At 38.2% G+C, this 126,378-nt stretch overlaps 1 protein-coding gene across 1 annotated transcript; it reads right to left on the reverse strand.

The window, feature by feature from the left end:
- Positions 1–7,813: 7,813 nt before the first annotated feature.
- Arih1 (ariadne RBR E3 ubiquitin protein ligase 1) lies at positions 7,814–90,990 on the reverse strand. Its single transcript, XM_051197616.1, has 14 exons — positions 90,622–90,990; positions 63,549–63,616; positions 51,401–51,545; positions 42,083–42,175; positions 41,499–41,554; positions 34,699–34,765; positions 31,897–32,003; positions 28,559–28,601; positions 28,010–28,081; positions 25,534–25,664; positions 21,005–21,062; positions 14,011–14,271; positions 12,467–12,579; positions 7,814–11,135 (listed from the first exon to the last, which is right to left on the reverse strand). Exons 1-14 carry the CDS (start codon positions 90,988–90,990, stop codon positions 11,051–11,053), a joined length of 1,668 nt encoding a protein of 555 aa, XP_051053573.1. The 3' UTR covers positions 7,814–11,050.
- Between the last annotated feature and the right edge of the window lie 35,388 nt (positions 90,991–126,378).

The raw sequence follows: 126,378 nt of genomic DNA on the forward strand, positions 1-126,378 counted from the left end.
TCACCCGTAACAGGCAGTACCTTCTGATGCTTCGGGCTTCTTGTACACATACCCACATTCAGGCACACAAAAAACAGACATAATTTTAAAATAATAAAAATCGTTTTTTAAAAGAAAACTTGCCTAGATGTATCATAGGTAATTTACTAAAAATCTACAGCAAAAATGCAACCAAGAGAGGAGGGGCATTACACGTAGTAAAAATTTGAAATGATCAAAATACCCAAAACACAGTACAATTAAAGACTGTTTTAGAGTCCTGAAAGAATAAAGGTCAGCATAGAATCAGAATTCTATACCCAAGCGATACTGACTTGGGAGGTGGGGACAGGAAGATCAGAAGTTTGAGGTTATCCTTAACTACACAGCAAATCTAAGGCCAGTCTGGACTACATGAGACCCTGTCCCAAACAGAACATAGCAGTTCTGTATCCAAATAAAACCCTCACAAAGATAAAAGGAAAATAGATTCAACCAATGAAAAGTCAGATAATTCATTTCTGAAGAAATGACAGTGGAGGGCTGGATATATAATTTAGTGATAAAGTGCTTGTCTGGTGTGGTTCAATCCCTAACATTCAGACTTGAGAAATTTTATCAGATGAAACCTTAGATTTACTAGAAAACATGAAGAATAATAGTATGTACTCTAAAGTTTGTAGATATGTAAAAAGCAAATAAAGCCATATATGGCACATACCTATGATTTCTAGTTCTACACAGTCCCATATAGAATATACCAGATTATTTACAGTTAAATCCACTGAAAGTACAGATCCATTTACATTACTCACATCTAAATGTTCAATAACCATCAATTAGCTACTATATTTTTAAATTCAATATATATTCCTACCACCATATATAGTGAATTGTACAATGTTACTATGGAATGATAGGAGCAAGAGAACTCTTTGTTTTTCAAGACAGAGTTTCTCTGTGTAGCTCTAACTATCCTGGAAATTACTATGTAGACCAGACTGGCCTTGAACTCAGAGATCCATCTGCCTCTGTCTCCTGAGTGCTGGGATCAAAGGTGTGTGCTGCCACCATCAGGCTTAGGAACACTTCCTACACCTCTCCCGTTCTATTTTTAAAAAATGAATTTAAACTACTGGGAAACCCCTGTACCATGGGGTGTGTGTGTGTGTGTGTGTGTGTGTGTGTGTGAGAGAGAGAGAGAGAGAGAGAGAGAGAGACAGAGAGACAGAGAGACAGAGAGACAGAGAGACAGAGAGGACAACTTGCAGAAATTGGTTCTTCCTAACATGTGGGTCTTGGGGATGGAACTCAGGTCGTCAGATTCAGCAGATTCCCCTTTAAATATATTTGACTGCAGATAGACAGGCAGCAGGCTGGACAGTATGTAGAGTATATCTGCTGGACAGTAAGTAGAGTACAGCCTGCAGCCTAACCTTTTCAAAATAGCACAAGGGTCTAATGTGCAAAGTCCCTGAACTGAATTTAGCCCATGGTATAGTCTATTAACTCTTCACACTGAAAAATAATATGACACTTAATAGTAGAATCAGAAAAGGCATCTGATAAAATTTGGCATTCCTAATAAAAATGTTCAGTTAAATAGAAATAGAAATGAACTCCCACAGGTTTGTAAGGTGCATATATTAAAAAACTTAGGACTAAATAACTTAATAAAAAATACTAAAATCATTGTCTCTGGTGTTGAGAACAGAACTAGAATGTCACTGTACTTGATTTTGGCACCAGGATGGAAGGACAAGACAAAACAAGCATACAGTCTAAAAGGGGGACATGGAGATAGTCCAGAAGATAAAACTGCTAGCTGCACAAAACTGACACCATGAGTTCAACTGTCATGAAAAAGTTAGCATGGGTTATGTAGCATGTAGTAAGCCAGGCAGCATCAGAAACAATATAAACTACTCAGCAAGGTAGAAGACAACAACATTGTCCTTTGACCTCCACACGTGTTGTTGTATATATGCCTCCCACACAGACAAAATAAAAATGTGGAAAACCAAAAACAAGTAAAAACATTATTTGAAGAAATGATTTTACATATATGGAACCAACAGAGCTATTTATAGAACTAACAGATTTAGGAAATGGCTTCAAGATCATTTATTTATCGGGACAGGATTTCTCTGTGTAACAGCACTGGCTGCCCTGGAACTGGCTTTGTAGAACAGGCTGACCTCAAACTCAGAGAGATCTCCCTTCCTCTGCCTCCCAAGTGCTGGGATTAAAGGCAGCTCAATTTTATTTCTTTATAACAGCAAAAATAGAAATGGCATTTAAAAGGCTGGAGAGATGGCTCAGCAGTTGAGAGCTTTATAGAGGACCAGGTTCAATTCCCAGGACCCACATGGCAGCTCACAACTGTCTTTAATTCCAAATCCAGGGGATCTGACACCTTTACACACATAAAGTTTAATAACATATAAAATATTTTTAAAATATCAGCTTGAGATGGCTACCCACATCTGTAACAACAGTATTCAAGTGGTAGAGGCAAGCAAATCTAAGTTCAAGGACAACTTTGCACTACAAGCAGGAGACCCTGTCTACAAAACAAAAGCAAATGAATTATACATGCATACATACATACATACATTTTTTAAAAAATGCCCAAGGGGGGGTGGAAAACTAGGGGGAACTACTAGGAAAAAATATTGACAAACCCTAAATAGCCAAGCATGGGGCACATGCCTGTAATACTAGTACTTGAGGTATTCAAAATAATTCCTAGTTATATATAGGAAATTCAAAGCCAACATGGGCTACTTGAGACTCTACCTCAAAACATAAGCAAAAAAAGACCAAAACCATAAATAGCAAGATATATACCATATTCATTGACAGAGATTAACCCATCCCTAATATTCAGTCTTCCTAAACTGACCTGATCTCAATGTAACCTGTTTATATTTTCAACCTAAGTGCCAACCTAGAGCTAATGGGGGATAGAAAATCCTTTAAATAAGCTGCTGGAACTGAATATGTGTTAAAATAAAATGTAATTCTGTTAAGATAAATCAACTTTGAGACATTAGATCAGCCAAATGTAAAACACCATAAAAGTTTAAACAACTTAAGATGGATTATAGTTAAATTTCCAGTAGAAAACATGCTGCTTGTGAAATTGCACTTATAAAAGCATAAAGCACAAAATGTATAAAAGTCAAAATATACATTACAAGTTGGACAACACTAGCACAGAAGCTGCCATCCCAGAAAGATCAGGGGCCAAGGTTAATAAAAGTATTAGCATGCATAAGGCTAGGTTTAACTCCCAGTAGTACAACTTTCATGCCAGATCTTAGGTATTTCATTACATGCTAGGGAAGCACTCAAAGAAGCTACATTCCAACTATGGAAAAAGAGGAAAATGACATATCAAGGGAAAAGAACATGAAGGAAAATCAGTTATTTCCTATCTGCTAAGATGGCTAGCTTGGAATGTAAACACGGATAGAGATGCCATGCTGCATGCCTATAATCCTAGTGCTCAGGAGAGCTTAATAGTATTCTCCTGTATCATTTTTGGGTTATTACACAGGTGTACATAGCTCTTAAAACACCCAACTAAACATAAGATGTATAGAGTATAACCAACTAATATGGAACTCCTATTCCAGGAGATGTGCTTCCAATTCTGTTTCCTTCAGTGTGATTTGTGGGCTCTCTTCTGTTCAGGGCAAGGCCCTAAACTATGGAATTTATCTTAGACACACACACTCACATGTCCTTTAAAGAAACAACATTTACAATCTGTGAAGCAATTTTATGAAATCAGCCATCTTATTCCAGGAGTTAAGTGTGCCAAGATTTGGTTACTGTAAGGCACTGACTTTACTCATTTTATTTTTACAATTTATCATGGAGTTCTTTTAAACTACATATTTTGTTGACTTAATTGCAAGCTAGTCAGAATAATAAAAACAAATCCTGGGAGGGAGAAGGAATAGAGAACACTATCACCATCCTTCTCAAGGCTTATTCTTTGGTGTCTGTCATGACCTTTACTATGTGCCAAATTATTCCCTAGACAGGGCATAGTGGCTCACACATAAAATCTCAGCACCAAGAAGGTTGTAACTTAGAGGACCGCCTGGAAATCATATATATATGATCCTGTCTCACATTAAGTAAAAGTTTTAATGTACATCTTTTCCAAATCAGGTGAACATTTAGGTCATAGTCTGTTAGAAAATTCTAATATTTGTTTTATATAGTAAAAATGAACCACAAGCAAGGATATGTGATAGGAATTTATTAATAAGCAAGCATCTTCTTTCATACCAGGAACACCAGCAATTGTTATAAATGACTTGAGAATGAATGTAGTTAACAACTTCAGAGTATCCCATTAGAATGTCTACTGCCCAAGGAGCCCACAAAAGGTCATCTATAACTGCAGATCATTTTATACTATACCCCAAAGAAATGATACCAACAGAAAGAGTAGCAGAGTTCTCCCTTTAGGAGCAAGCTACATTATTTGTTTCCTGATTAGGTCCCTTAAGTTTTAGGACATAAATTCCTGAATTCCTGTCTGATCCAACTCTTCTGGAGAGCTGGATCCCTGTGGCATAAGATTCAAAATAGCTATTTGTGTGAAGTAACTTGTTTTTGTTTTTTTGAAACAGGGTTTCTCTGTGTAGCTTTGGAGCCTGTCCTGGGACTCGCTCTGTAGACAGGCTGGTCTTGAGCTCACAGAGATCCTCCTACCTCTGCCTCCCGATTACTGGGATTAAAGTCATGTGCTGCTGCCACCAGCACCTGGCATGAAGTGACTTGTATAGTACTTTTTTATTCTATATACAGAAACTTTATCTACTTCTCTAGTAGACAGGAGGTAGCTTGCAAAGTTAATGATCCAACTTCCACACAAGTGTAGTCAAGTGAAGAGGGCTTTACGGGTGCTAATTAAGGCACAAAGTAATCCTCAGGAAATGTTACTTTATGCATATAAAATCAATGCCATCATATTAGAATTGGCACTTTCAAGGATCTGAAAATACAAGGCCCTACTACTTCTTATTAAATAGGGTGGCTTCTAAACATGAGGAATTAGTTTATCTGAGTTTTCAACAAAAGCAACCTGTTTTGAGTAGAAGAGTCAAAAGTACTTGCCACTGAGTTCCTAGAATAACCTAATAATATTAGATAAGTCCAGGATATTTTGATAAGGCTGTTTGAATAGTGTCAAGTGGCCAAATGTGGCTCCACCTGATAACTGGTTGGGTCACAGGAACACCTATTTGCATGAACAGCTTTGGATAACAGATTCACACAAATTGACAGATCTCTTAAATTGACTGTTGAACCTCCAGTGCCCAACCCTGCATTGAAGGAACTTAACTCCCCTTGCTAGTGGGGGAGGAGGGGTGAGATGATTACCCACTTTCACTGAATTTTGTGTTTCTCAAATGGGAAAGGTAACTGTGGTGTTTTAGACAATGATCCACTTGGGCTCATATTTCAATACTTGATCCCCAGTGGGTGGAACAGTTTGGGAAGGATTAGGAGGTGTGGCCTTGGGGGAGGTATGTCACTGGGGACAGGCTTTACAATTTCAAAAATCTCATGCCATTATCCCCAGTGTTCTCTCCCTGGCTCCTACCTTAAGATCATGTGCTCTTAGCCATCATGAACTCTAATCATCTGAAACTACAAGCCCAATTAAACACTTTCCTGTTGCTTTCGTCATATTTTGTCACAATAGAAAAGTAACTGATCAGTAAACAAAAGACCTAAGTATTATGATTATAAAATCCCCGCCATATTCCTATTTTCTTTAAAAAGCAACATAATAGAATATATAGAATCAGCCCAACATATTCATGTTTTTTAAAAACAGCAACATAATATAATATATAGATCAGAAAAGTATGGGCACACTATGAAATCAAAATTTAACATTTTAGTGATCTGACAATATTTTCTTAGACTCCAGCTCTAGTGGGAGTTATCTATCCCTATTTACCTAACTTGGTATGCATTTAGTTTGAGATGCCTGGATCCCCCATAGATGCATTGTTAGAGATGCTAAGTACTAAAGTGGCTGGTTTATAACATGGCAACTACAGTAAAAACAACCCTAATGGCCTCGATCCGTAACGATTAAAAACAGTTTTTTCCCAAAAAAACAGTATTGCTTCTCCCATTAAATGCTTGAGAAAGATTATTAGCAGGTGCCTTTAAAAAACAACAACAAAAATGGAACAGACACACCCCTGACACACATATACCCCCCCCCCAAAATTCCAAAGTTTCCTTTATTCTTAGCCAGCATTAACTTCCAATTGAGGGCTTCTAGGCTGGCTACTTGACCTTGAAAACCTAATAGATGTATGTTAAAATATATACCAACTTCCCCAAAGAAAAAATGGGGGGAAATGTTAAAAGTCCACATTTTTCATTTCTGAAGGAGCCAGGATTTTCTCATTATGTTGTTTATCTTAAAAACAAAGACAAAAAACCCCAAGGTGACAGGTGTGTAGGTAGTACACAACTGTAATCCCAGCAGCCAGGAGGCAGAAAGTTTTAAATTGGAGGTCAGCTTGGGTTATAGTGAGGAGACTCTATGGGAACAAAATCAAATAGCTCCTCCCCCCCAAAAAAAACAATGAAAAGCCCAAAAAGCAAAAACTATCAGACTCTCCTGTTGCAGGGATAAATGGTTACCTGCTAAACTGGGCTTAGTGGCACATGCCTGTCATTCTAGCGTTTGAGAGGAAGCAGCAGGATGATTGGCAGTTCAAGGTCATCCTTAGCTACATAAGACTCACCTAGGCCACATTAGATCTGCTGTTCTTTGCATTTTCAGCTATCATATATAAAAGAGACCTTGTAACAAGTACTAGCAAGTCATCCAAATCAAGGTCAACTGCAAATATCCTATAGTTAAACTATAGGATATTTATTCTCAACTGTCATATGTGGTGGCATGGCTGCCACTGGAGACTGTAGCTTCAAATATGATTTATGGGGACAGGCTGCCTCAATCTACAGGTAGGGAGAGACTTTTCTAGAAGAAATGGGAACAATAGTGGGGACGATACAGTAACCCTCTAGAAGGAGCACTGCCAGGCATTACTGCTGCCTAAGTATGGTTTAGAAGCACAGCATAAAAAGTCACTTTTGGTCTTGGATACTACTACACCATTCTGAGACCAGAATAAGAAAACTGTACAGATAGAGGTAGGTGGATGTTGCTCTGGTCCTAGATTGAATTGTGAAGCTTCAGGTAAGTTATTTAATCTTATCAAGTCTTACTTTCCTCTTCCATGAAATAGCAATCTTTACTCCACTTGTATTAGAGTGTTTTGAAGATGAAAAGTGACAAATTACTACACTACAGATAAGACTCAACTGTCCTCAAGTCTGGACTTGGCTATAGTGTCATTAACAATATACGTAAGTATCTTCAGCTTCGAGACTGCTTTACAGGGACCATCAGCTTCTAAGTGAAAGTAAGGTGAAGTATTTTTGAGGCTAAGAATAACATTTTAAATAATATCTTTTTAAAAATGACATTTCATGATCTGAGTGAGCATCTATATGTGTATCACTATTATAACACAACAACCTAAATTCAATGCTTGAAATTTCAAAACCAGAAAGCTTTCAGAAGTCTTCTGAAAGTTCTGTTAGTCAAATTAAATGTTGGGGATGGTCTCATTCACAGTTCCCTACCTAGGACCTGAACCAATTCTTGACAGTATATATTAAATAGGAACAGTGAATAAGGCACATTATACAGGTGGCTAACATCCACCTACGTCATGTTTTCAACTATAAAAATAAACATAAGTAACTAATGGAATAACAAAATAAACGTTTATTTTATTAGAATTAGGAATGTTCTTTCCCTCTGGGCAACCTGAACAGTCCAGTTACAATGAAAATCTAAGAACAGTTATTTCCACAGCACAAGGTGCTCTATGCACAAAATTACAGGGTTAGGAGCATTTAATCAATTTATCGATCTGATTGTCTCACCAACCCACCCCATCCCATCCCCCAAGTGCTCTATATCGGGATACGTGGCTAAAATAATTTGTTACATTAAGTCCTTTTACTCTCTTGTTCTAAGTTTCAACTCCTAATCACAGGTGAACCACACATTACACTGCAGATTCAACCATTTCAAACCAACTCAGTCAGTCTTGGATCTATTGGTATGTATGTATACACGTGTGCCTTTAATATATTTATTTAAACACACATAAAACATATACAATCTGGGTTGCAGCAAATTACAAAGAATTTAAAGTCTGGTGATGTTATACGCTACTCCATTTACCACATGGTATGTCTCCTGAGCTTTAGATCAAAATTTTATTGTATATCATTGAAAGTTCACCTGCTGCTCAATGAATTGCTCAAATGAAGCATGCATCTACAATATAACTGACCCCAAAACACAAGGAGACCCTGGTGCTTATTGTAAGTAGAGCCCTCTGAGAGACTTAGGTAGGTCAAATAGGGAAGCTGTCCAACAATAAATATGGCTTGCCTATCCCACCTGGGGGGCATTGAAGCTACTAACAAAAGCAGTTAAATTCTGGAAAATCAGTTAGGTATGGAGGCAGTTGTTAAAAGCTTGAATGTAGCAGAAAGGCCAATTCACCTTGATCCACACAAATTATGAGTGTAATACCCTCAGGTCCCATGTGAACACTCAATCTAGAAAGTGTCACCAACCAACTGCACTGTCTCTCCATGGTGGGGACTGAGACTATAAGGTGCACACACTCTTTTGGAAACTTGTTGCAAGGGCAGGGCGTGAAGAGGACTTATGACACTCAGACCTAGATACTGCGAAATTAACTGTTTTTAAACACCACATACACAAAAGCATTATAAGGGACCATATATATGTGACAATTCTGGTTGCTTTCCAAAGTCACCAGGAAAAAGAACTTTGAGCTTTCTTTGAAATCTCCTTGGTTTTGATGTTTTTTTGTTTTTTAAAAAGACTGATGAAATCATTTAAAATAAAGTCAAATGCATAAAGAGGGAAAGAAAGACAGGGCAAAGAGAAAATGGAAATGCAGACACGTGAGTTCAGATTTGCACCCGAGGTGACAAGGGAAGAAAAAAGATATAAATTGACCCTAAAGCAACAAGTAGTTTAAGGAAGCAGCAAAACATACTCAGCAAACATTCACTGATTTTTGATGGGAAAAGAACAGTTGCAAGTACATCTCATGTAACAACCTTTCTAAAAGGAAAAGTAGGGTGATTCAGCAAAGCCTAACTTAGGCAAAAAGCCAGAGGAAAGTGAACCTACTTCCCAATGGAGTAATAAGATGTACAATGCAAGAACAGACACAGCTGCCTCACAAATGGTAAACACTCCCTAGGCACAAGACAGTTAAAGGAAGACGAAGAGGTCCTCAGCCAAAGCTGGCATTTAATAGTTATACCTCTTGATCTAGTTGCCTAGTTCACTCTGCACGCTAATATAAAACTGACAGTCTTAGGGATGCTGACCTGTTGAAAAATACCACAGGCAGAATGGCCTAAACAGGTTTATAGTTAATAAAACCACCACCACCCTTTACTTTTAACATAGCTTTTAGTAGAAATTTCATAAAAATGGACATCACAGCTAAAATGCATTATTAATTCTCCTATATGCTGACAATAGAAAAGAAGCAAACTCAGTGATTCCTACTCAAATTCACTGGATGGGAGTTATCAATGTTCTAGTGGTGTTTGCCTTCAAACTGAACCCACTGCAACACACACAAGCAATTTCAATATCCACCATTTAAAGTTCACAATATCAGACTAAAGTGAATGGCTATTTATTTATACTTAAAGTGAAAACATTGTATTCAACACCCTAACATAAAGAAGGGATGAGAGACGAGCCGTAACTAAAAATTTAAAAGGCTCAAAGCAGCAATTCAAGAAAAATAAAACAGGGAAAGAAATTTTGAAATGCTTCCTCCAGATGTGATGGGGAACCTAGGTGCCTACAGCTGTGTGCATGACATGGTACACAGGCTGGGGTAGAGGCATCAAGGCCACACAGGAGGAATAGGTTAGGGCAGGATCATTCATGAACTGAAGCAACAAAACCCCTTTGTAGTCTTTAACAGGCCAGGACATTTGCTCAGGACTTGACTTCCTTGTTCCTTATCTAGAAGCTAGGAATTCAAGGCATGAGGCCTATGGCCAGCAAAAGACAGAACCAAACCAGAAAGGGCAAAATGACATCAGGAAAGGGAAACTGAATACTCTAGTTAGGTCTTGCAGAGGTGGTTAACACACATACCTTTATCCCAATCCCAACCCTGGAAAGATAAAGCCAACTGAAAGAAAATGCACAGCAAATAGACATAATCTTGAAGCTTTTTAAAGAATAAATATTTTTGTAATTAAACATTATGCAAACACGTGCCACGCTTGCTTATCCATGCATATGCGCTATATACAATTTTGAAAAATACTGTGTTGTCCTCTTGTTTTAAAAGTCATATACAAAGTTTTTGTGTTTTTTGTTTATTCCTCTTGCTGTCTACCCCATTCCCCTCCCAAGAATTTCCTTTATAAGTAGCTAATAATCATTATCACTCATGACCTTAGGGTATGAGAGAAAGTGAGCCCAACTGTGTGTGGGGCATGTATGTGCAGGGGAGGAAGGAGAAGAGGTCCTTTACCAAAGTACAACAAAATGGCTGGTTTGGACATGAAAAGCAGTGTCAAGGAGCTATTGAAATTTTAACTGTACTACACTTAGGAAAAAGAAAAAGGAAGTCAGCTTTGAGAATGAAGCTACGTTACAAGTTAAAGTTGGAGGGCTTTTTGTGTGTCTGTCACACTTTGTTGGCGGCCTAGAATACTGTTGTACAATGGTTTATCTACCTTTTTTTATTACAATATAATTTACTTAAACTTTCCGTTAACAAAACAGAATTCTGGTACTACAGACCAGCAGTGTCAGAACAGGCTTAGTGCCTCCTTGTTTGTGTTTGTGTTTGTTTTGTTTTAATTGCATGAGCACTCTAGATGGTAAAGTTTTCAGAGTTCATTTTATGCAGGGCCATTCTCAGTCCTCAATGTACTCCCACAGATCTTTTTCATAGCCTTCATGCACATGCTGTAACAAAACCCTTCGTCGACTCTCACAGTATCTGTAATCAAAGAGAAAACAAAACAAACAGAACAGCTTGTCATCAGCCTCTGATAAGGAAAAAGAGGCATTTACCCACTTTTAAAAAGTACTATTCCTAATAGTTTGTCCAGACTTTGAAAAAAGCATCTACCATGAACATTTCCAGATTTATCTGTACAGACACATCAAACCTCTTCTAACTGTCCTAAAGACTGTTTTTTGCTTTCTTTCACTGCTAGTAATCAAACCCAGGACTCTGTGCATGCTAGACAAACATTCTACCACTGATCTATCTTCAAAGCCAAGATTTATTTGAAACTCAGATTTCCAGTGTCAGAAATTAATTTTAGAGCCCTCATGTTGTAGTTGTGATGGGTCCTAGAAACAATGATTCAAACAATAGTTGCATAAATTATAAAGAGTTAATTATGGCTGGGCTGTGGTGGCACATGCCTTCAATCCCAGCATTTGAGAGCTGAGTCAGGTGAATCTCTGATTTCAAGGCCAGCCATGTCTATAGAATAAGTCCCAGGACAGCCAGAGCTGTTTTACAGAGAAACCCAGTCTCGAAAAACCAAAATGATAAAGAAGAAGAAAATCAAAAGTTAAGTACATGGGCCATCTATTCCTATCTATAAAGTCTTGGTTAACTGTAAAATTTACACTATAAACATAATGTAATAATTAATTATACTTAGCAAAAGGAAGACACTGGGATTAAATCTCCAGGTCTTCTAACTTCCCAGTCCTTACTACTACTAAAAGAGACTATGGGATGGAGAGATGGCTCAGTGACAAAGAACATTTCTTGCTTTTCTAGAGGGTCCACATTTAGATCCTACTACTCACACCTGGTGGCTCAAAACTGCCTGTAACTCCAGGTAGTATGACACCCTCTTCTGGCATCTTTGGATATCCACATACCCACACATAGATATACATAAATTTTTAAAAGAATTATTTTAAAAAGAGAGCTCTTGTATACCCTGAGCTACATTTCTCCTAAGAGATAAAAGCTAACAAAAATTCTAAAAGAATGCCTACTTCAATTGCAAAAAACCATGACCCACTGGAGTCCCTATATAAAACCAACACCCAATTCTCACCACCTCATGCTAATGGCTACTTAATCCTTTTAAAGTCTTTTTTCCCTATGGTGTAGGGATTTCAAGTGAGATTAGAATTAGCCATTAGAATACATGGCTAGATTCCTCCTCTATACTTGATCAGATCAGCCCTCTTTTTGCCCAATACATAGACGTAATCTGGGAAACACAGAAGTAAGATCAACTATACAGAATCTCATCAATGACATCAGAAGATTTTATCTACCAGCTATTAAAATCTCACCTGTACTTATCTTGGACTTTCTGCTTTATATCTTGCAGAGAATCTTGGGAAATATCTCGTTCAAGGTAACCTGAAAGTACCTCTGTGGCATTTTCTAGATCTGCTTGATTATTCTGAAAGAAAAAGAATATAAATTCTGGCTTCAAAGTCAAGCTAAAATATAACCTATTTGTAGTTTGATGACTATACACTTAACTCTTAACACTGACAGTCATTTTGGGTTAACTATTAAAGCTCTCTGTGGCTTCCAGCTGTCATAACCATTTTTTTTTCTAGTCCAGAACAATCTTTAAAATGTTAGAAAACATAAAGATTTAAAACATTTACCTCTGGAAGAATATTGAGGATAATGTGGAAAAGCCTTTACAATGTTCTAGATCTGAGAGCTGCTTTTTTAAAACTAAAAATTAGAACATGAAAAACAAAACAAAATAAAAAAATAAAAAGTTTGCCCACATTTGGCTACAGGCATTTTCATGAGTTTTCATATATACAGTTTTGTTATTGTTTTAAAAGATATGGTCTGCTGCGTAACCCTGGGTGGCATCGAACTCTCTATGTAAGCCATATTAGCCTCAAACCAGTAAGAGATCCACCTGCCTTTACCTCCAGAGTTCTGAGTTTAAAGCATGTGCCATTATATCCAGCTGAATAAATCTATTTCACATCATATGCAAGCAAGATCAGTATTCTATGCATCAATTTTTGTTGTGGCTTGCATATTTATTTATTTATTTATTTATTTATTTATTTATTTATTTATTTATTTATTTATTTGAGATAGGGTCTTAATATGTAGTTCTGGCTGGACTAAAACCAGGCTAGTTGTCAACTCATAAAGATGTGCCTCCCTCTGCTTCCTGAATGCTGACATTACAGGCATGAGCCATCAAGCCCTGCTATTCCCTAGTTTGGATGAGAGTGAAGTACTTAACATTTTAGGATAACATGAGGCTTAAGTGACAATTCATATAAATTGCTTGTTCACCACCTGTCACATCTAAGTTCTCAATAGACAGAAAACTAGCTTTAGTGGGGCTTTTAGTAGTAAGGGTTTTTCAAATGAAGATGTCGTAAAAATTGATGCATGAGCAGGATGTGGTGGTATAAACCTTTAATCCCAGTACTCTGGAGGAGCTAAACCCTCCTGTATCAAGACAAACAAAAACCCCAGAAAAAGAAAACCACCAAGGAGAGAAGGGAGAGATAAGAGGAAAATAATGTTCTCCAATTCTTCAGCATTAAACCAGGAAAAAAAAAAAAAAAAAAAAAAAAAAAAGCAAAAATTCAAATTGAGGGCTGACTATAGAGCCAGCACAATTAACTAGCTGGCTAAACCACATAAATTTGAATGCAGTTTAGTATAATGAAGTTTCTCTTTCTAGAAACTACTTTTTTGTTTTGTTTGAAACAGAATTTCTCTGTATTGCTTTGGAGGTTGTCCTGGAACTTGCTCTGTAGACCAGGCAGGAACTCACAGAGAGATCTGCCTTGCAAATGCTGGGATTAAAGGCATGAGCACCCCATCGAGGAACTAGTCCTACCTCAAAGATAATGGACTGGTTATTCTTTTTGAGGTAGAAAGCGAAGACATAAGTGTACATGAGTGTGGCACGACACTGGCAGAGGACATCGACTGCTTTCTTCAGGAACTGCACCTCGATCCAGGACATGTTGTGCTGTTGCATCTCCTCCATCTTCTGCTTCACCTGAGCATACAGCTTATGCTCAAAGCGTAGACTCTGCATGTGGTTCATATATCGATTACAGTAGAACAGGTACCTCTGCAGGGCTGCCCTAGATCGCTGGCCCAGTAAGAAAAATAAAGGCCTTGTAATTATGACATACATACCATATACAAAAGCTGGTGTCTAATTAAGCTACAATGTGATAGCACCTCACACATTAAAACAGCTCATCACCAGAAAGGGCAAAGATACCAAGAGTTGGCAAGTGTGTAGAGGGAAGATTATTATATGAATGTAAATTAGTAGAATCACTGTGGAAAATACACACAAGGCCCTCAAAAATCTAAAAGTAGAAACATCATAAGATTCAGTATTATAACATTTAGGCATCCAACAACATCAATAATTATGTTAAGTATATCTTTATTTCCCTGCTTATTATTTGCAATAATCAAGAAAAAAGAAATGGTGGCATATAAGTCAATGGAACACTGCTCAGCTTTAGAGAAGTAAATGCAACAACATGGGTAACCATGGAAAACAATGTACTAATAAGCCTGTATAGAAATATATATACTAGACAATCTTGACTTACATAAAGAATCTAAAACCACTGAACTCAGAAAAGTAGAGAGTAATATGACACTGGGGAGTGGAGGAGGAAGAGACCTATCAATAATGCACTGTGTATTCAAAATTAATAGAATAAATTTCAAATGTTTACCCAAAGAAAATGATAGGTATACATTGTGACACAGACATATATATATACTTAAAAGTACACATTTACAAATATTAAAAATTGTATCCATGAGTATAAGTTTATTTAAAACTGCCAATTGAAATTTCACATATTTGCTGATAAAATGAAACCACGATTTATAATTAGTCTTAATTTAGAATTAAGAATAAAGTCATTTATGTTACCTTTGTTATTTAACACTGATCTGAATGCCTTGCTATACTTTCCATACAGCACCCATGAGGCACATATTTGTCTATTTTAACTCAACATTAAAATGTCTGCCCTACAATTAGTGACCAAAAAATTAAACAATGTTGATAAAGAATATTTTTTTAGTTTTCTTAGAAAGCACTCTACAGAGGACACAAAGAGGGACAATAAGAAGCAGCTGTATGTGCTGCTGCTGACTAAACCCTAAGGTCTGTGCAAGCTAAGCAAATTTACATACAACCCATCCCTTAAAACAATTTCTTTTTGGGGGGTGGGGGGGTGGAACGCACCATCAGAATTTATCTGTAGCTTTGGAGCCTGTCCTGGAACATGCTCTGGATAACAGACTAACTGACTTTGAACTCTCAGAGTTCCACCTGTCTCTGCCCCCAAGTGCTGGGACTAAAGTGTATACTACCACTGCTGGCAAAACATAGTATCTTAAAAGTAGCTAACTACCACTATCATAAGGGGAAAAGATATTGTTTAGCTCCTAAGACAATGTAACTTAAGTAGAAAGAACAAACTAAGGACTAAGTATTTTTATTAAAAAAATGTAGTTTTAAATTAATTTATGTGTATGTCTATAAATCACTTTTCTGCCTGGTGCTTAGAAAAGCAAGAAAAAGACATCAGATTCCCTAGAAATAAAGAGTTACAGGAGGTTGTGAGTTACCATGTTGGTGCTGGAAACTAAACCCAGATTTTCTGGAAGAGCAGCCCGTGAGTTTTTAACCCCTGAGCCATTTCTCCAGTCCTCAAGTAAATGTCCAATATTCTTGATAAGTATGAATTTGCTTAAATTTATAGACTTAAGAAGGCAGAGAAAACCTGCCTTGAAAAAAAAAAAAAAACAAACAAACAAAAAGCAGACTGGTCTATGCAGAGTTCCAGGTGAAGCCATACAGCCATCTTAAAACAAAACAAAAACACTAATAGTAGTAGAGACAGAAAAGGCTACTAATGACACCAGGGAGTTACAAGCAATAAAACCCTTAAATTTGGAAAAGCTGCAGGAGAAAACGATCTAGTTTCTACAAATAAAGAGGAATTGAGGTTATCAATCAAATCCTATTTATGGACACAATTTGAAAGAACTAACTGTAAAGTAAATCTGAACAAGGCGACAAGAAGAAAAGCCATCCTGAGAATTGTCCTCTCGGAGAATACATGCATGTATGTGCTTGTACATACAGGCAAAACATATTTAAATTTTTAATAGATAACTTACAGTATGAGATCCTGCCTAAAAAAGTGAAAACAAAAAATTTCAGACAGAACTGGAAGCATCTGAAAAGTTGATTCAAATATGCTATAATTCTAAATAGGAGGTTGTGTGTGGAGTTGCCCACCTTTAATACCAGTACTCAGCAGATAGAGGCAGGAAGATTGCCAAAACTGGGAAGAACATGGTCAACATAAATACAGACCAGCCATGGCTACAGAGTAAGACCCTGTGCTTCCCCTACCCCCTCTCCCAGCCAACCAAATGTATACATATTTACAATAACAATCTAAAATGAGGGCTAGAGTGCTACAGATGTAGTATGGGGGTAAAGCACACATTTGATTGGCATCAGTCACCGGAGTCAGTTTCAAACACCTTCCCAATACATCTATGCACAATAATGGTATTCAGTAAATCCTATAATTTGATAATATACAAAGTAGTATTAATGAAACAATACAATTTTAGTATTAATAAAACGATACAATTTTGGACTTTAGATATGTTTTGCAATACTGTCTGACAAAAATAACTGACCTAAAGTCTCTTTGATTTTTCAGAAAGTCTCTAGAAGTGAATTATTTTAAATCGTAAACTTGGTATTATTAGCAACTGCTAAATAGAAAATGATTAGTTAAATTTAAGTGTAACTTTACCACACATAAACATACATAGCTTCTATGACAGAGCATATAGAAATCTAAATATTCAAATATACATATTTAAGCAAAAGACTATGTCTTTTTTTTGGGGGGGGGGTTGTCTCTCTGTGTAGCTTTGAAGCCTGTCTTGGAACTCACTTTGTAGACCAGACTGACCACAAACTCACAGAGACCTGCCTGCTTCTGCCTCCAGAGTGCTGGGAATAAAGTCGTGCACCACCATTGCTCTTAATATATAAGCTCTGAACCTCAGGACTACTTCAATCTGAAGCTCCCAATATCACTCACTCACACTACTACTTCAATCTGAAGCTCCCAATATCACTCACTCACACACGGAAATGTTTTGTTTTTTCCCTTTTCTCTTTCTTTTTCTTTCTTTCTTTCTTTTTTTTTTTTTTTTTTTTTTTTTTTTTGAGAGGGTCAGGGAACAAGGTTAGGCTGGCCTTGAAATCAAGATGCTCCTCTTTCTGAACACAGATCTTATTGATTCTGTGGTTAGCTAAGTAGCTAACCACAGGAATCCTATTTCTGCTTCCTTATTGCTAGAATTACAGGTAGCTGCTACATGGATGCTGTAGATCTGAATTTGGGTGGGTCCATGCTTTTTTAAGTCATGTTTTAAACACTGAGCATCTCTCCGATTCCCCCAAAACACACACCTTTTGAAACAGTCTCACTACATTATTGTTCAGGGTGGTTCTTAACTTCTCTCTGTGCCATCAGGCATGGCTTTATTTGACCTTCTATAGAAAAGGTATTCTGACTTCCAAAGCGAGAAAAATCAAAATTTTGCCACTATCAGCACAACCGAGTATATAAACTTTTCTACAAGTACTCAAAGTGCCACGAAGGATCTTTTTGAACTATGTACCAAATTCCTAAGACTTTTGAAGACTGTAATAACCAAAGAGGCATCAGATCAGCAAGTCAGAGTGGGAATAAAGAAAAATCAAAAGTTAAATAAGCATTTAATGGTATATAACCAATGGAATAATGATAGTGATACAAAATATTTCCCTATGCCCCCACAAATTTAAGATTCTAGATTGGTCTAATTTGTGATGGACAAAAACCATAGACCCCCTACTTTAAAAGCTATGCACAACATCCACCTTCCCTCAAAGAGCTTAAAAAGGGATTTTACCAACACACAAATAGCAGGTATTATGGGCTAAATGTGGTTTGTCACAGAAAAATTCATACTGAGACTTAATTTTTTTCTGTGTGATGGTACTGAGATGATGGGGTCTTCAGAACAAAGATCGGTGCTAAACATAAATCTCTGGCTACATTCAGGGTAACTAGGAAAAATACAGTGTCACTCACAAGGAAAACAATATTTCTTTGTATTCAAAATGAATTCTCAAAACCCAAAAACATAATGGAAAAATATATGGCATTGTTCTTCAATAGGATTTTAAACAATCATGATTTCTAACAAGTTAAAATGAGCTAAGGTTTAAAACAAAAGGAAGTTAGAGAAAGCACTGACTACCACTAATAATTTGTAAACCAGAATCATACAAAGTGACTGTACTGGCTTACTTTAAGTCAACTTTGACACAAGCTAGAGACAACGGATAGTAGGGAGCCTCGATTAGAGAGAGGGGGGAGGGGGAGAGAGGGGGGGGAGGGGGAGAGAGAGAGAGAGAGCACCTCTGTAGGATTGGGTGTAGGCAAGCCTGTAGGGTTTTCCTTAATTAGTGTGGGGGAAGGACCCAATCCAATGTGGGTGGTGCCATGCCTGGGATGGGGGTCCTGAGTTCTATAAGAAAGCAGGCTGAGCAAGTCATAGGTAGAAAGCCAGTAAGCAGCACTCCTCCATGGCCTCTACATCAGCTACTGTTTCAGGTTTCTGCCCTGGATTAGTTCCTGCCCTTAACTGTGTTTGATGATGAATGGTTATATGAAAATAAGAGTGAAATAAACCCTTTCCTCCCCAAGTTGCTTTTGGTCATTGTGTTTTTATCATATCAGCAGTATCTGTAATTAAGACAGTGACCCATCTTAAATGGGAGTGAAGTAGAGGTACCAAACAATCTGGTATTAGCAGACCACAGAAATACATTTTTTTTTTTTTTTTTTTTTGAGTCATGGCCTCTTTATGTAGCACTGGCTGTCTTGAATTCACAGAAATCTCTTGCTTGTCTATGCTGGGATTCAAAGTGTACCACCATGCCCTTTAAAGTATAAAAGATGACAATAATACCAATAGCTATATAGCTCAACTGGTAGGATGACTGACATGTAAGACAGGAATCCCTAGTTTCTATCCCTTTCACCACATAAACAGGACACAGTGGTACACCACTTCAATATCTACAAAATTAAATGAATGGCAACAAGTTTTACTGCTTTGTGTTTTAATATGGTTATACTGCTATATAGAAATAAGATATTTCCAAGTGGTTTTATAGTCACATATTTAAATAATACTATAGCAAATATATTTAAAGCAGTATTATAATTTGTGAGAATTTTTCTGTGTTTTGAAAAGACTAAAATAGCATGCATGTAATTCCAGTACTCTGTACCCAGACTGACCTAGAAAGATAACACATGTCTTGCAAGGCAGTGGTGATACATGCCTTTAATCTTAGCATTCAGGAGGCAGAGAAACCCTGTCTTGAAAATCTAAAAGACCCAGAAAACAAACTACATGAACTACACTCCCCTAAGGGAGGCAAAATATCACATCAATCTGTGAAACATTTGTCATTTGTAATTATAAAAGACAGTACCTTTATTTCTACCAATATGGGAGTGTACGTAATATGTACTGGGGGCATTTAAAAAGAAAAATTAGTAATAATTGATGTCTGTGTGTGCTGAATAAGAGGAGTCTTGCTGATCTCAAGCTTGCTATGCAGCCAAAGGCTGTACTCAAATTTGAGACCCTCCAACCCTCCAGAATGTTGGGATTACAGGCACACAACAATATGCCAAGCCTAGAAATTTTAAAAAAATGCCTTTAAAAACTATGGATTGTGTCCAGTTAGGAAAAGCATTTAAAAAAACATTTGTTTTTTCAAAACAAGGTTTCTCTATGTAGTCTTGACACTCACTCTGTAGATCAGGATGGCACTGAATTCAGTGAGATCGCCAACCTCTGCCTCCCAAGAGAAGGGATTAAAGGTGTGCACCACCACCCAGCTAAAAAGCATTTTTGTGTCTCTAAGAATTTCAATAAAAATGACTAAAAATTCAATGGTTCTGAAACTACTATAATTAGTTTAATTTAAAAAAAAAAAGTAATATAAATCCAAACCTATATTGTCTGAATCCCTTCCTAATAGCAGGTCATTTCTCTATGAGAGGTGACTCCTGAGAGGATCTGTTTCAATTCAGCTGACATTACATTAACAATGAGGTAAAAACAAAGCAAAAATAGACACACAGTGTGCTCTATGCAAAATAGTGGCACTTCACTCAATAATTACTGGCCTCTTAATTCTCCTTTTTGAGTGAGCAGAAGTCAGAGGTAAGTGCTGACACACACCACCACTGGGACCTGAAAATACCCAACACAACTAGCTCAATTGAAAGAAAGAAATCAACCAAGATGGTCATTATGGAGGAGTATAATTGGCATACCCTTGTAATCTCAGACTTGGTAAACTTTGCTTAGGAATGCAAAATACAAAGCAAGAGCTTGTCTCAAAATCAACAAACCAGTAACAAGACAAAAAAAAAAAAAAAAAAAAAAAAACAAAAGGACTGCGCACAGTGCAAATGTCTATAATCAATAGTCAAGAAGAAGCAGAAACAGAAGGATCATGCATTTGATGTTCATCTAGGATACAGAGTCTGTCTGAGAAAACAAAAATGAATGCTCTGAAAAAGCACTGAAGAAGAGTCCCTTTTCTAAATCTAAGTACATATCTAGCATTTAATGGAGTGTCTATCTACAAATAATTGAGAACTAAATGCTTCTGCAAAGTTAGCCCTGAAATGTGCCTTGGACATTCTTAGCCAGTGCTGCCCTGCCATGACTGCACTCACCTCTTGGGCATCTCTTGCAGCCTTTGCATCATCCTCATTATAGCGGTTACAGTTGTACCTTAAAGAAAATTAAGAGGATTTCAGAAAGCCATAAATCAATTACAAAAGGAAGAGAATGTAGTGTTTTAACTTGTACTAAGTGATTATCTAGAACCAGCATTCTACTTTACAACAGATAAACTGAGATATCAAAACCCAGGGTTCTAGTGTTATAATAGTGGAAGTACAAGTCTAAATAAATCATACTGGAAGGTTGAACATAATCCAGCACATATTTTGGTTGTCTAAAATAGTAGGTCAATTCTCCATGAAGTGATAAGAAATTGCATCTTCTGGGTAACCCATCCCAAAATCCGCTAAGTTACAACCACCAGAAAACAATGCAGTATAGAGCTTATGTTTACAACTTAACTTCAAACTCTTGTTTCTGATGAGATTACCTTATCTCCTAAGCCATTAGTTATTCACTGTATCTCTCCTTTCATAAACCAGAGGACCAACAATCTAATCAGCAAATTACTCTTAAAAAGATGTTGTGCTATGTACTTTTACACACTACTATAATTTATTGTCACTGAGAACTAAATGATACATAAAAGGGAAGAAGGAAGGAACACGCGCAGGTAAGTTAGCTAGCTCAGTGTGGAAATGATTGGCATTTCTTCTGTCCTTGTTACTAAGTATTCTGTTTTGTTGTTTACACAAGTTCTCAGTAACTCTGGCTAACATGTAGACCAGGCTGACCTAAAACTCCCAGAGATCTGCCTGACACAGGTGCCCATGTGCTGGGATTAAGGTTACATAATACCACACCTGGCTACATCATATGTTTTATGACAGACTACATTCTAATTGTGGCTATTTATTAATGTGATGCTTAACTACCCACTTGCAATCGACTTTCAAAAACTATTTCAGAGTTAACACATAGAGGCAGTTCAGTTAGCAGGAAGTTAAGATCCAACATCTGTGAACCTTTATTTAGCTTCTTAAAACCCCGTCCCTCTCTCTATCCCAAAGAAAAAAGTTTACATTTAAATGGCAAAACAGAATTGCATGGGGCTCAAGAGATGGCTCAATGACTGAGAGCTTGCTACTCAAAGGGACCAGAATTTAATTCCCAGCATACACAGTAGGCAGCTCAAAACTTTCTGGAACTCCAATTCCAAGTCATTTAATAATGCCCCCCTCTGGCCTTTTGTGGGCAGCTGTTGAAAGATGAGTGATCATGTGTATGACAAATGCAGATTCTCAGTCACACACAACTCACACAAGCAAGCAAACATGCACATTCATAAAGAGTAAATCTAAAATTGAGTTGTTGTACAGACTTATCAACTTTCTCAGAATTGTTTTTTTGAATATGAATGGGTACACATGGTACTAAGAATTGGATCTAGAGGTTTACACACACTGAGTAAATGCTCTGCAACTGAGCTGTATTTTCAGCCCTCCAGAATTATAATGGTGTCTATGTATTTATATGTACACATAATATACAAATACACATTATCTTTGATTTTACCAATACACATTAGAAAGCAGTTTCCAGAAGAGATAAAGAGAGCGAGCACTTGCATGCGCATGTGTTCAATACCTTTCTTTAACTTACATGTTTCAGTAACATGGCTTCAGAGATAAGATGATCTCTTACAAAAATGTACCAGAAAGCAGAAAGAAGCAGGGAAAACTTTCATGCAACTTTTTAAGGAAAATGCAAATCCATTATGTTTACTTCAAGAAATAACCAATCAATCCTGATTATCTCTGCCTATTTTTACATAATAGAATACAAATTTCTGTTCCCAATGAAATATTCTGCTGAAATAAGGCTCAGATATAGATGTTAGATGTAGAATTAAATCACAAATTTCAGAAATTTAAATTATACTTTTAATTTCTTAATTTTTATACTTGCCTACTGCCTATTTCCCACTATTCTTAAGTAACCCACAACTAGTCTTAAAGTAACAAAGAAAATTTATCTGGGTTAGGAAGATTTAATGTTAATTTTAACCTGATCACTTAATACTTTTTCTTCATGAATTAGTTTGCTTAATTTAACTGAGAGCTCATTGCCCTTATTTCTTTTGGTTAAATATTAACATTCTTTTCTTCCTATCCCCTAAACCCTACAATTTTCTCTTTTTGAGACACAGTCTCTCAAATAACTCAGGCTGGTCCAGAACTATTTATGCAAACCAGGCTAGTCTGTCATTTAGAGATCCACCTGCTGGAATTAAATAAAGATGTATGCCACCATATCCACTCCTTACAATATTTTTTTTAAACTGTATTTTAAAGCACCATCTGAACACAGCCTTTTCCCTTCCAAAAGCACTAAAGATTTTAAGGCCAGCATAGCAAAGCTATGGGTCTACCTATATTTCTAACTCAAATAACTGACTCTGCTACTTGGAATACTGTTTTGACAATCAAAGGTTTATTAAGACATAAAAAAAAAAAAAAAAAAGGGAGGATATATTTGCATGGTGAACAAGCATAAAGACATGGCCCTTTTGCCCAGCTCATCAGTCAGTCTATGGTAGCTCTCTTTTGCTTTGTATGACCTAATTGAAATCTGAGTTGTGATTAGAGATGCCATCAAACTAGGAGGTCTTGAAAGTCTTCTAGATGGGTGGTGGTGGAGCACGCCTTTATTCCCTGCACTTGGGAGGCAAAGGCGGATCTCTGTGAGTTTGGGGGCCAGCCTGGTCTACAGAATGAGTGCCAGGACAGGCTCCAAAGCTACACAGAGAAACCTTGTCTCGAAAAACACAAACAAACAAACAACAAATAAAAAACAACTCTTCTTTATTCTCCCCTTCACTGGACTTGCATACAAAAGCACCTTATTTTAGTTTCTGGGAAACCTAGAGTTTGCTGTCTTAAAATGCAGAGAATGTAGAGATGTGTGTATGAACAAGCACGAGCTCGCGGTTGAGTGTGTGAGTGTGTGCTTACATGCGTGTTGTCAGCACAACTTTAATCAATTGCAAGGAAGAAGCAGGTAGATCTCTGAGAGTTCCAGGCCAGCCAAGGATATATATACACACACACAGAAAAACCCTGTCTTGAATGGAAAACAAACACCAACATCAACAACAAAACTACCACCTCCAAAGCCCACAAAAACCAAAATAAACAGAGAATCTATCTTCAGACCTGACAATGGTATAATTTAACTCCAACTCACAACTCATAGTTTACCTCAAAATTAGTTTCAGAAATAATCCCTACTACCATTCTTTCAATTACTATAACACAAGTTCCAATTAAACTAAAAGCAAATGCCTAATTTTTGCCTTAAGTTCCTATCTTGCCTTGAACCTGCACCCTCCCCTTCCCATCCAGTCTCCAAAGAGCACTGAAATTGACAATGTATAAAGAACACAATACAGACTCTTTTCATCTAACCATGCCACTTCTACTTAAACCCTCACAACATTCAAACTATTTTACACTGCAATCTATTTCCTAACTTTCCCAGGGGGATCAACAGAAAGCAGGAAGGTAACACAAATTAACACAAGTGGGCCATTCGCATATTATAAGCCTTTCATTTCTCATAAGGATACATCCTTAGCTCCTATGTTTCTCAAAATGTATCTAAAGTTTTACTTGCATTTTCCCAAAAAATACGACAACAAGATTATTAGTACAGAAGGAAATGAAACAATGCTGTTTAACACAGGTAACCTTTGTATCCAAAGACTATGCATCTATGGGAACACTCTTTCCTGGAGCAAAAAATATCTGAAAATAACTAACTGTACTACTAAACACAAACAAATGTCTTTATCCTAGTCATTATCACTAAATAATATCATCTACAGAACATCTACGGTTTGCAAAGTAGTATAATTAACCTACATACATGGAAATAATCTATTAGTGTATACAATGACGTTAAAACATGCTCAGATTTTGGTATCCACAGGGCATCGCAGACCCCATCTCCAATGGATGCCAAGAGATAACTGCACACAAATCTAACATTAACTCTCAGTCTAAAAGAACTCTAAAAAAAAAAAAAAAAATACAATAAAGACCCATTTGAAGAACTTCCCAGTTGTAGGTAATTCTTCCAAATAGGAATGCAAGAGAAGTTAAAAATACAGATTTTGCTCAGTACCATTCAAATCATTAAAGCCAATAAAAATGCTGTTTAATGACGTGTAAGATAAGGAAAATTCAAAGGCTAAATTTCTGTAAAGTCTAGTTTATATCATTGACCTATAGGACGTATCAGACAATGTAAACATCAAAATCATTAACTCCAACTCTGTTCAGGGTTCCTTTTCCTTTGTTTCCAACTTCAATTAATGAAAACCTCAAGCCAAGGGTTCATCTCAATTATTAATTCCTGTGAGAAATCCCTTGCTGTGGCTATCTCGAACAGATTTCTCTGTTGAAATGACATAGTTTATGTAGCTCAAGTCAGGTAATAATCAAAGGCAGAAATATCATTTATATGTGGTATACATCCCATAATTATGTTAACATACTCTACCATTTGTCCAACCTACCAGGCAGATCCATGTGGTTCCCAAGGGCCAAGACACACCCAGCAAAACTCTGCTTTACAGTTCTGGTTACGACAAACCATGTGATTACAACCGCCATCCTTCTCAATTGTGACATGGCATTTGGGACATTCCTATGGAAAAAAACTATAAAGTTGGTGTCAATGCTACACTAAGCTGTATTGCTACCATTGATGGGAGAGGCCACATCTAGATTTCATTTATGTAGTTAATACACGTAAGTCACTAACAAAAGTTGTAAGCATGTAATAAATACCATTAAAAATTACCTGTATCATTATTACTGGGCTTTAACAAATACAACAATGCAATGCTTTTTAAAAAATATTTATTTTTATTTTTATGTGTGTTTGCCATCTGTGTACAAGTGCCTGTGGAGGCCAGAAGAGGGCACCAGATCTTCTGGAGCTGGAATTATAGAAGGTGGTAAGCTACCATATAGGTGTTGGGAATTGAACCCAGGTCCTATGGAACAGCAGCCAGTGCTCTCAGCTGCTAAATCATCTCGACCCCAGTGAAAACAATCAAAATATTTTTAATCAGACACAGTAAGTTTGACTGAAGATTATATTCATCTTAACACACTGTTTAGTGTCACCTAGCTGCACTATTCTTCACTGTTCTTAAGAGCTTTATATGCAGCATAAACCCATAAACCTAATTATTCTATTTGATGCATGAATAAAAGATAAAACAGAAATAATAAAGGGTGGGGGTAGGGAATAACAAACTAATTCTAGGTCAGAGTCAGGCCCTGACTTTCAAATGGAATCCGCATGGAAGATCACGCTTTCTGCTTTTGTTTCTATGTACTTTTTAGAACTTTGGTCCTTGATGAGACGGGGTTTCTCTAACAAACCCTGCCTGTCCTAGAACTCACTATGTAGATCAGACTGGCTTCAAACTCAAGAGATCCACCTGCCTCTGCCTCTGCCTGCCAAGTGCTGGGATTAACTGTGTGCCACAATGTCTAGCTTTTTAATATCTTTAAAATTTGAGTGTTGTGGACATTGTGCCTACATGTGTGCAAAAGATGGTTTTAGGTGTCCTGTGCTATATATAGCTTTCAGCCTTAACCCTCTCAGATACTTTCAATGATCTTGGAGTTCCTCAAATTCAGCTAAGCTGGTTGACCACTGGGCTCCAGGGAATCCAACTGTTTCTGAAACTTAGAACTGAGGGTTACAAAGCCACACCTGTCTTTTATATGGGTGCTAGGGATCTGAACTCAGTTCTTCAGAAAACACTCTCATTGACCAAGGCATCTTCTCAGCCCTTGTTTTAATGTTTTCATACAAGATCTTATGTAGCGCTGGGCAGTGATGGCACATGCCTTTAATCCTAGGGAGGCAGAGGCAGGATGATGTCTCTGAGTTGGAGATCAGCCTAGTCTACAAGAGCTAGTTCCAGGACAGGCTCCAAAGCCACAGAGAAACTCTATCTTGAAAAACCAAAAGGAAAAGAAAGGGGGAAAAAAAAAAATTTCTTGTGTAACTTGTGCTGTCCTTGAAATTCTGACCCTCATCTTCACTTCTACAGTGCTTAGATTACAGGATGTATCACCACATCTAGTTCATATGGTGTTCAGGGTCAAGACCAGGGCTTTGTGCCTGTTAGGCAAGCTGTCTACCAAATGAGCAACAGTCCCAAAGAGATTGAATTTACAACTACCTTCACTAATAACATATTTCAAAGTAAATACAAAGATTACCACATTGGTTCACTTTTAATTTTTCACTTAAGTCACATATAAAATCAGTTACTCTGCTTAAATCCTGGCCTCTAAAGACTGACTTCTAAAGCCAGGCGTTGGTGGTACACGCCTTTAATCCCAGCACTCTGGAGGCAGAGGCAGGCAGATCTCTGTGAGTTTGAGGCCAGCCTGGTAAACTAATACAGAGAAATCCTGTCTTGGAGAAAAAAAAAAAAAAAAAAAAAAAAAAAAGGAGACTGACTTCAAAAAATTAAAACTGAGAAATGGACTGGCCACCAAGTCTAACAGTTTAGTAGACTATACCTACATAGTGGAAAGCAAAAACAGATTTGTGCAAGTTGTTCTCCCCTGACCTGGACATGAGTACATATATTCATATGCACACAAAATAAAAGATGTTTTAAAGGGGTAAAAAAAAAAAAAAATGAACATTAGGTCAATATAGGTAAACTGGATGGAGTATATAAACAAATCTTGCTTAGCAAAATTTCCATGTTCCACAGGAAACTCGTGTTTTTTACCAAACAAGCAGAACACTATGCATACTGTCTTATAGCCCTCAATAAAATAAACACCTGAAAGTAATTAAAGAATCAATAGGCAATGGATAAAAGCTATCATAAGACTCATTACCAACACAAACTCACACTGCTTTTGCTAATGCTTATACATCTACCCTTAACCGTATCAAAAGTTCAGGTTTGGAGTTGTTGTGGGGAGACACACACAGACAGACAGACCAACCTTTGTATTAGCTGCAATCCAATTAGAAGTTTCACTGTCATCATCACACTTTTTAATCCACTTCTTCAACCACTATTTGAAAATAACAATTATTAGAATATAACTAAAAGATAAAGGATAGCAAATTACTTCAGCACTTGAAGGCAAGTTTTAAGTGTAAAAGTAAAAAAGAAATAAATTATCATTAGGTATATTCTCAAAGTAATATTGTGGCTGTAAAATTTCATTTATATAGGATCAACAGAAGAATTGTCTGGTTAAAGTTGAGTAGGGAGCCTAGAACACTGAGGAAATGTCAAACCATAGCATTATTCCTCCAAAACAAGGCTTAACACCTGAGCTGCCCTATTCATGGATGTTCTAAGAATAAGCAGGAACTTGATATTCTAAGGAATGCACTTAGAATACCTGCAAATGACCACTTGAAATAAAAAGGGCAGAATAAAATCTTCAGTTTGCTAATACAGAGTCATTAGCTGTTATCTTAAATCAGATCTTAGAAATATGGTGACTCATTATTAAAAAAAAAACAACAACAAAACCTCTCACCTTACATTTAACAGGATCATGCCAATTTTCTCCACAGTTAAAGCTGTTAAAGGACACAAAAAGTTTAAATAATTAATACTGCTTATTGTAAGTAACCAACTCAATCATTTCACACACTACAGTTCCCTGGTATTGTCAGGAAATTCCACATGATTGGCAAATACCAAGGTAAGTGAATTTTTTTCAGAATGAGTGTGCTGTGGGACCACCATGTTGTAGTAGGTATGAAATGAGAATGACTAAATGCATAAACACATGCCCTGGTAACAACTACTACAAGAATTTCTCACTCAGGTTGTACCGAGAAGCTTTTAGTAGTGTTTCACCAATACATATTCTATCTTCATTCACTCAGTACTTCAACTGAAGAACAGAGATCCCAATTTGCAGGTAAATTCACAATTTCATGTCAATTTGGCAAACAATACATTAGATGCAAATGCAGACATCTTTGCTTAATGTGACTAGATTAAACTTAGCCCTACAGAGAAAAATGTAACTGGCCAATCTATTCAAAGTAAAAAATAATGGTGGCTCACATGTGTAACAATAGCACTAAGCACATTTATGTTTAAGGAATAGGGTTATAAATGAAGGAAATACAAATGCTTATGAAAACAGCTCAAGTTGAGCATGGTAGCCAGTAAAATCCTAGGCCTCAGGGAGAATAGGGAACTCAAGGCTAGCTTGGACTACGTAACATCCTTCCTCAAAATGGGGGTGAGGTGAGGGGCTGGAGGGGTAGGAATGACACAGGACACCACAACAGTGTATCCACAGGTTTGGAGCACACCAGGCTCCAATGGATTGTGACAAACTCATGGCCACAAAGAAGGGGCTCACAAGATAAGATGTGAATGTGGGGAATGGGATTCTAAGCATGCACTGGTAATGGGTGATAGGAATAGGAGGGCGATATGACAAAAAAGGGAGGGCAGAATAATCAAAATATACTGCACGTGTATAAAATTGTCAGAGAACAAATTTAGTAAAGCTTATCTAAAATGAAATTGCTGATTAATGTGGTAATCAAGAAATTTAGAAGAATGCTTTAAAAAAGTTTGCCAAAGAGAGAACTAATGGCGCTAATGAAATGATTATTTCTCTAACAAGGCAGACAGGGAATCCAATGGAAGAGGGTACCAAGGAGCTACAAATGTATGCCACATTTCATTTCCTAACAAGAGAAAAGAAGATGGAGAGATGGCTCAATGAGAGAACCTAGGTTTGACTGCCAGTACCCACAGTACCCACATGGTGGTTGACAACCAACTCCCTCTTCTGGCCTCTGTGGACACTGAATGCATATGGTATACAGAGACATACATATAGGAGAAGCATTAATACACAAAAATAAATCTTTACAAAAAAATGTTTCTTACTAAAACATACATTTGAAAGTAGGTATGGAATCAGATTTCTTCTCCTCTGTTACAAAGGTGAGAACAGGTACATGAGTGCTATAGCAAACATTTGAAAATTCTCAGAGGACAACATCTTTGACCTTGTTTAAAGCAGACCTTTCTTTCCTTTTTGGTGTTCACTGCTGTGTATACTGGCCTAGCTAGCTAACGAACTCCCAGAGATTTTCTTGGTTTTACCTCCCATAACCACATAGAAGCACTGGGAGTACAGATGCATGCTCAGTGCCCAGCTTTGTGTGGTTCTGGGACTCAGGTCTCTAACTCTTGCAGAACAAGCACCTTATCATGAGGGCTGTATTCATGAACAATACAATAAAGAGATGCCGACAGCTGTATTGTTCCTTCCACCATGTGAAATTATTCACAAGATATCCTCTATATAGCAGAAAGCAAACCAACACCAACACAAGTAATCTACCAGCACAATAACCCAGGACTTCCCAGCTTGAGAAGTATATTCCTGCTGTGTAAATACTGAATTATCTTGGTATTTTGTTATAAGAAATTGATATGATTCAAAACAGCTGGAATAAGCAGCCTTACAGACTAGAGCCAGGATTTCTGAATCTTCTTCGAATCCCCCATGACAGCGCCCCTTACCAGCAGGAAGTTTGGAAAGAACGCCCAAATTCCCAAATATTGTCTATAAATGTTTGTTTTCATTTAAATGGACGTGGTCACATAAAATAAATAAATAAATAAATAAAAATAAATAAATAAATAAATAAAAGAAATTGGTATGAGAAGTGAGGAAGGCTCTTCTAATAAAGCCTAAAGTAAGGAAGCAGATTTGAAACTCAATTATAGACAAGATTTGGGGTATGTGTTAGAAAAAGAATACATTACTGTGAATACACTATTCCAGGGTGATTGTGGTGAGACTTAATAATGAAAGAAGAGGCGAGGAGAAACTCTCAGTCATCTTAAAAAAATATCTAACAATTCTAAATAGAATGTGTGTAGAGCTAAAGCCAATAAAGATCACTCTGGTGATGTCATTGATGAAAATGAGGAACATGCTATTATAAACTAGAGCACAACCATTCATTCCAAAAAGTAGAAACTGACTTAATTTTGTTTGTACCAGATAGTTTTTATGCAAGGTAAAATGTATAAACAATAAAGCTAAATATTCAATTGAATAAACATTGTTCAAGATGCAGCTTGGCTTCTGAATGGAAAGATGGTCTTAGAGATGAATTACTAATGAAAAAGGAGTAAGAACTTTCAAACTGGTAAATTCTCAGGAAGGAGTCACATTAAAAAAAGAAAGGCTGCTAAACAGTTCAGAGACACTAAGGTATTCCCTAATATTTGGTGTTGAACAATTTCTGATAAATGAAGTATGGTATCCAGACGGACAAAAAATACACTATAGAACTCTAAAGGTCCACATAACCAAGAAAGTTGGCATAAACAACCAAGATTACCTACATTTTCCTGTAATATTAAAATTTGTCTAAATCAAGGACGTTTTTGTTTTTAAATAAACTGTGCATTGTTTATCCCTTAATCTGTGACAATATAAAGGTAGAGAGCAAAAGCCAGATGAAATAAAAAATATAACATGACAACAGCAATCAGGACCAGAGAGATGGTTCAGTGGGAGTGCTGCCATTACAGTCTGACTGGAGGTTGATTCCCCAAGACACCACCATACCCTCACCAAGCACACACATAAGAACATAAGCACCACCCACACACCTCTCCAAAAGAAAAGCATCAGAGAGAGAATGAAAAAAATGTGATTTACATCTTAAAAGAAATATACACAATTTTTAACTATTATCACTCATCTCCCATTGCGGATCCCCTCCCCCCATTTTATTACTAAGAAAAAAAAAAAAAGAAAAGAAAAGAAAAAAGAAAAAGTAGAAAGAAACCCTACATTCATTTAGGAAATCACTTGCTTACCAAAACTGGCGTCCACATTTGCATCGAACAGGTTTTGCATCAGGATATTGGACTTTAACAACATGGTGGCAATCTGGGGCAGGACACCACTTTAACAGTCGGTTGCACTGAAACACAAGTTAGAAAATCTTAAAAAAAAAAAATAGCAAGTTAAACTACACAAATTTTATAACATCTGGTATAAGATAAAGAGATAACAAAACCATATAAAGACTGCTACTGTAGTCTCGTACAATAGCGCTTCTATGTTCTATGTGTGATTTTTTTCTCATTATTATCTTTTTTCCCCCTTTTTGGGTGGGGGAATTTCAAGACAAGACTTCTCTGTGTAATTGTCTTGGCTGTCCTGGAACTCACTTTGTAGACTAGGCTAGCCTTAACTGAGATCCACCTGCCTCTGTCTCCCAAGTGGTGGGATTAAAGGTATGTGCCACCATAGCCCACTTGTAATTATCATCTTTTAATGAGAAATGAGCGTTGTTTTTTCCTCCATCTAAGGAAATATATGATATTTCTATTTTACTTTGTTAAAAATGTGGCAGATTAGCCAAGTGGTGGTGCTGATGAATTTCTTTAATCCCAGGACGTGGGGGGGAAGGGGTCTGAGTAAAACAAACAAAAAAGAAAACAAAGCCAAACAAAAAATACATAAATAATTAATAAGTAGCAGGTTACACTACAGAAGCTTCTTCAATGTTTAAGCAATCCTTGCAACTTATTTCAATTCTGGGAATAAAATTTAGGATCGCACATTAAGCAAGTGCTTTACCAACTGAGCTACATCTCCAACACGAGATTACCTAGTTACTGATTCATTATTTGTTTTCTTTGGTTCTGGGCACCAAACCTCATACCTACTTGGGAAGTCTTTTATCACAAAGCTGTATCCCCAGACCCTCACAAGATTATTCATCTTAAAATTCTATGAAACATAAGAACTATTTTTCATTCTCCCTATAAATCCTACTGAGAGTTAAACTATCACTCCACATCCCAGGCCTGCCTCCAGATGTGTATGACAATCCTTCTATATCAGCCCCTCAATTTCTGAGATAATAGGATTAATCAACCATGTGCTAGCTTAGACATTCTTGTAATTATTAACAAACATTGATTCTAGAGTAAACTTTCATTTCTGAGACAGGGTCTTACTATACAGTCCCTGCTGGCCTGGAATTCGCTGTGCTAACATCCACACAGGTATTCACCACCACAATAAACACAGGAAATGTTTTTAACATGCAAGAAAATCAGGTATGGGATAAGCTAATGGACTTAGGTTATTTCCAGACTAGAGAAAAACACAAAAACCAAAGGAAAAGATTATATCTTACTAGTGCTTGAAAACAAAATAATCCTTTTAACTGATTCTTAACTGTTTCTATCACTTTGTTTTTTTAAAGACAAGGTCTCACTATATAGACCTTGCTATTCTAAAACTGGCTATGTAGAGCAGGCTGACCTAGAACTCAGACATTCACCAGCCTCTACCTTATGCAGTATTTGACTTTGGTTTTTGTTTGTCTTGCTAGGGAGTCCACAGTACTCTAAAACTTGCAATTCTCTTGCCCCAGTGTCTCCAATGCTGGAATTTCCCAGTGTGTATCATCCCGCACAAGTGAAATACAAACTATGAAATATTTTTATTACATAAATAAAACATGTCTTAAGTAACGTTCTGCACAAGGCTTCAAAAGTCAACTTACTAGCAAGGGGTACAACTTACTAGGAGATCAATTGCATAAAGTATACTGAAAATTTCAAATTGTACAGTATATCTATAACATGCAATTTTACAGTTTCATTTGAAACACAGGTGAAGACTTTTCTAGAATAAAAATACCAAGCTATACTGACATTACTGTAATAGGTACTAACACTTTCAATAAACCCCAGAGTAAATCATTTTGTTTTGTGGCCTATATATACATTTTCTCTGTAGTAGCTCGTGAATTCTATCATCACAGCACAAAATCAGTAAAACCAAATATGCAATAAATATTTTCCAATAAATCCTTTTTTCTTTGCTTGTTTTGTGCAACAACATCTCTCTTTGTACTCCTGGATGTCCTGGAATTCAGAGATCCACCTCTGCCTTGCTGAATGCATGTCCTACCATACCCACCTCCAATAAATCTTTATTTGCAAACACAGGTAAGCCTTAATTTTCTGGCCACTGGTGTAAGAAAAAACACATAAATACAGCACCTTGTTTTTGTAAAAAAGTATGTGTATGTAGTGGGGCATATTTTGCCCGTATGTGTGTCTGTGCACCATGCTCATGCCTTGGGCCCATCCACAACAAAACAAAAGGACACCGCATCCCCTGGGACTGAAATACATACAGTTGTGAGCTACCATGTGGGTGTTGGGAAAAGAACCAAGGTCCTCTCATGTAGCCAGTTACTCTCTCCAGCCCGATAACTACAGTATTCTTTATTGGCAATGGATCAGAAGACAATTAAAGAAATAGCAATGTTAGGACACCCTATTATTAGCACAGCTCAAAATTATTTTTTTAGTAAGTGTTCTAATTATGGTAGCATGTTCTTGATAGTTTGAAAACTAGTATTTTAGCTGAAAAAACTAGCATTTCAGATGATTGGGCACCCAGCATTCAGGAGGCAGAGGCAGGTAGCTCTCTATAAATTAGAGGCCAGCCTGGTCTATACAGCCAGCCAAGGATATATAGTGAGACCCTAAGCAAACCTCACAAAACTACAACAAAAAGAATCTAACTAGTTTTCCTACTAATAAAAAGAATTTTTGAAAACTAAAATCAGACAAGAATAAATCACTTACCTCTACAAAGCTATTTGTTATTAAATGCTGATATTTTAATTTAACTTTTGAATCTGTGATCAGGCGCCTGAAACCAAGATAAAAGAAATTTATTACGTTTATTAAGCCAAGTTTCAATACATATATAAATAAAATGAAACTTCAAAATCTACTTATGCTATGACAAAAAAAAAAAATTCCCTAATATCAAAAGGTCTATCCTCAATCAATCCAAGAACTTCCAAGTTTCTGTTATTTGACTTGGATAGACAATTTCCTCATATCTTATATACTAAATATTCTATTTTGCCAAGTTCACATTGCAGTCTAAAGACTAAGTTTGTATCTACAGTTTTCTGTTGGCAATTTTTGACTACCTTCCTTTAAACCCCCAACTCATTGCAATAAGTGAAACACACTGTCAACAAGAATGTTAAAAGGTGGACCCAGGTATTGGGATTACCAATGTGAATATAATATTGAGGGTTGCCTTCATGGGAGACTTCTTAGCAATTAAATGGGGGGGGGGGTCACAGTAACCTTGTTGTCTCTGTCTACCCTGAACACTCTGCACACCAATTTCTGTGATTCAGAACACAAGGGATGAAAGTGAGCAACTGTAAAGCTGAAGTTGCATTAGTTTTATGGGAAGCATCTTTCTAAATGTCATAGGAAAATGGTATAGATGCCCAGACATTAAAAAAAAAAAAAAAAAAAAAAAAAAAGGGCTAAATCACCACTGTCAGGGTTTTGTTGTTTTTGTTTTCAGTTGGTATTAAGCCAAGTGGTAGTGGGTGATGGCTACTAACAAATTAACCTTTTAAAAAGCATATAGTTTATTTTTGAATGAGACAGTTTTGAATGCTCTGGCTTTGACTCTAATTCCTATTAAAATGTATCAATAATATATCATCATCATCACAGAGTCTATCGAGTACACATATTCCTGGCTCCTCATCCTCATCATTAATATCATCATCATAATTAATATAGAGTCTATGTAGTACACATATTCTTGGCTGTCCTGGAACTATGTAGACCAGGCTTGCCTTAATTTTACAGAGATCCTTCTGCCTCTGGTTCCCAAGTGTTGGGATTAAAGGCATGAGCTATCATGCCCAGTCTTTTCATACTTTATGGGGGGGCAGCTATGATAAAAAAAAAATGTTTTTAATAATGAAATCAGCAGTCTCTCAATAAATAAATCACAGTTACCAAGTGTAACTTCAGTTCCCTAGCCCTGAAAAACAAAAAACGAAATTCTGACTAAAGGGTTCAACAAACGTAAAATAGTAAAATCAGAGAACACATGAAAACAAAAACTAATAAAAAAGAACTCCATCCAAAAAGATGTACCAAAAAATGCTTTGAATATTTGGAAACAAATAAATATACTAATAATGAAAATGAGCAGATCATCCAAGAAATGTGTGGCAAAAAAAAAAAGTCAATAGGTATAATGGGGTTATGATGGGGTCAAGAAAAAACAGAAATAATATTTTATTATTAAAATAGATGGCTCGGTGGGTAAAAGGTTAACCATGCCAAGTGTGAAGCGTGAAGTCCAGATCCCCAGCATAAAGTTATACCATCGATAATTCTAGTACTAATAAATAATGCAGGGGCAGGAATTCCTGAAGCAAGCTAGACAGCTAGGCTACCTGAAGCAGAGGTTCAACTAAGAAACTAGGTCCTAATGAATAAAGTGTAGATCAATCTAGAAAAATTCCCAATGTCAGCTTTGAAGCTCCACACACACCACACTTATGCAAATGCATACACATATGCTACCATATATGTTCCCACATAAACACATACCACAAAAATATACACTGAGAGAGGCATTTCAAGAAATAATGAGCTAAATAAGCATGGTGATGTGGCTACCTCTGATCACAGCATATGGACAGAGCTAACGCATGAGTTTAGATTTAAGTTTAAGGATTAGCAGGGGGAACATGGGTCTTTCCCTCAATTAACAAAACAAACTAGAGGAATAACTCAGCTGCTAAATACATCAGCATTTCTAGAACCTCACTAGTTGGTTCACAACCACTTGCAACTCTTAACTCCAGAGGACCTGATGTCCTCTTCTGGATTCTAAAAGGACCCAAAACTTTAACCCCAACATTGGAGAGACAGGCAGGAGGGTCTCTGTGAATCTGGGATTAGCTACGACTACACAGCGATACCATGCCTCACATCCACACCCCATGAGATAAGAAGCAAAAAGTTCTCAAATTTTAAGACAAATATTAACTTGTGAATCCAGAGTTCAAAAAGCTATACACAGGGCAAACACAAATAGAACCACACCTAGACAAATTAAGAGTCAAATTTCTGTAAACCAAAGACAAAATTGTTAAAGCACCAAATATGAGGGGGTGGGGTGGGGAAATAGTTAAGTCATCAGAAACATTTAATTGGAGGCAAAAATTAACAACAAGCAGTATAATATTATCTAAGTGCTAAGAAAAATTGTCAATCATCAATTCACAAATGCTGTAATAGTATATAGTCCTTATCATATTATGTTCCCATGACTTTAAATATTACCAAAGTTCTTTTATCTTTATCCAATCTGAAATATTAAAAACAAATAACAAAACAACAAAAAACCCTTTAAGTTAGAGTATCTAATTTTGATTTATACTTACATAAGTTATGTGTGAATTTAAACGTGTTTAACTTTGACCTGCTTGCTTATTTCATAGGAACATCATCATGTTTTTTCTGATTTGTGTGTGTGTGTATGCATGTTATATACATATGCATATACATGCACATGCATGCCAGAGGACAACTTTAGGTGTTGTTACTCTGGGTTACATTCATTTTGGGTTTCTGAAACAATCTTTTATGCATTAGGGTTGATTACAAATGCATGTAACCATGATTGTCTTTTTTCCCTTTTTCCAAATGTGGGTTATAGGAATCAAACTCAGGTCCTCATGCTTGCATGACAGACACTATAACAACAGAGTAACCTCCCCAGAACTGGAATATTATCTGCTTAATGATCCCATGATTTCAAGGAAACAAGGCACAATGGTTTTTGTCCATTTTCTATCTAGTCCTCTCCCAAATAAAATCAGCAATTATATAAAACAGATATGAAAATAGGCTTTGGTTGAACTCAGAGGAAGGAGTTCCTCAACTGTGATCCTGAATTTCCAAGACCCTTATAGTTTCACTTTGTACAAGTTGAAAGATAATGCTTAAATTATTAAGAGTATTCTTAAAATACTTGAGAAAACTGAACAACATGTTAAGACTAACTGCAAGCGACATTCATGGGCTTGTATCAATTTCTTTCATTAAAAAGATGTTCTAGGGGTTGAAGAATTAGTTCAGTGGTTAAAAGCAATGGCTACTCTTTCATAGAACCCAGGTTCAATTCCAGCACCTACATGACCACTCACAATCCTCAGTAACTCCAGCTCCAGAAGATCAAATGCCTTCTTCTGGCCTCCATGGGTACTGTATGGATGTGAGTACACAGACACATATGCAAGCAAAATACAGACAAAATAAGTATTAAAAGTAAAGCTAAAAAATCTTTAAAAATGTATTCTAATATCTCAGGTATCTAGACTATCTAGATATCAAATATCTACTTCATTATGAAATCTACTGTGATGTAAGTGATAGCACATCTTCCTGAACTACTGTATTTCCTCCATTTTTTACCCATAATTAACTCACTGCAATCTTGCATCTACTGTCATCCTAGTAAAGTTTTTGTAGTAGGGAAACCCAATGACCTGTTTTGACTGTTACTATCATTTATAATTCTGAGAAAGTGACATCACCAGTGACCTCTTGATGACATTCTCGATTCCTTTGGTCTCTGTACTTTTCACTCAAAGCGTCACCTACATGTATGAACACATCTAACCAGTGTGTTTTCTTTTTAGACTGGAGACTCCATTTACACTATATAGCATAGTAGGCTTCAAGATTGCAATCCATCTGCTCACACTCCAGTATACCATGCCTGACTACTATTCCTATTTTAAATAAAACCTTAGTCTCTAAGACTTCACTCTTTTCTTTCTTCATCAAACATTTCTTCCAAGGTTTCTTCTTGTTTCTTTAACTATCATTTACTCTGTTTAATGGATTTCAAACCTAAAGGGTACTAGTTCCTAACTAATGCATCAAATGAAAACAGATTATCCACACATCACTTTTGTTTATAAGTTCTGTTGTTTACAACTTGCTTCACAATAACTCCTAAATCCTCTTTAACCTACATTACAAATAACCTTTTTAAAAAATCTCATTATGAATATTTCCCCATTCTAAAGCATTCTCCACAAAATAAAAGTTGTGTTTTTAAAATACACATCCTATTACTACAGTCTTAACTTTTGTCTATGACAAAAACCCATGGCGTTAAACTCTTTCCATCGACATGGCTAATAAACTCTCCCCTTTTTGGTCTAGCCACTGCACAATGCTTAAGGGAAAGGGGGAGAGCTCATTACTATATTTAAAAACTGACTTTTTTTTTGTTTGTTTGTTTTTTTTTTTTTTTTGGTTTAGGCAATATTACTCAGCACTCCCTCACCCCAAACTTTTACTCCTGTTATTTCCAGTCTTGAGGGATAATTTGTTTCCTTCTAATTCTGTTTTACTTATACAATGTACTTAAACTTTTATGTTACATTTATTATTTTTAGAGAATGACATTCTATGAATGGTAGGTAACAAGGAAGTCCCCAGTAATTTCTGGAATGAGTGAAAGAATACAGTGCACTAGATAGGATGAAACTACCACACTCAAGAAAGAATGGGTATGAATGCACCAGGGGACAAGATAGATCAAGTGGAAGAGTGGTGGTAGCTGATTTATTCTGGTAGCCTAAACGGAAACAGGAGTAATTCTATGACAAACAAGATTAAAGCAGGCCTGGTAATAGCAGTAGAGATGTTCTAAATAAACCAAAGCAGACTGAAGTTAAGAAGGTAGAATGGAGCTGGGTGGTGGTGATGCACATCTTTAATCCCAGGACTCAGGAGACAAGAGGCAGGTGGATCTCTGAGTTCAAGGCCAGCCTGGTCTACATAGAGAAACCTGGTTTGGTGAAATGAAGGGGGAAAAAAAGGAAAAAGGAATAGAGGCTAGCAGGAAGGCTCATAAGGTAAAGGCACTTTTCCAACAGGCTTAACAACTTGGGTTGGATCTTTGGGACTGACATAGTGGAAGGGAGAACTTACTACCTATAGGTTATCCTCTTACCTTCATATGCACACTGGGATGAATGCACACATGCACAATAAAATTTTTCCTTAAGTGGAGTAGGGGAGCTTGAAAAGCTATGCTGGTCAGGCTAATTTAGCTTTACTCATTAAAACACATTGTTGCCATTTTGTTTTACTACTTTTTAATCACAGATAAAACTTTCTACATAACCAATTACCTAAAACTAATTATACAATTGGTTTCTCGATCATTCAAGACCTCCATCTGCTTGGCAACCTGGAATGATAACTTGAGGGCACAAAGACAGCACTGGTTTATACCAGGAATTCCCTATGCTTCTTTTCCCAAATTTCTTTTTTTCCATCCAAAGATAACATCTGTATAGGAGAACAACTTGTTTACAGCTTGTAGCTGCAATGCCTTTGAAAGTAGTAGCAGTACCACTCTATTCCTGCGCGGTGCAGTGGGTGGCTAATAAATCAAAAAATGTTCTGGCACAGCCTTCTGCTTTATTGAGGCAGTCCTCTGTGGGGAATTTAAGTGTTGGAGATCCTCAAAGACTGCCAGACTCAGCTACTTAACTGCATCATAAGCTGAGTGTGGTATTTTGAATGTAACTGGCTCCCACAAGCTCAGAGAATGAGACTATAAAGAGGTGTGGCCTTGTTGAAGGAGGTATAGCCTTGTTGAAATAAGTGTGTCAATGTGTGGGTAAGCTTAGAAGTCTCTTGCTCAAGCTTCCCTCAGTGTAACTGTCAGTCGACTTCCTGTTGCTGCCTACAAAATGCAGGACTCTAAGCTACAGCACCATGTCTGCCTACACCAGCTACAGCAGTCTATGATGATAGACTAAACTTAGAACTGTAAACAAGCCACCCCAATTAAATATTTTCCTTTATGAAAGATGCCATGGTCATGGTGTCTCTTCACAGCCAATAGAAAACCTAAGACACTGAATTTCTTTTGGAAAACTTTGTCTTTATTTCTCCTGCATGATCCTGTCTTTTAAATCCAGCATACTTTGGGGGACAAGGTTAAGACAGGGTTTTTCTATAGCTTTAGAGCCTGTCCTGGAACTCAGTCTGTAGATCAGGCTGGCCTCAAACTCAGAGATTCGCCTCTATCTGCCTCTCAAATGCTGGGATTAAAGGCACACACATATCACCCAGTCAATACACATATTTCCATAATGTGTTACATTCCTTTTTTACTATTTTCCATTTTTGTTTTGTTTTTTTATAGGTGCTGGAAATCAAAGCCAGGACCTCACATAAGCTGGGCAACTCACTGAGCAATACTCCAGCCTCCAAAACTCTTCTATGATTCTGTCTTAGCCTGTTTCCCAGAGAACATAAATTAACTCGTTCACCATCCCATTATGTACTTGTAAGATTTACCAATATTTAGCAACCACACATTTCCAAATTTATGGTAAGAGTGACTCCTATGCAACTTGTAAGTGTCTTTTTGCATTACAAAGGAATACGTGTAGAACAAAAAGTCTTTTCAGAGTTTTAATAATTGACCATCTTGGAGGGACTCAGTAAAAGGTAATTGGTTTAACCAATAAAAAAAATACATTCAACATGCAGACTCCATCAGAAATACTTACATAACTGTGTTGTCATCCACTAAGATATCACAACCATGAGCAGGACATGAAATAGTCTGAAAAAGATCAAAATTTAAACTATGTCTTCATTCAACAATATTTATGGATGCTTACCATTGCCAGGCAGTTTGCTAGGTTCTGATCCCACCTTCCTGTTTGCAGAATCTCAATCCTTTTCCTTTCTATTATGGGAAAAACATCTTTGAATATAACTATCCTTGTAAGAAATTGTTTGGTGTGTGTGTGTGTGTGTGTGTGTGTGTGTGTGTGTGTGTGTGTGTGTGTGTGTGTGTGTGTGTGTTGTTTTGTTTTTTAAACACAAAACAGGAAAGTTACAAGCAAAACACCAGACAAAATTCTCTACCAGGGTAAGCCTGATAGAGATTACCAAGACAATGAATACTAGAATCACATTATCTAGATTAGATTATTAACTGGAAAGTCTGGGTTTTTTTTTTTTTTTTAAGGAGAAGGAAAAATAAAAACTATTTAATATAGAAAAATGTTTAATCCCAAAACATTTACCTGGTTATAATTAACCAAGGACCTAAACAAGCAAATTTTATAACTGAAAATCAAATTACCTGTCCCATGCCTTCCTCCATTATTTTGGTAGTTAAATATTCACTCCAGCACTGCATACAAAACTTATGTCCACATTCAAGGCCAGTAAAGTACTGTAAGAATAAGAAACATGAACTTTAAGAAAGATGCTATAAAAAGAAAAGTACAACTACATGGTCTCTCAAAGCTTTATTACCTCACAATTCTCATAGTAGTTAAAATGTCCATTTGACCAAAACCAAAGAGCTCTTAAAATTAACTTCTATATGATGAAATCTAGACATAAAAATACTTTGAAGAATTGACCTAATTAATAAGAAATGCATCTGTCATTGGTATTTACAATCAAATATACAAATATAAGTATCTCACTAAGCAGGAAAGATATTCAATTTCATTAGCTATAATGGAAATGAAATCAAACCACAATGAGACATTATGTCACACTCAATAGGAGAGCTATTATTTAAAAGACAAATTTTTGTTTTGTTTTGTTTTTTCAATACAGGGTTTCTCTGTAGCTTTGGGGGCTGTCCTAAAACTCACTCTGTAGACCAGGTTGGCCTGGCACTCAAAGATCCACCTGCCTCTGCCTTCCAAGTGTTGGGAATAAAACCATGCGCCACCACCATCATCCAGCAAAGATATGGATATTAACAGGTAAGGAGATGGAAAAATTGGAAACCTGTTCCAATATACTGTTTCATGAGAATATGAAAAGCTACCACAACTCTGGAAAACAAGCTGGCAACAACTTCTTCAAAATATTAATAGAATTGTCTCCTAGTTACTTTTCTAATGTAGTGACAAAATGCCAAGGAAACATTTAAAAAAAAAATTTTTTTTTTTTTTTTAAAAAGAATGTTTAATTTGGGGATCCAAGCAAATGAAGAGTTTTCTTTTTTTAATGTGCATTGTATTTTGCCACAGATGTTGGGTCCCCTGGAACTAGAGTTGGAGACAGTTGCAAACTGCCATGTGGATGCTGGGAGTTAAGTCCTCTCTCTGGGAGAGTAATCTCCTGAGTCATCTCCCCAGCCCTTGGGGCTCCAAGAGTCCATAACCAACATGACAGAAAGTATGGCAGCAAGCAGGCTTATATCTTCCACAAAGAAAAGGCAGGGGATAGCTAAGTGAAAATGGCAAAGGTTTTATGAAACCTCAAAACTCACCCAAGTGACACGTTTTTGACAAGACCAATTCTCCTAATCCTTCCCAAACAGTCACCAACTGGTGGTCAAGCATTCAAATATAGGAACCTATGGGGCCCACTCTCATTCAAAGCACACCATGTGACCAGCCAGTATACTCCCAGAAATGAAAATACACATGCTTACAGAAATTTGTACATAGTGTATTAGCACCTTGCAATATGAGGCTTAGGGCAAGAGAAGCAAAGAGACTGACAGCCCAAGTCACACAGGAAAAAATAAAGACTAATTTAAAGAGGTTATTAGCTTGCTTTGCTTTCAGAACATTTTTAGGACTGGTAAGGTCCAGTGGCGGTTTTTATCTAATTTGTCAGATGTCCTAGGTTAGACTCTTTAGCATTGCCAAATAAATACATAAAACATCAACAAAAAAAGCAAACACAATATTTATGACTAAGTTTAATACAAATGCATAATCTTTTAAAACAAGATATTTAAAAACTGCAAAGTAACTTTCAAGGAATTTTTTTAAATGTTCTATTTTAAAAATATCAATTACTTCATTTTTCACGTGACATTGGTAAAGCTGTGTTGACATGGATGTGAGAATCTTTAAGCAATGTTATTAACAGGTATGTTTATAAGTGGCATGTGCCTGTACTTCCAGTTGCTTGGGGTATTGAAGCAAACAAACCATATCAACTCACAAGGGGTTGGAGCTACCCTATCAGGCATTTGCACTGAGTATCTGTGAGTAGTTTACTGTACTTCAGCCTGAGCAGCGCTGTAAGACAGTCTCTCTCTCGCACGCGCGCGTGCGCGCGCGCGCACACACACACACACACAAGAAGAAAAAAATAAAGAAAAGGAAAATTTTCTTTTGTAGTATGTTTCTGTAGAAAAATTAATCCCCGTGTTCATTCCCCTGTCCTGTTTACTTAGAAACAACCGCTTTTTCACTTCTAATATGTACTTGCAAAGCATTCTAATGTACACATACAGTATGAGAGCCACATGCTCTCCTCGGTGCTTTCTTACTTTTAGTAGTATTTCTTACTGGGAAAGAGTACATCGTTTCTCACATCCATATCAGAGCTTTCACCAATCTAACAAAGTAAATGATTTGGTCTTTAAAATACATCTTCGTAAATTCTTTGGGGTTTTGTTTGTTTTGTCTGGTTTTTCAAGGCACAGTTTCTCTATATAGGTCTGGCTGTCCTTGAACTCAGGGATTCATCCACCTGCCACTGCCTTCCAGAGTGCTATGATTAAAGGCATACACCATCACACCAAGCTGGCAAGAATTTTTTTTTTTTTTTTTTTACAAAGTAACGTTTTTAATCATATTTACCCTCATTCCTCCCCCTAACTCCTTCCAGATCCATACCCCCTCCAAATAATTTTAATTTCATTTTATAAAATAAAGAGTGAAATTTCAACTTTGGAGGGGGAAGAGATCACAGATGATATAATATGTGCAATTCAGTCCTTTTCTTTTCCTTGGCATTTCCTTTACATAATTTGCAAATTTCTCATTGGTTTGTCCTATGTCTCTCACACACTCCTATGTCACACACACACACACACACAACGACTTACCGGAACTTTTTACTATATTTGGCCTTTAAAATTACGGAAAATACTTACTTTTGATTCAGAGTGTTCACATTGTGTTGCCATGAAGAAACTGTTTGCTATTCTGGTGTAAGGATTCAGACATTATGCTGGACTGCCCCCTTCACCTGGCAGAATGCACTTAGGCAGTAATCTGGTCAGCCCAGGTGCAAAGGACCTCTTAGAGTCTCTTTCCCACTGTTCCCCCCAGGAGGCAGACAGGACTTTTCCTGCCTCCCTCTGTCTCTTTAACTCATTTCTCTTTCCTTCCAGCCCCCCCTTTCTCTTTCTAATAAAACTTCTCACTAAGCTCTGTCTGTCTGGCATGTTTGTCCCCGCCTATATCACCCTCCCTGCCACCAAGGTTCCCCTTTTGCTTTATCATAACACATGGTAAAAGGCACCTATCTTTAAATATATGGCTTCTAAATCAAATCTGAGTCTGTTTCCACCTCCATATTGCTTCAAAACCATATCCTGCATAATTGATTTTTGCAATTCCTTCTCCATATCACATTAACTTCTCCTAAAGTATATCCTGTTCCACTATTGTGTACTCTTCCACCTGGCAGTTCAATCCTAACTCTATCCCCAACACAATCTATTCCTTTTCAACAATTTTTTCCAACTACTATTCTATCTTTCCAGATATTCAAGTCATTCTTGTAGCTCTCTTAGTATCTAACATTTTGTTCACACATTTCCAATCTAATCTATTCCTAGGCTTCTTACTGTCTTCTAAATGATACTTTTCAATCTTTGCTACATTTTCTAATTACCTGTTATCTGAAATACAATTACATAACTGATGCTCATGGTATTATATGCAAAGAATCAAAAGACAATTGTACATACAGCCTATCAACTTATTTTTTAATGGCAGAGAAGTAGCCATGTAAAGAAGTATAGCCCAATCTTGAAATTGATTTTGTAGGCAGAATAACAAGTACATAGTACGTTATCTTTAAAGGTATAATAATCTCATTACTATCCAAAAAAAGATATACTCTCTATCACCGAGAAATGACACTAACTTGCTACAAGTTCACAAGAATCTTTGTATCTCATACTTTTACTCAATCAAGAATCAATAAGGCTAAAGGATTAAGGGACAGAGTGGTTAATAAATTAAACTGGAAGTTCTAGGTAATTGTATCTACTGCACTATCTAGTATGGGGTCTGTAATTAGAGAATATTTTGATAGATTAACTAGCTAGACATACAAGAACCAGACGTGATGTATGCCTACAGACTCAGAACTTGAAAGGTTAATTAATATAAGATCATGAGATAAAAGTCAGTCAGAGTAATAGTAAATTTCAGGACAGCCTGAGAATACAGCAAAATCCTGTATCTAAATAAGTAAAACATAAACCACTATGTCTAAGAAGAGTGTAAAACTTAACCTATGGTCTGAATATACATATTCAATGTGATTTAAAAAATACAAAACAAAACCAAAACAAAAAAAAAAGTGGATTATTAAAACCACATTCTTCCCTCTCCTCTTTGACATATAGTTGCCTTAACTACCTCATGTTCCACTCCTTTGATTCCTTGGTCCTTACTAAGTCATGAAACTTGAGTATTCATGAAACTCACCCTTTCTTGTTTATGCTGTGAATAAATCCAAATGAAGGAGTATAAATAGCTTATAGAACTCTCATCTATAACAGAAATGATCTTAAAGGATCGAAAAAAAAATTTAATTTCTCTCTAACATTTTACATACATAGCAAGTAATGTTCAAATGCAAAAAATTACAATTAAAAAAAAAATTGGGAGTTGGAAGATAAGACCTGGAACTCACTATGTAAATATGGCTGGTTTCAAACTCCAGAGATCTGCCTGCCTCTGCCTTCTCTAGACTAAAGATATATGACACCACATTCCAATAGCAGATTCTTAAAGTTCAAGAGCAATCATCTTTCTGGGGAGGGTAAACCATGATCATACTATATTATATAAAAAAGAAACTATTTTCAATTTAATAAACCATCTTTCCTCCATAAGAAATTCCCAATATGATCTCAAAAATTAAGGCCATTTTGTTTATAAACAAAGAAATCCATCAGTTCTCTCAAGAGTTTAATGTGACAGTTAAAAAAGGAAAATAGAGGGACTGGAGAGAGGGGTTTGAGGTTAAGAGTATATTTGTTTCCCAGCACCCTCGTAAAGCAGCCGCAAACACAGTTCTAAGGTATCTGACACACCCTTCTGGACACTGTGAGCACTGCATTCAATTGCACAACCTGTCCCGCCCATACACATAAAAATAAACTGGGCAGTGGTGCTGCTTGTATTTAATACCACCACTTGGAAGGCAGAGGCAGGTGAACTGTGAGGCCAACCTGGTCTATAGTGCTAGTTCTAGCATAGCCAAGGCTGTTACATAGTGAAACACCGTTTCAAAAAGAACTTAATAAATAATAAATAAGTGTACAAGTTCTTTTAAAAGTAAAGGAGGATTAGACCTGGACCAGGTTCTTTTAAGTAGTGTTGGTGCTTAATGCCAGAAGCATCAAGATTCTAAATGGGAGAATCAATATGGGAATGGGACTATTTAACAAATCTTAAGTCTTTTTGTTTGTTTTGTGGGGGTAGGGGGTGTCTCTCTGTTTCTCTGGACAGGGCTTCTTTGTGAATCAGCTCTAGCTGTCCTGGACATAACTCTGTTGACCAGGCTGGCCTCAAACTCAAATTGCCTCTGCCTCCCAAGTGCTAAGATTAAAGGCGTATACCACCACCACACCTGGCAGAATCTTAAATTTTCTTTTAAAGATTTATTTATGTATACAGTGTTCTGTAGGCATGTATCCTTGCAGGCCAGAAGAAAGCACCAGATCTTATTACAGATCTGGTTGTGAGCCACCATATGGTTGCTGGGAACTGAACTCAGACCTCGAAAGACCAGCCAGTGTGCCATTTCCCCAGCCCACAAATATTAATTTTTAAAGAATACAAATAATTTCCATAAAAGTGAGCTGCTATTAAAGCACATGTTACATTTTCTATTAAAATGACAGATTAAAAGCCTAGTGCACTGGAACATGCCTATAGTCACAGCATTTGAGGTCACAGGCTCTTCACCTACATTTTCACCTATTTTAATTCAAAATAAGTGTGCATAGTCAAGATTAAGAAATTCCTGAATTAGGTGCCAACAAAGTGGCACTGTTGTGAATTTATCTAGTGCTGAATTTATAATAAGTTCAGAGACCTTCACTCTCACATACTTAACTCCAAAACATTATAGAAAGTAAGCTATCAGAAACATTTATTTAGATCAAGTGTGTTAATATGTGCCTGGAATTTCAGCACCCAGGAAACTGAAGCATAAAGATTATGACTTTAAGGCCAACATGAGCTACATATTAAGACCCTATCTCTGAAAATGAAAACAGCAAAACAAAAAACCCTTCAACACACACACACACACACAATAGCCTTTATTCATGTGACACTGTATAATGGTAAAAATTGCTTTCTAGAAGATAAATAGGGGGAAATTACAAATGTCTAACAGAGTTGTCTAAGATAAACATGTTTCTTAAGAAATCCCATACACATTAATAAGGTTCCAAGAAGGATTTCAGGTGACACTGCTAAACAGAAACAATCATGTGCATATACTGATCTACAAATTAGAGTAACGGTGTTAGGATTATATTGTCCATAATATTATCAGTTTCCACTCATAACTCTTTAAATTAACCACACAACTTAAAATAACTCAGGTCATCAGTGAACTTTGACCCCTTAACTTCATGCTGTTGTAAGTTCTCAGCACTCTTTTTGTTTTTTGAGACAGGGTTTCTTGGTGTAGCTTTGGAGAATGTCATGGAACTAGTTTTGTAGACCAGGCTGGCCTCAAACTCACAGAGATCAACCTGCCTCTGCCTCCCTGAATGCTGGGACTAAAGGTGTGTGCCAACACTGCCTGTCCAGTTCTTAGCACTTTTACCTTCCTTTCTTTGATTTCTGTACTGAAATATTTTCCTGACTTTCTTATCACACCCTCAGCTATCAATTCCTATGGATATTTTAAATCCATAAATGAACTGTGTCTATTGTGGTTTGGACCATAAATGTAACCTAAAGCCTGTATATTGACGATTTTGATCCCCAGTTTGAAAAGTTACTCGGAAGTTATAGAGCCTTCAGGAGTAAGACTTACTTGGAAGATTTAGTCAAGAAACTATAAATATAGAATGCCTCTGTGAAAGGAAAACTGGATCACCTGCCCAGTCCCTCTCTCTGCTCTATTTCCCCTAAGTTGAGCAGCTTGGCTTTACTCCACCATGGACCACATCATAAATAAAGTCTGTTCTACCCATAGGCCCAAACAAACCCAAGAACCTTTGAAACCATGAACCAAAGCAAACTGGCTCTCCTCAGGTTAATTATCTCAGATATTTGTCACAGCAATAAAAAGTAAACTAACACTGTGCCATGTCAGTGTCAAGCTCACAAGGGGATTAATCTTCAATATCAACCTGACTGAATTTAGTATCTTTAGGGGAGACACATCCCTAGTGTTTGCTTATGAGGATGTTTCCAAAAAGAAGTAACCAAGGAGACAGGCTCACTCTAAAGAAGATGGAACACCATTCTTCTGCCTGAGGAGTCACATTGATTAAAAGGGGGAATGGAGAAAGCCAGCAATCTGCTTCCTGACTGTAGAGACAGTATAGCTAAATGGCCTGACATTCCGTCCCCACAACCACACCTTCCTTGCTATGATGGACTGACTATATCCTCTAACCAACAGCATAGGTAAGTCCACAGTCCTTGAAGTTGTTTCAAGAAAAGTAACCGTGTAAAGGCAATGGCACAGGGGTAAAATAAAGGCTCTTGCTACCAAGGCTGATAGAACCCACAAGATAGAAGGTGAGAACCAGGTCCCACAAGCTGTCCTCTGATCTCCACACAATGCCACACTCACATAGAGAGTAAACAAATAAATGTAAATTTTTAAAAAAGAGATTGAGAAATACCCAGGCTCCTCCAAGATCATATTATATTACAAATTTATCTGCTATCTCAAAGTACCTACCACTCTTTCTGAATGTCCTATGAGTCTGACTAGCTAGCCTATGAGTTATCTGAAGACAAATTCTGTTCGTTCTCTATTATGTACTTAAAATTTAGAATAGTTCCTACTATTTTAAATTAATAATTTAAGTTCTCCATCATCCACTGTATATAAAACCAAAATATACATTGCAAATGACTGATTAATTCTTGTTATTCTGGACAGTATCAAGGGCACTGAAAATGTAAGTGATATTGGTAGTAACTACCTCCAAAGTAAAGATTTCAATGAAGGAGAAACTGGCAGAACAAAAATGCAGAATAAGGAAATCATTTATAAACCAGGACAAATTATTTGGATTTTAATACTAGCTTACAAAGACCTTTGAAACTGTAGGTAACAGTATAAATCTTAACTGGCAAAAAGAACCTATTCAAGATAAAAAGGTGTTAAAACCTGAGTTTAATGTATTTCAAAAGTCATAATTAGGATTATGATTTAAGGAAAGGGAAGTGATGCAGCTCACAGGCTGTAAAGATCTGAAAGATATACAAGCCAGCTCATGTGAAATAAAACTTCAATTGAAGGATCAATTCCAAAGCTAAACACTGTTTAAGAACCACAGCAGAAATATACTTCCACACTTTACCTACCAAATTTTAAAGAAAAACTGATCATTTGAACAAGTTAGTGCCTTTCAAACAATCTCCTTTTGAGAAACGTATCTAAAATCCTAAAACAATGAGAAATCTTCAACAGTCTAAAAAAAGCTATTGAGAAACACCAGATAATTATCCAATTATTAGAAAGGACTATTTATCTATTAAAGCAGAAAACATCAGCAAGATGGTTATAATTTAGAGTTAAACAATTTCTCACATTTAAAAATATTCTAAAAGTTGAATTCCAAACAACTGAACATCTTTATGCCACAAATATAATTTTCCTATGGTTGCCAATAATGTAATGTTTTAGTATGAGTACTTATCCCACTTAACCCTGAAATTTATTTACTAAATGCTCTAAAGTACACCATTATTACTCAATAAAAGTTTCTGACATTTTTAAAAGTGAAACACCTATTATTTGGTTCTATTCTGTTTTAATTCTGCCCCTACTTGTCATGTTTAAGAATCTGTATCAGACTCATTAATATAAGTGAAGATATGAAGTCCTGAACATACTCTAAAAAATGTACAAGGATATCGAATTTTTGTAGCAAGAGTCTATTTTAAGCTGTATATTTAAAAAATAGTTTACAAAATGTCGACCTATTACACAGTCTTGCAAATGGTGGTAAAATAAACTCCAGAAAGATTCAAGCATTTAATGACAACTTGGACAAGTTTGAAAAGCAAATGGGACAGGAACACAAAAAAAAGAACAAGAACTTTCCTTTTCCTTTCCTTATTCTTAATCTATTACGAGGCTACAGTTATAGTTATTGCTCCAAGGCTTCTAGACTGTCCTTTGTTTAAGTAATGAAAGTAAATTTACCCTCTAACTTAGTGCTAGCTTTAAACTACCAGGTACTCACCGAGTTAGGGTAGTTCAAGTAGCAGATCTGACAAGGCATATCCTGTGCTGATGACCTTGTATTCATCTGGCGTGTTCGAGACTTTTTACTTGGATTAATTACATGACACTCAGCAAAGAGCTTCTCCAGGTTTCCATCAAAGTACCTGCATTATTTAAACAGAAAGGATGAGAGCCCAGCAAATAGCACCGTTAGAGCTCTCCAAAAAAAAAAAAAAAAAATCCCTGACTTCCTTAAGGAAAATCAATTAACTAGACTAAAATAAACCAAGATCAAACCCATTCTGGTCAAGACAGGAAAGAGGGCAAAGCTAAATGAAAGCAAACAGAGGGTGTGCATGTGCAGTTGACTTTGGTTTTTCTTTTAAGTAGGTACCATGGAGGGTTAAGCAATTTACATTTAACACAACTGTGACTAAAACTTTAGTATAAAAGCTGTGCTACAACTTCTGTTACCTGTGAAGAGTAATGCTATTTTAAAACTAGGCTGTATTTTGTACAGATGAAATTTATTTTAGTAATAATTTTAAACTACTTTATAAGAGGAAATGATTACATCTCATTGTATACAATGAACTTGCTTCTCCGGATTCCTCAGAATTATTTCTTTAATCTACTGAGAAAGGAGAAAAAATGAAAAGTGTACCTTAAAACAAGTATATCAAATAAGTTATGCCCATGTGTTCCTATACACAGTAGAGCAAATGGTGAACTATTTTATAGACAACAATGGCAAATGCCAAGGAAAATGTTTCCTAAATTAGTCATGGTCCCTGGCCCTCTGAAACATCTTTTTTTGTTTTGTTTTTTTCAAGGCAGGGCCTCACTATGTAGCTCTAGCTGTCCTGGTACTCAGAGATTCTACTGCCTCTGCCTCCCAAGCACTGGAATTAAAGGCATATGGCCTGAAACATCCTAGTATTTAAAATGGCAAACAAGATAAAAATAAAAACTCTCAATTTGTAAATAAATATAGCCAGCTATACTATTAATGAAGAATAAGCTCAATTATGTTTTTAGCTTTATCCAAGGCTGTAACTACTATCACTTTCTTTAAGCATAGAAACCCCTTAGTGTATGTGTTTAGGTCAGAGGTCAACTTTGGTTATCATTTACTTTCTGCCTTGTCTTTTGAGACAGAATCTCTTACTGAACCTGAAGCCTACCATTTTCGGCTATACAGAGTAGACAGCAAGTTTCAAGGATACACCTGTCTCTGCCTACCTACCCCGAGGGTTATAGATATATATCATCATGCCCAACATTTTGTTCTTTACATGTGGGTGCGGAGGATCTGAACTCAGGCATTCAAGCTTGCCAGGCACTTTCCCCACTGAGCCATCCAAGATTTCAAGAAAATTTTCAAAAATTTAAATTACATGCTATGGGGGAGAGGGGTGATGGAGAAAGAGGTGTTTGTGGAGCCAGTTCTCTCATTCCATCTTGTAGGTGCAAGAGCTCTAACTCAGGTCATCAGATTGGCAGCAGGCACCTTTATCTGCTGAGTGTTCTCAACAATCCAGATTTCTAGTATTTTTAATAAAGGTTTTCTTTAGCAATTATGGAAAATGTAGAAATAGATGTTTCTACAGAAAAATCACTCATCCAAGGACAAACTGTATAATTCTGAGATGAGAAGTATCTTTTAAAGTACTTTGGAAACAATGTTCTCAAGAAATATTCAAACCATCAATCAAAATGCCAACATGTTATAAAAGGAAACTCGTAAAGTTAGACAGTAATTTACATTATGTGTCACATTACTGACACAAAGTAATATGATTCAGATAGCCAGAATAAATCTAGCAAAACCAAAAATGCTTTCTTATAAATTTTATATAAAAAGCAGAAAATAAGAGAATACCATTAAACACAAATTTACAAAGACATAAACATATTATCCTACAAAGAAAAATCCATGTTAATAAAGACAAAATTCAGCTATCCTAAATTACTACATTAAATTGGTAGACTCCCTATGCTTTAGTTGATATTCTAGACAACATTCCATGCATATGCAGTCACACAGATCTATTATTGTACCACATGCTCTTGAATATACAGCCTTCATTTCTTCACTAAGCAATATTCAGTAGACATTTATCAATCAACACTTATCTGCACAATTTTTCATTTTTGCATTACATACCATAATATACTGAATAAACCCTATACTGAAGGGCACTTAGATGGTCCACATACATACAATCTAGGTTGAACTCTTGGCCCATCTGACAATGTAGAAATGTCAAGACTACTTGACTTCCTTCATTAGTAAAGACAAAGTCTCTCTTGTAAAGAATAAACTGTCTTTCTCTTTTTATTTTTTTCAGGGGAGGGTGTGTGTGACAAGACAGGGTTTCGCTGTGTAACCTTCACTTTCCTGGAACTTGCTCTGTAAACCAGGCTGACCTTGAACTCAGAGATCTTCCTGCCTCTCTGACTCCCAAACTGTCTTTCTCAATACTTGATTACTCTATTTTTTCCTCTCAGAGGTTTAACTTCTCCTACTTTGCAGGGCCTACAGGTTTTCAGTAAGCTTATTCTCAGATGTTAGAGTACTAACTCAGTCTGAATTCCTTTGCTTCAGGATTTTTTGTTTGGGTTGGTTGGTTTTGAGACAAGGTCTCTCTATTCTCTATCTCTGATTGTCCTGGAAACTCACTAAGTAGACCAGGCTGGCTGGCCTTGAACTCAATGGAGATGCATCCACTTGCCTCTGCCTCTAGAATGCTATGATTAAAGGTGTGCACCACTACAGCCAGCTAGTTATATTTCGAAAAGACAGCATATAAAGAGTTTCTGATACAACCTAAAAGTCAAAGAAATTTCAAAGATTACCTAGGCAAAGCCAACTATAGTGTTGTATTCCTGCAACTCCAGCCCTTAAGAGGTAGAGACAGATAGATCAGAAGTTGAAGGACATCTCTGGCTATAAACCAAGTTGAAGAGCAGCCTGGGCTACTTGAGATACTGTAGAAAAGTGAACAGAACTTAAGAAAGAATACACTCACATTTTCAGGCATAGGTGGTCTGGGATTCCCCACACCCCATAAGCTTCATTAACAATGTACAACTCAAGTGTTTTGTTTCTGTAGTAAATCTTCCACCCCACATTTCACTGAGAACATTTGGACCGAATTTACTTGCCAAGATGATGATCCCATCTTTTGGAACTGCACATAGCCTCCTCTACTGATTCTGTTTGCTTCCAATGTCACCTGTCCTGTATGTTTTATCTATGACACTGAAACCTGCTTGACCAGTACACATAGAGGTCAAAGTTGTAAATACCAATACAAGGGTCAGATCAATGTGTTTCTGTATCCCCAAATTGAAGTTTTCACCATCAAAGTAAGTTGTTCTTTTTATGGCTATAATCCTTCAAGTGTTTCTCTAGAACTACTTCTGCTCCACAGATTTTCATTTCTCTTGATTCCCACATCATCACAGTATATGGACTAGCTTCAGCCTGTGAGCAGCTCCAATGCTTTAACTGCCCAAGTCAGTCTGTTTCCACTCACTTACACACAGAGGCAGAGCTTACAGATGCGAAGTTCCCTCGTGGGGTTCTCCTTTTCACATGACACAATGCCATTATGGATAAGGGGAAGAGATAGCAAAGCATCCAGGCCAGAGCCCTAAAGGTCAGGAGGTTGGCTCCTTTCCTAGGCTAACAAAAAAGATTTTGTTTTAATTTGCATGTATTACATGGTCTGTTTACTCTTGACTCTACAATGGCTATTTGGAAGAATATTAGAATCTAATTTAGGGACGGGGATGTTGCTCAAGCTCAGGTAGTGGAGTTCAATCCCCAGCACTGTATAAACTAAGTATATATTCCCTATGCTAGGGAGGTAGAGGCAAGCATATTTTCGTTACATTTATTTATGTTGCGTGTGAGTATGAGAGTGCCATGGCATGTGTGGTGGCCAGTGAAGAATGTGCTGGAATTAATTCTCTACTTCCACCATGTAAATCCAAGATTACACTCAGGTGGTTGGGCTTGGCAGCAACAGCGCCTATCTGTTATAGCTCATTGCTTAATACTTGGGAGATGAATATTTAGCATATTTGTTTTCATATGTATGCATACTCAACAAATTCTACTATAACACAGGATATACTCTAAAAACAGACATAAAATTAGACTGAAGTAATGACTTAGCAGTTAGGAGACCTGGCTGCTCTTCCAGGGAAACTAGGTTTGGCTCCTAGCACCCACATGGCAGGTCCCATTCATCTGTAATTCCAGTTCTAGGGGATTCAATGCCCTGTTCTGATCTCCAAGAACATGGAACACACATGGCACACAGTTGTACATTTGCACAGGCAAAATACCCATACACTTAAAATGAAAAAAAAAATTAAAAATACAAACTCTAGGTGCAAAATAAAACCATTTTCAACTGACCTTACCAAAAAAAAAAAAAAAAAAAAAAAAAAAAATCAATACCATTGGAATCAGTGAAAATTCTGTAACTCAGTTTTTTTCCTTTGCCATGCTACAAATGTAGAATCTTTGGCTTTCCAGGCAAACACTGTTCTCTACTACTGAGCTATAAACTTATGTTTTTGGTTGTGAGCCTAGCCTTTAACGGCTGAGCCATCTCTCCAGCCCCTGAGCTATAAACTTAACCAACTGCTAGATAATCTTTTTGACTCCTAGAAGACTTGAATACTAAGAACTTGCTACTGATACAAAGTCAACTAATACATATTTTCTATGTTAATATGTGTGACATCTGGTTGACTTAGTTCTTTTCTTGTAGATATAATCAAATTTATCTTGACAAAAGCAACTTAGGGGAGAAAATTTTAGTTTATAGTTCCAGAAAGATAAATTCCACCTTGGTTGGGAGGAAGACCTAGCAGCAGGAGCTGGAGGCTGGCTGGTTACATTGCTTCCAGATGAAGCAGAGAACAAGAAGTGGGGCTATGTTTTCAGGCTTCAAGGCTTGCTTCACCATTTCTTCCAGCAAGGTTCCACTAACCAAAGGTTCCACAACCTTCCCAAGTCAGCTGGTGAACCCAGTGTACAAACACACAAACCTCCAAGTGACATTTTACATTCATACCACAACAGTAGCGAAGTTTTCTTTCCCCAGTCAGATTTATATTTGTTGCTGTTAGAGGCATACAAACTAACAATCTGCGACCATCTTAATCCCATTTAAAGCTTTAGATTTTCTAAACCACTTCCCTGACATAGTCTCCAAGCCTCACAAGCCTGGTACCCTTCTTAATTCCAATCTTAAACCCTTCTGGATTAGTGTCATAGTAGAAAGCTTGGCTTGTTTTCTCCAGATTCACAAACTCTCATGAGCCTATCTTTTATGTTCTAACTTTTAGAAAAGATGTTTCAGTATTTCATCTAATGATTCCTATTATCTTTGGGGGAAACTTCCAAATTACTAGCAGCTTCCCTGAATCTCCTATATTTTTCTCTCATGTAAAGCTCTACATATTTCTTCTACTTAAATCTTTCCTGCCTACTTAACTATCACTACTTACACTAGGACAATATTTTTTCCTTTAACCTAAAGTAATATCAAAACTACTTTCCTTAAAAACTTCCTAACTGAGCTGAGGTGGTGGCTCATGCTTTTACTTATAGCATTCGGGAGGCAGAGGCAGGCAGATCTAAGTTCAAGGCCAGCCTGATCCACACTGAGTTCCTGAACAGCCAGGCTACAAATGAAAACAAAAACAACTTTCCATTTTCCCTTCTCTTTCTTTAGGTACTGAGTATTGTTTAATACATATTCTTTAACTTTCTTCCTTTGCTTGGTTCTTTTTTCTCAGAAATGCATGATTTATCATGTTTCCCTGTCCTTCCTACCACAACAAATGCTATTCAACATCAAATGTTTTCCTACACAAATCAGAAATGAAAGTTTGTGTATTCCCAAACATTAAGTACTGTGAGGAAAGAGACAGGTATGTTTGTCCTCTGAACACCACACCACTTCAATCTGTATTTCAGACATAACTGTTATATTTTCAAAAATATATTATAATTTATGGAGCCTTGAGAAAGCAGATAAACTAGGGACAACAGAAAAAACTATCATGGATTAAGAAGGATCAGGAAAAACAGGATGAGTAGATATTTATTCAGGGAGAAATAACTTACAACAAAGACAGATGAACACCAGCAGGTTCCTGGTCCCAAGGATGCCTCTGGAGCTCAGGGGCCCATTCCCCAGACCTAGTCCCTCACCACCCCCCCACCATGACACAGCTGCCCCTGTCCCTACCCCCAATGGGTGTGGTCAATGCCACAGAATGAATATCTCACTACAAAAACCATTTGTGAGATTTTGTTTTGTGTTTTGTCTTGTGTCAGGGTCTTATAAGGTAGCACAGGCTTGCCTCAGGTTCTCAGTCCTTCTGCCTTGCCTTTCAAGTACTAACATTATAGGCATATACTATCACACTGGCTAGGGAAAAAAAAAAAATCACTTCAGATAATGTAACTAATGATGAAAACTGCTTCAAGATCACGTATTTAGTAAGTGGGACAACAGAAATTCAATGTTCACACTACAATGTGATAAGACATTTATCAATTTCCATCCACAACTGCCCTAAAACAATTGAACAGGAAAAAAAAGTTATTATGAAAGAGTGACAGATGTCATTAAAAAAGCAAGGTTTCTGAAATTCCAAATTCACTTTCACATCCAATAAATTATATGAGAAACATATTACTGAGATAGCTAAGAAAGGCTCTACATAGTATCATAATTGCACATAAGCACTAGCTTTAACCAAACCTCTTCACTAAATAGATACTGATATTTCATAACAAAAACACAAAGCATTTTGAAGCACAAGTCAGGCAAGGATGACCTCATCCTTAGGGATAACTTTTCTTTTATCTACTCCCTAGAAGTATTAAGCTTCAGAACAACTTCAAAAACTGGGAAAGACCAGGAAGTAATAGCATACACCTAGATCCTTAGACTTGGAAGTCTTAAGTAAGGTTTACCTGAACCCATGAATTTGAGACTAGCATGGACAAACATAGTGAGAGCCCGCCTCAAATACCCTGCATTTCTTTTCATCTTACACATATCAGTTAATCCATTAATACCCATTTTATATACTAACAACTAAAATGACTTAAATTTTACAAAGTAATCACTATAAATCTGAAACACCAAGGGGCAGGGGGAAACTGCTTTTACTTCTTTCCAGCTCTAAAAGGAACTCCAGTTTTGGCACTTTGTTCTAAATTATGTAAAAATAAAACATGCTTTACATTCATGTCACAATTTTAATAAAGTTCTGTTTAAGAACATAAAATAGTTGACTAAAATATTTTAAAGAACCACTGAAACGGTGTGGTAGCTTAGTCACTTGCCATCAAATCTGTTAACTTGAGTCCAACTTCTGGAACCCATAGGGTCAGACCTTGAAACTCACTGTCACTGTTCAGATCTAACTACTTTTATAGTTTTTCCTGTTCTTCAAAGCCTAAAGTCAGTGTCTAAGAATTAGTAAAGAATTGTTAAAGAACATTTATTTGTGTAAGCACACGTACAACTTGCAGAAGTTGTTTTTTTTTTTTTTTTTTTCTTCCACAGTGAAGCAGAATAGGAAGGTTAGAGAAGATGCTTTTCAGTCTTGCTCTCATAAAAAGAAGAGCAAGAACAACTCAGGTTTGCCATCTCCTTTCCATGGGGGACTCATTCAGGTTCAAGGAGGAATTCAACAGATAAAGAGGCAACCATCTTTCAGATTCTGCACCACTACTCTCAATGTCCCATGTCCCAATACTGACACAAAATGAGCGCTAATGTCTGTGCCCCAGGAAGCAACCGGGTCTCCACCTCAGCTTCAACAGTGCTTCTTGTGGCACTGTTGTGCTTCTTGTGGCAACACAGCCTTTATATCCAATTCTCAATTTTTAAAGAAAATATTTTTGGGAGGTGGCAAACCTACCTCTTCTCAACAGATATCAAGAAATCCTTCCACCACAGCTTCCCAGGTAACTGGACATCAATGTCTTGTTTCTCAATACTGTTTTCACTTAACCTCTTAAAATTTGTTTTTAACTGTTAACTCTACTATACCAGAAAAGGAAGAGGTTTAAGATCTGAAATACTGGAAGCAGTATCACAAAGAGCTATCAAAGAAAAGTAACAAGGTTGTTGCTGCACCTGTGCAGCCTGAGAAAAAACAGGAAAATACAGAAAATCCCATTAAACAGAAGAGAAACACATGAGATGGACACAGGCAGACATATGAAGGGAGGGAGGGACGGAGGGCTACTGTATAACTCAGTGATGGAGCTTCTGCTTGGCATACACATGCCTTCTGGACTTGATCCCCAGCACAACAAAAGAAAACTAAGAAAGGGAAAAGTTCGAGAAGCTATTTTAACAAGGGAAGACAGTAAAGTTAAAAATTACCCTATCTCTACCCTTTACTCAAATTTCATAATTTTAAAGAATAAATCACATTTATTTTTAGAAGGTGGCAAATTTGTTTAACTGTAGACTAAGAGGCATAGAGTCAAATAAGAGGAATTATAAATGCCTTATTTCCTTTAGAGTAAGTACTATGAACTCCAGGCACCATAGCTCACTGATGAGTAATTAAAAAGATAAACTGATATGGCTTGTTATATTAAAATAAGAAAACAAGAAAATTGAAAACTTCACAATTTCCACAAAAATAAGTAAATCAAAATAAGCAACAATAGCTAAATACATTCCCAAATAGGAAAACCCTGTCTCAAAAAGTAATTATTTAAAAAAAAAAAAAAAAAAAGGGGGGGGGGGAGCCAGGCACTGTTGGCGAACACCTTTAATCCCAGTTCTTGGGAGGCAGAGGTAGGTGAATCTTTGTCAGTTTGAGGTCAGACTGGTCTACAAAGCAAGTTCTAGGCCAGCCATCACTGTTACACAGACAACCCTGTCTCACAAAAAAAGAACGTGTACAAGGCCCAATTTGATTCCCAGCACCCACATCAGGTTATAGGTTCACAATCACCTGTAACTCCAGCTCCAGGAGATCCATCCCCTTTTCTGGATTCCATGGGCATCTGCACTTATATGCTTATACCTCTACACACACACACACACACACACACATATAATTAAAAAAAAATGTAACAGACATTACTAGCAATATTGCTTAAATTTATTATAATTCTATGTAAAAGAAGCTCAGCCTATTTACAATGCAAGGCTTGTTTTGCATTGAGGGTTCTAGGGAAGGGAGGAATAGAAAAGATAATTTCATTTATTTTTAGTTCTTAGATGGTTGATAGGGTAACCATTTTACTGTCTTATCAGGTGATTCTCTTGGATTTCCAAGACAGATGATTTTGTTATTCACATACAATCTTTCTTCTCTTTCCATTTTTAGGCCACTTATTTGAGTTCCTTGTATTTTGCTGCAGGGATTGAATCTAGGGCCTTATACACAGTAGGCAATTTCTTTGCTAATGAGCTCCATAACCAGCCTTTTAAAAGTTCTCATTCTGAGACAGTGTCAATAAGCTGCTTAGGCTGGTTTAGAGTTCTCTCTGTAGTCCAGCAAAGCATGAACTTTTGATAATCCCACCTCAGTCTCTTAAATACTCTAAATTACTGATTGTGGCAACAACTCTGCTCCTTACATTATCTCATTACATCTAAATGGTGGTACTATCCATGTTTGTGTTTGTGGTCTTGCTTTGAAATGGGTTTCCTAATATATTGCCAAGGCTGACCTCCAACTTCTTGGGGCTCAAGTGATGATTTCTAACACCAGTGTTTTGGTGTTAAATATAATTTTGAAGTAAATTACTAGTTGATAATATCAAGCTCAGAAATAACTTTTCAGGTTACTAAGAATTTTTATTTTGACTAAATGTTGGGCAAATGCACAATTTCACTGTTACTCTTCATTAATCTGCTAATATATTAAGCATATGGATTAATTTTTCCTACTAATCTGCTACTGCATTCCTAGAAAAAATTGTAGACCATCAAATTATTCAAGTGTTTGAATACTTATTAATTCAACTGCTATGTTTTTAATAAACATCATTTTTATACTATCTTTATCAAATTATTATTATTATTATCATTATCATTATTTTGACTTGGGTAACACTAATTATATGTTTCTCTATATTCTAAGGTAATTTCATTGACAATGAACACTTCCTTAAAGGTCTGTTACAATACACACTCATCTAATCCATTTGGAAGAAAAGAGTGTTTCACTCTTCCATTCTGTGATTATTAGCTTACTATATTTTTAAACTTGTTCTGGGGGGTAGGTAACTTAAGAAATTTTCACCTGTAAGCTTTTGATACAGGGATAGTCAACAGCTGAACACAGCCTTGATAGTCTCAACACTGAAGAGGATGTAGCAGGAAAACTGCATGATTTTGAGGATCACCTAAGCTATACACCCTGCCCCCACAAAGAACGATAAAAAAACCACCCCCCAAAAATAGTACTCCCTAAAAAAGGGATAATAGAACCAATAGTTCCAACAAAACTGAATAATGTTATAAAAAGAACAGCTCAAGGTGATGGGGGGTGGGGGGGACACACTGGAAACAACTTGAGAAAGATAAGAAAAATAGCTTGATTTAAAAATAAACCTGCTCAGATGTAGTGGGACACACCTGCAATCCCACCACTGTGGGAGGATACCTACAAGTTCCAGCTCAGCTTGACACATATTGAGTCCAGGCCACCCAAGCATATATATTCAGGGACAAATTGTCTTTGTGGGCTGGAGGAGCAGCTCAAGACCAGAATGGGCTACATGAGACCCATTCTCAAGAAAATGTGAGAATACAGTGAAATGGCTCAGTAGGTTAAGAAGGTTAAGACGCTTGCTACCATATATGATAAAATGAGTTAGAACCCCCAAACTCACATGATAAAAGAAAAATCAACTCTAGCAGCTGTCCTTTGACCTGACCTCCACATGTGCTCATGCATACACATACACAAACAAACAAACACACACAAATGATTGCACCCAAAAGATTGTTTTTTAAGGATCAAGGAGGTAGAGATGGAGAAACAGCAAAAGTTGCTGCTTACCAAAAATAGAAATTATCATAAACTTATCAAGCAACACAGTCATAAAAAACTATCAGAAGACAGGACATGGTGTCTCATGCCTTTAGTCCCAGCAGAGACAGAGGCAGGGGCAGGCAGATCTATATAATGAGTTACATTTCTATTATTAATATCTGACTTATTCAGCACTTTGAATATGAAAGTCAAATGGGGAAATTTTTCCATTCATTTCTCACAATACTTAGATTATCAGTTTCCAACAATAAGCTGCAATTTTTACAATTAAGATTGTTAAAAAAAGTTAGTAGGAATGGGGATTGGAGAAATGGCTCAGAGGTTAAGAACACAGACATGCTCTTCCAACGGTCCTGAGTTCAATTCCCAGCAATCATATGGTGGCTCACAACCATCCATAATGAGATTTGGTGCCTCCTTCTGGCATTCAGAAATATATCCAAACAGAATGCTGCAGACACAATAAATAAGTTGTGTTTTTTTTTTTTTTTTTTTTTAAAGAGATAGTAGGAGTAAATGGAAACCATTATCCTGACATAGCCTCCCAAACACCCACTCTAAGGAACCAAAGGGGTGGTTAATACTGTCCAGTCTCTATCCCAGTAAATTTTAATCTTTAAAACTAGATATATTGAGAGGCAAAACATCCAACAGAGTACAATCCTGCTCTAGAATCGGAGAACCAGGCCAACCATCTAATTTGACAGCTAGGAAACCTAACCAACTTCTGGTTTTTAATGAATAAACGTCATTTATATATATAGTAGAGATTTAAAGTTCACAAATAATAGACTAAAAGAGAAAATGTTATGTGTTCCAAGAACATTAGTACATGCTTTTTAAAATCTGCTTTTAGTTTGTAATACTCAAGAAGATATATATTCTAATATGCTGAAATGAAGTCTCTATTTCATTTCCAAAATAAAGCAGAATTTAAATCTGAATTTCCTAACACTAAATTCACTGCAAAATTTTAATTCTTACACATTGGTTTGCTCACTGTTATATAAATCAATTCTTCTTAAAAGTTCAGTTTAACGGGTTTTCTTTGTTATTTCTAAGTACAAAGCTAACAAATAATAGTTTCTTACCTTTCCATTAGCTTCTCTTTATCCCAATTGAAGTGGCTAAGGAGTATTCTCGTGATAGTTGCTGGATTCTGAAGGAGGAGGGGGGAAAAAAACATTTTAAAGTAGTTGTACCTCACTTTTTTTTTAATGTGTGTTTTTATGTTTAATTCAGGCTGGCCTTAAATTCATAATTCTGTTGCTCAAGCATCCCAGGTGCCAGGAATATAAGAATGCACCAAACCCAGCTCTTTCACAGCATGTAAACTTGTAGGCTAGAGTTCAAGTTCCCCAGTAATACATCCCAACTTTCTGTCCTAATATATTTCTTTTCTGCACAATTGCTGAAGCATAAAAGCATTGCTGTATCACTAAGTCCAAACTTGCAATACCCTTTCCTAGATAATTATGTCCCATACAAAATTTTAGTTGTATGATCAAGATTATTTAAATAGCTTACCACCTATAATACCTCATCCTCATAGGTTACAAAACAAGCCAAAAAAGAAAAATGATGGCAAATTATAATAAGCCAGCCTAAGTCACTCACGTCTCTAATATCCTCAGCACACATGAAGCTGAGAAAGAAATGAGCCTGGCAGTGGTAGCACCCACCTTTAATCACAGCACTGAGGAAGTAGAGGCAGGCACATCTGTGAGTTTGAGTAATATTGACTAGACTCATTTGATTATAACCTTATGGCACCCAGGACACTATATACTCCTCCACTAAACAGTGCACCAGAAGGAAAGTTTCAACTTAAAAAGGAAAAACAGAGAAAGAATAACCAAGGTTGTTAGTGCCTCTTTTGAGTTATAGTAGCAAAAGGTTGTTGAAGCCTATTATTGGTTTTATCAAAATTTAATATGGAAAGTTTTATTGACTCCTAAATTCTAATCTCACATTTGTATCTAATAAAATGGCTGAGGCAAGGTCACCTGAATGGACTCATTGCCAAAATGACTAAGATAACTTGCTTCAGAGTAGCTGGAGGGGAATTGTATTTATCACAATTATTCTAAGAGGCAATGTAGTAATAACTTTATATAACTTATGTAACTCTCAAAGTACTCTGTAAACTAGGCATGCTCCAGAAGCTGATGCAGGAGAATCACCTACCTAGCTACCCTAGGCAGAAAGAAAAGAAAAAAAGCACTTTTACTAGCTGGGTTTTGGTATTTTGTTGTGCATGAGAGAGAGAGCACGCACTGTAGCATGAATTCTAATTGGTCTTAATAATAAAAACCCAGAGTCAGATTACAGGCCAAATAAATGTTTTAAAAGGTCACAGAAGTAAAGGAGCTGGCCACAAGAGAGACCTCTTCTACTAATATTCAAACCAAAGGGGCGAGCTTATCCTCACACTGCCTGCTCAGACTGCAATGAGCTCTTGCTGTCTCCTCCTACCTTATATTCCTCTCTCCATACAGCCATATCCCTTCTTGTCTCCACCTCATTAGCGCTGGGACTAAGGGCATATGACTCCCAAGTACTGGGATTAAAGGTATGACCCACCAGTGCTTGGCTGTTTCTCTTTTAGACTGCATCAATTTCGTATAGCCCAGGCTGGCCTTGAACTAATAGAAATCCATCTATTTTACCCTCTTGCCTTAGCTTCTAAGTGCTAGGATTAAAGACCCATTCCACTATGCCTAACTTTAAAATCTCTGTAAATATGAGAAAACTAGAATGAGGCTACAAAAACTAATCCCGTGCATGGATTATGTGTAAATTCTTAAGTATGATAACGTAGCTCTACTGTGACTTCCATTACACCATATTGCAGAACGAAAAGGAATACTACTGATTCTTAACTAACTAGCCATGTCTTAATAGCATTTCCATTCCCCACTAAAAGATTATTCAGAACAAGGCAGGGGAAAAGCAGTCAGAATACAAAGAAGCACTAGAAACTTCCTGGAGGGCTAAATATAGTTCTATTATTGAATGTCACAAAAAGCAACCTATTTATACAACAAGCCCCATCAGCCTGGTGGATGAATGAAATGTCACACAGTAGCAAAAATCTACATACTGCAATATTTCAACAGTTGATGATACACCCAGGTGGGCTAAGTGAATAATAGGCAAGGAACAAAAACACTGTAAGACAGAAACTGGAACTAGATCATGGGATCCTGCTGTGACTGATAGACCTGTGATAGAGAGGACTGTGGTAGCATTTGAACTTTGTCTTGGGATTTCTCTTGCTGTGACCAAAAGCAAATGGGAAGAAAGGACTTATTCCATCTTACAGCTTACAGTCCATCATCTGGAGAAGTCAGGCCAGATGTTCAAGACAGGAACTTGGAGGCAGGCACTGATGCACAGGTCACAGAGGAATACTGCTTAAAAGCTTGTCCACCATGGTTTGATTAGTCTACTTTCCTATAGCATGCAGGACCACAAACCCAGGAGTGGTTGAACTGTGGCCTCTCATATCAATCGATCACTCAAAAAATAAATAAAAAGCACTTCTTGTCCACAGGGCTATCTGCATGTTCATTTTCTCAACTGAGGTTTCTCTTCCTAAATGACTCTAGTTTGTGACAAATTGACATTAAACTAGCCAGTACAACCTGGAAGAGCTACTGAGAGCTCAGAACTTAGTAGACAGCTCTGTAAGAGCTAAGATTGCTAAGAGCTATGCAGATGATAGAGGATGTTTTGAGAGTACCCTCAAGAGTCCTAGAGCTGAGCTTGATGGCTCAAGCCTTTAATCCCAGCACTCAGGAGACAGAGGTTAGGGCTGGAGATTTCTATGTCTGATGCCATAGCAAGTTCCAAAACAGGTAGGACTACATGGAAGGACCCTGACTCAGGGCCATCTGATATTTTGAATTTAAGTATCTGTGCTTCTTGTCAGCAGGAGCTCAAGAATCACCTATGATTAACAAGAGACCAGATCACTAAAGTGAAACTTTTGCTTTGACGATATAATTAACAATCAGCTGTGATTAAGACTGAGGCAAAAATCATCTGGGAAATGTTTTCTCAGAGTCAGCACACAGAGCTGTAGTCCGGAGTGGGACAAACATTAAATGATTTTCCTCCTTCAGGTTCTTGAACTGGGAGCACTTCATGCTGGCAGTTGAAACTGATAATGTGTAAGCATTTCCCAGGTGGTAATGGTTTTGAAGACATAAAGGGATCGTAAAGAGATGAAGCTTGGTACCAGGTTGTAGTCAAAGTCCCTGAAGAGAGCCCAGAAGAGGTGAAGGTGCAGCCCAGCAGCAGAGACCCCAGCATTTGAGATGCCAGTACCAGGGGATAAGCACAAAGACAGCAGCAGCTGTGCAGTAGAGCCAGCCTGAGCCTATGAGACAAACTATGTGCTGCCAACAACAGAGATGGAGAAATTAAACCCTTGGGAACTCAGGAAGTCATTAGTGAATCCCTAGTGGACTTGGGTTTTGCTTTGATTTTTAGCTGTGTCCCGATTCTTCCCTCTGGGATAAAGTATTTCACTCACTATTTTCTTTTTATTTTTTGGTTTTTTAAGGCAGGGTCTCTATGTATGACCAGGCTGGCCTTGAACTCTGCTAGGATTAAAGGCATGCAATACCCAATCCCAACTATATATTTGCTTTTTTTTTTAAGGACTAAGGTTAAAAGTTGGAATGTTTTGTATTGTGATATTAATATTAATGATATCTTGGGTGGAAATAAATAAAATTTTCTAGTTGAGTATTGATATGCTTGTATGTCAAGAAGTAAAGGTGTGAATTACTCTAGCTAGTTTTATGTCAAACTGACACAAGTTAGAGTCCTTTGATAAAACAGTACCTCAGTTGAGGTTGGCCCATGAACAAGCCTGTGCCAATCCTGGTGGGTAGTTGGTCTCTGAGCAAAGAAGCACAAGTCAGAAAGCAGCGCTCTGTGGCTTCTGCTCCAGTTCCTGCCTCCAGGTTCCTGCTCAAGCTTCCCTCAGTGGAAAACTATCAGCTGTAAGGTGAAATAAACACCTTTCTATCCAAATTGCTTTATGTTCATGTTGTTTTATCACAGCATTATAAAAGATAGCTACAGATGGACAGACGGACGGAGAAGATAAGAAGGTGTTGAACATTCCATTAGGTTTTGACCAAAGGTTTTGCCAAAGAGAAACTGTGCTGAAGTTGTGTACATGTAAAAAATTATAGGAGATGCTTTCAAAACAAATTACAATATAAACCACTACCCAAGTCCTAGGATCAACCTACATGCACAGAAATAGAGGCAAATACAAACCTGGCAAAAGCTATTAACAAAAAACAAACAAACAAACAAACAAACAAACAAAAAAACCAACAGGTAATGGAACCCTTGTTTGCAATTATAGTCTACTAGGTTGACTTGTCTACTAAAACACATCATCTTCAAAATTGTTCAAGATGGAATTCAAACTACCAGACGCAGCGAAAACAAATTCTTAGCAATTCTCCAAGGAAACAGAAGTCCATTCTATATGACCTAGATATTGCAATAATCAAAGATTTTAGGGACCAGTGAGATGGCTCAGCAGGGTAAAGTTACTTGCCACGAAGCCTGATCTGAGTTCTATCCCCAGAACTCACATGATAGAAGGTGAGAAAAGTCATCTTCTGACACAGACACAGTAAATAGTAAAATAGTCATCTCTTAAGAGTGAACATCTGAAACCAAGTCAAACGATACAAGAGGAAAACAAAATTACCAAAAACACAAACAGCAAGGGTAAACATCTGAGTAATTATCATGAACTACTTTTCTCCTAAACTATTAAAAACATAAAACTGTCAAATCAAAAGCTTTAACACATCAAGGTGAAGGAATAGTTAAATGTATGTAGAGAACAAAAACAGTAATGCTGTGAATCCAACCAACCACACCATAAGCATTAAAAATTAGTAGTGCACGCCTTTAGTCCCAGCACTAGGGAGGCAGAGGCCATCCTGGTCTACAAATTGAGTTCCGGGACAGCCAAAGCTACACAGAGAAACCCTGCCTTGGGAAAAAAACAAAACAAAAAAAGCACCAGTGCTGGAGAGATGTTTCAGCAGTTAGGAAGAGCAGTTACCGCTCTTCCAGAAGACCCCAGTTCAATTCCTAGCACCCACGTGGCAGCTCACACTAACTCCTGTGCTAAGAGATCCGATGACCTCATTTCTTGAAGGCAAAACACTGCTGTACATAAAAATAAATGATTAAAATAATAATAATATAAAAACTGGGCAGTGGTGATGCATACCTTTATTCCCATCACTCAGGAGATAGGGGCAGGCAGATCTCTGTGAGTTCAAGACCAGCCTCTTCTATGGAGCTAGTTCTAAAGCAGCCAGGGCTACACAGAGAAACCCTGCCTTGAAAAACAAACAAAAATAATAATAATTAGTAATAAACCAGGCATGGTGATGCACTCCTATAATCACAGCACTGGAGGAGGCAGAGGCAGGAGGATTAGGAGTTCAAGACCAATTTCAACTAAATAAGACCATCTCAAATCGCTCTTACTCCAAACTTACAAGAAAAACTGATAGCCTAGATTTGTTTTGTCTTGAGGCAGGTTCTAATTTAACACCAGCTGACCTTAAATATGCTACTATTTAAAAATCAAAATATATAAAATTAAAAGAGAAAATATATGTGACCTTGAGTTAGGCAAATAGTTCTTAGATACAATATCAATCCTTAAGTCTAAAGTCAAATTGTAATTCATTAAAAATCAAGACACTGCTGATCTGTCTGTGTATTATGGTTTCACACTGTAGTCCTAACATCTCAAAGACAGGAAGATTCCCACTTAATTTGAGGCCAGTCCGTGTACTTAGTAAGTTCCAAGTTAGCCTGAGATGAAGGGGAAAAAAAAAGGAGAAGGAAGAGGAGGGAAAAAAAAAAAAAGACAATGACCGTATATAATCAGAAAAGGAAAGTATATTTGCAAATGGGGTACTATGTATCCAGAATATATTTTTAAATAAAACAAAACAAAAAACCCTTAACAGTAAGACAAAACACAATTTAAAAATGAGTTTATAGTATGATTTCAACTACATGACACAGAAAGACTCAAGTCTCCCCTAAAGTTTAAAGTTTTCCTGCTGGAAGAAAAGCATTCTTTACTGAAAAAAAAAATTAAAATTACTGCATATTAAATGCACACTCCCCCACAATGTTTTTTTTTTCTCTCCCTTGTTTAAACTTCTATTTACCTGTTTGCATGCTTTTTGGTTTTTTTTTTTTTTTTAGGATTGAACCAAAACATTCTAATGCTCAGACATACTACCAGTTCCATAGCTTTCCTTTTAAATGTTAAAATGGCCAGCAGGTAGCTCACTGCTTGACATTTGCTGTGCAGAGAAACCAAGCAAGTACCTCAAAACCTGAAGAGATGCTAGCTGGATTAAGATTGTGGTTCTCATCAGTAAAACAGAGAATGATGTTTCTATGGTTCTGAAGAACTCATCAGGTAGAGCAACTGCAACTGTAGGATAACAGCTGCAAGGAAACACAGGGAACTAGCTTCCCAAATGGTGGTTCCTTGAGCAGTCATTAATAACACAGCTGTTTTCCTCAGAGGCTTTGAACTGGCTACAGGCACTCAGACCAGACTTCACTTTAGTGTTAGGAATTAAACAGAGGTGCTGTCATGGCCACTGCTCCAAGCCTGTTTTGTTCAGGGGTTTTTGCTTAGGCCATGACAACTTTATATGATCCCATGCACAGTAGATAGGGCCTCATCCATCACAGCAGTCCTCAGTCTGGTCCAGAAGGAGTACCTCTCCATCCATTACAGTTGGTGTAATTGACTTAAGTTCAGTCCCCAGCAAAGCCTGATGAATGGTTTTGCCTCCTATTTGTGGCCTTCTCACAAAGAACAGACAACTCATCCAGACATGGTGACTCAGACCTAACCTTTAATCCTAGAACATAGACAGTTGAGGTTGGAGGATTGCTACAAATTCAATATCAATCTGAGCTACACAGTGAAAACTAGCCACAAAAAAAAAAAAAAAAAACCAAAAAACAAAAGAGCAGCAGCCCCAAACGAACAAACAAGAAAACTGGCTGTCCCAGGCACATCCACAGTTCTAGAAGGCCAAAGAAAGTGCCAGAGAACAACAAGGAGCAGAAACTGACAGAGAACTAAGACTACAGATGGCTACAGAACTACACGGTGCCAAGCAGCTGGTATTTCTCTAAGAGACCACTGACATTTAAGTAGTTCCGCTGAAAGTGAAGCATTCATGGCACCCCAAAATTGGAGCCACCATGAAAGAGTGGCATCACCAGCCAGTGATCCCAGCACTAAAGAAGTAAAAGCAAAGGGACTGCTATTAGCTAGGGCCAGCCTTTATTTATCCAGTAAATTCAGAGAGGAGGAAGTAGGAGGGGTGGAAATGAAGCCAGGGCGGGGAGGGAGGGAGAGGGGGAGGGGAGGGAGGGGAGCATGGAAGCAGGGACTGAAACTGACAAAGTACCTGAGATCTCCATACAGAAGAGCTCTCAGCTGCCTAACGAAAAAATACAATGAGGGAGAGGGTAAAAGGAAGCAACTGAGAGACTGGAGAACTGTTTGGTAAATTGTGATCATGACTATGAAATTTCAAGTATCTGTCAACTCAAAATTGTACACACACTGTGGTGGTGGGGGACACAGCGGAAACCTTAATTTTGAATTATAAAAGTAATCTAACCTGCACTGGAGCACCCACAGAAGAATTAGCTAATTACTTGAAAGGACATCTGTGCATGTGCTTCCTTCCTATCCAGATTTATAGATTGTTTTACATAAGGTCAACTGAGCAAAAGCTCAAATAAAGTCTTTTTTTGACTGTTTATCATCTTAAAGGATATAAACACATCACTATGATTAGAAAACACTAATGAACTAATATGGTGGCCTTTAATCCCAACACTTGGGAGGCAGAATCTCTGTGAGTAAGGGGTGAGAGTGTGACTCTAGAGCAGAATTTACCCTAGCATGCGTGGGGCCCTACATTCAATGTCCAGCACGGCAAAAAAAAAAAAAAAAAAATATATATATATATATATATGTGTGTGTGTGTGTGTGTGTGTGTTGTCATGCAAAATAGGTTTGAATCTCTACATTATACAAAAAAAAAAAACAGAAAAAAGAGACAAAAGCTTGAAATTTAACAGTTAACAGTCACTTTTTAAGAGAGCATGAGAAGTTCAAAAGATGGAAACAAACGTGAATATAGAAAATAATAAAACAGAAAACAGTAAAGAGGCATAATTTAAAAAAAAAAGGCAAAGATAAAGGGGGAACCATTAAGAATGTGCTCCCCTCAAAAAAAAAAGTCTTCCCTGTGATACCCCAAAGATCTAAACAGATTATTTTCACTCATTATTTTTGAAGATTATTTAAACCAAAATTTAAGGCTGACAAGGTCTGCTTAACTACCTGACTACTATAACAGATCCATGGCAATTTGAAATTTTGCTGAAGTTTGCACAGGAATTAAATGTGAATCAGATGCATAACACTTGTAAACAAACCTGGCCCCCGCAGTTTCAAAGTCCTTCACCTATTCTATCCCATGAACATGCATGCTTCTTTGTCATTTCAAGTTTGGAATATCAGAGATTTCAACCTCTAGTAAAAAATCATGAGGACTAAGAAGATGGTTCCAATGAATTAAGAGTGTTTTGCTAAGTAAGCGTGATAAAATGAGTTTGACCTCTAGCATCCACAGAAAGACAGGTATGGCACCTGTAAGCCCTCACCACAGGACACAGACTATAGGCAGCCAATCTTCAGAGCTTCATGGACAGTCTAGCCAAAACTTCAAAACTTATATTCAGAGTAATATAAAAGCAGGATTCTTAACAACATCCTTCAGCCTTCTGGGTGATCATGTGCATGTGGACATACACCACACATACATATATACACATATAAACAAACCAACAAAAGAAAAATGTCATGAGTTTAATCAATAATATGTTTCTACAGGGGCTGTAGAGATGGTTCATCAAAAGCACTTGCTCTTGGGGCGCAAGGCTACAGCTGGGATGTAAAATAGGTAGATGAAGAGGAAGGAGACCTGGGTTTAGTTCCCAGAACCCACATGACAGCTCACAAAGGCTGGCCTGTAGCCCGAGTTCCAGAAGATCCAATGTCCCTCTTCTGGCAAACATGCAAACAAATAAACAAACAAAAAGCCACAACTACAAATAGGAGAAGTCTGTTATCAACCCTGTCAACAGTTCATAATAATTTGATTTCTTAGCTGATCAGTGATGGCACACCTTTAATCTCAGCATTTGGGAGACATAGGCAAGTGGATCTCTGTGAGTTCAAAGCCAACCTGGTCTACAGTGTGAGTTCCAGGACAATCAGGGCTACACAGAGAAACCCTTTCTTGAGGAGAAAAAAATATGTACAATAAAAAATATGCTCCTACTTGACACCAAAAACAACAACAACAAAAAAAAAAAACAAGCTCAAGATCTTTAACATCTTATACTTCATCCAGCAAAGTGAAGTAAGTAGCATAAAGTGTTGTATGTAGCCTTTTTTTCTCTGAAGATGATGACCTACTAAGAGACATTTCTTCTGAGGCTTGGAATGTAGTTCAGTGGTAGAGTGGTACTCATGCAAGGTCCTGAGTTTGATCAGGAAGTAGGCAAGAACAAAGGGGTGTGTGTGTCTATTTTCTATCCCAATTACACATGCTAAGTCAATACTTTAGCTACCATAAACTACAACTCAGTTTCCAGCTAATTAAAAATCAAATTTTAACTCAAGCTTTCACAAATACAATTTTTCCCTAATCTTTCCAACCACAACAAATGAAAATATATAATTCAACAATTAAAATCAAAGGGCAGGCTAGAGATGGCTAAGTGGTTAAGAACACTTATTGCTCTTGCAGAGGACCTGGGTTCTGTTCCCAGCATCCACATGGTGACTCACAAACAACTACAATTCTAGTTCCAGAAGATCCAATGCTCTCTTGGCTTTCCATGGCTTCTACACACAGGTGGTACACATACACAAACTCATACACATATACAATCATCTGTAACTTCAGTTCCAGAGGATCCAACACTCTGAGGGCTCACAAAGCTATGTAGTATGTACTCACACAGACTCACATAAATATATATTTTTAAAAAAAGATATTCTTAAAGGATCATGACAAAGGAACACATGGCTATAATCTAGGTTATTTTGGAAAAAGTTATCAATAAAATCATATCAAATAACTATTGGATCAAATAACTATTTTGAATACACCGAGTATTATAACTAACACTACTGAAATATCTAAATCTTTTTTTAAATTTTGTTACATTATAAAAATTGTATGTTGTGGCAGTTGGAAGACAATGTATAGAAACTGGTTCTTCCCTTCCACCATGTGATCCTAGGGATCAGTTTGTCAGGCTTTGGCAGTGGGTGCCTTTACCTGCTATTACCTTTCTGAACCAAATTTAAATCTTTATCTCGGCCACCACTAGTTTTAAATCTTCATCTTAACTACTAGGGTTTTTTGTTTGTTTTGTTTGTTTTTTGAGACAGAGTTTCTCTGTATTGTTTTGGAGCCTGTCCTGGAACTCGCTCTGTAGACCAGGCTGGCCTCGAACTCACAGAGGTCTGCCTGCCTCTGCCACCACCAAAAGCGGGCCTTTTTGTTTGTTTGTTTCTTTGTTTAGTTTTTTTTGTTTGTTGGTTTGTTTTATGTATACCTAGCTGTCCTGGAATTTACTATGTTCTTCAACTAAATGATTTGCCTACCTCTGCCTCCAGTGTTGGGATTACAGCCACATTCTGCTTCGATTTAAGAACAGAGGTCTCTCCCTCAGACAGTGGAGCCAGGATGTATCCCTGGTGCACAAAAGGACTTTGCGAACATATCCCCCATGGAGGGATAACTGCCTTAATCTAGAGACAGGAGAGAAGCCCTAGTCCCTACTTCACATGACCTGTCAGATCTACATGACCCCAACTGGATGGCATTCCCCTACATATGGAATTGGGGTGGGGGGATGGGAGGGTGGTTAGAGTGCATGTGAGAGGGCAGAGAGGGTAAAAGTGAGGGAAGGAGGGAGGGAGGGGGAACTGGGATCGACATGTAAAATAATAAATTAAATTAAAAAAAATTGCTTTGACTCCAAAATTTAAGTTGAAGGACAGGTTACTGGGGAAAAGGATTTCTATTTTTGTTTCCACAGAAAATGAAAAGATGTGGATTCCTTCCAGATTAATGTGGTTTGATCACGCCAGACCGCCTGAAACAGAATACAAGGTGATCCTACATTCAAAACAGCTGGACAAAGCAGCCTTACAGACTACAGCCAGGATTTCTGAATCTTCTTCGAATCCCCCATGACAGCGCCCCTTACCAGCAGGAAGTAGTTTAGAAAGAACAATGCCCAAATTCCCAAATATTGTGTGTAAATGTTTGTTTTCATTTAATTGGACTTTGTTATATAAAATAAATTTTAAAAAATTTAAAAAAAATTACTTTTGTCTTTCTGGCCAAATAAAATTCTATTGTATTAAAAAAAAAAAAAACAAAAAAACAAGTCTCTCTGTAAGCTTGGAATTCACTCTGTAGGCCAGGATGGGTTGGACCTCACAAAGGTCCTCCTGCCACTATCTTCCATGTGCTGGGATTAGAGTGCACACCACTACAACTTAGTTGTTGTAATACTTAGCTAACATGCAAAATAACCCTGGGTTCAATCCCCCAGACATAGCATTATATACCTGTACTAACTTGTAATTGCTGCACATAATAGAGGCAGAACGAGGAAGATCACCGTTGACTATAATTTTGAGAACTGTTTTTTCATACACGAGAAGCTATCTCAAAAAAAAATTCAACTTATAAGCAATTCAATAAAATCTGTTATAAGACTTTGATTTAAAAAGTAACATTCAGTAGGATTTTCAAAGATGGTAGAAAAAAAAGTGGAAGAGATATGTGAAAAGGAAAGGTAGAATGCCAAAAGATACAAAAAAGAAACAAGTTGTATGAACTAATGAGTACATATAGTACAAACCAGTTTATGTTTTTGTGTCCAGAGGCATCTCTATTTGCTTTCTGAGTGAAGAAAAGAACTGTGGTACCTATTACACATTAAAAATTTCCTCCTTCCATTGTATACTTTTAGCTATTTTGTTAAAAATCAGGTGTCCATAAGTGTGTGGGTTAATATCAGGATTTTCGATTCAATTCCATTGGTCTACCTGTCTATTTTTGTGCTCTATAGTGGAGCTTCAAGCTGGGGATGATGATGCCTCCTGATGTTCCTTTATTGTAAAGGGTTATTTTGGCTATCCTGGGTCTTTTGTTTTTCCATATAAAGTTGATTATTATTCTTTCAAGTTCAGTGAAGAATGGGACCAACTCAGATCCCCTGAACATGGGTCTCAGAAGGCCTGGGAAGTCTAAGGAACCTCTGACAGTGGAAGCAGGATGTATCCCTGGTGCACAAAAAAACTTTGGGAGCATGTTCCCCTTGGAGGGATACTCCCTTAACCTAGAGGCAGGAAGGAGGGCCTAGTCCCTACTCCAAAAGACTTTGATAGATTTTGTTGACCCCTCCTGGAAGGCACCACCCTCCCTCTGGAGTTAGGGTAGGGGGAATGGGATAGGATGGTGGCCAGGGGGCATAGGAGGGAGGGAGAAAAGGGGGAACTGTGATTGATATGTAAAATTAAGAAAAAAAAATTAGTAAGCAGGGCTGGAGAGATGACTCAGCAGTTATTTCCAGAGGCCCTATGTTCTATTCCTAGCACCCAAATGTTAGCACACAACCATAACTCCAGTTCCAGTATTTTATGGGCACCAAGACATAGGTAGGCAAAACACATTTAAATAAATTATTTTTAAGGAAAGAATTTATTAAGATAGGTATAAAGCCATGTAAAGTGAATTTGTGCCTGGAATTCCAGCATTTGGGAGAATGAGGATTAAGAACTCAAAGTCATTCTTAGTTACATAGGAAAATCGGTGTGTGTATGTACGTACATGTAGAGATCGGAGGGGGGGGGTATATGAGATACATTAGCAAGTACATAATACACAACGCAGATGTGAAGAAACCACAGCTTTACATATAAATTTTAATGGAAGATAATATATGGAACATAGAATGAACTAAATGGCTAACTAGACAAATGAAAAACCAATGTAGAGTGTACAGAAAAAAAAGTATATGGTAATGTGGTAATAAAAGAAAATACTGTTAACTATTAAATCTACAGTATATTTTTAAATGAAAAACAAGAAACTTAGAGAAATAAGATGTTATTTGAACAGAAAGAATAAGCACAAATACTATACACTTGCAGATTTAAATGCATTGAAGGGGCTGGAGATAAAACTCAATGGGGGATCACCTGTCTACCACGCACAAGACCAGAGTCAATCACCAGCATTACAAAAAATAAATAATTGGAAGTCTAAAGTTAACTGAAATCAAGAAATTATCATCTAAAAAATAATTATAAGCAATGATTTAGTTTTAAAAGGTTTAGTTAAAAAATGTCTTAAAAATCCACAGCTTTACTCTTATCCTGAGTCAATTTTCATAGACATAAATTAATCAAATTGTGTAAAATCAACATTTTTTTTTTTTTTTTTTAAACAGAGGGTGTACAGTGCACATGTGACAGTCAAAAGACAACTCTCAAAAATCCAATTTTCTCCTTTAGGGAGCAAATTCAGTTCATCAATTTTGGTGTCTATCACCAGTCTGTATTTATTTATTCTTATTCTTCCCCTCCCTCCCTCCCTCCCTCCCTCTCTCACACACACATATTTTTTTCAGGAGGGAGGGCTTTTCCAGACAGGGTTTCTCTGTGAAGCTTTGTAGACCAAGCTGGCCCCAAATTCAGAGATCTACCTGCCTCTGCCTCTGCCTCTGCCTCTTGAGTGCTGAGACAAAAGGCCTGTGTCACCATCTCTGGCAACATTCATTCTTATTAATGTAAACTTTTTATTTATTTTTATTTCACACGCACAGGTGTTTGGCTTGCATTTGTGTCTGTGTGAGAGTGTCAGATCCACTGCAACTGGAGTTACAGATAGTTGTAAACTGCTGGGTAGGTCCTGGGTATTGAACAGGTACTCAAGAACAACAACCAGTGCTCTTAACAGCTAAGCCATTTCTCCATTTCTACTTTGGGCTACTAGGTTAGACAATTTTCAAAAAATTGTATATTAATGACAAATGCTTTTTTTAAGGCTCCATACTACAGAGGTTAAAAATAAAGGTTTGTAATTTATGAATACAACTAGAAGAAGGAATTATAAAATATGACAGCAAAAAAGTAAGATCCAAGGACAATTTAAATCCAAACTTTATTTTTGCAAAAGTTAATTCAAAACACTCCTATGGTATACTATAAAGTTTCACTTCAAAATATGCTTCCACACTAGATCTCCTCAATACAGTATATTAAGTTTATTACAATATTAACTAACTACTACAATCCAGGCTCTAGAACCAATCTCATGACAAGGACATTTAAATATTCAGTTTTACAGTCATTTTGAAAGTTTAGCAATCTCCACTGAAGATCAAATACACATTTTATCTACCTTTTTATTTGGGAAGTCATAAGGAGTAACAGTATTATCTATCCAGAAAGAAGCAAATCACTTTCCTTTCAGAAACGAAACAAAGCAAAGAAGGTAATGCAAATATTGCCATCATTCATCTAAACTATAGTAACTTACCTAGGTATAAGCCAAGTCTACAATAATATAAGTGGCCTTTCTATGCTGTATAGTTTTGAGGGTTTTGTTGGAGTAAGGGAGACCAAATCAAAACAGTGCTGTATGCATTCAAGGCAAGTGTTATTATACCACTGAGCCCTACCTTAAAATTTAAGTTCCTAAAATTTACCTGAAACTTAGGCTTTAGAAGGCACTACCAAAAAAAAAAAAAAAAAAAAAAAAAAAGGCTATTTTTCATTCTATTTTATTTTTGTTTTGCTTTTCAAGATAGGGTTGCTCTGTGAAACTTTGTAGACCAGGCTAGCCTCGAACTCACAGAGATCCACCTGCCTCTGCCTCCCAAGTGCTGGGATTAAAGACATGCACCACCACTACCTGGCTTTCTACTTTAATTTTAAAAGCAACAGCAGAAACAACTAGGAGCTGTTACTACAATTGCTGTCATATAGCATATCTATATTACAAATATTTAAATAAAATCCCTTAAAATTTCTCAGAGACAGTAACCAAAAAACCAACCTGCAAGATGCAGACTCCCTTTGCCATATACACAAGCAAATCAATCCATCTTTACTGCTTCTCCTGTTTCCAAAGTGGAAACATTTTTCAATATAATCCCCCCCCCCAAAAAAAAAATCAACCTGGTCTATGAATCAAGATACTAATAGCCACCATTAAATAATATCCAGCCACTCATATTTTTAACAAAGATAGCAATAACTACCTATTTACTCATTAGTCTAGATGCCAAGTAGTAGGCTTCTGTTTAAATAAGCTAAGGGTATAGCTCAGTAGTGGACAAACAATACATATATATGCTACAGACATAGCCTGAACACCACAAAATAAATGAATTCATGCTCTTTACAAATAGTTTAGATTTGCTTTCCTAGAATAGGCTTTGCCATAAAAGTGTACATATAAATGCTGGGCCTTTAAATAATGAAGTAACTGCTGCTAGTTGGTGTGTGTGTGTGTGTGCGCGCACTTAATGATCCTTTAATGACTTGTCTTTTGAATGATTCTGTCCTACCTTTGCTGCTGCAGCCCGCCTGTCCTTTGCATCACTGAATTCAAACTTCTGGAAGTACCCAATATGCACTGTAACAGACAGATGGACAGATCAATGGGCCACAGCGGCAAAGGCCAGAGACACAGACTTGATAAATTAAAATCAAGGTATACCAAGGGGAAGGGGAAACCAGAAAAGAGAAAGGAAATAACAGTTATCTTCCTCTATTCTAAATATAGCAAAATTCTTGAATATGAAGTCTATGACCATCCCGTACTCAATATTCTTTTTGCTTTTCTTGTTTTTATTCTAAATTATTATTTTGAAACTTGAGTCTCATATAACCCAAGCAAGTCTGACCCTGAACTTCTGTTCCTTCTCCCCACCTCCCCAATACCAGGATTAGGTGTGTATCATCATGCTTGATTTTATGCAGGACTGAGGATTGAGCCCAGGGCTTTGTGCATGCACTCTACCAATTCAGCTACACCCAAGCCTCAAATAAAGTATTTTAATTAAAAATTATTTCCCACAAGTACAGTGAGATAATACCAAAGTAACAGGCAACAAAAATGCATCAGTATATTTTAATGCCAGTAACGGTTAACAGATACAGCAGGCACTTTTGAAATGCTGCCCATTTCTTCATATCTAAACTTTCTATATGAAAGCTGAACTGTCAAATTGCCTTGTTGGAGGAAGTGTGTCACTGTGGAGGCAGGCTTTGAGTTCTCCTACACCCAAACTGCACCTAATTCATTTCACTTCCTGTTGCCTTCCAATTAAAGTGCAGAATTCTCAGCTCCTTCTCCAGCATGTCTGCCTGCATCACCATCATGTCCCACTATGATGGTAATGGTCTAAACCTCTGAACTGAAATAGAGCCATCCCAATTAAATCTTTTCATTTTTAAGAGTCACCATGTCCATGCTGTCTCTTCACAGGAATGGCAACCCTAACTAAGACAGGCAACAGGCACCAAGGCCCATTATGTTACAAGTAAAGCATTTATATATAAAACTTTGAACTAAATATTTAAAAGCTAAACAGAATCTGACCCATCACTTCAAATTCATAATCACGCTTCAAGAGGTTTCTATTTAATAGTCCAAAATGCTAACTTAAGTCAGCTAAAGTATCACATTGGAAAATTTTAATCAGATGTACACCCTAATGCCCATTTCACCTGTCTTCATGCAAAAGCTTGCGTACAGACCATAGACCAAGAACCCAAAATGATCATGGATTATCTTAAGGCCTCTTAATAGGCTCTTATTACCCATCTCTTTATCTGACCTACTATTCTTTTGACTATCAGGTAAAAATCTTTAGTAATTAACAGATCACTAATTTTCATCAATCCAAAAGCTAAGACAGACAGCACCTGAACTCTATAGCAGTGATTTTTCCAAATTTGATGTAACTCACCTGAGTTTCCCATTAATGTATGACAAATGCACTGGTATGGGACTTTCTTTTGTTCTGACTATAAAAAGTTCGCATAACCATATCCATAGTGGAACCTGTTTTTTCATGGTCACCTCAATCTGTGCCTCTTCATACCTGGCTTAGACTCTCTCTCATTCTAGAGCAAGATAATAGTAACCAAATACAATGCCAAAAACAGGAGGAACTAAGAATGGAACCAGGTGGTTAGGGAAGGTGTTGCCTAGCTCTAAGTTTAATTTCCACTACACAAAAGGAAAACTACTTTAGATATTTGAAGAAACTTAAATGTGGGGTGTAATTTTTATGATTTACAACATTAAATTAGCTCTAAGTTGCTTTGGGTGATTATTATATTCACTATGATGTCAACCATTAATTTCAGAATATTTTATCACTAAAAATAAACCCAGTAATTAATTAGCTATCTATCTTTTCCCATTCTCCCCATCCAATCTCTGGCAATTACTGACCTAATACTTCCTTTCTCTACTGATTTGCCTATGCTGGACATTTTACAAATGATTATAAAGAAGTAGGAGGTCTACTGTGCCAAGCTAATGCTGCTATTTAATTTTAGCTATCTAGGAAAACCAGCAAAGGAACTTTCAATGAATAGTAAACAGGTATGTTTCAATGACTGAACAGAGTAACAATTCAGTCAAGACTGTTAAAATGTTGCTTAAACCTTTAAACCTCCAGTAATGCTAGTATTTTTACAAATAAGGAAAGAGAAGTCATCAAAATGAACTGATACAAAAGTACACAGATGATCAAAGACAACTGAAACAATTTAGCATTGTAAGATGTCAAATGCTTAACCAATTTATGTTTTTTTCTAATTATCTCTCACTGGTTTTTTTTAACCCAGTATTATGAATGCTATTCTTTCTCATCCATTCCAGACGTTTTTTCCTTACACAGAAAAGTCTAACCATCTTCTCACCAGTTTCTTTTATTCCCATGAAAAGTGGCCAATGGTGCTTTTGCACTAGTCCCACCAAAACTGGAATATTTCAAGTTGTTTCACACAGCCTTGGGGAATAAGTCTATCTCAACAGCACTATCCCAAATCTTTCAGAAAACTGGTCATACTGCCTACTAATTGACTCTACCCATCTCCTATCACTCTAAATCCCAATAATCTAGAGTGACAGTCAGTTTCTTACTGTTCACTCAATACTCTGACCATTAATCACTCCTGCCTTAGTCGGCTGCCTCCTACTCTTTTTCTATTATTAGTCATTTTTCTTTTCCTTTTTCTTTCCTCTTCTGCTCAACCCCCCACCCCCGACCAATCTTTCTGTAGTCAAATTCTCTCTACATAACCCTAGTTGTCCTGATCTCACTATGTAGACAAAACTGGTCTCAAACTCAAGAGATCTGCCTGCCTCTATCTATCTCCAGGGAGCTGGAATAAAAGGTGTGTGTCACCATGCTCAGCTATCATTTTTTTTTTTTCTCCAAAATCAGCTTTAACTCTTTCCTATTTGTTTGGACAGTTCCATTGTTTGTTCCATTTGCAATATGTGGGCTTGTCGCTAATTAATATGTAACCCAGGTTGGGCAAACTCAGATTAATTCTCATATTAGAGATGTAATTATGTCGGGCAATGGTGGCACATATCTTTTAATCTCAGCATTTGGGAGGCAGAGGCAGGTAGAGTAGATCTTTATGAGTTAGAGGCCAGCCTGATCTACAAAGTGAGTTTCAGGACAGCCAGGGCTGTTACACAGAGAAACTCTGGGAAAAAAAAACAAAAAGCAAAAAACAAAAAACTATAAATAAGCATGAGCCATCATGGTCCAGGTTTTTTATTTTTAAATCAGAGATTTATGAAGGACAACTGAGTCAAACTAAGGTCAACATTCAACTTCTTTGCTGTTTTGGTTACACAGAGGCAGGTGGATTCCTGTGAGTTCAAGGCCAGCCAGGGCTACACAGAGAAACCATTAAAAAAAAAAAAAAAAAAAAAAAAAAAAAAAATTCAAAGCTTGCATTGCAACTTCAATGTTCTTCACTTAACCCCCAAGACAGATAAACATTTTTGATTCAGTTACCTAGTTAGTACTATTTAGCAGCTGCTTATATTTTTATAAATGCAGAGTCAGAGTAGTATACAGAACTCAAAACTATTAATAAAACTGTTACACAAGATGACTGACTTATTCACTGGTTACTCCAAAACCCACCTGCAACAAGCATCTGCAACAAGATATAAACAAACAAATCTGTCTTAGGTATTTGCCTGGCATTTATTTAACATAATTTATTTATGTAATTAATGCCTGAAAAGACATGCACAGGCATGAATTCCAAATACCACAGAACAATCTTAATAACCAACAAGTTGCAAAAGAGTTTTATTCTCAATTCTACTCCCATCAAAAAAAATGTTAATTGGATATAGGTGAAAGCACTGCATTCTCCATTGTGTTGAATGTCTTCTAATTACAGAAAAGCTTACTATGAGGAAAGGTTACAAATTTAGACTTTAATACTACACGCAAAGTACCGAAGAACTTAGGTCAAAATAAACAAGAAAGTGCACTTCTAAAAGCTGTAGAAGTTTAATAACATAACAGGAAGGTAGTACTCCATAAATAGTTACCCATCACAACCATGAAGATCTAGTGAGGCAGTAGTGGTGAACACCTTTAATCCTAGCACTTGGGGTCTAGCACTTGGGGGGTAGGGGAATGGGACAGAGACAGAAGGATCTCTGTGAGTTCCAGGACAGCTAAGGCTGTAACACAGAAAAACCCTGTCTCCAAAAAAACAAAACAAAAACATGAAAATCTCTTCAATCTTGTTCATCTGACTATATAATAATCAAAACTTTTATTGATTCCAGCATTAACCCAACATTAGGCAAGCTTAGTATCATCCTTTTGAACCCTACACTTTATTTTTTTGTTTTATTTTAAGATTTTTATCTTATGTGCATTAGTGTTTTGCCAGTATGTATGTCTGTGTGAGGAACTGAAGTTACAGACAGTTGTGAGCTGCCATAACAGTGCTGAGAATTGAACCTGGAGCTTCTAGAAGTACAGACAGTGCTTTCAACCACTAAGCCATCTCTCTAGCCCCTTGGCTAGAGAGCTCTGGCTGTCCTGGAACTGGCTCTGTAGACCAGACTAGCCTCAAACTCTTGCTGAGACTAAAGGAGCGGGCCACCACACACAGCTTATACTTATGACTAGTTAGAATATTTTGTGAATTCTGAAGTCCTATTTTTTTTTTATCAGTTTGGCTTTAGCTGGATGAAATGGAACATTATGAATCAAGCTTCCGATGTCATATATTCTAAGAACTCAGCTATAACTATACCAAGGCACTGTGAGTGGAGATGAAGGTAAAATGAAGATGAAGACAGAAATGGAGGAAAAGACAACACTGACAACCACCACACAAAATTTTAGGGCCAGTGAGAATTCAGTAAAAGCTGGAGAGATGGCTCGGCAGGTAAGAACCATAGTTTCTCTCCCAGAGGACCCAACTTCCAGTCTCAGCACCCACACAGAGGCTTTTAACTTTGTGTAACTTCAGTTCCAGGAAATTTGACACACATCTTCTGATCTCCTAGGACACCAAGCATATAGGTAGTGGCACAGACACACATGCAGGCAAAACAATCAAGATATATAAAATAAAAATCATTTTTTAAAAAAAAGCTGATACAGTGGAAAGAAGAATAAAAGATAAAGGCATTTTCTTGCATTTAAAGTTAAATAGTAACAGTAACAAGTTCATCTAAAAACCTCTGAGGATCTATGTTCTTGGGCTTGGGCAGATTGTTCACTTGGTAAAGTACTTACTGTACAAACATGAGGACTAAAGTTTGGATCCCAAGCACACATATAAAAAGCAGGGTATGGCAGCCTGCCTTTAACGGAATGACAGGAACAAGAACATTGGGGAGAATAAGGCCAGGTAGCTAATTAGTGAGTTTTAGGTCCAATAACAGACACTGCCTTAACTCTGCAGTTAAGAGCATTTGTTGCTATAGCTGAAGGTCCAAATTTGATCTCCCGCACTCACACTGTGGTTTAAAACCATCCCTAACTTCAGTTACAGGTAACTACATGTCTTCTGGTCTCTATGGACACCAGGCATGCATGTGGTACACACATGTACAGGTAAAACATTTATATATATATATATAAAATACAAAAACCTAAAATAAAAAATAAATCTAAAATAAAAAAAGAGTGATAAAAGTAATGAAGGAAGACATCATTTCCACACAGGTACCTGCACAACTTCACACATTGTATAAAATAAGGAGCATTCTCTCTTTTAAATAGAATTTCTCCAACTGTGAAGTACCTAAGTAGGAGAGTGTCTAACATGCACAAGTATTTACAAGCATCAATATATTTACCTAGTGATTTCCTGTCAGACTATGTAAGTATGCTATACATACAAAGACCAAGGGGTTTCACTCTCACCCTCAAAGGTCTCACATTTAGCCAACAAAAAAGGACTTAGAGAGATGGCTAGTAGCACATACCCCCACACATACAGGCCACATTCGGCACACACATGCTCACCCATTCCTGAGAACACAAACAGACACACACACCACACTTGCATAGACAATACCATGCATCTTCCATATAAAGTGCTAAGCAAACAAGGAAGCATTGGTAAGGTAGATAAAGAGGCTCCAGCACTCCAAAGCTGCAGAGAAACCCTGTCTCAAAAACAAAAAACAAACAAACAAAAAAAAAACCCAGAGGCTCCAGAAAGATATGAGGTAATATTTAAGCAGTTTAAGGGAAAGCCTGTTACAAGAGGTAAGAGTATAAACAAACCCAGGAAACTTTCAGTGTATAATTATAAGCAGTGCAGTCAGAATAGTGGGAGATAAGGCACAAGAACAGTTGAAATGGAAAAACATTAGGTGACATTAATTAAAATGGAAACTATGAATGCTATAAAGAATCTGGACTACACTTTAAACAACAAAATCTCTTTTTGGCAAGAGAATAACTACTACATGTGTTTGATAGCAGTGCATGACAGAGTAACAGAATGTCTAGAGTCAGAAGCCAAAATAAAATTAGAGGCCCTCGATTAGAATTAGTCATTTTTAAAAAAGATTTATTTATTACGTATATAGTGTGCTGCCTGCATGTACACCTGCATGCCAGAAGAGGGCACCAGATCTCATTACAGATGGTTGTGAGTCAAAATGTGGTTGCTGGGAATTGAACTCAGGTACTCTGGAAAAACAGCCAGTGCTCTTAACCTCCGAGCCTTCTCTCCAGCCCCTAAATTAGTTATTAAAAAGAGAAACAGACAGCACTTGGGAGGATGAGGGAGGCAGATCTCTGTGAGTTCGAAACCAGCCTGGTCTACAAGAGCTAGTTCCAGGACAGGCTCCAAAACTACAGAGAAACTCTGTCTCGAAAAACAAACAAAATTAAAAAACAAGAAGAGGAGGAGGGAGGAGGAGAAACAGAAAATAGGTATCTGACCTGGGCTAACTGGATGTGGAAGATGCAGAAAATGAATGAAGGATAGTTTTAAATGCCAAATACTTAATGGATTGGACAAATCAACCAAAGAATAGTTGTTTGGTCACCTATCCTCGAATTAAAACTGGAGAAAACAACAAAATTTTTGGAAGAAATTTAAATCATACCATTGCAGAAGTCCACTTGACAGCTCAAAAAGAAAGGCTTTTTAGTTGAGAAAAGCAAGTGATCTTTATGAGTTCAAGGAGAGCCTAGTCTACATAGAGTTCCAGAACAGCCAGGGCTACAGAGAGACCGTTTCTCAAAAGAAAAAAGGAAAAAAAAAAAAAAAAAAAAAGAAGAAAGTAAAAAAAAAGGAAAAAAGGAAAAGAGAAACACTTTTAGGCTTTGAACAAAAATAATAAAAAGAATGCCATTATTACCACCATGGGTTTCCAAAGGATCCAGCCATCATAAATTACAAGTATGATCTTTTTCTCACCCAAAAGTTAGTAATCATCAAATGCCAGTCTAAACATAGCCTTATTCTCACTATATCACCTAATAGAAATAAGTTACTTATAAGTTATTAATGTAGTTACATAGTATCAAGGTATATAGGTTTAACAAAGTTAAACACCTATTGATACTATACCTTTGAAAGAAAAAAGTGGCTGGAAAGATGGTTTAGCAGTTAAGAGCACTTGCTGCTCTTGGAGTGCAAGAGTTCAGTTCCACCAGGTACAGTGGTGCTTGTCTTTAATCCCAGCACTCAGGAGGCAGAAGCAAGCAGGGATCCCCATGAGTTGGAAGCCAGCCTGGTCTACAAAGCAAATTCCAGGATGGCCAGAGCTGTCACACAGAGAAACCCTGTCTCAAAGAAAAGAAAGAGAGGAAAAAAAAAAAAAAAAAAAAAAAAAAAACAAACCTCAGTTCCCATCATCTGTCTACTCAGGGCAGCTCACAACCACCTGTCATTATAGCTCCAGGAGATCTAGTGCCCTCTTCTGGCCTCTGCAAGCATCCATGTACCCATGCACATACACCAACTTTAATATAAAAAGTCTTAATAAATAAATGTATAAATAAATAAAACCCACAAACAAAAATGAAAAAAATAAAAAATGTGGCTAACTAAAAAAGAACTAGCCCTGCTATGGTAACACTTGATATGTATGCACACTTGTAGTCCTGGCACCCAGGAAGCTGCGGCAATACCATCACTTGAGTCCAGGAGCAGACCAGCCTGTACAACACAGGGAAATTACATCTCAAAACAAACACAACAAAATTAATTAAAAAACATAAATGAGGGAAGACAACAAATATATGCTCACTAAGTCATAAATAGAATGATGGTACAGGGCATGGAGGTATAAGCCTATAGTCCCTGTTGCTAGAGAGAGAAAACCACCAGTTCCAAAATGGCCTGAGTTACACAATGAAACTCCTGTCTCAAAAAGGGAGGATGTGTGGGAGGTGGGGGTATGTTTTAAAGGGCTAGGGCATAGATGAGGAACAGAATACTTGCCTAGTATACGCCAGGCCCTGAGTTAGACTGAAAGAGAATTCTAAGTTTAAGGAAAGCCAGAGCTATATATATACAAGACCCTGTTTGTTTTGGTTGTTTAGAGAGAGGGTCTTACTACGTAGCTCTGGCAGTCTTGGAACTCACTATATAGATCAGACTGGGCTCAAACACACAGAAAACAATCCGACTCTGCCTCCTGAAATGTCAATATCAAAAGTGTACACCACTATACCTCACACCCCAAAGCAAATTTTTTAAATGACCATTTGATGAAAATTAGGCAACTAGTATAACTTGGAAAACACTATTAACACCATCCAAAAGCCTTTAATTCTGTAAATGGACTTACACCAAAAAATAAGAAAACATTCTACAACTGACCTCGAGAATATGTATGCTTATAAATCAAAATCCAGCAATAATGCAAATTAATGTGTTATCACTATATTCTTGAAAAATAATTACTGCAGGGCATTGGTGGCACAGGCCTTTAATCCTAGCACTCCGGAGGCAGATCTCTGTGAGTTCAAAGCCAGCCTGCTCTACAGAGAAAGTTCCAGGACAAGCTCCAAAGCAATCCAAAGAAACCCTGTCTTAAAAAAAAAAAAAAATCAAACCAACAAAAAAGAAAAAATTACTTATTACAGAAAGTTCTTCAGAGACTCTGGTTTTGAAACCTGCTTTTTTTTTTTTTCTCCTTCCCACTCAAAACAGATGACACAAAATCATTCTGTGGTGTGTGTGTGTGTGTGTGTGTTATTTAACTCTAACACAAAATCATTCTGGGGTGTGTGTGTATGTGTGTGTGTGTGTGTGTGTGTGTGTGATTTAACTCTAAATAACCTAAAACATAATCAAGCCTAGGTCAGATGTTTAGGTATACCAATTCAAGTAAAGATGGTCTGGAATATATCTTAGCCTTTGATTTGACTGGTATATCTAAATATGAACTTTCATGCTCAGGTGTTTATGAATTCTACTTAAAAGCAGCCTTACTTACACAAGCTGGAATAATGAGGAAAGGAAATATAAAAAAGGTATGGCACACTCCCCCCCCCCCCCGAAAGAATCCCTACTTTTTGTAGGTTTTAGTAATTCATCAGCATTTATTCTCTTATCTAAACTAAGAATGATGTCATACACATAAACTAATTTCTGCCCCAGAAATGAAATAATTTTTCTGACCTAGGTACTAAGACAAATCTAAGAACTGACAGAATGGATGAAATTTAACTATAGTAAAATACACATTTATAAGCCAAAAGCTATTTCTGATAAGTACCCTTGAGTTATTTCAAACCATAATTATAATGTCAGTAAGCTAGATAGTAAGTTTGAAAAATATCAGATTTATATAACTGCATGCAAATAAAAAGAATTCAAGGTTTAACCACAAATTATTATTTGTAATTAAACAAATTTTTGTTTCTTAAAAACAAAGAAATAAATCTCAATTGTCTAAGAACTAGACTAGAGCAGTGAAACTTAGGACTTCTTCCATCCTACCATTTACAAGACTACATTATCTATATTGAGATAGATTTCCACTAATAACAGCACTAGATGAGATTTTTTCCATTATTCAAAACATATTCTTTAATGCCTAGATGGTTTAATCAACAAAACGGTGCCTACTGGATGAGAACATAAACATGTTAATAACAAAAAGTCAGCAAGTAGGCAGTAACACTGATAAATCTGTCGATGAATGCTAAACCAACCCATACTGTTTTTAAATAAGTAGTGTGCTTAAAAACAAGAGTAGCTTGTTTCTGTGTAATTTCCTCACATGTAACTACTGTTTTCTAAAAGTTGAACTGAATCAAGTTTTCTTTCTTTCTTTCTTTTTTTACTACAAACTGAGGACTAAATCTAGAGCCTCAAACATGCCCCCACTGAGCTATATCCCCAGTTCTCCTCTTTTTGAGACAGGGTCTTACCAAGTTGCCTAGGACAGCCTTGAGCTCACTCTGTAACCCAAATAAGACAAACTTGCCATTCACCTGCCTCAGCCTCCCAAGAGCTGGAATTTCAGACTTTCACACAAGGCCAGTGTCCTTTTTATTTTTCAATCATGTCCCATTCGTGACATTTTCTCCAAACAAATCGAAATTTGTCTCCTAAAGCTCAAAAATACAAAACCTGATGTATGATGTTAAGTGAGATGTATTAACAGGCTTCAAGCAAGCCTTTCTATACACAAAATAGAAATCTTCAGAGTAAGGAATTCAGAAGCTGAAAGCCTTTCTAATTCACAATAGAGTTTTGTTCAATTAGACAACACTGAGTTTTATTGTTGCTAAAGCTGCAAGGGTAGATAGGCAATCTGCAATAACTACTCCAACAGCTTCCATCAAGTTACAGGCTACCACTGGAAGTAGTTGCAGTTAACTGGTCCCACACAAAAAAGGGAGGGGGGAGTAGGGACAAGCCTCCCCATCAGAAAATAAAGCCCATCATCACCTCTTCCGAGAAATAGTTCCCTTCCCCCACCTTTAAGTAGCCACTTAAGTAGACTGCCAAGGAGATCCATTTCTTTATTAGCTGGTGCCCACTTGGGGCAATCGTACACCAAAGCTGCTCTGAAGGGCCTGCCCTAATCCCGTCTGAAACTGCTAAAGAGACTCAAGGGCTAGGATAAACCTGGTGGAAAGGGCCTGATTCTTTTTGACACCTCCCTCCTCCAGCCCGCTCCTGTAGCCCATCCTCCTGCACGAGGAAGGACACCCGGGCCGTGGTCATGCAAGAACTGCCGGTCAGAGCCACTCAGGCAGTCCCAGGCCTCCGCCATGCCAGGACTCCGGGAAGCACCGCCCAAGCGCACCTCCCGACCGGCCGGCAGAGCGGACAGGCCCCGGACCGGCCAGGCCCAGGCCTGCTCCCCCCCCCCGGCGCCGCGAGGGCCACCCGGGTCCGATCCCCATGCCGGCCCCGGGTCCAGACGGCGTGGCGGGGCCCCTCACCTGGATGACCTCGTTGACCTCCCGGATACATTCCACCATGTGCTGCAGGATCTGCTCGGCCGTGAGCACCTCGTAGCGGTAATCCTCCTCCTGCTCGTGCCCCGGGCCGCCACCGCCACCGCCGCCGCCGCCACCTCCTCCAGGCCCCAGAGCGCTGCCGCCGCCGCCGCCCGTCTCCCCGCACAGCAGTCCGTCCCGCTCCCCGCCGACGCCCAGCCCGGGCTCCACCAGCTCCACCTCGCCCAGGTCCAGGTTATCATCGTCCGGCTCGTCCTCGTCGTCGTCCTCCTCCTCCTCGGCGCCGCTGTCCTCCTCGCTGCACTCCTCGTCCTCGTCGAACTCGTAGTTGTAGCCTTCGTCCGAGTCCATGGCGCGATGCGCGCGGGCCCGGCGGACGCTGGCCGCGGCGCGGAGAGGGCGGGGACGCCGAGGCCCCGGCTCTCGCTCCGGCTCCGGCTGCCGTCCGGACGCAGGCCTGGTTCCGGCCCCGCGGGCCGCGGCTGCTCCTCCGGTGCGGCGGTTGGAGGCGGGCGGCGGCGGCAGCCGGGAGGGCGCGGAGCAGGGAGGGAGGGAGCGCGGGGGCCGCTTGCTGCCCGCCTCAGTCAGACACTGCTCCGCTCCGGCCTCGGACGGAAAACAGTCCCCAGCGCCACCTCCGCGGCCGCTGCTACCGCTACTGAGCCAACAAAGGGGCGTGCGTCACCGCGCCGCGCTGCGTCATCGCGTCGGTCCTGTGCGTCACCGCGCCACGCCCCTTCGCCCCTGCGTAGTATTCGGGGAGACCCCACAGCCGGGCCGGAGGAGGACGGGAGCGCGGTGGCGCGGCGGTGGCCTGGCTGGACCGAGATCCCGCAGGTTCTTGACGTGAGGCGCCTGAGGCCTTCCGGTCGCGGGGAGGAGCTCGGGGAGAGCCCAGGCAGAGGTTTTCGCCGCGGGCCTTCCTCGCTTCCGGGCCTCACAGGCACTTCTCACCCGCGCTGGCTAGTTCTGGAAAGCTCTCTGTTGCTCAGCTAAAATTCCGGTTGCCCAAGTTACTACTGCCTGGAAGGTTGTAGTACGCGAAAACTCCAAATTGTGTGACAGGTAGTTGGAGTGTTGCTGTCCGCTCGTGTGGCTCTGCAGCGGTTCTCGGGTCCCCTGACATGACGTCATCGAAAAGAGACGTTTCCTGAACTCATCTTGACAAGCACTTCTTGAGAGTCCTAAACAATGTAAGCGCCATGACTTAACTCAGTTGATCATTAAGGGCCTCCCAAAGGTTAGTCCTCGTTTTCACTGAGTCCTAGTGCCCCTGTTATTGCAAAGGCACCTGTGGCGCTAAAACAGAAAGGAGACAAGAGTGTAGTAGCCCTGTGGGCATGTTTGCCCACCATGCACAAAGGCCCCGATTTCAATCCCCAGCAGCGGAGCAGAGAGGCTTTCTGATACATACTATATAGTACACGAAATATATAATACACTAATTATTCCAGGAAGCAATGCAGGCAACCCACATCTACGAGGACGGAATGTAGCAAGATAGAGTGCTTATCTGGAGGTGGGCAGAAGTGAGCTGTGTTGATGGATGGTTAGTTCAGCAGAGGAGGAAGAGAAGATGGCCTAGCTCAACACAGAAGGTTCACTGTAGTTATAACAGGGAAACTTAAAACTCAATCGATAAATGGGAACTATTGGGCAAATTAGTTAGAGGTCATGACAAAGCATTTTATGCCTTTCCAACACTTTACTTGTTTTATTTGCTTTGGACCTTGTAAATAGGACTGGAGAATCAGGGAATTGTTTTGAAGAAATCAGAGATGTAAGAAGCCTCCCTCTTCCGGTAACGTGAAGGACTGGCCAAACTGAAAACCTTTTAAAAGCCGAGTCCTTAATTTATTGAAAAGCTTAGCAAAAACAATGCTTATGAAATAGATTCCAAGTGGGGCGGTGATGACAAACGCCCCTAATCCCACACCTGGGCAGAGACAGACCAATCGCTGTGAGTTAGAGGCCAACTTGGTCTACAAAGCTACACAGAGAAAACCTGTCTCAAAAAAACAAAAGTTATAGATTCCCTTTAGAAATTGACTTTGAAACATGAAATATGTATGTAAGTATATAGATAGCCTGTATTCATTTGTCTGTTTTATTTTCAAATGACAAATTTATTTCCTTTAAAAAATATATTTATTCCCCAGCAGTGGTAGTTCACACCTTTAGTCCCAGCACTCGGGAGGCCGAAGGAGGCAGATCTCTGAGTTCGAGACCAGCCTGGTCTACAAGAGCTAATTCCAGGACAGCCTTTAAAGCCACAGAAAAACCCTGTCTCAAAAAACAAAACAAAACAAAACAAAAATACATTTATTTATTTACTGGGTTGGGGGCATGGCATACGGAGGTAAGAAGACAACTTTTGGGAGTCAGCTCATACTTTTTCACTGTGTGTGCTCCAAGAGTTGGATTAAATCCATCAGGCTTGGTGAAATGTGCCTTTCTGTACCCACTGAGCCTTTACCTGTACCCTGTACCTGTACAATGAGCCTTTTTTTTTTTTTTTTTTTTTTTTTTTTTTTTGGTTTTTTTTAAAGACAAGACCTCATGTAGCCAACATCAGCTCTATGCTATCCTGGTCCTTTCTGTCAGTGTTTCTATTTAGCCATTATAAGTTATTGCCACAACTGGGGCAAACCATAGACACAAACACCCTTTGTTTTTCTCCAGTCTCGTTGTGTTATACCTATGAAAATAATTCAGTAACATTTGTTTGTTCATTAGTTCTCTTGTTGTGACAAAATAACAGACAAAAGCAAATTAAGGAAGGAGGGAATTTGATTCACAGTTTGAGGACAGGATCTATCCTGGCAAGGAAAGCATGGTGACAGAAGTATGAAGTAGCTTGTCACATTGTCTTAGTGGTCAGGAAGCAAAGAGAGATGGATGATGGTATTTAGATCACTTTCTTGTTATTCAGTCTAGGACCCCAACCTGTGGAATGTTACAGCCATATTCAGGGTGATCTCCCACCTTAATTGTTGTCTCTAGACAGTTCCTCACAGACATGCCCATAGGTTTATCTCCTAAGTAATTCTTAGTCCATCAAGTTGATGATATTAACCATAACAATTTATCAAGACCTTAAAAACCCTTTGCATCATCTTCCTTTTAATAGTACCCTTGCCTCCACATCTTCCTTTAGGTACTAAAGTGACTGGCCATAATCTGAAAATTCTGAATATGTATTCTATTACTAAGTTTCAATCACAAAACACAGCCGAACCCTCAATACTACCCAATAGTACTCTTCATACCTTTACTAGTTTCCTCAGATCTCCAACCCAGCAATATATATGGTAGTTCACACCTGTAATTCTAACAACTCTGGAGACTGAGGATTCAAGTTTGAAGCCACACAGCTTGGGCTCAATGGGGGACCATATCTCAAACAAAAATCCACTCCAAATTTGCCCTTCCAACTCCTCTCAAAGCACATGAAATTAAGTTATAGTAAAATCTGAAACCATCAGGACCATATTTGAAATTGTGATATTTGAAAATAACACCACCAAAAAGTGATGAGCAACTAAATTCTACTAAGGGTTAAAAACAGAGAAGGCATATAAGGCAGGGGGCAGTGGGTATTATAGGCCAGCCTAAGAAGTTTACATTAAGGCAGTGTTTCAAGCAGAAGAGTAAAACAATATGATCCTTGTTCTCAAAAAGATAGCTGGATACTTTATAGAGCATGGGCTACAATGATGACTAGCTAATTATGAGAAATCTGGGTGGAGAATAATAATGGCTTGAGCTAGTTTATAGCACTGGAGATACAAGTGGTTAAGTCTGGGTGTACTTTGAAGCTAGACCCAACTGTTTCAGCAATGAGAGTACAAGCATACTTCTGGATTCCTGACTACAGACACATTGTGAGCCTCCTCACAATCACATTTTCCCTGCTGTGAAAAGACTAACAATAAGTCAAAACAAATACTTCTTCCATTAGGTTGATTTTTGTCAGCTATTTTTTGTCACAGCAACAAGAAAGTGCTACAGAGAATTGATATCAAAGTGCTGTGATGAGCCTGACCATGTGGTTCTTGGGCTTTATGGAGGAATTTGAAATATTTGGGCACAGTGGTCAAAGAAACCTTAGAATATTGTAAGCAGAGCTTGAAAGGCCATTCTGGTGAAGTCAAATATAGTAGAGGCCAGGCTCATGAGGTTTTAGAGAGGAGTAAGACTCTTAATTGCTATATGCCACTTACAAAGAACTTGAATACATTCTGTCCATGTCCTGACACTTAGTGAAACCAAATTCTATGGTAATAGACTAATTTGTTTTAGAAATTTCAAGACAGTGTAACTTTCAGGCTGTGGTAGTTACTGCTCACTGTTCTAAGTCAGTGCTGCAGTGACAGCACAAACGTGAGAAATTTGTACATGGATAAATCAACTGTGATTATAGAATGAATTAGTACTAGTAAAGAGAAACCTCTCAGTCTTCAGTGGGAAAATAGGAAAGATGCCCTGAGGATAAGACTGAAGACTCCCAACTTATGAAAGTGAAAAATCACTTCAAAAGATGAGGCTGAATTGAAAAGGCTGCTGCTGATGGGCTTGCCTACCTAGGGAAGCTTTTTTCCCAATGTTCAGCCACCAAGATGCATAGAGGCAACTACAGCTGTGGTAAGAAAAGAGGCCACACTACATCTGAACCTGGCAGCAGACCTTGGAAGCATCATTCCTGGAGCTGGTTTTGTAGATATACAAAATACAATAGTTACAAAGTCGTGAAAACTTACATTTATTTCCTAAAGCTGCTAAGACCAGGCATTGTGAAGCAAGGTCAGATCCTCTACAAGGGCCCTGAGGAGAACACTACACGAGGCTGTCAGTGAAGACTTGAGCCTGGCATAGTATACACAGTTAACCCCAGTACTCGGGAAGCAGACGTAGGCAGATCTCTGCATTTGTATACATCCTGCTGCAGAGAGAGTTTCAAGACATCCATCCAAAGCTATACAGAGAAAGCCTGTCTTGAAAAACACCACAAAAAATTACAATGGGGCCATGGAAGATCATCTGAGGAAAGCTGTAGACCGAGAATGGAGGCAGCCCAAAAAAAGTCTGCTCGTTGAAATATAAGTAATGACAACATAAATCCTGGTGCATACCATGTGCTTCGGGATTTGGTGTCTACTGGGTTTTGGTCTTGTTTTGGCTATTCTTTTATCACTATCACCCCATTTATTTCCTTTTTTTGTTTGTTTTGGGTTTTTTTTTTTTTCGAGACAGGGTTTCTCTATGGTTTTGGAGGCTGTCCTGGAACTAGCTCTTGCAGACCAGGCTAGTCTTGAACTCATAGAGATCTTCCTGCCTCTGCCTCCTGAGTGGTGCTGGGATTAAAGGCGTGCACCACCATTACCTGGCCCCATTTATTTCTTTTGGCTTGTGAATGTTTATTCTGTGCCATTGCATATATTCAAAGTATGTAACTTATTTATTTTATATGTAGTCAGATCACAGTTGCCTTGAGTCTCAGAAGAGACTTTGTACCTTAAAATGTTTTTAATTTTTTAATTGACAGTATCGTATATTCATATAATTAATTTTGTTTTCATAAGTCCATTCCTATTTCTCATCTTCCTCCCTCCCTGATTGAAAGTCTTTTCAACAGTTTCTGATCCTATGAGAGTGTGTGTGTACATTCGCACACGCACGCGTGCACACACACATGTCCCACTAAGTTTAATTAGAATTTCTTGCCTGATGGTCGTGGGAGGTTATTTACTGGAACAAAAGAACAGCTTATCAGTAACTACACCATTAAAGAAAATGGTATCTCCCTCAACAACAGGTGACTGCTACTTTAAAAGGTGTTGGGCCTCGTGGGCCCTCCACAGTCCATGATGAAAATGGTCACAGGTCCAACCACGTGCAGTTCTTATACAGATAATCCCAACTGTGGTTCATGAGTGCAATGACTATGTTATTTCCAGCAGAAAACTTTTTGTTACACATCTCCAGATTCTCTGACTCTTACATTCATACCTCCCCTTCTTCTATATAGTCATCCTTGAGCTTTAGAGGAGATGATATAGCCCACCCATTTAGAACGAGCCTTTGAAGACCAGCAATGGAATCATGTGTTTTGGTGTAGAGTTGACATGTGGTAGACTTATGATGATCATCTCCATCAGTAGTTTAACTACTTTTGGAACCACCTAATGGACACACCCCTGGACATATCTGTGGAATGTCTTTGAGAGAGGTGTAACTGAAGAGGAAAGACCAAACCAAATATGGGTGGCACTGTCCCATAGACTGGAATTGCAGACTGAAGAATAAGGGGGAAAGGAAGAAGCCAGCAAACACCAGCACTCATCATTATCTGCTTCCTGACTGCAGAAGTAGTATAAGCAGTCACTTCATGCTCCCCCTGCTGCAATACCTTCGTCCCCATTAGGCACCATATCCCCTCATACTATAAACCAAAATAAATCCTTTTTTCAAAGGGGGAAAATTGATGTAAGTTTGACTGTACATTTATAGAGGAACTAAGGGCACCTATAAGATTTAGGACTTGAGCAACTGAGACAACAGTTATTGAAATACATTGTTTTCTTATCAGACATTAAGGTAGACTTATTAAGTAGATAATTCCATGTATTAATGTTCAAAACAAAAGAGATATGGGGATAGAATTTTACAAGATTGATACTGACAGTATTGAGAAACAGAACAGGATAATAGTGAGGTACTGTAGCCATGGAGGAGATCAGAATGTACCTCTATGTCTCCAGTTGCTGTCTATAACCTTAAGAAAATTACTGACTCTATACGCTTTACGTCAGGGGCCCATAATTACTAGTCCCACAGAACTATTCATATCAGCAGAAAGAAGTATAGCTCTTTAATAGAGCATTTCCCTAGCATGAGTGAAAACTCTAGGTCCAATTCCCAGCAACACAAGCACATGAAAAACTGCATTTAATATACTTGAGGGTACACAACTTCAGTCCAAATATTTAGGAGGCAGAGACAAGTGGATCTTTGTGAACTTGAGACCAGTGTCGTCTACATACTGAATTCCAGGACATTGGGGTGTACCCAATGAGATCCTGTCTCAGAGAATAAATAAAACATTAGAGTCAGTTAAGTAGTCACAAAATTACAGCTTAAAATTTTCCAGTGTGGTGGTGATGTGCACCTTTAATTCCAGCACTTGGCAGGCAGAGGAAGGCAGATCTTTGGGTTGGAGGCCAGCCTGGTCTACAGAGTGAGTTCCAGAACAACCAAGGCTACACAAACTGTATCTCAAACAGCAACAACAACAAAAAGTTCTATCATAATAACCTGCACCCTCCTTGGGGAAACCATAGCCATTTAAATTTAACCATTTTTGGAGGGTATGTATATGTGGTGGGGTGTGTTTGTGTGTATGTGTGTGATATTCATGGTTTGTGTGCAGTTTTTTTTTTTAATGTGGACCACACATCAAAATCAGTTGTCTTCCTTGATTGCTTTCCACCATCATTTTTGAGACATGGCTTCTGAACAAAATTGGAACTCATCCATTTGGTTAGGCAGACTGGCCAGTGAGCTCCAGGAATCTATCTGTTTCCACCCTTCCAGGGCTGGGGTGACAGATGCCAGCTGCCTACCTGCCATTTCACATGAATGCTGGGGATCAAATTCAAATCAGGAACTTTACCAAATGAGCCATTTCCTAAGTCCCTCACCCCAAATTTCTAGAAAAGAAATTCATTTTCCCCCCAGAGAAACTTTATCATCTAATGAAACTTTGTAAAACTAATACTATAAGCAGTGTCAGAATGCATCTGAATTTTTGGTTCTCCTACTATAGGATAAGCTTTCATAATCAGGTTCTTGGCAATAGTCATTCCATTCATATTTAGAAAGTATCTCAGATTGAGGTTAGCTTATGGTGTATGGAGCTATTTCAGGAAAACCAGTACAACAGCTTCTCTAAGGTCCCAAATTGGCCAAGGGATGACCTACATACATTATTAGGGTTTTGTTTTTTCTCTTAATGATTTCCTCTGAAAGGTATTGCCTGTGTTATTGTTGTCTCAAGTATGATGATTACTGGGTGGAAGTATAGTACTCTGTAAACAACAGGACATGGTCCTTGGAAAATGAAAATAGATAAACTAATATTTCCTTTGTACAGGAAGGAATTATTTTTGGTAATGCAGTACTCTGATTCCTATATCTGAATGAGGTTTGAAAAAATTAATAGTGCCAGATGATGGTGGTACAGGCCTTCTCCTCCCCTTCTACCCCATATTTCTCCTTTATCATATCTTGTTTGATTGTTAATTGAGGCAAAATCTCACTGTGTACTCCTGGCTGGCCTAGAATTTATAAAAATCCACCTGCCTCTGAGATTCCACATGCTGGTATTTATTAATGGTATTAGCTACCACATCAAGATTTTCTTATGTTGTTTGTTTGTTTGTATTTGAGACTGAGTCTTGCTGTAGAGCTCAGGCTAACCACAAACTTATAGCAATCATTCTGCCTCTGCCTCTTAATGTTGAGATTATAGGCATGTACCACCACAACTGGAAAAGGATATTTTCTAATAAACTTCAAAAAGACTTTCTATGGGTCCCAGTTTCTCTAGTTTATTGTATTGCCTTGAGGATATGTTTGGGTAAATTAATGAATTTGTTTGCATTTGCCAAACCAACCACATATTTTTTCCCATTGTTTGGACAAGTATTTTTGTAGCTTCAGATGGCTCCAGACTCTCAGACTAAAGAAATTGTTCTCTGACTTCCACATATCTGCTGTTGAACATGCATGTAAATGCACACATTCATGGGTGTCCTGGAACTCAATCTGTAGACCTCAGACTCACAGAGATCCACCTGATTCTGCCTCATGAGCACTGGAATTAAAGGCATGAGCCACCACTGACCGGCTAGCCTCAACATTTTTTAATTTATTGTTTCATCTGCCTAACCTCACTATTGATCTAATCCATGGTTTTAAAACTGTTGTTTTTCAAATCATTACTAACTTGACACTTAAAACCTAGCATGTGAGTTGTCCTTGTATCTCCCATTTGCAAAAAGAATTCACAAGTTTGCTAGTGTGGAGTCAATTAATTATAAACCTGAGTTTGTAGAGCAATAGTAATCTATTGACTTCTTACCTCAAAGTATAGTGGATCTTGCCAACATTAAATAAACATTGGTATCTCATCTGCTAATTTTTTTAGGTTGCCATGAAAATTTGAAGGCCAGATGTCCATTTCTTCTGTACCATTCCTTATCTGGGGACTTCTCTGAAGCACATGTCCGTCTCACCTCTCACATCTCCAGCTTTTAGTGCTTCATTGCAACTTAAGGTTGATACAGAAATCAAAACAGACAAGATACAAAGCCCACAGTGCAGCTTGCTTGTCACTGCAAGGACTACAGATTGGAGCTAACTGCCATAGTCGAGAAACAGCAGTGCTGGGTGTCCCTAGAACACCAAAGCTTTCAGAAATGAAAAAGCTTGTCTTCTGTCTTTTACTTATTTTGGTTTTTTTGTTCTTCTGGTATCTGCTTTTGGAAACAATACCATGATTTAAAAGTCATAACAGGGCTCGGGATAGCTCAGGACTTCAACATTTGCTGAGCAAACACAAGGGCCTGTCTATGCTTGATTCTCAGCACCAAACATCTACAACCAGCCCAATCACCTCTTCCAACTCCAGCAACCAAATGTCACCTCTTCCAGCCATGTCTCAAGATGGCAGAGAACCAGTTTCTCTATAGCCTCAGTCAATATCAGTAGAGTAATAATGGAAAGCTTATGGCATATGGCTTGTCTAAAATTTCCTATGAATTGCTTCACATTTTGCTTTTATGAACAGATAATTTTTGAGCTGGCAAGATGGCTCAGTGGATTGACATTTCTTACAGAGCCTCATGGCATGAGCTTGATCCCTGGGAACTACATTAGGGAAGAACCAATTTCTGCAAGCCCATTGATCTACATATGTACATGTACCTACATGCATGCACACATACTAAATATTTAAAAATAGGGAGTTTAACATGCTTAGAAGCATGAGTAACATACTCTGCTGCTGAAATACTAGAGTTCCAGTATTAAAGAGTTTTGAAGGACAATAAAATACTAAACTCACTACATTGTCTCTGTATTACTAAATAAAATAGTCTCAAAGTGCTATATTATCAATTGTCATATTTCTATGTACAATACAAATCAAGGTATGTGTGGTTACATTTTCCAAGGTGAATGAAAGCTGTGAGCCTTGTAGTTTTCTACAAGGAAATTGCAAGTGGAGAGGATCAGACACAAATACTATAGAAAAGGAGATATTCTAGCAGAATGTTTTTTTCTTTGAGGTACAGAAAATTGAACCCAGGGCTTTGTGGCTAAAATAAGCCCATTCCCTTTATTCAGCTCTTTTTACTTGAGGGTTTTGTTTTTTGAGACAAGGTATCTTTTTGTAGCCCTTGCTGTCCTGGAACTGGATATGTAGACCATACTGACCTTGAACCTGTATTGCTTCTGCCTCCCAAGTACTGGGATTAAGGTGTGTATTTCCAGGCCTTCCTGCCTTGGTCTCCAGTGTGCTGGACTCATATAGGCATATGTTCACTATATCTGGCTCTATTCAGCTAACAAAGGCATCATCGAACTGCTTTGGCAGCAAAGGCACGCTGCTGCCATGGTGGAAACTAATTCTAAGGCAATATTTTATGTCTTGAAATTTAATAGCTTAATTTTGCTTATAAGATTTAAAACACCAATTATATTTTAAACTAAAACAACATATTAGAGTTTAATCCCTTTAATCCCAGGAGTCAGAGGCAGGCAGATCTCTGAGTATGAGGCCAACCTGGTCTACAGAGTGAGTTCTAAGACAACCAGGGCTACACAGAGAAACCCTGTCTCAAAAAAAAAATACAAATTAAAATCAAATTAAAACTAACAAATTTGGAACACAGAAAAGGCATTCATTATATCCCAGTTGTTTAACAATCAAAGATAGAACATGGTAATAATTTTAAATATAATGAAAATGAGAAACTTCTTGTTTTCAAAAATTAAATCACCTATCCAAGTGGAGCACACCATTAATCCCAGCACTGAGGAATCAGAGACAGGTGATCTCTGTGAGTTAAAGACCAGAGTAGTCTACACAGGTCAGCCAGGGCTACATAGTAGACCTTATATAAATAAATAAAAATAAATAAATAAAATGTAAAGGCACTGCCATGTAGCAGCACCATAGGCTTCAGAACAGGAAACCCGACTAATTATGTGATCTAAAGCAATTTATTTACTACCTTTTAAGCCTGCTATTGCATCAATACAAAATAGGAATAACTATTTTCTTCATTTGATTGTAACAGATGACTAAATAAATATAAAGGATTCATGTCATATGGAACACAGAATAAACACAAAATTTTGTTTTAGGCCTAAATATGTACAAAGATGGCCAGTTAGTTTGTTTTAAATTACTAACCCTTGCCGGACGGTGGTAGCACACACCTTTAGTCTCAGCACTCAGGAGGCAGAGGCAAGCAGATCTCTCTGAGTTCGAGACCAGCCTGGTCTACAAGGGCTAGTTCCAGGACAGCCTCCAAACTCTGTCTCGAAAAAAGAAATTTACTAACTCTTAAATCTGTTTCAAGCAGCATTCATTTGCCAAATTATTGAAAAGGTTGCCCACTGTGCTCTTACAGGCCTGTATATTAGTTAATTCAACAAGTCAGTCAACAATGTGTCAGGCATAATACTAGCTATTTAGGTTAAGAAGAGGAATAAAATCATTTCAGCCATTGACATGCTCATAGACTAGTAACAAATACATTTTAAGCTATGAATCACACAATAATATGTTAAATATTACTGTCATAGTAGATGATGATCTGAATGTTGGGAAACAAGAAGTTAGGAGTCTGACTCAGAGTAGGAAGCAGACAAGACTGTCAAAGAGAACTTCTAAAGGTTGTGAATGGCCTGAGCTGAATATTTGTGGAAGAATAATTAATGTTCTGGAAAGAATTTGTAGGTATAATGATAAGAATACAGAATAGTGGCTAGAGGATGGCTTAGCATTAAGAGTACAGGTTGCCCTTCCAGAGGACTAAGGCTTGATTCCCAGCACCCATATGTCTTAGTTGCTTTTCTGTTGCTATGGCAAAACACCATGACCAAGGCAACTTATAAAACAAAGCATTTAATTTGGGGGTTCACAGTTCTAGAGGGTATTAAAGTCTGTGACCCTCAAGGTGGGGGGAGCATGGCAGCAGGCAGGCATGTTAATAAATGGGTAGCTGAGAGTGCACATTTGATCCTCAAGCTGGAGGCAGGGAGTCAACTAATATGGAATTGGGTTTTGTTACCTTAAAGCCCACCCTTAGTGACACATCCTGTCCTTCCCAAACAGTTTTAAACTTCAGACCAAGCATTCAAAATTATGAGAAGAGCTTTGGGTGGGGGTGGGGGCTGGCACATGCTTTAATCCCAGCACTCAAGAGGCAGAGGTAGGCATATCTCTGTGATTTCCAGGCCAGGCTTGTCTACAGAATAAGTTCTAGGAAAGCTAGACACAGAGAAACCCTGCCTCACAATACATACATACATACATACATACATACATACATACATACATACGTGTAATTAAATATGAGTCAATGGAACCATTCTCTTTCAAACTAACACATCCAGTGGCACACAGTCATCTGTAACTAGTCCAAGGCAATCCAATACACTTTCTGGCCTCTTCAGATGTTGCACCCACATGATGCTCAGGCATTCATTCATGTAAGCAAAAAACCCATCCACATTAAGTCTATTGAAAAAAGAACATGGCCAGGGAGTGGCACAACATTAATCCCAGCGCTTGGGAGGCAAAGGCAGACAGATCTCTGAGTTTGAGGCCAGCCTGGTCTACAAAGCAAGTTCTAGGACAGTCAGAACTGTCACACAGAGAAATCCTGTCTTGAAACAAACAAACAAAAAATAAACAACAATAAAACAAAAATATGGAATGTTTAATTCATAGTCCATGACAGCCAGAGCTAAATAGTGAGACCCTGACTCAAAATAAATAAATAAATAAATGAAGACTAGTAAAAAAAAAATGCCTTTGTCCCTTCTCTGTAGCATCCATCTTCTGTTTCTTCCTAGTTCTTATTCTCTTCTTTGGATAATTTTGCTAGTAGAGCTGAAAAATCCAAGCCCAAATTCCTGTCTCCAGTCTGCTTGCTATTTTGACAATGTTTTATTCTTTTAGAGAAGTTATATTCTGATGGGGTTTTTGAACAGGAGGCTCTGACAGGTTGCATGCTTTACTGATTTTGATTACACTCCAGAATTCATAGAACAAGAAGAGGAAGATGTGTTCCATATTAAGTCAATAAAATACACAGTTACTGAAGGCAGCTGACCATAGATACCTGTGCATTGTTGAAAGTACAAACCAGGTTACATGTTCTGCTCTTAAGAAGCTTACAATCTAATATAAGAAATAATAAAAATAACTAACAGCTGTCTATGAATCTAAGATTTGGGGCTGTGTGTCTGAGCATCTTTTTGTAATCAGCCCTCTATTAAACCAGTTTTTTTTTTTTTTTTTTTTTTTACTGCTAGGGACCAAACTCTGAGCCTCACACAGCCATGTATGTGCTCTGTCACTGAACTATAGTCCCATATTTTAAACTTTTTTTCTATTCATCTTTCTCCTGGGAAATCTTTTATTATTAAATTTGTTCTTAGACATTTTACACATATACACCATGCACCACCTACCTCCTTAGAACCATCTACCACCTCCCACAAATCTCTCACTTACATTCATCATGTCTATTCAGTTTGTTTCATGACACACCAAGATTTGCCAGGGCTGCCTGTGTGACTATGGTTTAGTAAAAATTTAACACTGCAAATATATTTTATATCCATTTCTGTCACATAGGTATATCATCTGTGTTTAGTGTATAAGAAGTGTTAAGTTTTTTGTACTCCGTATGGAGTAAGTTTTGCCTCTGCAGAGGCCACAGTTCCTGTGTTGAAATGTATGCACTGAGCTAGAGATTGTGCTTTTCATAGTGTGAGCTCTTCTTTCACAGTATAAGACTGGCAGTCCAATCCTAGTTTCTGGATTTTAGTAAATATCTAACCAAATACTAGCTATAATTTAGAAGTAAAATCTACAACATTGTCAGCATCAGATTTAATGAATCAAATGGATGTATAGGCACATACTTGCCTGGCTAAATTCAGGGCTTCCAGATTGTACAAGCCCAAGGGAGTACATTCACAGTACAGTTTACATAATGGGAATGCAAGGAGGAAATAACCATAATACGGTTGAAAGAGAAACTCATCTATTCTTTCTTTCCCTCTTTCTTTTTTCTTTCGTTCTCTTTTTCTTCTTTCTTCCTCTTTTATTTCCAAGATAGATTTATCTGTATAGCCCTGGCTGGCCTGGAACTCTCTCTGTAGACCAGGCTGGTGTCAAACTCATAGAGATCCTATTGCCTCTATGTCCCAAGTGCTGGGATTAAAGGCATGTGCCACCACCGACTGGCTAATTTAGTGCTTCTTAACTTTCATTAAATTTGCCATGTAGAGTGAGTCTTGTGTGATACTGCAGCAGCAGTATGGGTCTGATACTTCGGAGGCATACAGTAAGTAGTGGATTGGCTTCTCCATTCATTGTATCAGTTTAGAATCTTGTCCTAAGAAGATAAAGGTAAGTGTAAAGAAAATATATAATTAGTAGAACTTGGTGAATATTAAACAATTAAGGGTGCTCAGTGCCTTATGAAGAATGGTGCATATGACTGGAAGATTTTATCTGCAAAACAATTCTACAAGTAAAAGAGACAAATTGGGGGAATTCTTGCAACATGATTCATTCATATTTGATTTGTGAAATTTTCATATGGATTTAAAAAAAAAACCTATTTATACATGTTAATGTTTTTAAAAGTTGGATACCCAAGAAAATGACAAAAAAAAAAAACAGTTAACTTTTTGTTGTTGTTTCTATTTAGTTGGTTTCATTTCTCTTTTTGTTTGTTTGTTTTTTGGGTTTCTTCCTTCCTTCCTCCCTCCCTCCCTCCCTCCCTCCCTTCCTTCCTTCCTTAATTTCTTCATTTATTTCTTTCTTTGAAACGGTACCCCTGAATTGCTTTGGAGCTTATCCTGGAACTGGCTGTGTAGTCCAGGCTGGCCTGAAACTCACAGAGATCCCTTGCCTCTGCCTCCCAAGTGCTGGTATTAAAGGCGTGCACCACCAATGCCTGGCTGTTTTTATAATTTATTTTTATTTCATTGGTATTTTGGTATTTTGCATTGGTATTTTGCATTCATGTATGTCTCCGTAAGGGTGTCACATCTTAGAAATACAGACAGGTTTGAGCTGCCATGTAGGTGCTGGGAATTGAACCCAGGTCCTTAGATAGAACAACGAGTGCTCTTAATAGCTGAGCCATTTTTCCAGCCCCTGGTTTTGTTTCTTGAGACAGAGCATTTCTATGTAATCCTGGCTATCCTGGAACTCACTATGTAGACCAGGCTGGCCTCAAATTCATAGAGATCTACCTGCCTCTGCCTCACAAATGCTGGGATCATAGGCATATGCCACTATGCCTGGCAAATGCTATTTAAAAAGAAAAACAAGCTACTATTTTAACATTTAAATATTTCATTTTTCTTCATCTTTCTTCATTAAAATTTTTCTCTTTTTGAATGTTAATTAAATGTATTCATTTATTTTATACCCTCTGGCCATAGTTTCCCCTCCTTTCTTCCCATCCCTTCTCCAATTTACTCCTACTCTGTTTCTTTTCAGAAAGGGGCAGGCCTCCCATGGGTGTCAACAAAGCATGGCATATCAAGTTGAGGTAGGATTAAGCTCCTCCCTCTCCAGTAAGGCTGGGCAAGACAACCAACCCAGTATAAGGAATAGGTTCCTAAAAGCCAGCCAAAGTATTAGGGACAGGCCCTGCTCCCACCCGTAGGAGTCCCACAAGTAGATCAAGCTGCATACACAACCATGCAGGTTCTGTAGCTGTCTGTCTAGAGTCTGTGACCTCAGATGACAGGTGATGGCAACAGTTCACATACAGCATAGTTGTTCCTTTTTTGTGGGGGGAGAGGACCCAAGGCAGGGTTTCTCTGTGTAGTCCTGGCTGTCCTGGAACTTGTTCTGTAGATCAGGCTGACCTCGAACTCAGATCCCTCTGTCTCTGCCTACCAAGCATTGGGATTAAAGACCACCATCACTTGGCTTATAGCTGTTCATTTTAAATATTAAATCCCGCCCCCATTATTACTCCTATGCAAAAGAAGAGGCAGAACATAAAATGTCAAAATGATGGTAATGACCTTTGAAAGGTTTCCCAAGGAACAGAAAGATAGCAAACAAATGAACTCTAGTTCTTGGAGCACATACAGTTGCAGAGGGACTGAAGGATCTACTTGGGCTTGTGTAGCTGCTTCTGTTTTTGAAAGGCTTTCGAAGTTAACCCTATCTGTCCATCTTTCTCTGACCTCTCTAGGCCTCCCAGCCGATTACAGCTTAAGGAGTAAGAGTTTGAGTAGAGGACTGCTGAAGCCCCAATTCTGCTTTCATTCTTTAAAAGAAACTAGACTCAATAAAACCAGGACACGTGAGTTCAAATAATAAGAAGACAATCAGAAAAGAGGAAGCGTTCATGGACAAGACTGATTTTCCTCCTTTTGTCTTTGGCTGTATATATAGAGTATGTGAGTGTGAGTAAAATAACGGGAGGCCAGAGGTCAATTTCAAAGAGCTTCTTTATCATTCATCACCTTATTTTTTGAGACAGAGTCTCTCACTAGACTGGAGCTCTATGATTTGGCTAGACTATCTGGACAGCAAACCCCAAGGATTCTCCTTTCTCTATCTCCCCAGGGCTGCTGGAGTTCTGGCCATGCACACTCATACCTGGTTTTTATGTGGGTTCTAGGGATCTGAACTTAAGTCCTCATGTGTGCACAGAAGTACTTTATCACTGAGCCATTTCTTCAGCCTGTATACTGCTTTCTCAAAGATCAATCTGTGATAATTACTGCTGCAGAGACTACATGATAGTTACACAATAAAGACCAATAACCTGCTATATTGGGCACAACTACACTAACTGAGATGAGGATGGCCACAGATAATTATAATCCCAACAATCAGAAGGCTAAGAAAGAAGGGTTACTGAAAGTTCAAGGCAAGCCTGGACTAAACACATACTGAGCTTGTCATAAGTAATAATGATAATAAAAGTAATTTTTAAACTTGATTACCGTCAGAAAATGCTGCACACATTTAAGCTGGATCTTCTCACTTCAGATAGTCTGATCAGAAAAATCTCTCATACAATTGCCCAACAACATGTCTTTTAGTTGATTCCAGATCCCGTCAACCAAGTTTTATCAATGTATCTATTTGCAATCAAAAACCTTAAAAGCCTATCTGTCTCAGTTTCAGTTGTAGAGTGCTTACTCAGCATAGACAAGGGTCTGGGTTCCTAGTATGGAGTCATCCTTAATCAGGCAATTGCTCCTTTAATCTTGTTTTTATTGGACAATAGGGTAGAAGATCTGGAGTCTAAGTGCTTGGTTTCAAATTCTGAACCACCAATAACTATGTAATTTTTTGTTTGTTTGTTTGTTTACAGATGGGTTTCTCTGTATAGCTTTGGATCCTCTCCTGGAACTAGCTCTGTAGACCAGGCTGGCCTCGAACTCACAAAGATCCATCTGCTTCTGCCTCCCAAGTGCTGGGACTAAAGGTGTGTACCACCAACGCCGGCTATTATGTAATCTTGCTGTTGAGCTTTCTTGGCTTCATTGGGGTTTTGTTTGTTTGTTTTTGTTTTTTTTGAGACAAGGTTTCTAGTCCTGGCTGTCCTGGAAATCACTTTGTAAACCAGGCTGGCCTTGAACTTACTGAGATCCACCTCCTTAGTACTGGGATGAAAGGTGTGCACCACCATCGCCTGGCTTCTTGGTATTTTATTTGTAGGAGTGGGTAAAGATCCTATGGGATATTATCTATAAAGTGCTCCACACAGTGCTTCAGACACATAGAAAATATTCAACAAATATTAGCTACTTATTGTTCAACGTAAACAGAATTTAAAATGGCAACATAATAGGTAGAAATGTCATTAAAACTGGGGTCAAAGAAGCTGAATTGGAGTTTAGAGGCAGAAGAAAAAGACAAGGGCATGGAGTGGAGAGGGCAAAGCTGAGTCAGAGCCAGATAATAGCTAGTAGGAAACTGGACTCAGGAAAACTGTAAATAAGCATTTCTGTATATTTGGGAATACAGAGGAATTGAGGGCCTTAGAGGTTTAGTTGAAGCAAAAGTTAAGATCTTGGTAGTGGGGTGGGAGAGACTGACTTACTCTTATTTGCCTTGCCCAGGGAAACTAGGGGAAAGAGAGATGAAATCCAAAGAATGGACAGAAATAGAAAAGGATTTAGGACACCTGGGGCTGGAGAGATGGTTTAATTGGTAAAGTGTTTACATGAGAATCATGTAAAATATCAGGGATGATGGCTCATGACTATAATCCAGTGCCAGAGAGGCAGAGAGAGGATGGTTAGCCAATCTAGTGGAATTTGAAAGCTTTGGATACAGTGAGAATGCTCATCTCAAAACTAAGGTGAATAGAACTGGAGAGAAGACTCAGTCACTAAGAGTACTTGCTGCTCATGCAGAGGACCCCAGTTCAGTTTCCAGCATTTGCAGATACTCTCAATTATTTGTAAATCCAGTTAGTTCCAGGGGATTCAACTTCCTCTTCAAGCATCTGCAGGCATTGTATGCACATGGTACTTACAAACACACAGGTAAGACACTCATAAAATTAGAAAAATAAGTCTTTAAAAAAACTTAAGGCGAAGCAATTAGAGAAAGATCTCTAATGTTAACCTCTAGCTCTTCAATGCACGCATGCACATATACACCACATATGTACAACACACACAACACAGGTTGGAAGTATTCAAAATTATTGATTAGTTTTATAGCTGAAAGGTGCTATAATACTATAATGTTACATCAAGAAAAACTGAAACTCAACAAAGTAAACTGACTCCCTTATCTCCAAAGTGGCCAGAAGCCAAAGAGACAGGAGATTATTAGTCACATTATAGTGCAGTATTCACAGATGTGAGTCCTTAAAATTCAACATTTGTGTTGCTTAGAAATCTCAGTCATGCATTCCTAAATACTTCATTGGGGCTGACAGTAGAGTAACATGATAATATTTGTTAATGTTCTTATTTTAAATTTATTAAACATCTATTTATTTGGGTAGTGGCCTATAGAGGTCAGAAGACATCATTCAGTTCTCTCTGTCCACCACATGGGGCCCAGGGATCAAACTTAGATATCATCTTACTAGTCTAGGGTAAAAAACAAAACAAAACAAAACAAACAAAAAAAAACTATTACTAGTACTTCTCAAAGATAACACTTCTTGGGCTCTGTTTCCAGAGATTTTGATTAAATATGGTAAAAACATGAGAGCTGTATTGTTAAAAAAAAAAAAAAAAACTATCCAGGTATTTTCTTGAAAAATCAAGACCTGATGGGAGATGTCATTCTGTAAATATATTTCTCTTATTGGTGAATGAATAAAGCACTGTTGGCCAATAGGAAAGCAAAATAGGTGGGACTAGGAGACAAGGAGAATTCCAGAAGTAGTAGGAAGGAGTCAACATGGAGAAACTTGAGAGAACAGAGGTCTGGGCCCTCTCTCTGGTAAGATAAGACCACGTGGAAGTACTTAGATTAATAGAAATGGGTTGATATTTAAGACAAGCTAGCTGATAAGAAACTAGTAACAGGCCAACAGCATTATATCAAATACAGTGTCTCTGAGTGTTATTTGGGGCTGGCACAGCTCTGGGATTAGACCAGCAGGAAAAGAGCTCATAACATAATGGGGCCCAAGGGAAAAAACCTACTCTTAACATAATGTTGCCTTCAACGTGGCTAATAAGAACTTCCACTTAAAACTTTAAAAAAGCTTAAGGAAGGGTTTTAGAAACAAAAGAAGAAAAACAAGCAAGGCTTGTTGGTAGTAGCATTTTTCCCAGTTGGACTCTGTTTTGCTAGAGACCAGCAGAAATGTGTGCGGCTCCTTTAAGGGAGGTTTCCTGACTCAGCATAAGTGGCAAAAACCCACATGGCTTTTAAAGAGCTCTGCTAACAAATGAATGGTGTGTACAAGAGTTGCCAATGGCACTGACCACATCTCCAAGCCGGCAGCATGCAGCTGGATGGCAGCATAGATCAAGGCAGTATGCACAGCTCTTAGTTCTGGTGGTAAAAAGTACCCGCCGCCATCTTTGATAGACCACAGCTAATACAGCTATGGCTTTCATTTTAGCAATGTTGTTTACCAGATAAAAGACTGGTGTACAGAAAAAGATAAAGATTTACAGTAAAGACAGACTCAGATTAAGAAAAACCTCTAAAAGGTTTACAGTGTGTTTTAAAATATAGGTAGGCTTGGGAGAGAAAAAGAAACAGAATAAAATGGTTTAAAAAAGAATAATGAAAAGAGAGTAGCTGGGGTGGTGGCACACACATTTAATTCCAGCACTCAGGAGACACAGGCAAGCAGATCTCTGTGATTTCAAAGTAAACCTGGTATAAGAGTCAATTCCAGGTCAGATAAAAGTTACACAGAGAAACCCTGTCTCAAAAAATGAAAAAATAGAAGTAGAAGAAAAAGAGTAATAAAAAAGCCACGTAAAGATGGAAAGTACAGAGAGAATCCGGATACTGTACAGTATTATATTGTCTTTGTATCCTTTGCTGAGGAAATAACAACTGTTAAAAGAAATGCTGCTGGATTAATTCAATTTATACATTTTAAAAATGCTTTGACTTCAAAATTTAAGTCTAAGGACAGGTTACTGGGGAAAAGGATTTCTATTTTTGTTAAAAAATAGAAAAAAAAAAAAAAAAGCTATGGATTCCTTCCAGACTAACATGGTGTGATCAAGCCAGACCCCCTAAACAGGTGATCAACATTCAAAACAGTTGGGACAAGGCAGCCTTACAGACTACAGCCAAGATTTCTTCATAGGATCCCCATGACAGTGCCCCCTACCAGCAGAAAGCAATTTGGAAAGTAGGACCCCTAAATTCCCACATATTGTTTATAAATGTTTGTTTTCATGTATATAGGGTTGATTATAAATGGTTAATGACCACAACCAATCTTTTTCAAGGCAAAAAGGGGATTATGGTATAAATATGAATACTTTGTTTTGGAATTGATTTTTCACTTATTGATACAAATTTAAGGTCAATTTTGTGATATGTATATTTCTCCTCTTGTTTAGGTATTATTTATATAACTCTTTTTTAAATGTAATGTATAATTTAGTATAGATTATAAATAGTTACCTATAATAGTCAAAATTTAATAGTTAAGTTAGTTAGGATTTCTAGATATACAGAGATGTATTTGATATGAATAGACATTCTTCAAACCTTTCTTTCAAAGACCTACAGAATATGGCATTTAAAATGGTTTAGGGTTTTTCTTGACAGTGAGACATAACTGCTCCTGGCAACACCACCTGTGTCAGAAAGAAGATGGACATTGAAGAAACTAACTCATTATGGAGTTTGCTTTCAATATTGCAAGACTTGGACAAGTTACTGTTCTTGTCTGGACTGTTTGTCTTTATGCTGTATAAACTGGACACACAGGACCCACAGGAAAGTGACTGCTGATTCAAGATGGACATTGCTACAGAGTTCTTGCTTCATGGAAGAGTCTGCCAGACAGTCTACAGCACACAGAAAAAAAAATGACTGACAAACTGCCAATACAGGTGGACAGTTTAAAGTTTCCTGCTTTGCTGAGGAGTCTGCCAGACATACTATGGCCTATAGGCTAAAAATGGAACATTACAGAAGAACTTTGGGTGACTGACCAGGCAATGAATTTTCTCTGTCATTTCTAGAGTTTATATATTGTCCTTCTGTGATCTTTGATGGAGTTGAAGACAGATAGTTATGGTTATAGTTTTCCTTAGTTAGGATCAAAGATAAGTTACATATAAGACTTTAGACTCATGAAGATAGGATAGATGATAAAAATATTTTCTTTAAATCTTACTAAATGTTAATGAACTGAACATTATTAACTATGGTTCTTATTTGATAACTGTTTTGTTATATATTTTGCTATGTTAAGGTTAAAAACCTTTTTATTTTAGACAGAAAAGAAAAGATGATGGGAGATGTCATTCTGTAAATATATTTCTCTTATTGGTGAATGAATAAAGCACTGTTGGCCAATAGGAAAGCAAAATAGGTGGGACTAGGAGACAAGGAGGATTCCAGAAGTAGTAGGAAGGAGTCAACATGGAGAAACGTGAGAGAACAGAGGTCTGGGCCCTCTCTCTGGTAAGATAAGACCACGTGGAAGTACTTAGATTAATAGAAATGGGTTAATATTTAAGACAGAGCTAGCTGATTAGAAACTAGTAACTGGCCAATAGCTTTATATCAAATACAACATCTCTGTGTGTTATTTGGGGCTGTCAAGGCAGTGGGACCAGATTGGCAGAGAAAACTGCTCCTAACAAAGACCTACCTAGTATGTCATCTTTCCACGACAGTAATGAGTATCTAAAAGAACCAGCTTGGAAGAGTCCAACATGGTGGTACACGCTTATATTCCAAGGATTTTGGCGTTGAACATGATGGTGCACACTTGTAATCCTAGCATTTCAGAGTCCACCATGGCAGAGCATGCTTGTAATTCTAGCATTGGGAGACTGGGGCTGAGAGGTTATGAATTTGAGCCATCATGAAGAGACAAACAGACAAAAAAGAAAGGAAGAGGAGAGAGAGAGAGAGAGAGAGAGAGAGAGAGAGAGAGAGAGAGAGAATAAAATGAATATCAAATAAAGGTTTACTTTGGGCTCACAATTTCAGAGGCTTCCACCCATGATCATTTGGAGCTCTTTCTTTTAGGCCATCTATCAAGGCAGGGAGCATGTGAAATAGCAAAGTCATTCACTTTACAATTGAGAAGCAAAGAGAGAGACCTGAAAGGGCCAGAGTTCCAGTTTCCCTTTAAGAATATATTCTCATGGCTGGTGAGATGGCTCACATTACTTAAGCAGTACATTTATGTGGTGCCACACACACACACACACACACACACACACACACACAGACAGACAGACAGACAAACCACTCACACATAACATTTTAAATGGTTATTTTATTTGGTTTCTCACTACTTATGACAAATGGTCCTCAATTTCCTCTGGAAATTTCCTCAAAAGTTCTTTGAGACAATGCCATCAGCAAGACTACGAAGTTGTTTCAGAAGAGAAAGGGGAAAAAAAATCGTCTAACTGCCATTGAGGGCCAAATAATTGGGCTAAGCCACACTCAACCCAGCTCAGAGCAGATGCTGCTCTTCTTACTGCCTTCTTAGAAATAGGTCCCGAGGCTGAGAAAGGCTCAGAGTTGGACCACTGATAGGGCTCAGAGGACAAAGGTGCTTGCTGCCAAGCCTTATTGCTTGAATTCTATCCCTGGAACCTACATAGTAGACAGAGAGAACCAAACTCTCAAAAGTGATTCACTCAGAGCCTGGCATTGGTGGCACACACCTTTAGTCCCAGAACTCAGGACACAGAGGCGGGTGGATCTCTGGAAGTTCGAGGCCAGCCTGGTCTACAGAGAGAGTTCCAGGATGGGCTCCAAAGCAATACAGAGAAACCCTGTCTCAAAAAACAAAAAAAGAAAAAAGGTAAGTCTGGGGCAATTAATTTTCTCTGTGTATGTACATATATATGTCTATATATGTGTATGTATGAGTGGATATATATATATAGTCATGTGTATAAATGGTTATATACATATGTATATAAAAGAATATATATGCATTCATACATACATATGTATAAATGGATACATTATTGCAACATTGCTACAGTGCAAAGATGGAGTAGTCTCTCTTCATATGAAATACTAAAGTCTTCTTGACTTTGGCTGGTAGAATTTTCTCAAGGTTATTAAAGAAGGAAGACATTTCCCTCTTTTTCTCTGACTTGTCTTTTGTCCCATTATTTCATGGCATGATTTGGATGGCCTGTGTGTCAAAGGGTTGGCCCCCAAGGTGACACACAGGGAAAAGTACTTTGTGGGAGTGCAGGGCTGGAGAAATGGCTCAGCTGTTAAGAACCATGTTGCTGCTGTAGAGGACCTTGGTTCAGTTCCCAGGACCACATTTGGCAACTCACCAACGTCTGAAGCTCCACTTTCAAGGGGATTCCAATGCCCTCTTCTGGACTTTATGTGCATGTTTATGCATGTGTTGCATACACTCATACACAGTTATACACAAAGAATAACAACAAACAAGACTTTTATAAAAAGAAATTGAGCCAGGCAGTGGTGGCACATGCCTTTAATCCCAGAACTCCAGAGGCAGAGGGGTGGGTGGATATCTGTTGAATCCAAGGTCATCTTGATCTACATAGTGAGTTACAGGTCACCCAAGACTACATGGTAAGACTATACCCCCCCAAAAAAATAGGTAGGTAAGTAGATAGATAGATAGAAAATAGATAGATAGATAGATAGATAAAAAACTTTTAAAAAGAAATTAAAATGTCTTTGACATAACTGATCTACGGAAGCTTTTCTCTTGGTCAGCCTGTCTCAAGGACTTCATTGCATAGAACAAAGCTCACTAACACATGCCGTTCTTAGTTGCTGAACTCAATGCTCCAAATGACATCAGTATCTTCCCACTTCATGTTCTTCTTTGTCTCAAGATTCTAGGATTATGCACAGTAAGGAAAGGAGGAGTGTTTGGGCCAGGAACAGTATATGTGAGAGAAAATAGGGTGATCCCATTCTAGAGAGGCAAACATGGGACCCCATACACTCCAATTTTAATGGAAAATTCTGTCTCAGAAGTTGAGGTGGAGGAGCTGGTGGGATTCCTCAGTAGTTGAGCACTTGCTCTTTCAGAGTTTCGTTCCCAGCATTCACAAAAATGCCTTACAAGTGCCTATACCTCCAGTTCTACAGCATCCAGCCCCCTCTTCCAGCCTCTGGGGGCACCAGGTGCACATGTGATACACATATACACAGGAACACACTCATGCACATAATAGGCTTGCACAGTGTGTATGCATAGGCTAGCATATACATATGCACATATACATATGCAACACACATACATACATTTCCTAAATTATCCAGTGATTAAAATAATAATAACAATTCCCCACTGGGCAATAGTGATGCACACCTTTAATTCCAGCATTCAGGGGGCAGAGGTGGGTGGATCTCTGAGTTCCAGGACAGCCTGGTCTACACAGAATAACTCAGTCTCAAAACAAAAAAAAAAAAAAATTCCAAAGCACAAAACTGTTTTTACTAATAAGTTCCATTCAAAAATGCATTTTCTTTTTCAACATTTTTTTTTATTTTATGTGCATTGGTGTTTTGCCTGCATGTATGTCTGTGTGAGGATGTCAGATGTTGGAGTTACAGACAGTGGTTATCTGCCATATCGGTGCTGGGAATTGAACCTGAGTCCTCTGGAAGGGCAGTCAGTGCTCTTAACTGCTGAGCCATCTCTCCAGCTCCTATTTCTTATAATTTCAAACCCAGAGAAGGACTGACACCTTTCTAGGTTGCATATTTTTCAGCTATCAGCATCTTGGCCTATTCTCTTTCTGCATCTCTACAAATATTTATTTCTTCTTTTGGCCAAACCATCTGAAAGCAGGCAATACATACCATGACATTTCACCTTCAGATATATCACTCTGCAATCTAAGCAACAAGAATATTCTCCTACATACCCATATTATTACTAATTTGGAGGAAAAACATCACATTAATCCAATACAACCACCAACATACTTTCTATGCTCAAAATTCCCTGGTTGTCAAAAGAATGTTTAAACACATCTGAGAAGTTCAGAATCAAAGCATTTCATCTGCCTATTAGAGGTTTCCAACCTTCAGTTGGGACATCCTGTTACCTCCCTCTGGTCTTCACAATATGATGTCCTTGAGTAGTCTGGGCCAGTTATCTTCTAGACTGCCCCACATTTTGGATTTGTGTTGTGACTCTCCTTTTTTTTTTTTTTTTTTTCTTTTCTTTTGGTTTTTTTAAGACAGGGTTTCTCTGTGCCTTTGGAGTCTGTCCTGGAACTAGCTCTGTAAACTAGGCTGGCCTCAAAGTCACAGAGATTTGCCTGCCTTTGCCTCCCAAGTGCTAGGATTAAAGGCATGTGCCACCACCACCCAGCTTGTGACTTTTTCTTTTATAAAACCAGGTCAAACATTGCTAAGCAAAACACTATAGTGGTGATTTTGTATACTTCCCACCATGTCAAATCAAGAGGCACATTGTGTGGTGCCATCTTGATTCCGTGACACTTGCCAAATATTTCCATTGCAAAGGTCCAGCTTCCCCTTGGAGCTAACAAACACTTTGAGGGGGAGGAGGTAATAATTTGATGCTCTGTTTCCACTGGCATGAACTATTTTGATTATAATAAAATAAGGATTTGAAAATTTTTCTCAGACTTTGTATTTTCTTCCCAAATGATTTATCATATTCATGTGTGTGGAAGTGCCCAGGGAGGTCAGAAAGAGGCATTCCATATCCTGGAGCTGAAGTTACAGTTGTTTGTAAGCTACCTAATGTGGATGCTGGAATCTGAACTCTGGTTGTCTGGTAGAACAATAAGTGATCTTAACTTCCTAAGATATCTTTCCAGCCCCACTACCTGACTTTTTTTTTAAAGTCACCAGCCTAAGATGGGAAGTGTTGGCACATGCCTTTGATCCCAGCACTCAAGAGGCAGAGGCAGGTGGATCTCTGAGAGTTCAAGGCCAGCCTAGTCTACAAAGCTACACAAAGATACCCTGTCTTTAGAAAAAGAAAGAAAGGAAGGAAGGAAAAGAAAAAGACAGCAGCCTTAGTGTGCTGTCAGATGAACCTCCAGTCTCCACCCACTGAGAGCTAGGACTATGGAGCCATCGTACCCAGCTTCATATTCATTTTGATGTTATTCATTTTGATGTTCAGATTAATAACCCAGTGAAGGTCCTTCCTTAAAGTTTTCTTTCCTTTTGGGGGAGGGGGTTCAAAAAAGGGTTTCTCTGTGTGGCCCTGGATGTTCTAGAACTTTGTAGCCCAGGATGGACTTCAACTCAGAGATACCAACCTGCCTCTGCCTCCAGAGCTGTATGACACTATACCCAATGAAGGTCCTTAAAGTTTTATTTTACACATTTAGGACTTAATCTTTTGAAACTTAGGAAAACTTTGCAGAAAGCAGGGGTCTGGTTGTATCAGTATTATTATTTGAACAGTCTATAGTTTCCTTATTCCCATTTTAAATACTTTCTAACATGTCATGCTTTCATACAAGCATGTCTGTGTCTAAGCTTTCTGTTCTGTTCTGGATTTTTTTTAAGTCTGTAGTCCTACTCTAAGGTCATATTACATATTTGATAAATCACCTCCTGTAGATAATTCCCATCTTTTTATTTTCAAATTTATCTCACCCTCCACCCCATTGCAAGAAGAACAAAGTGAATTCATAATTAAGTAATGTGGGTATTTTGATGTTTTAATGGTTCAAAATATTAAATAGATATTGGCTGGTATTACAAGAGAAATCTGGAAAAGTTTAAGGCCATTCTAGGACATTGCCATAGAAAAATATGAGGCAAAGTATAATAAAAAAGATTTAAATACAATATAATTGAATATGCAGATATGTAGACGTGTACATGATTACATTTTCCTTTTTGTTCCCATTATTTACTAAAGCTTTCTTCTCTTTTCCCTTAATTATATTTTCCTGTCTGTAGTTTGGCTTTGTTAAAACTAATTAATTAGGCCTTGGCAGTCTATGGGGCCTCTGGTAGTGGAATAGTATTTATAACTATGGACATTGGGAGCCCATTTCCCATAGAGGGGTACTCTCTCAAGCTAGACACAAGGGGGGAGGGCCTAGGCCCTGCCACAAATGATGTGACAGACTTTGATAATTCCCCCATAAAAGGCCTCTCACCATGTCTATTTAGCAGAAGAGAGATGGGATGGAGGTTAGTGCGGGCCAAGGCAGGATGGGAGGGAGAAGGAACTGGGATGGATATATAAAATAAGATTGTTTCTAATTTAAATAAAACGTTTAAAAATTAATTAATTTTATGTATGTAGGTACTTTGCCTGCATGTACATCTATGTACATGCATGCCTGGTGCCCAAAGAATCTAGAAGACAGGATCAAATTCCCTAGAACTGGAGTTACAGATGATTATGAGCCTTTATGTGGGTGCTGGGAAATGTTCTGGGTCTACTTTTTATAAATTAATTTATTTTTATTTGCATTGGTGTTTTGCCTGCACGTATGTCTGTATGAAGGTGTCAGATCTTGAAGTTACAGACAGTTGTTAGCTGCCATGTGAGTTAGCTGGGAACTGGACCCAAATCTTCTAGAAGAGCAGTCAGTGTGCTCTTAACCACTGGGACAACTCTCCAGCCAGACCTGGATCCTCTTAAAGAGTAGCTAGTGCTCTTAATCACTGAACCATCTCTCCAGGTGTTGTAGTCTGTCTTTTGTTTAGTTTTAGTCCACAGAATTAGATTTTGGTTGTGACAATAATTGTGAATCTGGCAAGATCTAGCATCACCTAGGCGAGAGCCTCTGGCATCAGGAAGGGATTGCCTAGATTAGGTTAACTGAAGACCCTGCCTAGATGTGTACCATTCCCTGGGCACCTGGACTGCATTAAAAGAAAAGAAGGCAAACTGAGTGAGATTATTTGTTGTTCTCTTTATCCTGAGTATAGCTACAAGGTAACCAGCTGCTTCAAAGCTGATAGCTGTTTCCTGTTAGCTTTGTCCTGAGTATGGATACAATGTGATCAGCTGCTTCAAACTCCTGCCTTGACTTTTGCAACATGATAGACAGTAACTGGCAGATTATAAACCAAAATAAACCCTGCCTTGAGTTGCTTTTGTAAGGATATTTTATCATGGCAACAGAAAAAAGTAACTAATACACAAGGATGTTTGAACCTATTTTTTTCATATTTTAAACTGTGAAAAATTATTATTTTTGCTAGCTTGAAAATTGAATGCACCACTCATTCATTTTATTTATTTGTTTATTTTGAGACAGGGTTTCTCTGTATTGCTTTGAAGGCTGGTCTCAAACTCACAGAGTTCCACCTGCCTCTACCTCCCTAGTGCTGAAATTAAAGATGTGAGTCACCAATGCCCAGCTCCACTTATTTATTTTAAACGATCTTTTTAGTTTTTTATAAGTGTTTTTACCAGCCCATACCTCTAACATGCTAGGTGAGCATCTACCACTCAGTCACAGCCCTTAGGGGGTTGATTTTCATAAACAGTTCATTCTTTTTTTTTAAACATTTCATTCTTGATTAATTCTAGATAGTTTTTCATTTCCATTGTGACTTCTATTTTATTTAATTTTTAAATGTTCTTAAAATGGAGAGGTCTTGGGCTGGAGAAATGGCTTAGGGGTTAAGAGCACGGACTGCTCTTCCAGAAGTCCTGAGTTTAATTCCTAGCAACCACATGGTGGCTCACAACCATCCATAATGAGATCTGGAGTCCTTTTCTGGCACAAAGACTTGCAGGCATTGTATACATAATAAAGAAATCTTAAAAAAAAAAAAAAGTGGAGTGGTCTTTTTTGTTGTTGTTTTGTTTTGTTTTTCTTTATTATTCTGTTAAGTGCATTGAAGTTTAATTTGTTGTGATTTGGATAGAGACAAATGGAATAAAGATCATCTTGCATTTCTTGAAACTATTATGTTTTTCTAAGTGTTCTAGATATTTGAAAATAAAGTCTTACTTCTCTGCCTCTCTCCCTCTTTCCTGCCTTCCTCTTTTTTTCAGACACAGGGCTTTCCTACATAGCCAAACCGGATCATCCTGCCTTAGCTTCCTTAGTACTAGGATTTTAAGTATGAACCACCAAGCCTGGCTATTTTCTCCTTTGTTGAGTGTGTTTTCTAGATTATATCATATGCTCTAATTTCATTTCTTTTGCTATGATGAAAACACCCTGGAAAAATGCAACTTAAGGGAAAGAGGGTTTGTTTTAGCTTTTACAGTCCATCATAGCACAGAAACCAACATGTCAGGAGCTGAAAACATGTCACATTCACAGGTAGCAGAAGAGAGCTAAATGAATGCATACACATTCACTTGCTTGCTCACTTGTACTTAGCTCAATCTCTCCACTCTTCTAGTTGCCCAAGGGAATGGTGCCACCAACAGTGGGATTGGTCTTCCACATCAATTAACTTAATTAGACAACCTGCTAAAGACCAACCCATTGTAGAACTTCCTCCTTGTAACTCTCTTGTCAGCTAATTCTAGGTTGTATCAAATTGGCAATTAAAGCTAGCAATCACATTGTGAGATACAGGTGTATCCAGCCTTGCCAGGCCTGAATTCAACTTTTTATGAAGGTGTTAACTCGGGTCCTAATGCTTGTATGCCAACCACTTCACCAGCTGAGCCATCATACTAGGTCTCATTTTTTTTTCACCTGAAATGTAGTCGTGTGTAGTCCAGAGTATTCTCAAACTTGCTGTGTAGCAACATAAAAGATGATCTTAAATTCTTGATCTTCCTACATTAGCTTCCTGAGTGCCAGGATTACAGACATGAGCCACCATGCCTAGAATTCTACTGAATTTTCGAGTGCCTACTTTTTAAATGTCATTGATTTTTAATTAGTTCCTTTTCTTTAAATTTATTCTTGTTTTATTTCTATTTTTCTTTCATAGGTTTACACTCTTTTGTGAACTCATAATTTAGTCTAAAGTTTTTGTCATATGTACCCCCAAATTGCTTCAGTGGAATGAATTAATACTCTATTGTTGACTGTTAGGTTTTTGTAACATTTCTTTGGAATTCCTACATAAAGGAATTTTGGAGGGGTTTCTCTGTGGCTTTGGATGCTGTCCTGGAACTAGCTCTTGTAGTCTAGGCTGGCATCAAACTCATAGAGATCAACCTGCCTCTGCCTCCAAAGTATTGGGATTAAAGGTGTGCACCACCACCACTGGCTATAAAGGCAATTTTTGAAGGAAAAAAAAAAAGGTATTTTCCAGGCCATGGTAACATACACCTTTAATCCAAGCACTCAGGAGGCAGAGATGGGCAGATCTCTGAGTTCGAGGCCAGCCTGGTCACCAGAGCAAGTTCCAAGACAGCCAGGCTACACAGAGAAACCCTGTCTCGAAGAGTAGAAATAAATAAATAAATAAGGTTTTGAGCTGGAGTGATGGTTTAGCAGTTAAGAAAACTTGCTGGTTTTTACATAGGATCTGGGTTTATTTCCAAGCATCCACATGGTTGCTAGTAGTCATCTGTAACTCCATTCCCAGAGGATCTGATGTCTTCTGGTTTTCACCAGCACCACATACCCATGGTACACAGACATACATGTAAACAAAACACCCATACACATAAAATAAAAATACATCTTTTGAAAATAACATGAAATAGGGTCTCACATAGCTCAGTGTACTCTGGAACCACCTATGTAGCTGAAAAGACGTCAATACTTCTGTCTACACCTACTGAATGTTAGGACCACAGGTGTGTGCCAAACACACTTGGTTTACCTGGTGCTGGGAATTGAACTTAGGGCTTCAGGTACGCTAGACAAGCATTCTACCTGTAGACACGTTTTTGGGGGTTTTCTTGTTTGTTTGTTATTCCCCTCTCCCCTCTGTACTCAACCTGGATTATTCAGTGTTTCCTTATTTTGGCCAAAAATGCCCTGTCTAAAGTTAGGTTTCTTTGTTGGTACGAGTCCTCCCCTTCACTTCCACCCACTTCCAAGTGTATGTTACCATGTGATTGCAGGCATAATGGAGGCAAGAAGATAACACTGAGCATCTATCTCTTGGTGTTCATTTCTGTGCCTCCCAGACTAGCTCTAGCTGACTTAGTAGGAGCTTCTGAGATATTGCCTGCTCCACTTCCCATCCCCTACAGGAGTCCGGGATTAGAGACCTGTGCTACCATGTCCAGCTTTGTGTCAGCTCTGAGGGTCCAAACTCCAGTCTTCACACTTGTGCAGCACTTTACCCAAACCTCCAAAGCCCTCAAGATGGGCCTTTCTTTTCCTTTCTTTTTCTTTCTTTCTTTCTTTCTTTCTTTCTTTCTTTCTTTCTTCCTTCCTTCCTTCCTTCCTTTCTCCCTTTCCTTCCTTCCTTCTTCCTTTCTTTTTGGGTTTTTTCCCTCCCTCCTTCCCTTTCTCCTTTCCTCCCTCCCTCCCTCCCTCCTTCCTTCCTTCTTTTTGTTTTGTTTTCCAATAAAGGGTTTTACTGTGTAACAACAGCCTTAGCTGTCCTGGAACTAGCTCTATAGACCAGGCTGGCCTTGAGCTCACAGAGATCTGCCTGCTTCTGATTCCTGAGTGCTGGGATTAAAGGCATGAGCCACCACCTCCTCAAGTTGGGGCTTCTGATGTAGTGTTTAGGTTTCTTGTTATGTTATGCTAATAAAGAACATTACAGAAGCAGCTAATGACCTGATAGGCTGCTTGATTATTGTATTTTCAGCCTTCTGTCCCTTTGGACCCAAGTTCCTAATAAATTATAGCTCTAGTCAGTGCTTGGCTGCTGCTTTCTCAGCCTCTTTTCTAGAACTCTTTTTGAGTTAAAGTTGTGGACCTGACTCTAATCTGTCTTGAGAGTATGCTGAGCCCCTTTACCCCACAGAGCCTCCTCCCTCCTCACTGTGGATTTAGTGCACATTAAGTCTAGGGGTTAGCTTAAATGCTGGTTTGTGTTTTGTTTGCTGTTGATGATGGTGTTCCTGGTGTGTAAATTGTTCATCACGGACCCTCTCTTCCCTCTTCCCTTTCATTTATTACCAAATGTATAGGGCATTTTATTACCCATTTTGGCTGAAAATACAGTTAGGCTTTTTAAAAAGAACTCTTTTTAAAGTGTGTGTGTGTGTGTGTGTGTGTGTGTGTGTGTGTGTGTGTGTGTGTACCGGTGTCCATGGGGGCCAGGAGAGGGTGTTGTATCCCTTGACACAGACAGCTGAATGCTGCCAGATATGGGTGCTGGGAACCAAACTAAGATGCTCTGCCAGCTTTCTTACTTACTGAGCCCTCTCTCCAGTACCACTTTAAGGAATTCTTTACAACCAAAGAAAGAGAAAGGGCTAATTTATTCAGTTCCTAGAGGGACAATCAAAGTGGGAAAGCTCTACAACTACGGCCTCCTGATAGCCAGGCCCTGTACTATCTCTTTCTTGGCCTTCAGAGTCCACTCTCACTCAGACTTACAAACTTTTCTCCCCATTTAAAACATCTGTTCCTAGCCCGGCCGTGGTGGCACACACCTTTGATCCCAGCAGAGGCTGGCAGATCTCTGTCTACAAAGCTACACAGAGAAACTCTGTCTCAAAAAATCAAACAAGCAAACATCGGTTCTCTGAGGAACCATCAGTACTCAGCATTCTCTCAATGGAGTCAAGAAAAGTATTTAAACTAAACCATGGACAAGGATTTTTGAACCCAAATATGTATTTAACCAATCAACTTGGAGAGTCCGTTTATGTGTGAGTGATGGGAGGAGCTGGCCTTGTCCACGTGAGTTCTCCTAGCACCAGACACTATCTCAAGAACAGACAGTAGGACTTCCAGAATGCAGCTCCTTGAAGTTAGGAGGTAACAATAATGTAGCTATGATGACGACATCCTTTCAAGAAGGGGAGCTAAGCACAGAATGAATGGCCTTCTGAGTGAGGGTTCGAATAAGGTGCACACTTGTAAGCTTCTGTGAGAATGCACACACACTCCTGACCACTTATAACCAATTGCCATCTGGGCATGTTTAGGAATTGCTGGTCATGGATTGGGATTATAAGAACTATGGGATGGCACCTATGGGATGGCACCATACTTTCTATAAACATTATGGGAATCCTTGTACTAGAATAATGTCAGCCAGAAGCCTGGCTTTGAGAGCATCAAGAAGTAAAGCCAGGCCCTTGGTAGCAGACCAAGGCTTAGAGAAAAGAAGGATGAATCTCAACAAAGAGGAGCTGTGGCTGTTGTGATAGGTGCAAAAGGCAAAAGGAGGGCTTGAGGAGAGGCTCAGCAGGTAAACTGCCTGCCACTTAAGTGTGAGGACCTTAGTTCAGATCCCCACTGTGCACAGTCATATGTATCTCTAACCTCAATGCCAGGGAGAAGAGTCAGGTGGATCTCCAGTGATACCAGAATAGATGAAATGGTGGGATCCAGGTCATTGAGAGACACTCTCAGATAGATGGATGGATGGATGGATAGATAGATAGATAGATAGATAGATAGATAGATAGATAGATAGATAAGTGCAGCGTGATAGAGGAAGACACCTGAGATCAACTTCTGGCCTCCCCAGGCACATACAGGGATGCATGCACCTACACACACACTTACACACAAGCACAGAGAAAGAGTGAGGGGGTGCAAAGGATGAGTGCCAGGGATCTTTAGGAGTCCGGTTTGAGAGGGAGCTTCAGTTATCATTAGGCCTTTATGAAGGGCTAAAATTATGGCTGACTGGCAATATGCATGCTTAGCATGCATACAGCCCTGGGTCTAGCCCCCTCCACAAATAAAGATCGGACTGCTGGCTAGAGAGGTGGCTTAGTGGCTAAAAGCACATAATTGCTCTTGCAGAGAACCCAAGTTTAGCTCACAGTACCCATGTTAGTAGCTGACAACTACATGTGACTCTAGCTCCAGGGGGATCTGATGCTCCTGGTATCTTCTAGAACATACCAGACATGGAAAATTTCCCAGCTTGGTCCTACAGAAATATATGGAAGAAGTCCTTTTATCCCACTTGCTCAATAAAACACAACTGTTGATTAAGAAATGAAAAGGATCACAAGCCTGCTAAGAATCTAATAGTCTGTATTAGTTAACTTTCTCTTGTTGTGATAAAACACCATGACCAAGGCAATTTATGGAAGGAAGAGTTTATTTGGGCTTATGGGTCAAGAGGACTATAGTCCACGACGGTCAGGAAGCATTATGGATGAAGCAGCAAGCTGAGAGCTCACATTTTGAACCACAAGCATGGAGCAGAGAGAGTGAGCTGGTTGTGGCAGAGGCTGTTTTTACTTTCAAAGCCTACCCCCAGTGATATACTTCTTCCAACAAGGCCACATCTCTTAAAATGCTCCATATGATGCCACCAGGTGGGGACCAAATATTCTAGTGCCAACGTTATATAGAAGACATTTCTCATTCAAACCACCCCAGAGTCCATGACCCTCTCCACATAAAAAGGACATATGCAAATGTCCCGGAGAATTTCAGTGAGTTGGTGAACACCAGATTAAAATTTTCTCCTTGCCTGGAATGAAACATCATTTCTTACATAATTAACTATAGGGTTATTTGTTTGGATTTGTTCCAATACAGAGTTTCTCTGTACTGCCACCTGGGGCCATGGTGTCATCTGGACCAGGTTGCTGCCAAGGGCCATGTGTGGGTCTGTGGCCCTAGAGCAGCCAGGGTCCAGATTGCCATATGTGGCTCCTGTTGCCACCAAGAACCGTGAGGATGCTCAGGGTCAGATCAGCCACCTGGGTCCAGGCTGATGTCTGAGGGACAGGGTGCATCCAGACCTGAGTGGCTTACAATGCTACT

The sequence above is a fragment of the Phodopus roborovskii genome, unplaced genomic scaffold (genome assembly GCF_943737965.1).
Source record: "Phodopus roborovskii unplaced genomic scaffold, PHOROB, whole genome shotgun sequence".
NCBI lineage: Eukaryota > Metazoa > Chordata > Mammalia > Rodentia > Cricetidae > Phodopus > Phodopus roborovskii.

Excerpts from the sequence above, each read along its gene's own strand:
- Arih1 (XM_051197616.1), bottom strand. The coding sequence starts at position 90,990 with ATGGACTCGGACGAAGGCTACAACTACGAGTTCGACGAGGACGAGGAG. Across the intron at positions 41,555-42,082 it reads TGGAGGAAGGCATGGGACAG|ACTATTTCATGTCCTGCTCA; the intron begins GTAATTTGATTT and ends GATCTTTTTCAG. Across the intron at positions 34,766-41,498 it reads GTGGATGACAACACAGTTAT|GCGCCTGATCACAGATTCAA; the intron begins GTAAGTATTTCT and ends TCTTGGTTTCAG.